Source organism: Drosophila subpulchrella, unplaced genomic scaffold, assembly GCF_014743375.2.
Source record: "Drosophila subpulchrella strain 33 F10 #4 breed RU33 unplaced genomic scaffold, RU_Dsub_v1.1 Primary Assembly Seq175, whole genome shotgun sequence".
NCBI lineage: Eukaryota > Metazoa > Arthropoda > Insecta > Diptera > Drosophilidae > Drosophila > Drosophila subpulchrella.
In genome coordinates this window covers 1-115,000 of record NW_023665511.1, presented here as the reverse complement: position 1 = coordinate 115,000, position 115,000 = coordinate 1, and the positions used below count along the sequence as shown (strand labels likewise).

The window sequence follows — 115,000 nt, the reverse complement described above, 5'->3', positions numbered from 1 at the left end:
ATCACCTGATCAAGACATATTATCTTTATAATATATGGTTACATAAGTTTTATTTTCTTGTTATAAACTACATTTTTTATACCCGTTACTCGTAGAGTAAAAGGGTATACTAGATTCGTCGGAAAGTATGTAACAGGCAGAAGGAAGCTTTTCCGACCCCATAAAGTGTATATATTCTTGATCAGGATCACTAGCCGAGTCGATCTAGCCATGTCCGTCTGTCTGTCTGTCTGGATGAACGCTGAGATCTCGGAAACTGTAAAAGCTAGGCTATTGAGATTTGGCGTGCAGATTCCTGAGCTTTTTACGCAGCGCAAGTTTGTTTCAGTAGAGTGCCACGCCCACTCGAACGCCCACAAACCGCCCAAAACTGTAGCTCCTACAGTTTTTATGCTAGAATAAAAATGAAACTGAAATGTATTGTTCTCATCCATACATAGCGATTGACCCAAAAAAAAGTTTGCCACGCCCACTTTGACGCCCACAAGCCGCCCACAAACTTCAAAAAATCGTAAATATGAACACGGATATCTCGAAAGATATCATAGATAGAGAAATGGGATTTCAGATTTAGATTCCGTAGGCTTGAGCGCAGCGCAAGTTTGTAACGCGAATATGCCACGCCCACTCTAACGCCCACATACTAGATACAACATTTTAACTGAAATGTATTGGTCTCGCCAATACCTATCGATTGATCCAAAAAAAACTTTGCCACGCCCACTCTAACGCCCACAACGCTTAAGTCTGTCTACCTCCGGTAGGTGGCGCAATTTAATCTCGCTTTGCTGCTTCCATATCTCCATTTTCCTTTGATCCCTTTAGCTGAGTAACGGGTATCTGATAGTCGAGGTACTCGACTATAGCGTTCTTCCTTGTTATAAATTACATTTTTGTTTTTTTTTTTAATTTTGTTACTCTTTATCCAATGTCTTAAATTTTGCGCACTCCAAACACCTAGATAAGGACTTCGTGCTAATTGAAACCCTTCGACGTCTTTTAATAAAAATCTGTCATTGCGCATCGCTTTTGCAATCACTTATTGTCCTTTATGTTTGGGAATCAGTTTCCTAGCAGTCCCAACCGTCGAGTCAAAATTCTTCACCATTACATAGTCTCCTTTTTTATACCCTCTAGCCTTTACACGTTTTTTATTATACAATTTTACATTATAATCTTGAACTTGTTTTTGGTGGGTCGCAGCTTTTTTTCTTATCTGTGCTAAGCTTTCTAATTTTGTATTTTCATTTACGTCCTCTAGCTTTTCCTTAAGTTCATCAACATATTTCCTTTTTGTTCTACTCCAAATAGCATTTTACTCGGAAATTGCCTTATACTTCTGTGCAACGTATTATTAAGAGCATGTTCTATTTTATCTATAACGTTGTCCCAGTATACACCTTTACTATGATCAACTAATTTTGCTATCATTGGTCCAAGGCTCCTGTTAATTCTTTCGACTTGATTATTGACCTGTGGTGAGCCTGTGGCTATTTTGATATGCTTCACATTATACTCTTCCATGAATTCTTCGAAGTCCTTAGACGTAAAACAACTACCGCGATCTGAAATTATGCATTTTGGACGACTGTATGCCCTAAAGTAATCTTTTAATGCCGTTATTACTTCCCTTGTACTTTGATTTAGTTGAATAGAGTCTTACAAATTTCGTAAATCCGTCAACTACTACAAAAATATGCTTTTTTGCTCTCGATGAGTGTACTGGACCATAATGGTCAATGTGTATTAACTCGAATGGTTTGCTTCCCTTGGGAATACTGTTCAAAAAACCTTCTCCTTTACCTGATTTTGAAGAAAACGCTACACATTTTAAACAATTTTCTATATGCGCAACGCACTTTTCTTTTAAATTTGGAAATCAATTCGTTTTTGAAATTATGTCCATCATTTTATGTCTTCCTACATGTCCTATTTCGTTAAGGGTATTTATATAGTACCTTCCATTTCTTCTGGCACGTAAAATAGTATCCTATTGTCATTTGCTTTTCTGTACACTACACCATTTCTCATTTCAAATAATTTAAGTTTTGCTTTCTCTAAAACGGTTTTAAGCTTCTTAATTCTTAAATCTTTTCCTTGACAAATGACTAAAATTTCCACAAAGCTGTTGGTTTCCACTATTAGAACATTATTATACCTGCTGAGAGCATCCACATGTTGCATTTTGTTTCCAGCCCTGTGACATATCTCAAGATCATAGTTTTCCATCTCCAAGGCCCATCTTGATATCTTCGGGTTAAGTTCTGCCTTATTCAGTGTTAACTTAAGTGCAATACGGTCGTTTACCAGTCTTACATGCTTTCCTTGCAAATATATCCTAAATCTACGAAGAGCGTAAATAACTGCCAAATTCTCGAGATCAAAACTATGTAATTTAGCCTCATCTGCTGTAGTACGCTTAGGGAAATAGAATACAGGATGTAACTTGGCATTATCTTTCTTTTGTAACAGTACTGCACCAAATCCTAGAGCGCTCGCGTCACAATGTAATTCTATATCGTCTTTGTAATTATATAACGCTAGTACTAGTGACTCAATAAGTTTTTCCTTTACACTGAAAAAACAATTCATCTCTTCTTCACCAAATTGAAATGGTTTGTCTTTCCTTAACATGTCGTACAAAGGTTTTGCTACTGTAGAGAAATCCTTTATAAAACTTTGAAAATATGAAGAAAGTCCCAAAAAACTTTGTACTGCCTGTACCTTGGAGGGAACTGGAAAATTGTTTACGGCTTCAATGCCCTTATCGTCTGCCCTGATGCCATTCTCGGAAATCAAAAATCATAAAAACTTTATATTTGATTTCAAAAACTCACATTTATCCATTCTAAGCTCTAATCTGTTCTGTGTAAGCCTTTTAAAAATTTCTTCTAATGTTTCTAACTGCTCATTAATATCTTTGCTGGCGACCATTATACCATCCATGTACACTACTACTTTGTTGTTTCTAATCATGTCATCGAAAATTTTATTAACAAAGCGTTGAAAAACAGCCGGTGCATTTTTGATACCCATTGGCATTCTTAAAAATTCCAATTGTCCTTCATTTACAAAAACGTGAAAATATCCATTTTTAAGATCTAACTTTGAGAATACTTTTTTGTCAACTAATTTATGTAATGAATCATCGATGTCTGGCAGTGGGTAGTTGTCTTTTAGCAGTGCTTTGTTAAGTTTCCTATAATCAATGCATAATATAATTTCACCTGTTTTCTTTTTGACTTATACTATCGGAGATGCAAATTCTGATTCGCTTGGTCTTATTATCTCGCTTTTCAAATATTCGTCAAGTAATATTTCAAGCTTATCCTTTTCTGTATATGAAAATCGTCGAGGACTACAACTGAAAGATTTTGCATTATCTAGGCATAGCTTCATATCTGCTCTAATCATTGGCTTTTCAGGTCTAGTTGCTTTTACATAACTGTTTTCAATTATTTTCAAGAAACAACATTGTATTTGATAAGTAGTGCTTTTGTTCCAGTTAAATTCAATCGTTTCGTTGTTTGTACAGTCGATATTAAGTATTTCGGTTTCAAAATTGTCTATATCCGTTGGCTGTTTACATTTGTACATTCCGTTGTTTCATTGTTAAGTCTCATAACTGTCTGACCAATATTTTCACTATTTCGTCTGGTAACTGTTTGACTCGTTGTTTCACTAATTCGTCCCGTAACTGTTTGACTCGTTGTTTCACTGTTTCGTCCCGTAACTGTTTGAATCGTTGTTTCACTGTTTTGTCCCGTAACTGTTTGACTCGTTGTTTCATTTGTTTCATTGTTTTGTATCATCGCCCTGTGACCTATTCTTTTATTATTATCTTTCACGACTGCATGTTCCGCATTTACAACTTCAGTCGCCAATTACAAAACATCCTCGGTTATAAGTTAACCCGACTACGGTCATCGATCTTGGGCCAGCACCGGATGCACGCGTAAGCGGGAATCCAGCCGGCGAAATCCGATCCGGCCCATGCAAGCGCTGAGTGATCACGGTCACGAGGCGCAGCGTCAACAAAGTTCGGCCAGCAACGGAGTTGCGGGCCGCCAGCAGCGGCTGCCCAAAAGTGCGGCATCAGCATCTTAGCCGGACGATGGAGTGGCGAGCTGCAGTCTCTTTTCAAATTGTACTTTTAGTTTCTAAACAGAGCTCAAGCTGCCCAAACGGGTTACCAATAAATCAAATCAAATATAATGAAATAACTTTTGTTATAATTTATATAGTCATCATCAATATTATGATTTACTTCAGCAATGCGCAACGACAGGTCCCTAGTACTACTCGTCGGGTTATGATGTGATATATCTTCTACAGTTATCATCTTTAAAGTTTTTAAATCTAAATTTAAATCGCAAGCTTGCATGAAATTTCTACCCAAAACCACATCATGTATCATAGACTCATCGGCAACAACTGTTAAATTGAAGTAACATTTTATTTTTCCTTTTACTACAAAACATAAAATTTTTCCGTAGATTTGTAATGGGCTTCTATTTATACCAAAATAATGTTCTTTAACTTCCTGTAGTTGGGCCTCCCTGGGCAACAAAGATACTTTAAGCAATGAAATTGCACTGCCAGAGTCTAGGACGCATGCTGTAACCATAGGAAATATAATTTGGCTGTCAAAATGAATCTTAATACAAGGGTGGTCAAAAGTATTTTCACAAAAAAAAAGTTAAATATACTCATAATTTGAACTTACATCTTGTTAACTTTGGAATCAATGGAAAGGTAATTTAAATGCCGTTTGAATGAAACAATACATTTCTTAACCCATTCAGTACTTATTGAAAAGGACGAATTTGTGTGAAAATGTCCTTTTTGAACTTTTTTCCTCGACTTGAAAACTTAAAATTTTTGATGCAAAAAGTTTCTTCAAACAAAAATAATAGTAACTGCAAAAAGAATTTTTCAAAAATCATTTTGCTTATATTTTGTATGATTTTTTAAAGGTGACAATGTCGGAAAAAATTTGTATGAAAAAGAGAAAAGTATGGCTAAAATGCATGTTTCTAAGCATTTTCAAAAAATCATAAAAAAATATAAGCAAAATGATTTTTGAAAAATTCTTTTTGCAGTTACTATTATTTTTGTTTGAAGAAACTTTTTGAATCAAAAAATTTAAGTTTTCAAGTCGAGGAAAAAAGTTCAAAAAGGACATTTTCACACAAATTCGTCCTTTTCAATAAGTACTGAATGGGTTAAGAAATGGATTGTATCATTCAAAAGGCATTTAAATTACCTTTCCATTGATGCCAAAGTTAACAAGATGTAAGTTCAAATTATGAGTATATTTAACTTTTTTTTTGTGAAAATACTTTTGACCACCCTTGTATACCTTACATATTTGTTTTCAGCATTCCCCTTTCTTTCCTCGCATTGGGCTACGAAGTGACCGAACTTGCCACAAGCATAGCAAGATCCTGGCTCCCTTGCTGGCTTTCGACAATCCTTAGCGATGTGTCCTCTGGCGTTGCAACTACCGCAGCGGAATCCTCCGTTGTCGCTTCTATTCCTGCTCAGCTCCTTCAACGCCGACTCCTTTGGTTTGTCCGAACGGATACCAGCAAACGCACAGAGAATTTGCATCGGATATGTGAAGCATTGGGTCCGGGCTTGATCACGCAAATTCTGTGCTGGTATTCCCTCGACTGTCTGGTCAACCAATTCGTCAGGTTCAATGTGGATGCTGCTTGCTAGCATTGTCTTTGCTTCAAAATACACCACAAACTTTTCGGAATGATGCCACTTTAAGCCTTCAAATTTGCGTCGCGCCTCTGCTTTTGAAAGTTTATCGCCGAATGCTAGTATCAGCTTTTTCAAAAGATTCTCTGCCGGCTCCATAATACGCGTAGCATTTGCATGCAACCAGCGCTGAGCGCTGCCTTTCAGCTTGGACACAATGACCATCTTCATGCCCACTGCATCCAGGTTGTACATTTCAGCAATGTTGCGTACTTGCTGGCTCCAAATGTTTGCACAAGAATATCCATCGAACTCCATAATGATTTCCTTGGCAAATGAAAGTAACATATTTGGCGCTTCTAGTCCTTTGTTTACCACTGCCACTCGTCGTCTTTTGCTTACATCGATATCGGTGCCGCTATCGATACCAGCACTTTCATCGGTGCTTGCTATTTTTCCGCCGACTGCTTCCTCGAAGTTTTCGCCTTGTACTGCTGGGTTGCAGTTTTCGGCCATGTTGATGACGTCATAGGCAACTGCTTGAAACGCGGCTCTTACTTGCGAAAGAATGTTCTGGAGTTCCTTTTTACCAGCTACGGTTTGCCTTCGGCTACGGCAAACCACTCATATCCCCTGGGCCTTGAAGCCGCTGCAGGAATCAGTTCCGACCTAGGGTTGGCATCCTCAGTAGAGAAATCATCCTCCAAGTCATCTTCCCGCTCCGACTCCTGAGCCCGATCAGCAAGGTGCTCGTTTTCAGCGTCCTGCGGTAGTGGGGACTCCGGGCGAGTTCCACGAACCAGCGGGTCCACGCCATTTAGTCGTGCCGCCAGTTCAACCTAATTGCCGATCGTCGGCAAGTTTAATGCCGCCAACCACCTTTTTAGCTGGACGACCGTGAACTGTTATGCATCAATTAGATCCATTTTATGGGTCTGGACTACTTTTGATGTTTATAGTAGTATAAACTGCTATATTTATAAAAACACTTTATTAAACTTGACTGTTCCCCTTCACTTCTTATTCGCAATTGCCCGGTATTTACATAGCGTCGGTTTTACAGTCGATTACTTGAAGTTGGTTGCGATCAATATCGATACTTAACATTTTAGCAGAGTTGCCAGGTTGGCAACTTTACAACAGGAGATACTTTTAGATGCTAACGACTATAAAACAGCTAGCCGTTACATTCAAATACTAGTTGCTATACATTTACATTAAAGAGTTATACTTAATTGTACTTATATCCAGTCACTTGTTCTACTACAATACCAAATTTACTTTCATTGAACACATAAATTACATAATTCGCCTTGTACTGCTTGGTTGCAGTTTTCGGCCATGTTGATGACGTCATAGGCAACTGCTTGCGACGCGGCTCTTACTTGCGAAAGAATGTTCTGGAGTTCCTTTTTACCAGCTACGGTTTGCCTTCGGCTACGGCAAACCACTCATATCCCCTGGGCCTTGAAGCCGCTGCAGGAATCAGTTCCGACCTAGGGTTGGCATCCTCAGTAGAGAAATCATCCTCCAAGTCATCTTCCGGCTCCAACTCCTGAGCCCGATCAGCAAGGTGCTCGTTTTCAGCGTCCTGCGGTAGTGGGGACTCCGGGCGAGTTCCACGAACCAGCGGGTCCACGCCATTTAGTCGTGCCGCCAGTTCAACCTAATTGCCGATCGTCGGCAAGTTTAATGCCGCCAACCACCTTTTTAGCTGGACGACCGTGAACTGTTATGCATCAATTAGATCCATTTTATGGGTCTGGACTACTTCTGATGTTTATAGTAGTATAAACTGCTATATTTATAAAAACACTTTATTAAACTTGACTGTTCCCCTTCACTTCTTATTCGCAATTGCCCGGTATTTACATAGCGTCGGTTTTACAGTCGATTACTTGAAGTTGGTTGCGATCAATATCGATACTTAACATTTTAGCAGAGTTGCCAGGTTGGCCACTTTACTTTTAGATGCTAACGACTATTAAACAGCTAGCCGTTACATTCAAATACTAGTTGCTATACATTTACATTAAAGAGTTATACTTAATTGTACTTATATCCAGTCACTTATCCTACTACAATACCAAATTTACTTTCATTGAACACATAAATAACATAATTCCAAGGGCATACGCAATGTTTGGGTTTGTAAAACGAAATTCAACGCAATTTAAAGATCCTTACACGAAACTAAGCCTATTTTCATCGTTTATAAGGTCCAGATTGGAATATGCTTTGTTTGTCTGAAATCCGACTGTTACTACACACATGAATCGGATTGAGCGTGTTCAAAAAAAATTCCTACCTTTTGCCTTTCTTTTTGTAAATTTTTATGTTAATGTCAACGATTTGGCGTCGCTTGTGACCGGTTGTGTTAATCTTGTGCTCTGTGATTTTTGTCAATTGGCATTAATATCTGTGATACTGGTGCCTTGCTTTGTGACTTAGTTCAACATAACCAGCCGTGCTTGTGTTTTAAATCGTCTACTTATGTTTAATTGTCTATTTTATTGTAGCAATTTTAACAAAACCAAACTCTGTTTTTAGCCTGTGCATTTTGTTATTGTGACTTCTGTACGCTGTGGTGCATTGGTTTCAATAGGTTTTGTTGTTGTTTCCCATAACTTTCTGTAATCTCTCTCCCGTTTTTTGTTGTTTAAGCTGTTGTCGTGTATGTTTTGTTTGTGTTTCGCAAGCCACGCTCAGTCGATAGCCACTCTGTAGTGCTCTCTCGCTCTCGCAGTCTCTACGCGCTCTTATACTTTTGTGTTCTTGTGTGTCTACATTTTTATTGTTTGATCCCAGTGTCAAATTAAGAGAAGTATTTATAATTCTTTTCATTTTTGGCTTTGTAAATATCTTCGTTTTTTTTCTTAAAATAAAATAATGGCTCTTTTTTGTTCCAAAAAAGATTGTCAGTTTGGATCGTCACCTAATGACGTTTTTATTTACTGTCGTCTCTGCAACATAGTCATACATCCGAAATGTACTGGACTTGTTGGTAGAGTAAAAGACTATAATGATCTGCGTGTTGGTTTTTCGTGGACTTGTGCCTCATGCGTTGAAATAGACCGTGATTTGGATGGCTATGTGGCTTGATAATAAACATATTTCAGTACGGTCACCTAAACGCAAAAAGACCGCTCCTTTAAAATCTGTTGAAGTAAAGGCATCAGTTCCAAATCTCAACTTAGCTTCAAATATTTTTACCCTATCGGTAACGGCAGCTATGTCGGCATCCACTGGCGCTGAGGGACCCAAAGCCTCACTGCCAGCAGTACCCATAGGTACCAAAAGCTCTGGAGGAGTCCCTGTTTCTGCTAGTCAGCCTATGGGGTCAAACACTACGCAGCTTTCTGTGCCTACAGGTGAAGTTAGCTCTATAGGAGTCCCTGGTCTCGATAATTTGAGGTTATGTAAAAATTAAAATTTCTCGAAAAATCGTAAAAAGTGATATTTCTAATAACATTCATTCAAACAAGAATTTAATACTCTACAACATACAATACATCTTGTTTATGGACTCTTCTGGACTCACTTTAAATCCCTTTTAGAAGATGAGACTTTATCAAAAATATGAATTTTCAAGCTACATACACTTTGGCTTTAATAAAAAGACAACACGAGTTTCTTCTACAGGGGACATTCACAAACACACAATACAAACCACACAGATTTGAATTCATTTTAAAACTTTGAGTTATGTTGACTATATTTTCACTTTTGGCCTTTCGACGTTTGCAAAGAATTGTTGCAGACGTATGCGCTTTGCAAATGCCGCAGCGGAGTTTATCAGCTTATTCTTTTGTTGTGGCGCCATCCACAAATATTTCTGTTATGCAACACTGTAGATAAATCTATTGTAAATGCATTTCACTAAGAATTGTTTTAAATTTCCGACCTACAGAAAATGGGATTTGGCCAGAAAAAGTGCTCAAATTTCCCATAGTGCGATGTTCAGATTGTTGGTGGCGGAAGAAAGAGACTCTCGGCTGTTCCATATAGGATGCAATTATTTGTGTCTCGTTTAACAGCTGCAACCACATCTGCAGATGTTTTGGAATTTATACACCAGGAATTCCCATCTCAAAACATCACAGTGGAGGAGTTAAAATTTTCATATGTTCTTAGGATATCTTCATTTAAAATATCTGCTCCTCCAGAAGTATTTAATGTGCTGAATTCTAAAAGTTTTTGGCTTAATGATGAACTGGTCATTAAAAAATTTGTTCCAAACAGACGGAGAACTATTGGATCTAGGCCTTTTTGGCCTATCAAAATGTTAGGGGACTTAATATGAAGCTCTGCCTTTTCTCTCCTCTGCCTTTTCTGAAGTCATTCTGGCCTTCACTGAGAGAATATACTTTCTTAGACCCAATGACATAGAATTCGTTGGTGCTAAAGTTTCTTTAAGATCTTTTTCTATTTATGTAACTTGTTCTTATATTCAACCTGTATCCGACTTAACAATTTATGAGCAAAATTTGTCTGCAATAAAAACTGTTCTATCTCATCTTTCCGAATAGGATCTTTTGATTGTTTTGGGTGATTTCAATCTCCCTGACATTTCTTGGTCTCCTTCCACTGACTCTCTTGTCTCTAACCCTTTTATTGTCCATGACTTCGTTGACGGTCTGTTAGAATTATCATTACACCAAGTTAGCTATATACGCAATTCACTAAACAGACAATTAGATCTTATATTAGTTTTAGATCCGCCTGAAGGCACGGTATCTAGAATTGACCCACTAGTTGTGCCAGAAGACCGGTATCATCCCACATTGGAACTTACAATTTGTCTTCCCTTGTTGATACCCTCTCTACTTAACTTTCTCCATCTAAAAGTCGATGCTTTCGTTAATGTGACTCTAATAAACTCAACAACTTGATTTCACAATATAACTGAACAAATTCATATAATTGCTTTGATATTGAAAGTGCTACGGAACTTTTTTATAGTGTCCTAAACTCTTTTTTCTGTGAATTTGTTCCTGATAGTTTTCCTCCTAAGTTAGACAGGCCTCCTTGGTTTACCAATGAATTGCAAAGACCTAGAAACCTTAAAGCAAACTTCTAAAAAAAAGTAAAAAATGTCGGGTAGCCATCCGATTTTTCAAGATTTGTTGTGGTTCGTACTAATATGAATGTGCTTAACAGTCATTGCTATTCCATGTATTTTATCCGATGTAATTTTGAAAGGATCCGAGGCAGTTTTATAACTTTGTTAATGCTAAGCGAAAGTCTTTAGCATTACCATCATTAGTACGATAAACTCTATTGAGGTATCTACGGATCCCGAAATTGCATATTTATTTGCTGAATTCTTCAAATCTACTTGTAGTTCTGTTTCTTGGTCTAATTCTAGCTACCCTAACCACCTAAACAGGGCAAATTGTATTTTTTCTCCGGTAATTACCGAAAGTTCTCTCTTAAGTGATTTAGAAACTATAACGCCAACTTATTCTCCGGGGCCAGATGGACTCCCTGAGTGTGTGCTTAAGTTTTGTGCCCGAACTATTTGTAAACCCATTCTTAAACTTTTTCATTTGTCTATCTCATCATCTATTTTCCTACTATCTGGACAGATTATTTTATTATTCCACTCCACAAAAAGGGTGCGAAGGTGAATGTTCAGAACTATAAAGGAATCTCCAAGTTGTCTGCAATTCCTAAAACATTTGAACGCATCATTACCTCTCAATTGCAACATTTGTGCTCGAAGAGATGGATATAACAAAAAATTTCAGACACACTATAAACATATTTTAGTAAAGCCTTTGACTCTGTAAACCACTCTCTTCTTTTATTCAAATAAGATCAGCTCGGGTTTTCCGAATAATCTGTTAACTTGGATTTCAAGTTTTTTGAATGGTAGATCTCAGAAGGTTTTATTCAAAAACGCTGTTTCCAAGATGATCAACGTGACATCTGGAGTGCCTCAGGGCAGTCATTTGCTGTTTACTCTATATATAAATGATCTTCCCTCTATCGTAACTCACTCTCGTGTACTAATGTATGCTGATGATGTTAAGCTTTGTTTATCATATAATAATATTGAGTCTGGTTTCTGCTTGCAGTCAGATATTAATACATTCCAGGAATGGTGTCAGCACAACCTTTTGAATTTAAACTATCTTAAATGCAACGTTATGACTTTTTATAGGGGTACGCCAACGTTCATGGATATGGATATAACAAAAAATTGCAGACACACTATAAAAATACGCCAACGTTCATGAGTTACTCTCTTCAGAACATGTCCCTGGACCGAATATACTCAGTAAACGATTTTGGTGTTCTCCTAGATCCTAAACTTAACTTTGACTCCCACATAACCTCTACTGTAAATAAAGCTATGAGTGTTCTTGGGTGTCTAAAGCGTTGGTCTAAGGAATTTGTTGATATTTTTGATATTTGATATTACTTACATCCCTTGTCCGTCCTAATTTATAATACTGCTCATCCGTTTGGAGTCCTCAGTATCAAGTGCACATTGACCGTATAGAGTCCGTACAGAAACAATTTCTTATTTTTGCCTTACGTGGTTTGAACTGGGATCAAAACGTCATGATGCCTTTTTACTCGAATAGATTGCTATTAATTAATTGGCCTAGTCTAGTAAACCGTAGAACTATGCTTGGAACCATTTTTATGAATAATCTTATCAGAGGCGATATTGATTCTGTAGATTTGGTAAGCCGCCTAACTTTCAATGTTCCTGTTTGACTAATGCGAAACTACTATCCTATCATCTTGCCACGATGTTCATCAAATTTTAGTCCACATGAGCCCTTTCGCGATCTTTCTAATAATTATAACACCCTTTATAATTTAATTTGTTCCTCAACTTTTATCCCTGTATTAAAAACTAAAATCTTAGCTCATTTGCTTTAGTCTTGTTGATCAATGTTTTGTCCTGTCTTTATTTGTTCTATGTACCTTCCTCGCGAACCTAATTTGCCCGAAATAAAAATGGGCCCGCGCGTAACAAGCACGTGCGTGGTGTCGTTAGTGCATCAACGTTTAACAATATACAATTTTATGATACTGAACGATTATTTACGAGTATATATATGTTTATAAGTGGAAGAAAGAAACCTTGTTTCGACAAACTTAACACCCTTTTTAAGTCCCGGGTGATGAGATCTTGACGCGCTGGATCCTGGGCCATATAAATCCTTCCTCGTTTCTCTGAGTCATCTAGGCAGTTCCGTTTATTCGCAGCAACATACTTTGTTGTTTTATAAGGAAATTTTTTTGCAGTATATGAAAATTGATGAAGAGGATGTACGTAACACAATCTTAAACTTTACTGCAACGTTGCGCTAACAAGACCGCGCCATTAAATCCTTACTAATTTTACCAAACATAACGTTAAACTGAAATAGAGTACTGTGCAACACAACAATTACAATCTCTAGTTCGCTAAAATTCCAAAAATATATACCTTTTTGAAATCGAAATTACATCTCCACGGTTACATTTTCACAAAATCTTTAAAATTTAGGCAGATTTACGAGTAACGGGTATAAAAATGCAAAAAGTGAATCAACCTTTTATGAACATACACAAGAACCCTCAGAGCAATTTGGCATATGAATAAATGTATTTTAGTATGTATTTATCGTGGTAGCGAGTACCCACTGTACAAATGCCAACGTTGTTTTACAATTTACTTAAACTTAAAGGACCGGTCGTAAAACTTAAGTGGCCAACTAAAATACGATCACCAAAAATTAGACTCAGGACCCGACATATGGAAAGTGCATGTGTCAGAATATTCTAATGGCCTGACCACACAAACAGTCGATGCATACATGTACGACTCTTGCGCTTTTGCTGTTACCAACCTTATGTATGAGCATAGATATTCTTAAGTACGTTGCCGCCGCCAGGCCGCTGCCGGAGTTACCGACCAGTCGGTAGGTAACGACCCCCCGGCCAAGCCACCCGGAGCTACCCTAGAATTGGTACGCTGACTGGGCGGCCACTTCATATTTATACGGATACAATTATGTTGCAATCTAAACAATGTACAAAATCGGGCAACGACCACTTGAGTCGTTGCCCCGCTAACGTTTTGCTGACACTGCAACAGGATGCCCCGACCCTCAGGAAATATGACACGAGCAGCACTTGGATTGGAGTTCCAGATAAACATTCATTTATTTCACTTTGTAGTTATGTATAAGCATTTTATGTATTAACATATAAGACTCTATGTACACTTCGGCAGCGGCGGCTACTCAGCCACCGCTGAACAATATAGTTTTCAGTTTGAGAATTAACTCCAAACATAGCGGTTCCATTTTATTCCGAGACTTAAAACCAAATCAAGAACTATCCGAGGACCAGTAACCAGAACCAGGAGAAACCCACTCTTTTGATCCAGGAACGGAACCATAACTGGCGCAGCCGACTGACGAATCAGGATGGACCTTATCATCTTTGTTACATTGTAAGAAGTACACACAATAGGAAGGTGAAGTATTCTTGTGAATCAACATAATGCCCGAATTAAAATGAAAAGATGCAACCGTGATAATATGACAAAACAAGCAAAAAGTTTTATAAATTTAAGGGACGTGTAAAGAAAATTAAGGAAAAATTATTATAAAAAAAAAGAAGAAGAAGATGAGTGCAGTGCAATTCTTTGAAATTAAAATAAACTTGGCCAAGGCCCAATGCCGTCGGCAAATCTTAGCAAATTGGAAAAAGATTAAAGTTTACTGTGAATAAAGTTGTAAAAAAAAAATAAAGAATATATAGATACAAATAATTATCAAAAATTTGTGAGAAGTTAGAGTGATTAGTTCTGCAATCCCATCGCGTGTTTTGCAGGATTTCACCAACAAAAAAGAGAAGAAAGAAGAATAAAGATTAAAAGAAAAATTAATATATAAATTGGCGAATTAGTTATGCAATCCCATCGCGTGTTTTGCAGGATTTCACCAACAAAAAAGAGAAGAAAGAAGAATAAAGATTAAAAGAAAAATTAATATATAAATTGGCGAAATAGTTCTGCAATCCCATCGCGTGTTTTGCAGGACTTCACCAACAAAAAAGAAAGAAGAATAAATATCAAAAAAAAATTAAAATATAAATTGGTGAAATAGTTCTGCAATCCCATCGCGTGTTTTGCAGGATTTCACTAGCAAAAAAAAAGAAAGAAGAATAAAGATCTAAAGAAAATATATATATATATAAATTCGTGAGATAGTTCTGCAATCCCATCGCGTGTTTTACAGAACGTCAATTTCACGATTTATGGCAAATTGTGTTATTGATCTCGCTGATGTTTTTAAATAAAAAATAAAAATAAAAATAAAAAAATATTAGAAGAGAAGATATTATTAATATAATAAAAACTTTATGAAACAATTCTTGTAATCCCATCGCGTGTTTTGCAAGGGTTTCAGTTTCAAGGTGATTCAAGTGAACTTCATTGAAGGCTGGTTTCAGTACACCTTATATACAATTTGTTGAGAAATAAGAAATCTTTTGCTTGTTTTCTTATATACGTCGGTAATTTAAATCTTGGGACCACCATTCACCAGTGGAAGGGTTTTCTTATGTAAGAAGTTGAATAAATAATATTATCTTACAGGTAAATGCCACAAGAATACAGCACCGAAGAAAACACTCTACACTACAAGCTTCAAATCAACACCAGTAACTTTAAGTACATACGACACGATATTTTTAAGCATATTTTACACCTTACACTGAGCAAAATTTTTTATTTTTCCCTAAAAGTAACAATAAATTAATTTAATGCCTAACATTGCGAAAGTTAGGAATTTGCTACCTACAAACAAAGTCACCACTAGAGGAACTAGTAAAAAACAGACCACTAATAGCCAGACAACTGAAGGAAATTCGCTGTCATTAAGACCAATAGTTACACCCTCACCTGCAACCATGGACTCGAGCAATAATTCTTCACCATCTCACCTTAGTTCTGCGGTTGAAAATCATGCGGATTTGTTAGCTTCTATGAAAATTCCAGACGTTATTCGTTTCTTACCTCCTTACTCTGGGGACCCCTTTGCTTTGAACGAATTTATAAACAATGTGGAAGAGATAATTCTAATGATTAGGGTACGGACCAGACTCCGTATGGACAGATGCTTCTTAGGGCAATTAGACAAAAGATAGAAGGCAAAGCAAACGAGGCAGTAATCGCTTCGGGAGCTAGACTTATCTGGGACGATATTAAGGATGCACTGATAAGGCACTGCAGAGACAGGAGGGACGAGGATACCCTCATGTCAGAGCTTTATAATTTGAAACATAAACAGCTACCCTTGCAAAGATCTTATGATCAAATCACAAAAATTAAACTAGCATTGTTCAGGATAATCGATAATGAGGAAACTGAACAACTCGCGATTAGAGTTAGACAAAGGGTAGTGTCTCAAGCTTGCTTATCAGCGTTCCTCGCAGGGCTCAGAGGAAATTTGAGCGCCATAGTTAGAGCTTTCAGACCAACAGGATTGGAGGAAGCTTATGATATGGCTATGAAAGAAAGAAATTTGTATTTTGCGGAAAATGCCACGTACAGTGTGCAGAATAGGCAGCCAAATAGGCAAAACGATCGTTTTCCCCCAAATCAATACTCGAATCAATATCAATATAAAAATTACAATCAATACCAAAATAGAGATAATAATCGCTATGGCCGAACAAATAGAACTTCGTATGACCGAACTAATTACTATACCAATCGTAACAATAATTTCCCACAAATTACAGCAGGCGACGATGTCCCAAGCACATCGAGCGCCGCAGCAAAGAGAAATTCTTCGAATAATAATAGGGCTCAATCGAACGGACAGAGACTTTTCAATATCGAGACAAAGAATAAAGCAGAGGAGACACAAGTTGAACACAATCTGGTGGACGAGCCAAATTTTCAGTCAAGAGCCTCGAGCCATCGAAAGGATTCCTGAGTAAATACAGGCTACAGGCAGACTTACCATACGTAACACTTTCATTTCAAAACAAAAAGAATTTAAAATTTTTAGTAGATACAGGCTCAGAGGGCTCTTTCATTGACCCGAAATTCGTAACAGATAAAGAAAGAGTCCCATTAGATAATCCAATTCAGATCACAACGGTACTTTCCGAGCACTCGATTAAACAGATGGTTGTATTTACCATATTTGAGGAAATTAATGACGTCGGGGAGTTCCCTTTTCTAATATTATAACCTTCACTACCCCAGCATTCGAAATTCCCCTATATACTGTACCAAATCGCTCTTCTGAAATTTATGAAATAGAGGAGGAGTCCAAAGCATTAATTACGGTGCATGTAAGCATTAAAGAAGGCCCATTTTTATGTGACCACATTCAGATGGAACAAGACTTCTTCATAACACCGGGCTTATATTCCGCACACAATAACCTTGCCAAAATCGAAATCAATAATTTTTCTGTCACGCCAAAAAAATTTTGCTTAGATTCAAGCCTACAAGTAAACAAGTTCGAAGAGGACGACTTTATAGTTATGAAAGCGATGCCAGATAACCCTGAATACAGTCAGGAACATTATTCCTCAGGATTTCACAATATTAGAACAGATCATCTGAATGAGGAAGAAAAAAGACAGTTGTCTCAACTTTGTGACAAATTTGCCGATTTGGTATTTCACGAAGGAGACAAATTGTCCTTCACGAACAAAGTAAAACATGACATCAAAATTACGGACAACAAGCCCGTGTTTTGCAGGCCGTTTCGATTCAGTCCCATCGAATCAACGGAAATCCAAAATCAAATATACAAACTTCTAAATCAAAACATAATTAGGCACAGTCATTCGCCTTGAAGCGCACCAGTTTTCCTAGTTGCAAAAAAGTTAGACGCATCCAAAACAAAGAAATGGAGAATGGTCGTAGATTTCAGGAAATTAAACGAAAAGACAGTAAAGGACAGGTATCTTATGCCCAACATCAACGATGTTCTAGATAGAATAGGCAGAGCCAAATATTTTACAGCCATAGATCTCGCTAGTGGCTACCATCAAATTGAGATGGAGCCAAGAGACATATCAAAGACAGCCTTCACGGCACAAGGTGGGCATTACGAGTTCGTTCGTATGCCGTTCGGTCTGACTAATGCTCCAGCGACCTTCCAAAGAGTCATGGACAACGTGTTAACGGACCTGAACGGAGATTGTTGTCTAGTATATTTAGATGACATTATAGTCTTCTCACCGTCTCTACAAGAACATATCTGCGACCTAGAATCCGTATTTTCCAGACTAAAACAGGCCAACTTGAAAATCCAACCGGACAAGTCCGAATTCTTACGCAAGGAAATAGAATATTTAGGACAAATAGTTACAGAAGACGGGATCAAACCGAACCCCAAGAAAATGGAGGCCATAAAGGTTTTTCCAATTCCGACCACGTGGAAGGAAATTAAATCTTAAAGTAATGTATTCGACCGTGGAAAAAGAGATGTTAGCTATCATTTGGGCAACCAAATATTTTCGGCCTTACCTCTTCGGCCAAAAATTCCAGATAGTGACCGATCACAAACCCTTAACTTGGTTGATGAACTTCAAAGAACCAAACCCAAAATTGGTCAGGTGGAAGTTGCAACTGTTGGAATACGACTATGAAGTTGTATACAAGAAGGGATCCCAAAACGTCGTGGCCGATGCGTTAAGTCGTGTAGAAATACAGACAAACTGCATATCTAATTCTTTACCTAACAGTTTGACAAATTCAAAATCCATAATTATTTCAGATAGACCTTTGAACGAATTTAAGGCACAGTACATTTTTGATATAGGTAACGAGGAAAAAACAAGAAATTGCATCCTATTCAAAAACAAGTTCAGGCGCACCATATCCAAAGTTAGTTTTGACCTCGACGGGATTACTGACATTTTACGAGAAATCCTAACTCTCAGCAGAATACACGCCATTTTCGCCACGGATTCCATTTTCAAGTTAATACAGGAAGCCTATCTTAAGTACTTTCAAAACTACAAGATAATCAGATGCAAATATCTTTTAACAGATGTCACTACTACACTGAAACAACAGTCAGTAGTTACGGATTATCACCTAAAAAACAACCATCGTGGAATTGAAGAAACTTTAAACCATTTAAAAAGAACACTCTATTTTCCCTACATGAAACAGAAAATTACTCAAATAATTAATCAATGCGATATTTGTCAAAAACTAAAGTATGATAGAAGACCACCAAAACCAATATATCAAAAGACAGAAATTCCTGAAGTACCATTACAGATAGTACACATGGATATTTACACTATTAATGGTCAAACAATTCTGACATTGATTGACAAGTTTTCAAAATATGCTAGCGCCTATACAATTCCGGCTAGGAGTTGTATAAACGTAGTCAAATCTTTAAGACACTATTTTTGTTTTGTGGGTATTCCAACAAAATTGATATTTGATCAGGGCGCCGAATTTTCTGGAAAGATTTTCACTGATTTTTGTAAACAATATAATATTGTCACTCATGTAACATCGTTCCAGCAATCTACAAGTAATTCTCCCGTGGAAAGATTGCATTCCTCTCTGACAGAAATTTATAGAATTATTTACGAGACCAGGAAGGCTAATAAACTGGAACGGGATCATGAAGAAATGCTATTTGAAACCCTAACCACTTACAACAACAGTATACATTCTGCCACTAAATGTACACCCTTTGAATTACTCTCTGGTAGGACCCACATTTTTAATAAGGAAATCGAGTATAATTCGGAACATGATTACCTACAAAAACTTAATGAATTTCAAATCACCCTATATCCAAAAATCAAAGCCCAGCTAGAAGAAAAAATGAACCATACAATTGACAAATTGAATAAAGATAGAACGCAACCAGCTTCACTTAGAACAGACGATGTAATATTCAGAAGAGAAAACAGGAGAAACAAACTCACCCCTCGTTTCTCTGAACACAAAGTTCTGAAAGATAACAAGATTACACTAACATCCACCAGAAAACAAAAGCTACACAAAGCAAAAATTAAGAACAGAATTAAAACAAACAAAATTCCTATTGATATTACAGATTCGCATGCATCGCAACCCAGGACTTAAAGGTCCAACAATTAGGAAACGACACCCCTTTACTCAAAATAAATCTGGGACAAGCTAAAATAGTACAATCGCACAAATACCTTACGCATAGAATTAATCTACACGATTTTAAAGACGGCGTCGTTAATTTCGAAAGAGCAATTAATCAATTGAGAGAAAACACCGACTCAAAGAACGAAATCGATAGCTTATCTACGAAGCTTCAGCAGCTAAGAGGCAGGGTAGAAAGGTTATTACCCAAGAAAAGGTTAAGACGGGGACTAATAAACGGACTAGGTAAAGTCGTAAAAATAGTTACTGGAAATTTAGACGAAGACGACGGACGTAGAATCGAGAATAATTTCAAAACGATCACATACAATCAAAAAGAACTAACAGCAAAAGCCAACAAACAAGAAATATTCAACAATGACATAAAAGATAGATTTAACAATATTACGGAACACATAAATAGGGAACAGCAAATAATTAACCAATACCTAAACAACTACAAGAATATGATTTTCAAAAACTTAAATTCCGAACACCATATATCACACACACTGCAATATATATCACGAATTAACATAAATATTGATGTATTATCTAATCATTTAAATAATAAACAGGGTTGCCCATATTCGACGGACCCATCTGACGACGCCATAACTTTTGACAGAGATGCCAGATCGCTTAATGACATACCGCGTTTGAAGCGTCAGTCCAAGCAGATTTTTACCATAGAACAATACACGCCACGCGAGCGCTCTGAAATAGTTGAAATTTACATTCAACAGAACAAGTCAATTGTGAAAACTCAACGTGCTTTTAAAAAATTAAAAAATGTGAAAAGTGCGCCTTCTAAGAACACCATTAAGCGTTTATACGAAAAATTTACGACTGGTGAGGCTCTTTCTAATCCGAAGAGGCCAAATAAAAGTCGACCAAGGCGATCGGACGAGAATATCGCTGCCGTACGAGCCAGTGTTGAGATGTCCCCAAGAACATCCCATCGAAAAGTGGTGATTTGGACTGGCCACCGCGTTCGCCCGATTTGACGCCGCCTGACTTCTTCTTGTGGGGATATTTGAAGTCAAAGGTTTACGTTAACAAGCCAAGGACCCTAGAAGAGCTCAAGGACAACATTCGTGAAGAAATAGCCGCTATTCCGGCCGAAATGTTGGCGAAAACGATGGAAAATGCTGCAAAAAGGGCACAATACGCCATCAACGCCAGAGGCGGCCATTTGAAAGGTATCATATTCAAAAATTGATGTAAACAAATCTACTTGGAACAAATTAAATGATTAAGATTGCCAACCGCCAAATTTTTATTTTTTTCTTTGATTTTTTAAAAAAAAACATGGGTCCGTCGAATATGGGCAACCCTGTAGAAGAAAGTATGTTACTTGCCAGACTAAATATTGTACCCAATTTCATTGTATCAGAACAGGAACTAACGATAATCAGACATGAGTTAAACGATCCAGAATTATGTAATTTGTCTTATGAACATATTCTCGACATACTAGAATTAGATACTTTCATGATCGGAATTAAGATCAATTTTAGAATTAAGATACCCACATTTAAACAGGACGTGTACCAATTTTCACACATCGTCCCCTTACCTATTAATGAATCAAAATTTTTAATACTACCTAAGTATATGGCATACCATGATGCTAAAGACGTACATTACTTTATGAACAAATGTAATAGGGTAGATAAACATTAAATCTGCGAAAATTTGTTATCAATCAGAGACAATCCTGAAACCGAGTGCCTCAATAGCATATTCACGCTAAATTCTGCCAATTGTAAAGTCAAGGATGTAGGAAACAAAGAAATAATAACGGAGATAGAACCAGGACACATCCTAATTTTAAACACAGTCAACTCTACCATTGCATCAAATTGTACAACGAAATTCTCTATAAAGGGATCTGCTCTAGTGACGTTCAAAGACTGCGAAGTATCCATCAACCAAATTCCCTATGACAAAGAATTGTCACTATACGAGGAGAAGATAGACGTTACAATTCCAATTATACAGAACATTAACTTCACCGACCATATCGAAGACATTAACCTACACAATTTAAACCTAAGGTCCATCAATGCTTCCAACTCGATCATTTATTGGAAAAATTTCACAACTACCAATTTTGGAGCGGTATTTACTATTGTTATTCGGAATCGTAGTATCAGTCTTGTTGATCAACATGAAGAAGAAGGTCATATTCTCCACCATACCAGAGCCGAGTTTCGTGACATCCACACCATCACTGTGGCCGTCACTTCAATCCAGGAGGGGAGGAGTTACCGACCAGTCGGTAGGTAACGACCCCCCGGCCAAGCCACCCAGAGCTACCCTAGAATTGGTACGCGGACTGGGCGGCCACTTCATATTTATACGGATACAATTATGTTGCAATCTAAACAATGTACAAAATCGGGCAACGACCACTTGAGTCGTTGCCCCGCTAACGTTTTGCTGACACTGCAACAGGATGCCCCGACCCTCAGGAAATATGACACGAGCAGCACTTGGATTGGAGTTCCAGATAAACATTCATTTATTTCACTTTGTAGTTATGTATAAGCATTTTATGTATTAGCATATAAGACTCTATGTACACTTCGGCAGCGGCGGCTACTCAGTCACCGCTGAACAATATAGTTTTCAGTTTGAGAATTAACTCCAAACACAGCGGTTCCATTTTATTCCGAGACTTAAAACCAAATCAAGAACTATCCGAGGACCAGTAACCAGAACCAGGAGAAACCCACTCTTTTGATCCAGGAACGGAACCATAACTCCGGCGTAAGCGGGTAACGCAGCCGCTACCCAATTTCATCGTTCATATTTAATGAGAAAACAAAGGACAATAATTATAGATTCGTTGTTTTTGGTCAGATTCTTTTTCACTTCTGTATTTAGCATTTTCCATTATTTCAGAAATTCAAATTTAGTTAAGTTAAAAATCATATTTAATGAGATGGTCAGATTCTTTTTCACTTCTGTATTTAGCATTTTCCATTATTTCAGAAATTCAAATTTAGTTAAGTTAAAAATCAAAGTACTAATTAATATACCAGCCATAAGAAGGATGGCAGAGTTTATTTCAAAATAATATAAAAGCTGATATATATTGTTTTCTGCAAAATAAATACGCTAGTAAATTTAAAAGGAAAATTATCTTAATATTTATGTTATTATGTCTTAATTTTCTTAAAACCGGATTGCTTCGTATATACATTGCAACCATAGCAATAAACATTGTCTCTCTTTTATTTCGACAGCATGTCAGGAACTTTATTACGGCTACCGTGCAAAGTTTTTGACTATTGTGTACTGGATAGCAGCAACATATGTTTTAGCTGATGTATATTCGGCTCAATTGACCAGCCAGTTTGCACGACCCGCCCGTGAACCACCCATCAACACGCTACAGCACCTGCAGGCAGCCATGATCCACGACGGTTATCAGCTGTATGTGGAAAAGGAAAGCAGCTCCTTGGAGATGCTGGAGAATGGGACTGAACTCTTTCAACAACTTAACGTCCTGATGCGGCAGCAGCAGACCGATGGCCATCAGACATTTTTTATTGACTCGGTGGAAGCTGGCATCCAAATGATCGCCGGTGGTAGCGACTCCAAAGTAGTTCTGGGTGGACGTGAAACTCTTTATTTTAACATTCAGCAATATGGAGCATATAACTTTCAGCTCAGTCAAAAACTGTACACTCGGTACTCGGCGGTGGCCGTACAAATCGGTTGCCCTTTCCTTGACAGTCTGAACAATGTGTAAGTCTATAACAAACTAACAAAAAAAAAATGTGAGAAAAAGAACCTTTACCATAGCTTACATTCAAATAATTTAAGCTTGAAAGCTGCATTTTCTAGACAAATTTACGCTCCCTGTAATCCATTTATTCAACCGTTTTGCAATTAACGCCATCTGCAAGTAAATAAATACTTTTTGTGATCGGACTTCAATTATAGGAGTTATTTGCCATAGATGTTACCAACATTTAAATTTTTTATCCTTTTTGGTAAAAGCTAGTTATACCCGTTACTCGCAAGGTGAAAGAGTATATTGTATTTGGGGAAAGTATTTAACAGATAGAAGGAAGGGTTGCCGACCTCATAAGTTATAAAAATTCTGGATCAGCATCACTAGCCGAGTCGGTCTAGACATGTCCGTCTGTCCGTGTGAACGCTGTGCTTTTGGAAACTATAAGAGCTGTGAGTTGATATTTCAGATTTAGAGTCCTTATTTTTATACGCAACGCAAGTTTGTTTCGCGAACAAGCCATGCCCACTCTTACACCCACAAATTTTAACTGAAATGTATTGTTCTCGTCAATACCTATCGATTGACTTATAAGATATGTTGCCACACCCATTCTTACGCTGATATTTTGGAAACTATTAAAGCAAGAGAGTTCGCATTGCATATTAAGATTCCTTAGCTTCGTACGCAGACCAAGAGTTTCACGCAAACATGCCAACCCCACTCTTACGTCCACAAAGCTCCCAAACCTGTAGCTTAGTGCTTAAAAAAAATTGAAACTGGTATATATTGGTTTCATCAACACCTATCGTTTGCCCTAAAAAATGTTGTGGCGCCAGCATGTAACAACTTAAACAATATGAAAAAATTGACGGCAACATCAAAGCAATCCAATTTCAAGGAAAAAAGCAAGATTTTAAAATAAATGTGACTATACCCGCTACTCGTAGAGTAAAAGGGTATATTTTATTCGAGGAAAAGTATGCAACATATAGAAGGAAGCGTCTCCGACCACATAAAGTATATATACTCTTGATCAGCATGACTAGCCGAGTCGATACAGCCACGTCCGTCTATCCTACGCCCACTCTAACGCCTAGAAAAAAATTTTAACTGAAATGTATAAGTCTCGTCAATACCTATGGATTGACCCAACAAAAGTTTGCCACGCGCACTCTAACACCCACAAAGCGCCCAAAACAACAGAGCACACAGAAAAAAAATTGTATCTTGACATATAAATCTTTTTCTCTGAGTTTTATTTTTGCGTTTAAAATAACATTTCTTCTTTGCGTTTAATATTAAAAATCAAAAAATTTTGTTTTCTGCTTTTGCTTTATTTATTGAATCCTCTCTTTATTGATACTAATATTATGTGGATCAAATCGTTAAAGAAATAAATGAACTAACTAACAGTCATGTAGACTGACTTTGCACTAAATGCCATCCCCAAATGGAGTCATTACATCAAAAATAAATGCTTTGATTAATTTACTAAAATCGCTCATCGCCGACTCGATGCGGTTTTGCCTTAGTTTTCAGTAATTATACCCATTACTCGTAGAGTAAAAGGGTATACTAGATTCGCGGGAAAGTATGTAACAGGCAGAAGGAAGCGTTTCCGACCCCATAAAGTGTATATATTCTTGACCAGGATCACTAGCCGAGTCGATCTAACCATGTCCGTCTGTCCGTCTGACCGTCTGTCCGTCTGTCCGTCTGTCTGGATGAACGCTGAGATCTCGGAAACTATTAGAGCTAGGCTATTGAGATTTGGCGTGCAGATTCCTGAGCTTCTTACGCAGCGTAAGTTTGTTTCAGCAGAGAGGCACGCCCACTCTAACGCCCACAAACCGCCCAAGACTGTGGCTCCTACAGTTTTGATGCTAGAATAAAAATGTATTGTTCTCATCAATACCTATCGATTGACTCAAAAAAAAGTTTGCCACGCCCACTTTGACGCCCACAAACCGCCCACAAACTTCAAAAAATCGTAAGTATGAACGTGAATATCTCGGAAAATATCAAAGATAGAGAATTGGGATCTCAGATTTAGATTCCGCAGCCTTGTACGCAGCGCAAGTTTGTTACGTGAATATGCCACGCCCACTCTAACGCCCACAAACCGCCCAAGCCTGTGGCGCCCACAAGTTTAATGCTAGATAAAAAATTTTAACAGAAATGTATTGGTCTCGTCAATACCTATCGATTGATTCAAAACAAAATTTGCCACGCCCTCTCTAACGCCCATAACGCTTAAATCTGTCTACCACCCGTATGTGGCGCATTTTAATCTCGCTTTGCTGCTTGCATATCTCCATTTCGCTTTTGTCCCTTGGTAACGGGTATCTGATAGTCGAGGTACTCGTGTATATCGTTCTTCCTTGTTTTAGTTTTAATTGAAGGCTTAATTTGAAGTCGAACCATTTTGATGAGCTTTACTAAGAATGCCCAAAAGTATGCCGTATTTTTTTCTTTTTCAGGTTTTAATATACGTTAATATTTGATTTTAGTTTGCCTAACATCTAAAATCTAGTTTTTTCATTCATCCTAGCTTCTTTTATTTCTGAAACCAAACAATCGAATGGAATATTGATATTTCAACTGTTTTGGCTCGTCTCTAAAAATTGTTCACAATTTCTGTCATTCATAAGGGAGGACTTAAGTATGCTTAAAAGTATGCTGCATTTCTTGCGCTTCCTTCGGATGAGAACTAAAATATATTATACAAATATTAATGTAGCTTAAATAAATACGTAGTCGAGGGCCTTGTAGCTAGCACTACACCCCCTATGTTAGTATTAGTTTTGTAAACTTTACTATGATCTTAAATAAATAAATAAATAAATAAATGAAGCATACTTTTGTGATGACTTCAGAATATGTCAAATTAACGTTAAACAAATTAAAAAACAATATTTTATAAACAATTATTTTCTAATAATTTGATTATAAGAATCTAAAGAGATAACAAGAAGTAAAAAATAGAACATTTTGTTAGGTCGATTATTAAATAAGCGTTGAAGTGGGAGCCTCCGAAAATAGCAATTTTTTACGGTTCATATATCTTTAACGACATAATATTTTATAGTGGTGTTAATTTTTCTTAATTTGTTTTCTCTCATACTTAATCGAGTATGAAAATGGATTGAGTGCGTCTTCTAGTTATTTTTTTTTAAGGTAAAAAGCCGAAAAGTATGTAAAATGTTCCGATTTTGGATTGGATTATCTATACCATATAAAATTCCAATAAATTTTACTTTTAGTTCGATGAAAAATTCAATCTTTCAAGAGAAAACGCAAAAAACTGCATCCTTCTAACTATCCCAGGAAAGAAATTACAGATTTTTGGCGAAGAAATTAACTTTCTGGCCCACTGTGCAATGGAAAGACCTTCGTCGGCGCTTCCTGCAAGCCGTTAAGGAGTCTGTGACCGATTCGTATAGTCATCAGCAGCTCACCTGGCAATTCATTTCTCCTGGGGCACCCCATATGGGCGGCCTATGGAAAGCTGGTGTCAAGAGCTTCAAGACCTTGTTTTACAAGTCCACCGCTGCACGGAAGTACACCTTTGAAGAGCTGTAGCGAGAATCGAAGCTTGTCTGAGTTCCAGACCGCTATCTCTCATGTCCGAGGATCCAACTGATCTCTTAGCGTTGACACCAGGGCACTTTCTTGTCGGTGGACCGGCGAATCCAAGTCCATTCTGAACCGGTGGCAGCACTTAAAGTCTCTCCATCAACAGTTACGCACTCAATAGAAGGATAAGTACCTTAAGGAGCTCCACAAGCGCAACAAGTGGCAAGATCCCACAGAAAATCTGCGCGTCGGCGACATGGTCGTCATTAAGGAGGACAATTTGCCCTCAAATGAGTGGCGACTCGGAAGAATAGACTCAGTGTTTCCAAGAACCGATGGCCAATGTCCGCGTAGTCAACATTCATACGGCGTACGGCATTGTCAAACGTCCAGTGACCAAGGTGGTTCTTTTTTCAAGAAATCCGTCCAAAACTACCTAGTAACGAGCCGCGTTTCTTATACACCTTAGTCCGTAGCCATTATCCACGTCATTGTTAATCAGCCCTGTTTGTTTTTTCCCTATCCACACTCTAACCAGCAAAATGGCTCACCGTCCACGTAGCGCTCAGGCATTGGATAGCAGACGTACGAGAGGTACTCAATCCGGCAAGATCCGCCAACTCGCCAAACGCTTAACCCTCCACCGCGCTCAGCATCCTCGACACCAGCTCCGTCGCTCGCGGCACTTCTTCAACGTCATAGCGTCAACGTCCTCCCGACTGCTTTGGTGATCTGTGAGACCGGGGAGAAGACGTTCGACACCGTCGCACTCATCGATCCGTGCACCCCGATAAGCTCCATCGATGCATCCCTGGCCGCCGCGTTTCGTTTGCCGACAACAAACGTGGGCGATGAGAGCATCTGCACGGCGACGATTCGGTCGAAGGTCGACGAGGCCATCAAGCTGGAGGTGGTCCTCAAGATCGAGCCGAACGTGCGCATCCGCACCCCCATCCGTGCGCTTAGTGAGAGCGTAGTAAAGAAGTATAGGGAGCTACCGCTCGCGGATGAGCGCTTCCATCGGCCCGCCACCATTTCCTTAATCCTGGGCGCGGACTTCTACCCGAAGGTGATACAGCCGGGCTTCCACATCGTCGACAAGGGACTGCCAGTAGCCCAGAAGACGGTGTTCGGGTGGATCCTCTCCGGCGCCTCTACGCAGGCTTAAGGCGTAGGCGACTGGCCGGGGTTCCGTCTCTTTTTGCAACGCTAGCGATTGCGTACTGTCTTTCGGTCAAGGGGCACTTCGCGTATCGTGTGTTTCTCCCCTACAGCTCGCAGCAGTTCGCCCAGCGCACGCCAGCCGCACCAGCAGCAAACCATCGAGGCCCGTCAGTTCCAGCCGGCGCCTCCCACGCCATTCTACATGCGCCGACGGTACCCCGCTACCCCCCCGGCGTACATCCAATACTATTAATCGAGTACATTAAAGAATATCGAGTACATTAAATAATATCGAGTACATTAAAGAATATCGAGTCTTTCTTTAAAAAGCATCGAACATAAAAAGGCGACGCTATTGAGGAAGAGTTCAGCAAGTCGTTAAGTGAAGAAGTCGTCCAGTGCGTGGCTCCGCAAAGAAGTCGGTTTTAAAGATATATACGTTATATCAAGAAAGAATTAGTTCATCGAAAGTTTTTAAGAAACATTCTGTTACTATTCCCAAAATAAACTAAATTTGTATTATCCCACATATAGAATTTTATAAAGAAACTCAAACTCACGTTTGTGCTGCCTGTATCTTTCACCATCGGCTGGGTTATGTGTTTTAGAATATTTTTTGTAGAATTTGTTCTTAAGGTTCTTGTATTTTTGCAGACTTTAGTATACCAAGGAAGCCAGTAGGAACCCCAAACCTTGCAACGGACTATGCTGTCAAGAGTATTTCTAATCGTTGAAATAAAGGTTTTATATTTAGTTTCAATGCACGAGTACAATAGCAAGGCACCCCAATTCAAGGATAGCAGGCAATCCCTTATGGAACTCAAAAAAGAGGCATCAAACATGTATCTTGGATTAGAATCAATAAATGGCAGAAAACTGTAAGATTCAATGATTAAGCACAAAGGTTTGTGATGCAAAACACAATTTGAAATGGTAAATTCCGAAAGAGCTACGTTAGAATGAACAGTAGAATTAATGAAGATTAAATCAATAAGAATCATTTGGGTGGGGCTCATACTATAACAGTCATCAATGACAAATGTTTCATGTGAATGATGCACTTTTCCGGGCACCATAGCAAATGATTGTGGGTCCCACGTCCAGAAAACAGAACTAAGGTTGAAGTCTCCTGCCACTCATATGCCATCAGAGTCCTCCAAGCTAGCATGAATGTTAGAAATGTTGTCTAGGTGAGCCTGGTAAAGCCCAGAATCGCTGCCAGGTGGAACATAGGAAGCCACAATCGATATCTTCTAGGATGAGCCAGACACCGTCTCCGCCAACTGGTCCTGAAACGAGTCATCATTACGGAGTCGAAGTGCAGTGCAACAGAATTTACGAATGAACTGGCTCACTTTTACTGATTGTGGCCAAAATTCATTACTGAAATCCGTTTGCTAACACTGCTCCGGTACTCCAAGTTTGAAATTGATGAATGTCAACGTGTTAATATCCACGTCTTTATACCCGTTACTCGTAGAGTAAAAGGGTACACTAGATTCGTCGGAAAGTATGTAACAGGCAGAAGGAAGCGTTTCCGACCCCATAAAGTATATAAATTCTTGATCAGGATCACTAGCCGAGTCGATCTAGCCATGTCCGTCTGACCATCTGACCATCTCGGAAACTATTACTATGTTTATGCTATGGGAATCACGATTTCTTGAAAGCGAGATATAGAAATAACCCCTGTTTATGCGACACATATAATTTCGCGATTTGATTCCAGTAGAGATGCCAGACGTAAAAAATTAGGTGTTTTAGTCTGGTCACACTTTCACAAAAAGTAAACAAACCGAACATTGCGATGGATAAACTTCAATTCTTCATTTACAATCGGCAAATAACAACCGGAAAATTAATTTCCAAGGTCGCTGAGTGAAGGCAAAGAAGATTGATGGCTTCATTTAAAGCGAGGCGGTTTTTGGTGGCCAGGAGTCACAGGTTGCTGATGCAGGTTTACCCGACTGCAACCGCGACTCTCAGCCTGAGGACACCTAGAGTGCGAAGATTCAGGAGCAGGCCAAGAAGCAATGCATTTTGGTCACTTATACAAGAGCATTGTAATCAAGTATTGGAATCTCCTGAATGCGATCCATGTGATCTTAGAGAACACCTTAAGAAATACATTGTATCTACCTTTCCTTTACGAAGCAGTTCAAAATAAATGAAAATTGCACAATTAGTTTTGTTTCGAAATATTTCAGCCTTAATTGGAGTTAAAGAATTCTCGCATGAATCTTTGGGTCTCGGCCCGATCCTCCGCAAGAACATCGCGCATGCTCTGCACAAAGGCGGCGACGATTTCCCGTTGAGCCTCAAGGAACTCCTGGTTCTGCACCTCCAGCCTGTCCAACGCCACCTCGTTGTCGTCTGACATCTTCTGAACCATCTGCACGACGTTTGCCTTGTCTAAAAATCAAGTGAATTCTTTAAAAATTATCATCGTGTTACCGTTAATGAGAATTAATATGCTTACTTGAAGTTTGGCGGCTCCTAGGCATAGATGTCTCTACCAGGAGTTCAGGTGCATCAACCGTAGAACTGGATTCATCCATCTCCTCTAATTCGGTGAAGACTTCATTGGCAAGGTCATCGAAGCCATCGATTGCCACAAATCTCTCCTCCGATGTGTCCACACCTACAGCCTGAGACACCGGGCGAGTCCCATACATCTCCTCGAGCTCCTCGAAGTGGGTGCACGTTTTCCTGGCAGCGCCACTGACTGCATTGCTGCGTTTCACTTCAAAATATGTTTTCTTTAACAATCGTAGCTTGGTTTTGATTTGGTCTACGGATTTGATCATATTTTTAGCCTTCATCGATTCTGTGAGGCCCCTGTAAACTAGGTTGTTTCGCTTGGGCTTCCCATCGAGCTTGCTCAATATATTATTCTGCTTCACCAGGCCAAGCAGCTCGGTTATCTCGGCGTCTGACCAAAACGATCTCTTCGATTCCATGGTTATTTCAATAATTATTCCCTTTTCTTTCTTTAATTTGCGTTTTAATTTCAACTTTTATGCACGGCGTTGCCACCTGATTTGTATAGCGTTAAGTTGGTTGCGCATCACCAATTCACGCTTTGAGGCTGATATCATAGTCAACTTTCGTGTGTTGCCGAATTCACGAAATGGCGTTTATACACACACGAAACGGCTGAAATCGCGAAATGAAAGCGTGAAATGGCCATCGCATAAACGCAGTATATAAGAGCTAGGCTATTGAAATTTGGCGTGCAGATTCCTGAGCTTCTTACGCAGCGTAAGTTTGTTTCAGCAGAAAGCCACGCCCACTCTAACGCCCACAAACCGCCCAAAACTGTGGCTCCTACAGTTTTGATGCTAGAATAAAAATTTTAACTGAAATCTATTGTTCTCATTTGCTTTGCCCACTTTAACGCGCACAAACCGCCCACAAACTTCAAAAAATCGTAAATATGAACGTGGATATCTCGGAAACTATCAAAGATAGAGAATTAGGATCTCAGATTTAGATTCCGCAGCCTTGTACGCAGCGCAAGTTTGTTACGCGAATATGCCAAGCCCCCACTCTAACGCCCACAAAGCGCCCAAGCCTGTGGCGCCCACAATTTATATGCTAGATAAAAAATTGTAACAGAAATGTATTGGTCTCGTCAATACCTATCGATTGATTCAAAACAAAATTTGCCACGCCCTCTCTAACGCCCATAACGCTTAAATCTGTCTACCGCCGGTAGGTGGCGCATTTCAATCTCGCTTTGCTGCTTGCATATCTCCATTTCGCTTTGGTCCCTTTAGCTTAGTAACGGGTATCTGATAATCGAGGTACTCGTCTATAGCGTTCTTCCTTGTTTTTAGTTCGAGAATTGCAAATAATTAAGTTTTCCTTAAAGCACCTCTCGTTGTGTGTTTACCGAAAATTTGCCTATGTGCAAAAAACGTTTGCTTGGTAAAGCTTCGAATAGAACACAAGGAAGGAGGAACCAAAACAATAATGTGCCTCTTCCTCTTGCGCTTCTTTTTCACCACTTTCGTTGATATAACGGGATCGTGGTCGGAAGAAGGGTTAACTTGATCGAATGTTAAAGCAACTGGCGCTAGGATAAGAGGCTTATCCACCGTTCGCTGATTGGTTTTCAAGCTTGCAATATTAGATTCCGGGAAGACTTTCAGAAATGCCACGAAGCTGTGCAGCTGTGACTTCAGCTTTGCACTCCGCGCGCGAACTAGAAGACATAGCGAAAAAATACGTCTGGTTGACACGAGCGCTAATCAGAGAATGACGATTACAGCATTTGTTGGAGAAATATTTGCGTTCCCTTTTTTATACGCACATATCTGTTCGTAATTATACCCGTTACTCGTAGAGTAAAAGGGGATACTAGATTCGTCGGAAAGTATGTAACAGGCAGGATGAAGTGTTTCTGACCCCATATATTCTGGATCAGGATCACTAGCCTAGTCGATCAAGCCATGTCCGTCTGTCCGTATGAACGCTGAGATCTCGGAAACTATAAAATCAACAATACTGGGATTAGGCATGCAGATTCCTGAGACTCCTGCGCAGCGCAAGTTTGTTTCAGCAGGCTGCCACGCCCACTCTAACGCCCACAAACCGCCCAAAACTCTGGCTCCTACAGTTTTGATGCTAGAATAAAAATGTTAGCTGAAATGTATTGTTCTTATCAATACCTATCGATTCCCAAAAAAGTTTTCTACGCCCACTTTACCGCCCACGAAAAGCCCACAAACTTCAAAAAATCGTAAGTATGAACGCGGATATCTCGGAAACTATCAAAGATAGAGAATTGTGATCTCAGATTTAGATTTCGTAGCCTTGTACGCAGCGCAAGTTTGTTACTAACGCACACTCTAATGCCCACAAGCCGCCTAAACCTGTGGCGCCCACAATTTTCATACCAGTTAAAAAATGTTAACTGAAATGTATTGGTCTCGTCAATACTTATCGATTGATACCCAAACATTTGCCACGCCCACTCTAACGCACATAACACTTAAATCTGTCTACCCCCCACATAACCATTTATTGAGATCACGGGTAGGTGGCGCATTTTAATCTCGCTTTGCTGCTTGCATATCTCCATTTCCTTTTAATCCCTTCAGCTGAGTAACGGGTATCTGATAGTAGAGGTACTCAACTATAGCGTTCTTCCTTGTTTTATGACTGCATCTTTTGCTTCCATATATATGCTGTCCTCGTATCCAAATTCCTTTGGATCTATACGCCGGGGGGTAGCGGGGTACCGTAGGCGCTGGTGGTATGGCGTGAGAAGCGACGGCGGGAACTTGGCTTGCTGCTGGTGCGGCTGGCGTACATTGGCTGCCTCGGACTGCGTCGAGCTGTAGGAGAGAAACACACGATACGCGGAGTGCCCTTTGACCGAAAAGTAATTACGCAAAAGTTCACTTTGTAAATGCCAAAATCGAACTACTTAAATCTGAGCTCAGTTCTGCGCTTCAAAGCGCAGAGGAGACTTCAGGGAGGGGAGCTGGGAACAGAGCGAGAGAGCGGGAGAGCGAGAGAGCGAGAGGGCGGGAGAGCGAGAGAGCGGTGCAGTTGGATAGCGTGGGCGGGGTCCAGATTCGCCAGACAGTGGGCCTGATGGAGTGGGATGGATTCCGCGGCAGACTCGGAATAGGTAGGATTAAAAGCCTCTCGTACGTCTGCTATCCAATGCCTGAGCGCTATGTGGACGGGGAGCCATTTTCCTGGTTAGAGTGTGGATAAGGAAAAACCAACAGGGTTGATTAGCAATGACGTGGATAATGGCTACGGACTAAGGTGTATAAGAAACGCGGCTCGTTACTAGGTAGTTTTGGACTGCTCTCTTGGAAGAAGAACCACCTTGGTCACTAGACGATTGACAATGCCGCGCGCTGTACGAATGTCGACTACGCGGACATTGCCATCGGTTCCCGGAAATACGGAGTCTGTTCTTCCGAGTCGCCACTCATTTGAGGGCAAATTTTCTTCCTTAATGACCCACATGTCGCCGACACGCAGATTTTCTGTGGGAACTTGCCACTTGTTGCGCTTGTGGAGCTCCTTATGGTGCGGAATTGTTGATGGAGAGACTTCAAGTGCTGCCACCGGTTCAGAACGGACCTGGATTCGCCCTTCACTTCAGATTCCACTATAAATAGAAGAGGTCCACCAACAAGAAAGTGCCCTGGTGTCAACGCTAAGAGATCAGTTGGATCCTCGCACATGGGAGATAGCGGTCTGGAATTCAGACAAGCTTCGATTTCCGCTAGGAGAGTTGACAGCTCTTCAAAGGTGTACTTTCGTGTAGCGGTGGACTTGTAAAACAAGGTCTTGATGCTCTTGACACCAGCTTTCCATAGGTCGCCCATATGGGGTGCCCCAGGAGGAATGAATTGCCAGGTGAGGTGTTGATGACTACACGCATCGGTCACAGACTCCTTAACGGCTTGCAGGAAGTCTCGCCGACAAAGGTCTTTCCATTGTCGGACTGGACTTGGCGAGGACACCCTCTTCTAGATACGAAACGAGCGAAAGCGGCCAGAAACTTTTCAGTCGTTAAGTCGGATGTAACCTCTAGATGGATGGGCTTTGTAAAAAAAACAAGGAAGAACGCTATAGTCGAGTACCTCGACTATCAGATACCCGTTACTCAGCTAAAGGGACCAAAGGAAAATGGAGATATGCAAGCAGCAAATGCGCCACCTACCGGCGGTAGACAGATTTAAGCGTTGTGGGCATTAGAGTGGGCGTGGCAAAGTTTTTTTTAAATCAATCGATAGGTATTGACGAGACCAATACATTTAAGTTAAAATTTTTTATCTAGCACGAAAATTGTGGGCGCCACAGGCTTGGGCGGTTTGTGGGCGTTAGAGTGGGCGTGGCAAACTTTTTTTTAAATCAATCGATAGGTATTGACGAGACCAATACATTTCAGTTTAAATTTGTTATCTATCATAAAAATTGTGGGCGCCACAGACTTGGGCGGTTTGTGGGCGTTGGAGTGGGCGTGGCATATTCGCGTAATAAACTTGCGCTGCGCTCAAGCCTACGAAATCTAAATCTGAAATCTCGTTTCTCTATCTTTGATATTTTCCGAGATATCCGCGTTCATATTTACGATTTTTTGAAGTTTGTGGGCGGTTTGTGGGCGTTAAAGTGGGCGTGGCAAATTTTTTTTAGGTCAGTCGGTAGGTATTGATGAGAACAATACATTTCAGTTAAAATTTTTGTTCTAGCATCAAAACTGTAGGAGCCACAGTTTTGGGCGGTTTGTGGGCGTTAGAGTGGGCGTGGCACTCTTTTGAAACAAACTTGCGCTGCGCAGGAATCTCAGGAATCTGCATGCCTAATCCCAGTATTGTAGCTCTTATAGTTTCCAAGATCTCAGCGTTCATACGGACAGACGGACAGACGGACAGACGGACAGACGGACAGACGGACAGACGGACATGGCTAGATCGACTCGGCTAGTGATCCTGATCAAGAATATATATACTTTATGGGGTCGGAAACGCTTCCTTCTGCCTGTTACATACTTTCCGACGAATCTAGTTTACCCTTTTACTCTACGAGTAACGGGTATAACAAACGAAAACCAACACATACCCATTTGTAATGAGATAAGCTCTTCCGGTATAATTTTTAATATCAAACGGGCCGGCGTAGTCCATCCCTGTGTACGTGAACGGACGGGAAAAAGACACTCGCTCTTTCGGAAAACTTCCCATCATCTGGACTTGGAATCTCTTTTTGTGGATAACGCAGACCTTGCAGGAGTTAACCACTGCCTTCACCAAGTTCTTTATTCTCGGAATCCAGTATCTGGACCGGGTGAGACGCACCACTAACTGATTACCACCATGTAATGAAATGAGATGCGTGAATTTTACCAGAAGCCGCGAGAGTGCACATTCGTACGGTAGGATTATAGGATGTCGTTCACCATACCGCAAAGTGTCGGAGGCCCTTACGCGGCTGCAGGCCCTGATTAGCAATTTCTTGTCTAGAAAGGGTTCAGGAAGAGAATCTAACTTGCTGCGGGCACTGGACGCTTCTGACTCAAGCAGCGGTATTCTTCGGAAAAATACCTGCGCTGAGTGCAAATTGTAATGAGCTGTTCCGCGGCGGCAACGTCCTGGTCCTCTAGACGGACCCCGGAAAGCGGTGATTGTCTTCGACATCGCTGGACAAATCGATGGACATACGCGAGGACCCGCAATGCTCTATCTTATTTGGAAAAGCGATTCAGGAAATCTTCTGTCGGCATAGACGCCACATGGGCTTTGACGCCATGCTATTCGATCTCGGTCACCGGCAGGTCGGTTCCCTGGCTGGGCCAATGACGTTGTGGACGTTGCAGCCAAGTGGGTTCATGCCACCAAAGCGGATTATCCACCAGCTCTTAGAGGGGAACTCCTCGACTAGCGAAATCATCTGGATTATGTTCGGATTGAACGTGTGACCAATTGGCTGCCTCTGTGGACTCAGTGATCTTCGTCACCCTGTTGGCAACGAACGTTGTCCAATGGCACGCCGGTTTGGCTAACCATGCTAACACAATCGTGGAATCGGTCCAACAATGGAGTTTTGAGGTCAGCCTCGGCATATTAGGAAGAATGGCTTCGGCTGTCTCGGACAAAAGAGGAGCCCCACATAACTCCAGCCTGGAAAGGGACACCGTTTTGACTGGCGCCACACGCGTCTTGTCCGTGAGCAAGTGCACCATCGTCTTATGGCCCACTTCTACGCGCACATAGATCGCAGCTCCGTATGCCTTTTGCGAGGCGTCACAAAATCCGTGATGCTCTACGCGGAACTCTGGACGGAAGGAAACCCATCTGTATATTCTGACCTGGTCTAGGACCGAATAGCTCTGGAAAAAGCTGTTCCACCTTTGGCACAGCTCAATTGAAAGTTTATCGTCCCAACCTCTGGCACACACAACAAATGGAGCGAGCCAGTCTGCTGGATCAAACAGCTTGGCAATTTGGGAAAGGACTTGGCGTTTCGTGGGGGAGATTTCCGTTGCTAAATCTGGTGGGACGAAAAAGAACTCATCGGACGTCGCCTTCCATCGTACGCCGAGAGTTTTGGCTGTGCTCTCAGTGTTGATCTCGAGGAAGTCTGTTGTCAGAAGATTATCGCTTTGGGTATGAGCTAATATTTCTTTGTGGTTGGAGGTCCATTTTCTCAATGGAAACCCCGCGGAATCTAGAGCACTTTGTAGCTCGCGAACAATGAGCTTAGCGTCCTCGGCGGAGTCAGCTCCCTAAAGGACGTCGTCTACAACATATGATCTCGAATGACGTTGCTCGCTCTTGGATGGCTGAGCTGCACGTCAGTTGCCAGCTTTTGCAGGACTCGAATGGCCAGGAATGGAGCGCAATTGACTCCAAAAGTTACCGTCTGTAATTCGAAATCTCGAATATGCCCCTCGCTGTTGCGGAATAAGATGCGCTGGAACGGGGAATGCTTCGGATCTACCCATATCTGTCGATACATTTTCTGTAGACGTATCGGAAATATCGCCACTTTAGGATCTGGATAGTTAGATCGGACTGCAGGACTGGGCCAGCATGAAGGATACAAATTAAACTGACCCCGTTCTCTGAAGGGCTGGAGGCATTGAAAAACCACACGCAGCTTGATGGTTGTACTTTCCGGCTTGAGCTTGGCATGATGCGGAAGGTAATAACTGGCAGAATTTTGGGTAGGACGGACTTCTTTCATGTGATGGAGGTCGAGATACTCTTGAATCACGGAGTTGTATTTGGTTTTCAGCTAACTGTCCCTCTTTAGGCGTTGCTCGGTTCTTAGGAACTGCGACAAGTCGGAGGATCCGGAGTGACCAAGGGCGGATTTAACGTTTTCAGGATCACGAAACGGAAGACTTACGACATACCTGCCGTTATCGTCTCTCGTAGTCGTCCGGAGAAAATTTTCCTCACAGGTCAAATCGGAAGATTTTGTCACTTTTACTGGCAGATCCTCCACCTCCCAAAATTTGGTGAGAAGCCTATCCAGGGACGTGCCAACCGTGTGGGAGACTCGCTTGGAAAAACGGAAATCTGATTTTCCCTTGGAGCAGGAACGGGTCCTGTTAGGATCCACCCGAAAATGGTTTCTTGACCGAGGAGAGAGCCACAAATGTTCGGCCGGGTGCCGCTTAGGAGAATGGATGGCAGTACGTCGGCCCCGACCAGAATATCTATCTGTGCGCTCTCGTAGAACTTTGGATCCGCTAGTGGCAATTCGGGAAGATCCCGCAGAAACTGTTGCGGAATCGGACTAGATGGAAGGTTTCCAGCTAATTGAGGAAAAACATAGGCCGTCGGGTGCATTTGCAAGCCAGGCCTGTCTGGATTAAGCCTGATACTTGGGCTCGGATTACTTGGTAAGGCAACTTAATTAACTTGAACAGCCGCTCAGAAAAAAAGGTTGCCTCTGATCCTGAATCTATCAGGGCACGAGCTTTAAAGTGCGACCCCAGGTGACATATGTCAATTATGGCGGTGCCCAGCAAGACGGATCTATACCCCGTCGCGAAGTAATTTTGGACTGTAGAGTCCGTGCACTCGGAAGCGGTGGCAACTGGTGTATTTGGTCTTGATCTGGGTCTCGGGGAGGGATTCGAAGGCGATTGGGAAGAGTCGCCTCTGTGAGTAAGGTGTGATGGCGGCCGCGGCACCTAAAGCTACAATGAGTGCTTTCACAATCACGCAGCTGATGCTCTTGTGCGAAGCAGTTCAGACACAGCTGCTTCCTCTTTATATATGCCGACCGCTCGTCGACCGTCATCTGGAGAAACAGTGCACATGTGCGGACAGGATGGTTTTCCTTCTTACAAAGGTCACATCCTTTTGGCTTGGGTGATACCCTTGCCTCGTAAGAATTTATTCTTCGAGGCGCTGCAGTGGGGCGGATGTATTTGGCAGAGATTGACTCGAGCCTGACGGCCGTACGTGACGCTCCGTAAGGAAGGCGTTCAGCTCCTGCCACGTCGGAATCTCGGCCTTGTTGTGCAGGGACTGTTCCCACAAGGATAGCGTGAGCTTCGGAAGTTTGGAGGAGCACATGTACACTAAGAGGCAATCCCAATTTTCGGTTTCAATTCCGTTGCCGTGAGGCAACCCTGGATGGTGCGTTGAAGTTCACGGATAGCTGACCCAGATTCCTGATTAACGGACTGCACATTGAAAAGTATTTTTAATTGGCTATTTACTAACAACCGCTTGTTTTCGAGCGAAAGCCATCGTTAGTAAGGGGGAGTTCGACACTATCGTGTGTGCATCGCCACTTGTTTTGTCATTTAGGTGAAACAGTTTTTCAACTGGCGTCAGCCTTAGATTGTTTATATATTCTGCCTTGATGCGGTCCCATAACGCGCGTATTTCTTCGCGGCGGATGTTTAGCATGGACAGAGTAGGAGGGATCTGCGTAGGAGTGTTTGACTTGGATTCAAACTCACTCAGCCGATCTGAGACCTCAATAAATTTGCTTAGAGCAATTTAGGAAGCTGGTAGTGGCATTTTGACGTTCGCACGGGTGACCCTTTTTCGGGGCGACGAGGACTTAGCGGTTAGTTCGGGAGTGGGCGGATGTACGGATAATGCCTGGAACTACGGCAGGTGGAATATACAACTTGTTGTTATCACTTCCAACGGACATTTAAATAAAATAAATAGGAAACCTGGCCCACTTCTGGAACAGTGGAACGAGGTATCGACAAAAAAAAAAGTGGATCGGAGAAATAGAAATTGGAGCATGTACCGACCTGGTTTACTTTGCGGAATTAAACCCAATGACACGAATTAGGAACGGTGAGTAAGAAATTCGTATATCACCCGTGGAGAAATAATAATATTGTATATTGTAATTGGGATCAAATTTGGTATATTTTTTTTTGTGCTGGTATTTTTTGCGTTTCAAATAAATTGAGGGGGAAAAATTACATATTATGTGTTAATATGTAGTCCCCGGTGGGGTAATTGTATTATTTCGCCTTTATTTAAACTTCTGAATGAAGAAAAATACCAAAATATGCCAATAAGTTGATGGCCGGAGGATGATATTGGTTGATTATTTAGTATTAGAGTATTGTTTTAATTTAATTTAATATTCCGAGGGAAAAATACTAAAATATACCGAAAAAATTGGTGGACGGAGGATGCTATGCATGCGGTGGAGTGCTGGTATTATTTTCCCTGTATAAAATAAATTTTACGGAGTAAATACAAATACCGAAAAAATACTAAGAATTGTGATGGTGGTAAATAAAACACGACCACACAATTTTCACGTCGGTTGGTGTAATTTTTATTTTATTGTTTTTAACCGGATGGCCGACGGAAAACTTTAATTAGTCGGAACGGGATGGTGCAGTTAAAATTATATGTGAATGTATGTAGATATGGATATGTATGTATATATTTACATACAAATATCTCATACATACAAATATCTTCATACATACCCTGCTGTACCATTCATCTAGTATTAGAAGAAAAATTAGTTTTGAAAAAGTAATCATTATTTGTAAGTTTTATTTATAATAAAAGATGTGTTATCTTTGACATTCAATGTAAAAATCCCAGAAGTCTTTTAAAAACTTACAAACTTACTTTCGGCCCTAATAAAAACTTACTTAACAAGGCGCGGACGAAATTTGGGTAGACTTTGAGCTTCTTCTTGTTTTGGCCCCCCTCCCAGCTGTGGGACAGAACAAGTTCCTCGGATAATATGCTTAAAATGGATCGACTTAGCCTTCCATTTTTACCATCAGCCTTGTCTAAAAATATAAGAAAATTAAAAAAATATCGAGAAGAAATTTGCGAACTTTTGTTTTTGGTCACTTGATTTATTTTATTTTGTTGTAAAAAATTATTAAGAAAAATATACCACACACTATTTATGTATTTTTTATTATTTATTAAAACATTCATTTATTTTGCAGATGCGAAAAAAATAACACTTTTCCAGGGACTTTTTATTTAAATAGCAATGTTTGTTTACGTACACAAAAGTAAGAATTGTGGTTTAATGTTATTAATATTAATTTTTAACGAACTTTAACCACAAACATAAGTTTTAAAAACAAACATCTCTAATTTTTTGTCCCTGGAACCATGCACTCAATAAGATTTTCAAATTGTTTCACAGATTTGTTTATTTGTTTATTATATGCACCATTTATTGCTTTTCACATCAAGAATTAATATTTTCCACAGCTATTTTTTCTCCGCCACGAGTTTTTTTGGGAATCTTGTATTTCCCTTATTTTAAATATAGATTATCTTGTTTTTTATTCTCACTGTTTTCAAAATTATTGGTCTGCGACAGACTTACCTGGGAATTGTTTCTCTTTCACTTTTAAGGCACTATTTATTAAATTTTACAAAGTTAATTGCTTGTAGTTTTGCTTGAACTTCTAACTCCTTCACTTAAGTAAACGCAAGTGAAAAATACGAAAAAAGGCGCGTGCCTTCCAGAAAAACAACAAGCAACAACAACAACGGTTCCGCTAATCCGTTGTTGTTCTGTTTTTTTGACATGTCCCGTTTGGTCTATGCATCTTGCACTTAAAAGCAGGGTATTTATAGACATATCCGACTATGCAAATCGTTATAAAAAATAGATTTTTAAATCTTCACATATTAATAAATAATATAAATAAACATATAAAATTTTTTAAGATATACAAATAATTTAAAACCCAAACATATTATTTTAATTGGTTGGCAAGAGTGCACAAAAGTCTAGCTATTTTAATTGCTGGGCCTCCTTGCCCTCACACGCATTTCTTCAGCTGAGACATTGCGAGAGAGGGAGAGCCCAAAAGTACTTTTTGTGCGTCCTCTTTGCGCACCCCGACTGAGAGCGCGTCTCTTTGCTGCAGTTGCGCTCAGCTCTGCCGGCGTCGCTGGCTGCTCTGCCGACGTCGCAGTCGGCTTCGTGATGATTGGGCGCCTAACTCAATTGTGGAACTGCAGGGTATGTTGATATTTGTATGTATGTAATGATCGCAGGTTTTCAATTTATTAAATAATTATTGCCGGCGGGGTATGTGTTGTGGTGGACATTTCGATTTATTTGTATGTGGACTGTATTTGGAAAAACGAAAAAATATTTGCAAGAAATTTAGCGGCTTCGGATATACAGTGAGAAAATCTTGGAAAGTTTTGGGGGCCTGAATTGGCAGAACACTGGAAATTAAATAACTCTCACTGTATGCTTGGCTTATATTTGCACAATATTTTTTCTAAGCTTGGAACTTTTTTCTCGATTTTATATAAGTGTATGTATGTATAGATGAGCGGCCAAATGTAATTAAAAAAAAGTCATAAAAAATTGGCAATATGGCCGCACGTAGCAAAAGGAAAATCGAAGAAAAAATGGCGAAGTAATTTATTAATTGCCGTTGTCGGATTTAATCGGACTTGGATTTTGGACCAATCGTACAGAAAGTCAAACGTATTATATTTTTTAGTGGCTGACTGCATACCGGCAATTAATAAGACGAAAAAGCTTTACTTATCTTCTCATCCGGCTCGAAGGACCAAAATGTACGCCGGGGGGTAGCGGGGTACCGTAGGTGCTGGTGGTATGGCGTGGGAGGCGACGGCGGGAACTGCTGCGTTGGGCCTCGGTGGCTTGCTGCTGGTGCGGCTGGCGTACGTTGGCTGCGGCGGACTGCGTCGAGCTGTTGGGGAGAAACACACGATACCCGAAGTGCCTCTTGACCGAAAAGTAATCACGCAAAAGTTCACTTTTTAAATTTGGCGGTGGTGCGACCGCGGTTTATTCGGATGAATGCCAAAATCGAACTACTTAAGTCTAAGCTCAGTTCCACGCTCCAAAGCGCTGCGGAGACTTCACGGAGGGGAGCTGGGAATAGAGCGGAAGAGCGAGAGAGAGGGAGAGCGAGAGAGAGGGAGAGCGAGAGAGCGGTGCAGTTGGATAGCGGGGCCGGGGTCCAGATTCGCCGGACAGTGGGCCTGAACAGGATCTTTATTGTGCAATGAGAAGTGAAAAATGTTTCTTCGTTTCATGAGTCATTTTGTTCATTGTGCGCTCTAACTTTGTCAATGCTAAGCGAAAGTCTTCAGCCTTGCCATCATCTGTACGATTAAACTCTATTGAGGCATCTACGGATCCCGAAATTGCAGATTTATTTGCTGAATTCTTCCAATCTACTTATAGTTCTGTTTCTTGGTCTAATTTTAGCTACCCTAATCACTTAAACAGGGCAAATTGTATTTTTTCTCCTGTAATCACCGAAAGTTCTCTCTTAAGTGATTTAGAAACTATAACGCCAACCTATTCTCCGGGGCCAGATGGACTCCCTGGGTGTGTTCTTAAGTTTTGTGCCCGAACTATTTGTAAACCCATTCTTAAACTTTTTAATTTGTCTATCTCATCATCTGTTTTTCCTAATATCTGGAAAGATTCTTTTATTATTCCACTCCACAAAAAGGGTGCGAAGGTTAATGTTCAGAACTATAGAAAAATCTCCAAATTGTCTGCAATTCCTAAAATATTTGAACGCATTATTACCTCTCAGTTGCAACATTTGTGCTCCTCTTTATTATCGCCGTGTCAACATGGTTTTGTTAAGCGAAGATCGACCACCACTAACCTGCTCGAATTGACATCTTTTGTAATAGATGGGTTTAACCAAAAAATGCAGACAGACGTTATATATACAGATTTTAGTAAAGCCTTTGACTCTGTAAACCACTTTCTTCTTTTATTCAAATTAGATCAGCTCGGGTTTCCGAATAATCTGTTAACTTGGATTTCAAGTTATTTGAATGGTAGATCTCAGAGGGTTTTATTCAAAAACGCTGTTTCCAAGATGATCAACGTGACATCTGGAGTGCCTCAGGGCAGTCATTTAGGCCCTTTGCTGTTTACTCTGTTTATAAATGATCTTCCCTCTATAGTAACTCACTCTCGTGTACTAATGTATGCTGATGATGTTAAGCTTTGTTTTTCATATAATAATATTGAGTCTGGTTTCTGCTTGCAGTCAGACATTAATAGATTCCAGGAATGGTGTCAGTACAACCTTTTGAATTTAAACTATCTTAAATGCAACGTTATGACTTTTTATAGGGGTACGCCAACGTTCATAAGTTACTCTCTTCAGAACATGTCCCTGGACAGAATATACTCAGTAAACTATTTAGGTGTTCTCCTAGATCCTAAACTTAAATTTGACTCCCACATAACCTCTACTGTAAATAAAGCTATGAGTGTTCTTGGGTTTATAAAGCGTTGGTCTAAAGAATTTGATGATCCATACACTACCAAATTATTATTTACCTCCCTTGTCCGTCCTAATTTGGAATACTGTTCTTCCGTTTGGAGTCCTCAGTATCAAGTGCACATTGACCGTATAGAGTCCGTACAGAAACAATTTCTTCTTTTTGCCTTACGTGGTTTGAACTGGGATCAAAACGTCAGGTTGCCTTCTTACTCGAGTAGATTGCTTTTAATTAATTTGCCTAGTCTAGTAAGCCGTAGAACTATGCTTGGTACTATTTTTATGAATAATCTTATCAGAGGCGATATTGATTCTGTAGATTTGGTAAGCCGCCTTACTTTCAATGTTCCTGTTAGACTAATGCGAAACTACTATCCTATAAACTTGCCACGATGTTCATCTAATTTAAGTCAGCGTGAGCCTTTTCGCGTTCTTTGTAATAATTATAACAACCTATATCATTTAATTTGTTCCTCAACCTCTATCCCTGTATTAAAAACTAAAATCTTAGCTCATTTGCTTTAGTCTTGTTGATCTATGTTTTGTCCTGTCCTTGTTTGTTCTATGTACCTTCCTCGCGAACCGTATTTGCCCGAAATAAAAATGGGCCCGCGCGTAACAAGCACGTGCTTGGTGTCGTTTGGGCCACTTGTTTGTACTGCTCTTAGTGCATCAACGTTCAACAAACAAATAAATAAACTATCAAGCGAAACCCTTTGTTTTCTAAACATCGATTCTACTTAATATCCTGTGGAGGCAATGGATTCTGGAATGTTATCATAAATCAGTTTCTAAATTAAAGGACACAATTCGTTTTTTATATAATCGTGTTCTAAGGTAGCATCATGAAGGAAACTATTTATTTTCATTTCTCCGGAGTTACAATTGTCCCAGAGGGATTCTAACGTGATAGGCGCTCTCCGTAATTGGCAGGCCGTCTTCCTGTCGGCGGAGTTCTTTTTATAATTTCGAATTACATTCTGAATTTGCTCCCCTTTCTGTTAACTGTTCTGTCAACAACTCATTAAGTCTGTTCGGTGCCATTTTTACTTTTGTATTATAGTCCGTTTAAAAGGGTTTTTAACCCTTTCGACCGCAACTTTTTCCCTGTAGAAAGGACAATTATTATAGTAAGCCTAGTTTTATGTTAGGTTATTGGCTTTTTACATTGGTCATCGCTCTCCTTAAACCTTTGTCCGGGTCCTCCGAATCCTTGGCCATCGCTCCTAAAAAATGTATGGGGATATGATTAAAAAATGCGTTTTACTTGTTTATTTGTATATGTACCTTTTAGAGCTGTGTATAAACCCTTTGCGGGATTTTTTTGCCACAAAACATTTCGTCATCCACTTTCGGCTAACGGAACCCATTGAATACCTTCAAAATATACGTACTTTAAACTAAGATCAATGCACAACATCTTAAACTTAACGTAGCACTTACCTGACTTTATTATATTAACTTAAAGAGACTACTAAAGTAACTCTGCTGCGCACAATTAAAATGGATGCTTCCCTTTCAATCACTCAAACAGAATGCACCAAGTCTTCTTCTCACCCCTGTACTCGATTGTTTTCTCTTCGCTGTTGGCGCGTGCCACTGCACCTATACCCTTTCTAATGCGAAAAATATCCGACTATATAATTTGTACTTCTTAAGTAAAAACAAAGAAGAACGCTATTGTCGAGTACCTCGACTATCAGATACCCGTTACTCAGCTAAAGGGACCAAAGGGAAATGGAGATAAGCAAGCAGCAAAGCGAGATTTAAATGCGCCACCTACCGGCGGTAGACAGATTTAATCGTTATGGGCGTTAGAGAGGGCGTGGCAAATTTTGTTTTGAATCAATCGATAGGTATTGACGAGACCAATACATTTCTGTTAAAATTTTTTATCTAGCATAAAAATTGTGGGCGTTAGAGTGGGCGTGGCATATTCGCATAACAAACTAGCGCTGCGTACAAGGCTACGGAATCTAAATCTGAAATCCCGTTTCTCTATCTTTGATAGTTTCCGAGATATCCGCGTTCATATTTACGATTTTTTGAAGTTTGTGGGTGGTTTGTGGGCGTTAAAGTGGGCGTGGGTCAATCGATAGGTATTGATGAGAACAATTCATTTCAGTTTAAATTCTTACTCTAGCATCAAAACTGTAGAAGCCACAGACTTGGGCGGTTTGTGGGCGTTAGAGTGGGCGTGGCACTCTACTGAAACAAACTTGCGCTGCGTAAGAAGCTCAGGAATCTGCTCGCCAAATCTCAATAGCCTAGCTCTCATAGTTTCCAAGATCTCAGCGTTCATCCGGACAGACGGACAGACGGACAGACGGACAGACGGACATGGCTAGATCGACTCGGCTAGTGATTCTGATCAAGAATATATATACTTTATGGGGTCGGAAACGCTTCCTTCTGCCTGTTACATACTTTCCGACGAATCTAGTATACCCTTTTACTCTACGATTAACGGGTATAAATACAATACGAATTTTTTTAAAATGTTAATACTAATACTACTAATGTTTTAAATATTGAAATCAATTTTAACGGACTAATTTTCTATAATTACACTAAAAAAATATATTTTAATAAAAATGTATAATAAGTAAACATAACATTATAAGTAAATCCAAATTACTTAATTTTACTATAATCAAATAATTTACTTTTATAAAACAATATTAGTTGTATATTTTCGATACACAATAATGCTCCTAAAATATTAGGGCATTCACATGTCGCTGCCCCACGAAAATTTTTCCGCCGAAATATTAGTCGCTAGCCGAACATAACGGAGAGACGCAAAAAAAATAACGGACCGGCCGAAATTTGTCTCTGCGAGCGCGGAGTGCAGGCAGAATATAAGACAAGAAAGAGAGGGAAATATCCGAATATCTGCCTCTCTTTGTTGCACGATCGTTTTTGTGGGCAGTCTTCTTCGCTGCGCCGACTGCTCTGCTGACGTCAACAGCGGCACAGCGTTTTAGGCACAAAAAAAAGCTTTTTGCCTTGAGCCATGTCACCGCGTCCCTACTGCAGAACTGATGGCTTATTATACGATGCTACAATAGCAGGCATTGCTACATCAATGTAAGCTTTATCTTTTGGACTCCATCGTTTGCATATCCCAACTGGTTGATGGTCTTCACACGAAGATAGAAGTTGAACTGACTTATTGTCAAACCATGCAAGATTTTTTTTAACTTTATGTTTTGCATGAAAAGATCCTCTTCAACGTTTTTTCAATTCTGCACCTAAAAGAAGTTGGCAATTGCTTATACGATTTTGCGGATATTTCCAGTTGCAAATATGCCCATTTCCTTCAATGCAATCAAAAGACTCACTGACGTAAGCCAAATAAAGCTTACAGGGTTTGCCTTCGGGAAGCCCTTTTGTAACGGCGCCTGTAGCGACTGGCTAACCTAGGTTCAGCCTGAAAGCCTACTACATAGGGCCCGCTTAAACCAAAGCTTGACCTAGTGTGGCCACCTGTTTCGGCTATTCGATAGTTCGATATTTTTGAACAGCTGAGCCAGGGTGGTTTTGGAAAGTTCTAGCTTTGACACCTGTCGGTCGTCATATGATATATATTTCCGCCAAAAGCCTCGCTGGTATCCAGCCGATTCCGGTTAAGTTCTTCTTATTTTAACCTGCGAGAGAAACGGACGTGCCAGCAAGTCAAAATTTCAATAAAAAGGATGAAAGCCCGAAGTATATATTTTTTGAGTGGCATCGAGTATTTTTGAGTGGCATCCAGCATTCTAAGCAGCGCTTAGCAATCGGTGTGGCTGCCAGCTATAAAAGCTAGCCAGCGAAAAAAGATTTAAAGTAAGTGCAAGTGCATTTGTCTAGAAATTGGTGCGTGTTTAACTCCAACGAAATTTCACACAGGTATTCCTAAAATTCCGGGTGGAAGCCCCAGGCAGTGCTGCCACAAGTTGTCGCCAAAGGCGCATCTTATTGATTCGGCTAATTTGCTGGAGGATTTACCGCCTCACAACGGCCAAAATCAAAATCGCGGGGCACTATCGTCAGGTATGGTTTTTTTGAGACCCGTATTGTGCCATATCTGGAATTAATTTAAATGAACAATCTTCAGGTTGGCCCGCGAGGAATGATTTGAAGAAATTAGTGCCCTGAAGTAAGCCCTTTTATCGCCCAGGCATATCGTAACTGGAGAGCAGTTTTGTAGTGCGGACCAGATGGCAGTTTAATTCGACTACATAACCTTTTCCGATGCCCATCATGCCGCGCATCCGTACACCAGCCGAGTTTTAAGGGGGTGCGCGTATCCGTCTGGGAGATTCCCGAGTGGAATATCGCTGCCGCAGATTTAGAGATTTAAACCAGTTTACGTGTAACAGCGCCGCATGTGTGAACGGCCTCAATCTAGCGTGGCTCTCTAGCCGACCGGGTTTAACCTTAAAGCCTAGTAGTCAGATCGGCTAAGAGTTTCACTAGTGGAAAAATCTTATTCTTTGTAATGTAACCGAAGTTTTCAAGGTTCACCCGCAATGCATGTAGAATGGTCTTACTGTCAAGCGGCTGGGTTTGTTGCCAAACGGAAAAAAAATCAATTGGAGGAATTTAAAAAGGAGGAGTCTGCTGGTACACAAAGAAAGTAAAATAAAAATAAATAGAATGTTCAACGAATGTTTTTATTTACGTAAATTAGTAGTTTAAAGCTTCCTTCACGTCCCACAGATGCTTCTCCAATTTTTCCGTGCCATCGCAGTCCAGCTCCGAGTCCTAATGGGCATATTGGACCTTGAGGAAGTGGGAGCCGGATTGGGAAAGGGGTTGATCCGCTGATGCTGCAGAAAGTCGCCCAGCATCCTGGCAATGGCTGGCCATGGCTTCTCCAACTGTTCCTTAGCGGGCGCCCTATTTTCCTCCGCCTTATAAAAGACAGCGCGTCCTCCAGCTCCGCTTAAGCTGCCTATTAGCTGGTGGTTAGAGGTCTTCGGAGATCATATTAATGCTGGTTCTGCTAAAAAGATTCTTCTATTAGTACAACGCAACCGAATTATTTTGGCCAGATCTTACATTCATTGCGAGGACACGCCCGGCAGAATGTCCATGTAGAGAGCGAAGTCCCACTCGGCATGTTCCTTCCCACTGGGATTCTCTAGTGGATCTCCTCCAGCGCTTCAACTATTCTACGGATTTGCCCCTGTTGTGGTATTGCTTCCTGTCGGTCAAGTCCCACAATAATGGGCAACAGCTTGGAGTAGGCGTCCATTTTCATCTGCAATGACCTCCTTTAACGGTTTTTGTGGTTTTTCTTCCATTTAAAATTTTTAAATTCCCCACCGCTTCTGCACGAACACCGCCAAAGATTAAATTTCTTATTCTTTGGGCCGCGGCTAACGGCGTTTATCGAAAATTCACTCCCAAAATCTGGTATTTTTTCTGGTATTTCCTCAGCTCATCTGAGTACCGCGCTGAAAAACAGACCCGACGAAAAGCTTTAGCCGCCTGTTTGCCTCTCGCTCACTCCTATGGTTAGCTCACGGTTTCCGTCGATGTGAGTACTAGGCTTAAGCCTAGTACTCAAATCGGCTAAGAGTTTCACTAGTCGAAAAATCTTATTCTTTGTAGTGTGACCGAAGTTTTCAAAGTTCACCCGCCATGCATGTAGCATGGTCTTACTGTCAAGAAGCTGGGCTTGTTGTCAAACGGAAAACAAATCAATTGGAATTTCAATTTAAAAAATAAGAGTCTGCTGCTGCACAAAGAAATTAAAATTAAAATAAATAAAGTTTTCATCGAATGTTTTTATTTATGTAAACTAGAAGTTCCTCTCGTCCCACGGATGCTTCGCCATCTTTCCCGCGCCATCTGTAGTCCAGCTCCGAGCTGGTCAAGAATGGCTGGTGATGGCTCCTCCAGCTGTCCCTTCGCGGGCGACCTTATTTCCTCCTCCCTATAGAAGCCGGCGCATCCTCTACCTTCGCTCCATCACCAGCTGCCAAGTAGCTGGTGAGGGAGGAGTCCTCAATGGAGAGCTCGTCGGAGATCGAGCGATGTCCCATGTTCCTTCAACTATTCTGCGGATTTACCCCTTTGTGGTTTTGTTTCCTGTCGGTCAAGTCCCACAATAATGGGCAACAGCTTGGATTAGGCGTCCCTTTTCATCTGCACTGACCTCCTTTAACCGTTTTTGGGGTTTTACTTCCATTTCAAATTTTTAAATTCCGCGCCGCTTCTGCACGAACACCGCCAAAGATTAAATTTCTTATTCTATGGGCCGCGGCTAACGGCGTTCATCGAAAATTCACTCCTGAAATCTGGTATTTTTTCTGGTATTTCCTTAGCTCATCTGAGTACCGCGCTGAAAAACAGACCCGACAAAAAGCTTTAGCCGCCTGTTTGCCTCTCGCGCACTCCTATGATTAGCTCGCGATCTTCGTCGATGTGAGTACTAGGCTTTAATGAAGATAAAAACTCTGTCTCTTATTGGATCAGTCCTAACCCCGTAACATAACCAACGCGCTTCGAGAAACCGAATTTAAGAATTAATGTGAAAAGAAAATCAATGAAATCAAAGATATGTAAACCATACATTTTCGTAAAGCATCAAGTGGCAACGCCATGTTAAGCGATAGTTATATTCAGCAAATTATAAGGAAATGACAAGTCGATCGTGTTAAAAGAAATAATGCACGCCGAGGAACTGTAAATTTAATTGAAGAATAGCTAAGTTTTTTTTGGGTTTAAACGAAAAATTTGTTACTGTAATGCCTTCAAGGAAGCACGATGAATTCGGAACGGGTTACAAAGTTTTTTTTTTAATCGTTCGCGCATCTAAGATAAATCAGAAAAAAGTTTATTTTTCCTTTAATTTCCTCATAGCGAGAAATATTGCTACAATTTAAATTTACAGCCAACCCATCCCGTCCGGAGATCGATCTTCAACGTTGGAGGAAATGCCGTGAGTCACACTAACTAATCATACATATTTATTAATTTATTCACATTTCTCGCCGATCCGCCGATTATTTAAACATAACCCCGATCTAAAAACAATTAATTAATTGAAATACCATGAGGTTTTTGCATTCTCTATGAATTATTTTGCAATTTTCAAATGAAATTTAATATAAAATACAATCGCCTATCGTTAACTCATCAGATCTCTGATTGCCTGATAAATTTAAAGAAAGTCCCTTGAAGAAGTTTTTTTGAGCAAAATTAATACAAGAAACGTAGAACTAACGAAAACTAATTCTTTAAGCTAAAATTTATATCAATAAAATACACGTTGTCATAACATGAATATTATCTTCCTATGCCTTATTGTCTAAAAACTCTAAGTTCTTTTTATAAATATTAAATATGACTTGCATCGCTATCTACGGAAAATTAATTAGCTTTTCGAACAGAAATAAAACTATGGATCTTTAAGTAATATTGAACTGAACTAAGCTGATGATTTCTCGGTCGTAGGGTATCAAAGGGGTCACCGAAGCCATGCTTTAAGGTGGTGATCATAGGTTGGGAGGGCCATACGCGACCACAATGCCATCCGTGGATTCGCATAGCTAACTTTCTCTAAAGCTTTTCTGTCTCTATAATACTTATTCCCGAATTTAATTATCGTTCTCTTCCGGTTTTAGTTAACTATCCTCTCTTGTCGCTAGCACGCTTATTTCTGATCTTAGCGATAATAATGTGTAGCCAGTGCGTGAATCTGTAGGCGCAAGACCTCCAACCCTAAAGCCGACGAGCGAGACCGGACCCTATAGCGTGCCCCACAACTGCAGATTCCCGATTTCATCCACAGCATCCAATCGTTACAAGCTACAGAGATAATTCATTATTATTAATAAGAAAAGTGGCGCCCAACGTGTGTGGCCTTAGTGAGTACAGTAGTCACTCATTAAGACTCACCGGTAATTAAGTTCGAATTCTTTTCTGTACTTTTTTAATTTCAACTTTCAATTTATTCACTTCTACAAAATACCTTTCTTGGATCGTTAATTCTTTTGGAGAACAGAAACAAAGAACATTAGTTTTCTTTCTGGCCAAAATTAATAATCACAGTTAGGATTTGCCTTTCCTTAGTTAGTGGTGTTTAGAAAACTCAGTCCGAGGAAAATGCAGAAAATATCAAACTACAGTAGATCTTCTGACCCTTTCTGATTTGCTACATCATTACCTTAACCACACTCTGTTAATTAAAAGGTTTCTATAGACTCAAGCGTTTTGGAAAATAGGTACAACTACAAGTGGTACACTATCCACGAAAGACCTATAGAAATTTTAATTTCGTTTAGCCTTAGAGCGATTAGATTTTTTATTAGTGAAGCAGGAATACAACAGTATTAGTTCTCGAACTATACTCTGTCCGCAATACACTTTAGAAAATCTAAACGTCTCCCTACATGGATTTAGTTTTACTAGAGAAAACGAGAAGTCCTCTTAATCTGTCTCTTATTATTTTCCCGAGAAAGTTTAGCAGTTAAAAAAAATAATAATTTAGTTATCCTACGATACGGGAAACATCAAGCAAAAGTTCAGTTTTATTAATTTTTATTGGTTTACATATCGAGAAAATTTTAGTTTTATGTCTACTACGGTGGATACAGTTTGGTTTTTGTATTTCTTAAAATTTAATTATTTCTAAACTATCTAAAAATGGGGTTAGACCGATCCCCAGGAAAAGGCTCTCAGGAAGCAACCAAGCCATTCTGTCCGATATGCAAGTCCGAAATAAAATCATCTTCCGAACTTTTCGAAACCATATGCCATCACGAATTTCATAAGAAGTGCATTGATGCGCATTTCAAGAAAAACTACTTGTGTCCAGTATGCAAAGTTTCATGCAGGCCAGTGGTCGAAAAGTGTTTACAAACTCGGTCTCAATCTAAGGGTCGTCAACAAGGAATTAGCGATAACACCCCGGGCCCATCTGGAAGCGCTCAGAGCAACAACAATAGTGTTACCGATCAAGCAGTCGCAATAAACACGGTCACAATGGTGTCCATGGAGCGAAGGCTATTCTCGCTTCTTTCAGAGAAAATTACCGATTTAATCCAGACTTCAGTAGAAGAAAGTGTACAGAGACTGATCAGAACTCCGCAAATTCCGCTGTAAGTGGCGAGGAAAGATCAGCAACTCCTCCTCCAGTAGACGAGGAAAATAGCGAGCCAATTTATTGTGTCAATAAAGTTCGCGACCGCTGAAGAGAGGACGTGTCTTGTGCGAGCTCCGCGAAAAGTGCAAGAAAGTTGATGAATTAAGTGCAAACAAAACACAAAAAACTAAACTGGTTAATTTCAAATATGCGAAAAGACGCTAAAACACAAAGAAATTTAGGTTTCAACACACAAAATCGGTGTAATGACTTTGACTAGCACATACATTGTTTCATCTTTTAATAATAAATAAGTTCCACGCTAATAAAAGCTCAATGAGCTAAGAACAGAAAAAAGAGCGACTCAGCTCCGCGAGCCGAAGAGACGGTTACTTTTCGTATGTCTCAACGCGTGATAGCGAAGTGCAAAAAACGACCCTACTGTCGGTCGATAGCCAAAGAGCACGATTTTGCTCACCATGCTTACTTACGGCTACCCCTACTCCGACGGCGTGGAGTCAACAATGCAAAACCCCCCACCATCAGTTTCGACCCCTGGCGCACCAACAACATGCAACGGTTAAACTTCTGCATCCGCACTAAATTTGTCAGTAACAACTACAGCTACGGCAAGAAACCAACAACAACCACAGCTACGACTATTATTTCGGAATCGACTGCAACCGCAGCTCTAAATACAAGAGCAACAAAAACCACGACAACAAATCAAAACCAAAACAAAATTCAGCAAGCGGGTCCGGCCATACAGACCGGACTAGATCGGTACATCCATATCAAGCGTAAGCTTAGCACGCAGAACACCGCGGTAGGTAACAAGGCAAAAATAAACCGTGTCCAAATAGAAGATAAATTACCCGGGAGATCCAACAGCAATAGATTTGCGCTTCTAGCAGAAAATGAACCAGAACGGGCTCAGGAGACCCAACCGAAACCTAAGCCCCTACCAATTTACATTAGGGAGAAAATCTCGAACGCCCTGGTCAACAAAATTGTTGCGCTGACCGGGGACGGAAACTTTCATGTTGTTCCGGTCACAAAAGGGGATATCCATGAAACCAAGCTTCAGACCAAATCTGAAGAACATTTCCGAGCAGTATCCAAATACCTGGAGGAAGCTAGGAAAAGCTACTACACGTACCAACTAAAAAGCAGCAAGGGCCTGCAAGTGGTACTAAAAGGAATCGAGCCCGACGTAACCGTCAAGGAAGTTATCGATGCTCTCAAGGAAAAAGGGTTTTCTGCAAAGAACGTCAGTAACATTATAAACAGGAAAAAAGAGCCGCAACCACTCTTCAGTGTCGAGCTGGAGCCAGACAGCAGAGTTTTGAAGAAAAATGAAGTGCAACCCATTTATAACCTGCAATACTTATTGCACCGAAGAATTAACGTGGAAGAGCCACATAAAAGGAACGGCCCAGTGCAATGCACAAATTGTCAGGAGTATGGACACACCAGGGCATACTGTTCACTTCGAACAGTCTGTGTAGCTTGTGGAGACTTCCACAATTCGGCTAACTGCCCTGCCAACAAAGAAGACCCCAAAAAGAAAAAATGCGTTAATTGCCAAGGTAACCACACGGCAAACTACAGGGGCTTGTGCAATGCACAAATTGTCAGGAGTATGGACACACCAGGGCATACTGTTCACTTCGAACAGTCTGTGTAGCTTGTGGAGACTTCCACAATTCGGCTAACTGCCCTGCCAACAAAGAAGACCCCAAAATGAAAAAATGCGTTAATTGCCAAGGTAACCACACGGCAAACTACAGGGGCTGTCCGATCTACAAGGAGATGAAGGACCGCATGCGAAAAGTGATAGCAACTCGCCATCAGAATACCCAAAATGCATACACTTACTCGCGTACGACGCCGGAAGTATTTTTCGGCACGGCTGCAAGATCATCATTTGGTCAACTAAATACCCAGAAGGGATTCTCATACGCCGACGCCCTTCGATCGGGGACGGAAAACCCACTCCAGTCTAATCTAGGAAACGCTCAGCAGATCCAAGTACAGTCGCAAAGCACTCTGAAAACTATGATGGTCACCATGCAACAAAGTATGATGGAACTCATGTCATTCATGAAAACGACCATGCAAACACTGGTTCAAAACCAGAACATGGTGATGCACCTACTTGTAGCTAAGCAGTCCAAATAATCAGATGGCAAATCTACGAATAACAATGTGGAACGCCAATGGCGTTTCACGGCACAACCTTAAAGTAACACAGTTCCTGAATGAAAACCATATCGACATTATGCTACTGGTAAAGACGCACCTCACAAACAAATACAACTTCCAAATAAGAGGCTACACTTTCTACCGCACAGACCCCCCAGATGGTAAAGCCCACGGCGGAACCGGCATCCTAATCAGGGAACGAATCAAGCACTACTTTCACCAAAGGTTTTCAACTAATTACTTGCAATCCACGTCTATCAAAGTGCAGTCAGGCAACGGAAACATCACCATAGCCGCTGTCTACTGCCCGCCTCGCTTTACAATTTTTGAAGGACAATTCATGGACTTTTACAACTTGCTTGGAGATCGCTTTATAGCTGCAGGGGACTATAATGCCTATCACGCCTTGTGACTCCCAAAGGAAGGCAATTATACAATGCAATCATAAAACCGAACAACAAATTAGACTAAGTTTCCCCTGGCAGCCCCACATACTGGCCAACAGACCCCAGGAAAGTTCCAGACCTAATAGACTTTGCGGAGACAAAAAAAATTCCCCGCAATATAATAAGCGCCAAAGCGCTTTCGGACCTGTCGTCAGACCATTCGCCAGTGCTAATAACTCTTCTTCAAAGCACAAAAACCACAGATCACCTCCTCAGGCTGACGTCGCACAGAACCAACTGGTTAAAATATAAAAAGTATGTAAGCTCACACATCAAATTAACCCCTCACTTCAACATCGAAGCGGACATCGACTGTTCTACCGATGCTCTTGAAGAAGTATTCGTGGAGGCAGCCACTATCTCAACACCACAAGGCAGGGACGTGCAAACCTACCACTTCAAAACTAATCTGCAAATTGAACGGTTAGTCCTAGAAAAGAGGCGCCTGCGACGTGCCTGGCAAACCAACAGATCGCCGTCATCAAAACAACGTCTTAAGGAAGCCACTCGCACACTAAATCGAGCTTTAAAGCAAGAAACAGAAAATGCACAGCTGCAGTACATTAAAAAACTTTCGCTAACCAGTACAAAACATACTCTGTGGAGGGCTCACCCAAATCTGAGCTCTCCAATCGAAACAGTCACTCCGATAAGAAACTCATCTGGCATCTGGGTCCGCAGCGACGAAGATAGAGCCGAAACTTTTGCTTTACATCTCAGAAACGTCTTCCAGCCGAACCCTGCCACTGGTTCATTTTTCCTACCACAAATCGAATCTGAATCTATTTCCCTACCAACATTGTTTCAGCCAAAGGAGATCGCGAAAGTCATTGGGGAACTGAAACCGAAAAAGACCCCTGGCGGTGACCAAATAACCCCAAAAATGTTAATTGAACTTCCAAACTCTGCCATTGAGTTTATTTGTAAGCTCTTCAATGGGATTATAACTCTCGGCTACTATCCGAAAAAATGGAAAAAATCTATCATCATTATGATACCGAAGCCCGGAAAAGACCACACAATTCCGTCATCCTACAGACCAATTAGTTTATTATCGTGTCTGTCTAAGCTGTTCGAAAAATGCCTTCTAACTCGCATAACACCATATCTAGGAGCACACAATGTTATCCCTGCTCATCAATTTGGATTTCGTCAAAACCATGGAACAATCGAACAAGTTAACAGAATAACATCAGAAATACGCACAGCCTTTGAGCATCGGGAATACTGCAGCGCAATATTCCTCGATGTATCTCAAGCCTTCGATCGAGTATGGCTAGATGGCCTCATGCACAAAATCAAAACACACTTGCCTGATTACACTCACAAGCTTCTTGAGTCGTATCTATACAACAGGACCTTCGCAGTAAGGTGCAATACAACAACATCCAACGACTACAGGGCCTACTCTGTTCCTCCTATACACAGCGGATATTCCCACGAACGAGCAGCTAACAACATCTACGTTCGCTGACGACACCGCAATTTTAAGTCGCTCGAGGTTATTGAATAATACGCAGATTCCACAAGTCAACGATGTAACGTATCTCGGCGTCCACCTTGACAGACGACTAACCTGGAGAAGACACATCGAACGCAAGAAAGTACATCTAAAACTAAAGGCCAGCAGCTTCCACTGGATTCTTAACGCTCGTTCGCCCCCTCTACAACTCCACTCTCAAGCCCATCTGGACATACGGCTCCCAGCTATGGGGAAACGCCAGCAGAAGCAAAATAGACATTATACAGCACGTTCAATCGAAAATCCTGCGAACTATCACTGGGGCACCATGGTATATTCGCAACCAAAACATCCACAGGGACCTAAGCATTCCTACCGTAAAAGATGAAATAGACAAACAAAAAGCGTCCTACAACGAAAAACTCTCTGTGCACCCCAATCGCCTCGCAAGAGGCTTGACTTGGGTTTCCAGCCGATCCCGTCTACAACGCAACGACCTGCCAAGCCAGCTATAACTTTCGGGCCCCTTTAGCACAACCGCAGTCATATGACTGTGAGATAGATTAATTAGTCTAAGATTTGATACACTTATTGTTAGTATCCAAAGGGAGAAGATTCAATAAATAAATAGTAAAGCATTTAAAAAAAAAAAAAAAAATTGTCGAACAAATTCAAAACAGACATCGGGTCCTGCCTAACTTAGGTTCGCCTGGTTCTCACCGAAGTAACATGCCCGATCTCCTAACTAGACCCGACAAGGTCGTTCATATTTTAAACGTTCCAAATTTTGCATCACTTGCTTTTACTTTAACTGATCTAATGACAACCAAACGAAAGTTCAGTCTAACTCCAGAAGCACTAGAAGCCTTTGAAATCTTAAAGACTCGTCATAGCGAAGCTCCGGTGTTGTGTAGCCCGGACTTTTCTAAACCATTTGCTATTCATTGCGATGCTAGCAAGTCTGGTGTCGGTGCTGTGTTAGTATAGGTATCTCAGGAAGGAGACGAACGCCCTATAGCATTCATCTCGAAAAAACTAAATCGAGCTCAAAGAAACTATATCGTTACCGAGCAGGAGTGTCTGGCGGCAATAGTAGCCTTGAAGACTTTTAGAGCTTACGTGGAAGGACATGATTTCACGATCATAACTGACCACGCCTCACTTAAATGGCTTATGTCTAACCATGATCTCAGTTCACGTTTAGATCGATGGGCGTTAGCCTTGCAAAGATATCGATTTAAAATTGAGCATCGTAAGGGTACAATTAACGTGGTTCCTGATTCCTTGTCCCGCGCTAACGAGGACGAAGTCGCGGCAGTGGATTTACGGAAAGGTTTGTTAGTCGATATGAATTCAAACCACTTTAAGTCTCCTGCTTACAAAGATTTAGAAGCCAAGGTTGAAGAGAAGAAAGATAATTTCACTGATCTTAAAACCGAGGATGGTTATTTGTATAGGAAAGCAGAACATTTAACTGGAGAACAAGTACACGATGAATACGCATGGAAGCTTTGGTTACCATCAGAGCTAATCCCAGAAGTTGTTTTACAAGCCCATAACAGTCCATTGGCTTCCCACGGCGGGATACATAAGACTGTCGAGCGCGTTAGGAGGTATTATTTTTGGCCTCGCCTCGTACCTGACGTGAAAGCGTACGTTAATGGCTGCGAGACATGTAAATCGACTAAACCACCGAATCATGTTCTCAGACCTCCGCTATGAAAAGCACCAGAAGCCGTGCGACTCTTCCAACGAATTTTCATCGATTTTCTCGGACCTTACCCACATTCGAGAAGCGGGAATATCGGGATTTTTCTAGTCCTAGATCATTTCTCTAAATTTGTATTTCTAAAACCTGTGAAGAAGATTAATGCTAGTGTTGTCATTAAGTACCTCGAAGGCGAGCTCTTCATGACTTTCGGTGTCCCGGAAACTGTCGTATCAGACAACGGATCCCAGTTCCGTTTTGAAGCGTTTCAGAAACTGATGAAGACGTATGAGGTTTCACACATGCTGACAGCTGTTCATTCGCCTCAAGCTAACGCCTGAGTGAGTCAATCGCTCTGTTATTTCAGGGACTCGAGCTTACCTTCGTCCAGATCAGAAAGATTGGGATGAGTATTTGAATAGAATATGTTGTGCTTTGAGATCCTCGATTCATGCTAGTATCGGTACAACGCCGTACTATATGGCTTTCGGCCATCACATGGTAACTTCCGGTTCTACTTATTCATTGCTAAGAAGACTGAACATGCTAGATGATCGTTCTTTGATGTTTAACAGGCAAGATTCATTTGAAATAATCCGAGAGGAAGCGACTAAGCAAGTGCAGAAAGCTCACGATCGGAACGAAAAGCGTTATAATTTGCGCTCGAGAGATGTTTCCTACGCTGAAGGACAAGAAGTATTTCGACGCAATTTCAAGCAAAGTTGCTTTCAGACCGGCTATAACGCCAAGTTTGGTCCATCATTTGTAAAAGCCCGAGTTCGAAGAAAATTGGAAAGATCTTATTACGAACTAGAGGACTTGCAAGGTCGACTCTTGGGTAACTATCACGCGAAAGATATTCGCCAGTGATTCGACTCCAGGCGGTAATCTGTCTAGGGTATCTAGTTCCAAGTACTCTAGCCTGATTCTAGCGGGGGGGTTTCTGTAACGGCGCCTGTAGCGACTGGCGAACCTAGGTTCAGCCTGAAAGCCTACTGCATAGGGCCCGCTTAAACCAAAGCTTGACCTAGTGTGGCCACCTGTTTCGGCTCTTCGAAAGTTCGATATTTTTGAACAGCTGAGCCAGGGTGGTCTTGGAAAGTTCTAGCTTTGACACCTGTCGGTCGTCATATGATATATATTTCCGCCAAAAGCCTCGCTGGTATCCAGCCGATTCCGGTTAAGTTCTTCTTATTTTAACCTGCGAGAGAAACGGACGTGCCAGCAAGTCAAAATTTCAATAAAAAGGCTAAAAGCCCGAAGTATATATTTTTTGAGTGGCATCGAGTATTTTTGAGTGGCATCCAGCATTCTACGCAGTGCTTTAACATTTAAATGAACAATCGTCAGGTTGGCCAGCGAGGAATGATTTGGAGAAATTAGTGCCCTGAAGTAAGCCCTTTTATCGCCCAGGCATATCGTAACCGGAGAGCAGTTTTGTAGTGCGGACCAGATGGCAGTTCAATTCGACTACATAACCTTTTCCGATGCCCATCATGCCGCGCATCCGTACACCAGCCGAGTTTTAAGGGGGTGCGCGTATCCGTCTGGGAGATTCCCGAGTGGAATATCGCTGCCGCAGATTTAGAGATTTAAACCAGTTTACGTGTAACAGCGCCGCATGTGTGAACGGCCTCAATCTAGCGTGGCTCTCTAGCCGACCGGGTTTAACCTTAAGCCTAGTACTCAGATCGGCTAAGAGTTTCACTAGTCGAAAAATCTTATTCTTTGTAGTGTGACCGAAGTTTTCAAAGTTCACCCGCCATGCATGTGGCATGGTCTTACTGTCAAGCAGCTGGGTTTGTTGACAAACGGAAAACAAATCAATTAGAGCAATTTAAAAAAGAAGAGTCTGCTGGTGCACAAAGAAATTAAAATAAAAATAAATGAAATTTTCAACGAATGTTTTTATTTATGTAAATTAGAAGCTTAAGGCTTCCTTCTTGTCCCACGGATGCTTCGCAGTCCAGTGTAGTCCAGCTCCGAGCTGGCCAATAATGGCTGGTGATAGCTCCTCCAGCTGTCCCTTAGCGGGCGACCTTATTTCCTCCTCCCTATAGAAGCCGGCACATCCTCTATCTCCGCTCCATCACCAGCTGCCAAGTAGCTGGTGAAGGAGGAGTCCTCAATGGAGAGCTCGTCGGAGATCGAGCGATGTCCCATGTTCCTTACCACTGGGATTCTCTAGTGGATCTCCTCCAGCGCTTCAACTATTCTGCGGATCTGCCCCGTTGTGGTATTGCTTCCTGTCGGTCAAGTCCCACAACAATGGGCAACAGCTTGGATTCCTTTTTTATCTGCACTGACCTCCTTTAGCCGTTTTGGGTGTTTTTCTTCCAATTTTTAATTTTTAAATTTCCCACCGCTTCTGCACGAACACCGCCAAAGATTAAATTTCTTATTCTTTGGGCCGCGGCTAACGGCGTTCATCGAAAATTCACTCTCGAAATCTGGTATTTTTTCTGGTATTTCCTTAGCTCATCTGAGTACCGCGCTGAAAAACAGACCCGACGAAAAGCTTTAGCCGCCTGTTTGCCTCTCACTCACTCCTATGGTTAGCTCGCGGTTTTCGTCGATGTGAGTACTAGGCTTTAATGAAGATAAAAACTCTGTCTCTTATTGGATCAGTCCTAACCCCGTAATATATACAACGCGCTTTGAGAAACCGAATTTAAGAATTAATGTGAAAAGAAAATCAATGAAATCAAAGATATGTAAACCATACATTTTCGTAAAGCCTCAAGTGGCAACGCCATGTTAAGCGATAGTTATATTCAGCAAATTATAAGGAAATGACAAGTCGATCGTGTTAAAAGAAATAATGCACGCCGAGGAACTGTAAATTTAATTGAAGAATAGCTAAGTTTTTTTTGGGTTTAAACGAAAAATTTGTTACTGTAATGTCTTCAAGGAAGCACGATGAATTCGGAACGGGTTACAAAGTTTTTTTTTTAATCGTTCGCGCATCTAAGATAAATCAGAAAAAAGTTTATTTTTCCTTTAATTTCCTCATAGCGAGAAATATTGCTACAATTTAAATTTACAGCCAACCCATCCCGTCCGGAGATCGATCTTCAACGTTGGAGGAAATGCCGTGAGTCACACTAACTAATCATACATATTTATTAATTTATTCACATTTCTCGCCGATCCGCCGATTATTTAAACATAACCCCGATCTAAAAACAATTAATTAATTGAAATACCATGAGGTTTTTGCATTCTCTATGAATTATTTTGCAATTTTCAAATGAAATTTAATATAAAATACAATCGCCTATCGTTAACTCATCAGATCTCTGATTGCCTGATAAATTTAAAGGAAATCGCTTAAAGAAGTTTTTTTGAGCAAAATTAATACAAGAATCGTAGAACTAACGAAAACTAATTCTTTAAACTAAAATTTATATCAATTAAATACACGTTGTCATAACATGAATATTATCTTCCAATGCCTTATTGTCTAAAGACCATAAGTTCTTTTTATAAATACTAAATATGACTTGTATCGCTATCTACGGAAAATTAACTAGCTTTTCGAACAGAAATAAAACTATCGATCTTTAAATAATATTGAACTGAACTAAGCTGATGATTTCCGGGTCGTAGGGTATCAAAGGGGTCACCGAAGCCATGCTTTAAGGTGGTGATCATAGGTTGGGAGGGCCATACGCGACCACAATGCCATCTGTGGATTCGCATAGCTAACTTTCTCTAAAACTTTTCTGTCTCTATAATACTTATTCCCGAATTTAATAATCGTTCTCATCCGGTTTTAGTTAACTATCCTCTCTTGTCGCTAGCACGCTTATTTCTGATCTTAGCGATAATAATGTGTAGCCAGTGCGTGAATCTGTAGGCGCAAGACCTCCACCCCCAAAGCCGACGAGCAAGACCGGACCCTATAGCGTGCCCCGCAACTGCAGATTCCCGATTTTATCCACAGCATCCAATCGTTACACGCTACACTTTTGTTAAATATAATACTACATCCGATGATATTCCCAATCCAAAATAAGGGCAGGTGCCTTCACCAACATACAGCGTAAAGTTGTAAACTAATCCAGATGTTCCAGCACGAGTAAACATTTTTAGACCCCACTTGTGAGGCTTAGCTGGACTGTATTGCTTATATGACGATTGACCTTGAAACAAAACATTGTTTGATTTTTTCAAACCTTCCTCGTGGCATTCAATCTGATATAGCACTAAGTTTTAACTCCTTTGACCAAACCATTTTGAGTTGCGGAACTTTTATTACTCCCAAGGAAAACAAAATTCCAATATATCGCTTGATAAGATCTCCGGTGCATTGAAGCTCTATGCCGTGCTCTTGCAACCCATACAAATTCGTTTGATTTGTTATCAAGTCAATTACTTTGATATCAAAAAAGGTGCAGAAATATTCTACAGGTGTCATCACGCTACCGACTTGGAGTTTTCGTCTGCTTCCCAAATACTTTTTGGAGCTTCAAATGGCCTTGTTCTCCATTTTAATGTCTTGGGATCAACTTTTTAAAGCAACTCTTAGCCACGACACTAGGTTACATTGTTCTTTGATAAAGTTGTCAATATATTCAATCTCTATTGATTCTCCTTTGTCCACGATATCTTTTAAATTCTTCTCCAGCACTGCAGAGGTATCTTCTATTTCATCACCACTTTCTCCGTCAGTGGAGGCATCCCAATCGAAGTTGATAATCCTCTCAATGTCATCATTTGATAAACCTTTCTCTTTCGGTGTATATATATTGTGGATTGCAATGGCAGAAAGTTGCCCACAAGCTACTTTACAACTTTGAAAATTCGTCACATCGTTATTATTTTAAATTAATTAAATTAAATCTTAGCAAAGTTTTGCTTATTCATTGATTAACAATATTTCATGTATACCTTTAGCCTTTTTATATATATTTTATGAGTAAATCAGTCACTTTAAATATTCTTCAGAATTTCACAACAATTTTTTGTCACGACGCACGTCTAGTCTGTTGAAAATAATTTCGTCAAATGATGTGCAAATTCGATTTTTTTATGACATTATGAGTACACACATACAAGCACGAAGAATAAGCAGATAATAATAGAAGAAACGATTACCGTTAGCCGTTAAACATTTTAAATTGCTCACAGGCAACGCTGAAGTCGAATGGGTTAAATAATAAGATGCGTCGACTCACACCGAAGGAGTTTATATAAGTTAACTAAGTTAACCGAGCGGCGGCAATGACCGTTCGTTCGACAGCTCGCTCCGGCCAAAACTGCTGACACAGCGTCTGGCCGGATGCCCATGCATAGCCGGCAAACACAGCATATTTGCGTGGCCGCTATGATTACAATTTTTGTTAGCTTTAAGTTCAGTCTAATTTGAAGTCTTGAATAAAGAGCACAAGCTCTGACAATATTAAACTCCGGCTACCGCCGTCAAGAACTTATTATTTTCACACTGTCTGAGTCTCTAGGCCAGCAGGTAAAGAAGGGCAGTCACCCTTCCAACGTAAGCTTCCTTATCTTTAGTGGATAGGAATAGCCAGCCGGCTCATCAAGAATCCGGTTTAACCCGGATAATACCCCAACATCCAGTACTCGCGATCCCCCTGGATCCAGCACCCGTGGCCCATAGGAATTGGGACTGTTGACTTTTGGATACTAGTGACTGCTGCGTGGGACCTGCCCGCCAGCTGACCCGTACTAAATAATAATTGGCTCCCAACGTGGGGCAAAGCGGCGACTCAGCCCCCGCGTCCCCCTCGACAGGCCAGCTGCCTGCACAAGCATACAGCTTGACCATGCTTTTACTCTTCAGGGCGATTTTGTAATTGCAGACCCTCATGAACAATCCGTTTCAGCAGTATAGGAATAATAAACAAATCTCCAGCGGCTCTGATTCTGAGACCGAAGGCCCAGCCAGAACTTCTACACCGAAACGTGTACGCGCTAATATTCCTTCAGCTGTAAACATGGCTTTTAGTTTGGAACAAATGACAGCCACCATACAGGCGGCAGTTGCCCATGCCGTTCAAGAGGCAACCCTGGAGAGCCAGCGTAGGGAAAACGAACTACACCAAGCCATACAGCAGCTGACCGCCCAGGTTAATGCGGTACAAATCGCTCCCACCCAAGCGGAAGCCCCTCAGATTAAAGCCTATAGATATTAAAAATAATGTTAAATGTGACGAGCCCCTGGACGCCGTTAAGTGCCTGCCCGAATTTACGGGAGCACAGGATGCATACGTCTCTTGGCGGCAAGCGGCAGTAGCGGCATATTATATTTTTAGAAATTATGTGGATAGCTCCCGCCATTATCAGGCAGTTATTATTATTGGGAGTAAAATAAGAGGCCCTGCCGATGCAGTGCTGTCTTCGTTCGGCACTGTGTTGAATTTCGATGCGATCATAAATCGGCTCGATTTTACATACAGCGACAAACGCCAGATCCACGTAATCGAGCAGGAGATGGGCACCCTCAGACAGGGAAGCCTAAGACTCTTGCAGTACTATGACGAGGTCGAAAAAAACTGACCTTGCTTACCAACAAGGTCACAATGTCGTACGAATTGTCGGCGGCAAAAGTTTTATGCGACAAATTCCGGGATGATGCACTCCGTGTATTTATTTCGGGACTTAGGCGCAACCTCACAGATGTCCTCTTCTCGGCAAAGCCGAAGGACATGCCAACGGCTCTGGCTCTAGCTCAAGAGGTGGAAGAAAACCACGAGAGGTACACGTTTGCATCGTCGTTTGCAAAGAGTCAGGAGGATAGGGACAGAAAAACAAATCCAAAGACGCAAGAACGCCAGCAAACATCCCAACAGGCATACACGCAAGTAAGTGCTGGGAAAAGTCCACACTTTACTAAACAGCATAAGGCACAGGTGCACCCTGCTCCACGCGGCGATGGGCACCGTGGAGGCACTCCGGAACCCATGGAAGTGGATCCATCACTGTCTAGACTGTTGAAACCATCACAGGCCCCGGCATACCTGAATAGGAAGCCGGCGGCGTCTGACAAAACGCACCCACAAAAAAGGCAAGGGTAAATCACATTGCCCAGAGCGCTGACAAAACTGGTGATACATACACCACAGCGGCCTCTAGCGCGGTTCAAAAAATTGATGATGACGCCATCACAGAATAGATTCGGATGCCATCAATTTTTTAGGAGTAAATCCCTGCTACCCGTCCTCAGACGAAGAGTAGCGGGGACTTCCATGAAATTCCTTATAGACACGGGCGCTTCTAAAAACTTTATTAGACCTTACAAGGGGCTAAAAGGCGTCCGTCCAGTAGAAACCCCTTTCAATATTCATTCAATCCATGGAACAACACAAATAACACAGAAATGCCTTGTCTCAATTTTTAATATAAAAGCAACGTTCCTTATTTTATCGGACCTATCAACGTTCGATGGGATAATCGGCCTCGACCTGTTAACACAGGGTGGGGCATCGCTTTGCTTAAAATCTGGGAGTTTTAAATGGGGTACGGAAGTCGAAGAAATTTCCTTCCATACCTGTGCTGATGTCAATTTTACTAACGTAGATTGCTCTGACGCACCCCCTGCAATCAAAGATGCCTTTATAAAAATGCTTAAAAGCAGAAAAAGGGCATTTGCGGACCCCAATGAGGCACTACCGTATAACACTTCGGTAGTAGCCACAATAAGAACAATAGACGAAGAACCTATTTATGATCGCGAAAAAACTTCCTTTTCGGTAAACGGAGGGAAATATGAATTTCGCAGACTCCCTTTCGGTCTTAAAAATGCTGCCAGCATTTTTCAAAGGACAATCGACGACATCTTGCGAGAGCAAATCGGCAAATTTTGCTACGTATACGTGGATGATGTGATTATTTTTTCTGAAAATGAAGAATCACATATCACACACGTAGATTGGGTTTTAAAGAACCTCTACGAAAGCAAACTTGAGGGTGTCTGTAGAAAAATAACGCTTCTTTAAAAAGAGCGTAGGCTTTTTGGGATTCATAGTCACCAGCAACGGTGCAACAACTGACCCAGAGAAGGTCAAAGCCATTAAAGACTTCCCGGAACCAAAATCCGTGTTTGAAGTCAGATCATTCCTTGGCCTGGCAAGCTACTACAGATGTTTCATAAAGGATTTTGCGGCAATAGCAAGACCCATTTCGGACATCCTGAAAGGGGAAAACGGAACGGTTAGTAGACATAGGTCACGAAACATTTCGGTCCAGTTCTCTGAGGCGCAGCAACAAGCGTTTCAGAAGCTGCGAAATATCTTGGCATCTGAGGACGTCATGCTAAGATACCCTGATTGTAAAAAAGCATTTGATCTAACGACAGATGCATCAGCCTATGGCATTGGCGCGGTATTGTCCCAAGAGGGTCGGCCAATCACAATGATCTCAAGGACATTGAAGGACAGGGAAATAAATTATGCTACAAATGAAAGGAAATTGTTGGCCATTATTTGGGCATTAGCCAAATTACGGCACTATCTTTACGCAGTAAAAGACATAAATGTCTTTACTGATCATCAGCCCTTAACCTTTGCGGTCTCGGAGTCGAATCCGAACGCTAAAATCAAGAGGTGAAAGGCGCGCATTGATGAGTCAGGTGCGCGTATTTTTTATAAGCCTGGCAAAGAGAACTTGGTCGCGGACGCGCTGTCCAGACATCAACTCAATGCCATGGAAGAGCATGAAGCTGAATCATGCATAGCCACGATACACAGCGAACTCTCCCTGACCCACACCATTGATTCTACGGACAAACCGCTGAATTGCTTCCAGAACCAATTGGTTCTCGAAGAGGCGCGCTCCCCATCGAAACGCAGCTTCATACAGTTTGGTTTCATTTAGTTAGCTTCTCGTGCAAAGAATCATTGCTCAGAGAAATCGCAGATATTATCGTTCCTAATGGCGTAAACGCCATCCATTGTGACCTACACACGTTGGCCATGGTACAGGACCAGCTGGTGCGACAATTTCCAGCAACAAAATTTTGGCATTGCAAAAATCAAGTAACAGACATTTTCGCAGTTGCTGAGAGGCTGGAAATTATCACAGCTGAGCATAATAGGGCCCATAGATCGGCCCAGGAAAATGTGAAGCAAGTGCTCTCCGAGTACTACTTCCCGAAGACGGCAAAATTGGCCAGCGAAATCGTCTCAAACTGTAAGACATGCGCGAGAGCCAAATATGACAGACATCCAAAAAAACAGGAAGTCGGCGAAACGCCACTCCCATCGCAGGTGGGGGAAATGCTGCACATAGACATTTTCTCTACAGACAGGAAATACTTCCTCACATGCATTGACAAGTTTTCAAAATTTGCAATGGTCCAACCGATTCCCTCTAGAACAATAGAGGATCTCAAACCGGCCCTATTACAACTCTTGAACGTTTTCCCCAAAGCTAAGGTCATCTATTGAGACAATGAACCGTCATTGAATTCGCACACTATTTTGACCATGCTGGAAAACCACTTCGGCGTTAGCGTCTCGAATGCGCCGCCCCTCCACAGCGTCTCGAACGGACAAGTGGAACGCTTCCACAGCACTCTGGGGGAACTTGCCAGATGCCTCAAAATCGACAAAGGCATCAGCGACACTGTAGAGTTGATTTTACTGGCCACGACAAAATACAACAAATCTATCCATTCGGTCATCGGTAAGAGGCCCGCCGACGTGGTAGTCACTCAATAGAATGACCCACAGTGCGATATAGAGGGTAGAATAAGGCATGCCCAGGACAAGCTAAGAAGCAGGGAAAATGCCTCCCGGCAGAACAGAATATTCAATGCCGGCGACAAAGTCCTAGTAAAGTCCAACAGGAGACTAGGAAACAAGCTTTCGCCGTTATGCGAAGAAAAATCGGTGGAAGCGGACATGGGGACCACAGTCCTTATTAAGGGGAGGGTGGTCCACAAAGACAACCTTAGGTAGGCCAAGCATAACCATGTTATCGCTCGCCTGATAATTTTTCATTTTTCATTACTTTTATACCTAGCCACTTGGCGTAAGCTTTTCATTACTATTATTTTTAATCATACTGCTTTTTCTGTGCTTTGGTGGTGGGTTAACCCGTCTTTAACAAACAATACAGTATATCCGAATTACAGGTTTACAATCATACCCCTGCTATTCTTCTTGACCGTAGCTTAGGCGCACATAACAGACTACTCAAAAGCCAAATACATCCCCATCGTTGATGGTCGAATTTTGGTATGGGAAGAGTTCGTATTTGTAAGACACTCAGCGAATCTCTCGGAGTATAGGCGCGTGGTGGAAGGGACAGACGGGATGACCGACAGGTTCCCACAATCGCATATGCAAAAAATTTTGAGCGTTGATACCGCTCACTTGCGTGACTTGCTCGAGTCATTAAGCATTCACCATAGAGTAGCCAGGAGTTTAGACTTCCTAGGTAAAGCCTTAAAGGTAGTGGCGGGAACGCCGGACGCCGAGGATTTTGAAAAAATTAAATTCAACGAATTTCTACTCATTGATGCAAACAATAGGCAATTAAATATTAATACCAAAGTCCAAGACCAAATCAATAAAATATCCACTACTGTCAATCAACTTCTGAGGTCGGCTAAGGAATCCCAAATTGATACGGGACACCTATACGAGATGTTACTAGCTCGTAATAGGATGATGGTGATGGAGCTGCAGAATTTGATGCTTGCAGTCGCCCTTGCGAAAATTAATGTCGGTAGCCCTAGCATACTAGATCATGCAGACCTAGAAAGTGTGTTTATGGAAGAGCCCACGGAGACCGCCATCAAAGATGTTTTGTCCGTAGCGTCCGTGAAAGTTTTACAATCCATTAACATCTTACACTTTGTTATTAAATTTCCTAAAATTAAGTCAGCCTGCAACAAAATTACCGTTTTTCCTGTGTCACATCATGGCACCATTCTCAGGCTGGAAGATAATATAATAGCGGCATGCAATGGGGAGATCCGCACGGTAAAAAACTGCTCCGTAACACCAGGGGCCACATTTTGCCAACTGGCACTAAGAAGTTCGTGCGCCCAGGAGCTCCACGCTGGAGGCACTGCGCACTGCGAAATTCAACAAAGCGACTTGCATCCCGTCACTTACGTTGACGATGGAATTGTCATTGTAAATGATCGCCCGGCTCGTGACAATCTCTGACAATATTAAACTCCGGCTACCGCCGTTAAGAACTTATTATTTTCACACTGTCTGAGTCTCTAGGCCAGCAGGTAAAGAAGGGCAGTCACCCTTCCAACGTAAACTTCCTGATCTTCAGTGGATAGGAATAGCCAGCCGGCTCATCAAGAATCCGGCTTAACCCGGATAATACCCCAACATCCAGTACTCGCGATCCCCCTGGATCCAGCACCCGTGGCCCATAGGAATTGGGACTATTGACTTTTGGATACTAGTGACTGCTGCGTGGGACCTGCCCGCCAGCTGACCCGTTCTAAATAATAATTTATATGCGTAAATTTATATGCGCTAGGATCTATCAGAGTAACAGAAGTTTACCTGGTTCTAGTTGGCAGATTGATCAGAGCCCTTCCTTATACAACGTTAATTTATAAAGTGTATGGTCGCCAAGTTGATTGTACACCTAAATGGCTATTATACCATCTTTTGGTCGCCTGTTTACCGTCAATAAATTAATGACTGCAATAAAAATGAGAATGTTACCTACTCGAAGTGTTCTTGGCTGATCCATCATAAATGACGGCCAATTTTGTTGTCGAGATGTCTAGTTTCTCCAGGCAAAGATGCGGTAAATAAAACTCAATTTAGTGCCTGCAATGCCCTGAGCGACATTGCAGCAAGCAATGCCCTTTGCGGAGACAGTTTAGGCAGACATGTAATTGCTTGGCTTCCTAGTGACATAAGGTTGTTGCTTATGCTGATTATAATATTGATTATTGCTGGACGAGGCTATTACAAGGTGAGTTCCAAAGTAAACAGGACTTTTTGAACCTAGCGCCCTCTAGTGGCACCATCTATATGTCAACTGGAGCGTTAGAATCTGCTATCGTTTATCGACTTCCAGTAAAAATTTCATGACATTTCATCTATTGGAAGTGAGGTTATTGCGTTTTAAGTGTCAGTATGTTTTTGTCATCGGTGCGAAAATGAGCTTCGAACAAAGAGCCAACATTCAATTTTCAATTGATGAAACAAGCTTATGGCGATGATTGCCTATCCCGTAGCAGAGTGCACGAGTGGTTTCAACGTTTTCAAAGTGGTCGTAAGGACATAAATGACGGACGAGCCGGAACCCAAAAAATCGCGCCTGGAGAAGTCAAAAGTGAAGACAATGCTGATTTGTTTTTATGATTCCAAGGGTATTGTCCACAAAGAATTTGTTCCACCCGGCCAAAACGTTAATGCAGTATTCTATCTTGGAGTTTTGAAGCGTTTGGTGCGCCGAATTCGACGTGTTTGGCCCGAATATAGCGGGGACGGAAGTTGGCGTTTGTTGCACGATAATGCGCCGTCTCATCGATCGACGCTTGTGTCCGACTATTTGCCCAAAAACAAAATTTTACCATCAACCACTCCCCGTATTCACCTGATATGGCACCGAGCGACTTCTACCTATTCAGAAAAATGCATTTGCCGATGAAAGGAAAGCGTTATGCAGACGTAGAGGCCATTCAAAAGGCTTGCACCGGCATACTGGCGGCCATACCGGGCAATGAGCTAAAACACTCGTTCGACATGCTTTTGGACCGTGCAAAACGCTCTATTAAAGCAAAAGGAGACTATTTTGAGTAAAATAAATTGATTTTGCCGAAAAAACTACTTATTCTGTCTTTATTTTTAAAGTCCTGTTTACTTTGGAACTCACCTTGTACTAAGCTTCGATTTGAGTTATGGGAGCTTCGGCTCACCTGAAGGCTCTGTGCAGGCACTTGGGCGTTATGTAGGTTTTCCAGCATCAGTCATCCCTTTTCCAGGAAGGACATATCAGCCTAACTAACAATTTACGATTTTTGAAGTTTGTGGGGGGCTTGAGGTCGTTAAAGTGGGCTTGGAAAATGTTTTTTTTTTGGGTCAGTCGATAGGTATTGATGAGAACAATACATTTCAATTAAAATTTGTATTCTGTTTGGGAGGTTTGTGGGCTTTAAAGTGGGCGTGGCACCCTTCTGAAACAAACTAGCACTGCGTAAGAAGCTCAGGAATCGGCAAGCCAATTCCCAATAGCCAAGCTTTTATAATTTCCGAGATCTCAGCGTTCATCCGAACGGACGGACAGACGGACATGGCTCGATCCGATCAAGAATATATATACTTTATGGGGCCGGAAACGCTTCCTTCTACCTGTTACATACTTTTCGACGAATCTAGTATACCCTTTTACTCTATACTCTATGGGTATAATAAGGAAGCCTCCCAAAACCAGGCAAGCTCCCTACAATCCGTCTTTATATAGGCCATTACAGTGATGCTTGATGCTCTGCGAGGATAATTGGACGGCTTTGAGCAACTTTGCATCAGTCGTTCTAAATTCATTCGTTAAAATAAAAGAGCTTATAAGGAGAGAAGGTCGACTATTAGAGGAACCGTCGCAGTACTGCGGAAGCTTACGGATCTACCTTATATCCCCTCTTTCCCCATTGTAAATGTAGCCACAGTCATGAAATAAAATAAAAATAGACAGTGGTGAAATTGAAATCTTGGCCGCTTATTCCAAATGATTGTATGTGTGTGTGTGTATACTTATGTAAGCATGTTCATATGGTGTTCTCCGAGGCTGCCTTGCCTATGCAAAAATTGTGCCTTACCCGATATGTGGAGTACGGTTTCGATATCAAATATGTAAAGGTATGCGCGTGATTGTACGAGTGATGTTTGGTAAAATTAACGTGGTGCTGCTAGCGCGACGCAAATGGCAGGGTGTTATTAGTGAGTTATTGCATTACAGATTTAGATTGATAGTAAAACATGGAAATTAGCCATTCTGCTGCGAACAGTAGCAGCTGGCTCTTGACAACTTACCCCGTGCTCACGGTTTCTTGTCACATAACTTTTAAAACTTGTGTTAGCTCTAAAACTCAACTTGCTTAAACTCTGACGCCAGGCCGCACGCCAGCATTATGTCGCATAAAACATCAAGACGTAGCGATCTTGCTTCTTGTATGCATCCAACGGCGCTGCATCCGACGACTCAATTTGTTGTTGTCGACTTTCATTGCAGATCTTTGTGTTGTGGCATCATTCCATTTTATTCGATAGACAAATCACTCGGCTGGCCGCAGACCACAAGGAGTCTTTGGACGTTATAGCTTGTGTTGTTTATCATTGTGTATGTCCCTTATACGCGGCACAATCATTTATGACCTTCGCAGAATCCTTGCAGTCTGGATCAACGTACACCCCTGATCGTGTCTTTGCGCAATAATTTGTCCATGTCCTTTCCACGTAGGGTATTTATGTACGTCGTTAGCAATTTCCGACGCAAAATTCTGTTGCCTGGTAGCTTGGATCAACACCCTTAATATTGTTCTTGTGCTGTTGCTCGCTTATGTTTTGCGTTTATTCCAGTTTTAGCTTGCTAACGTAGATAATCTGCTCTTTTTTTATGTTTTCGTGGAGGATTTTTCAGATTACCGACGAGACAAAGTGAACGACCTGATACGGTCGCTTACGGGAATATGCCAGACTAAAATGATCAATTTACGCACTGTTGGACAACAGCAAAATCTGAAGTTGCATCACCTGTTATTGGCAGCCAATTCATAGGAGTGGAATGACAACGAATCGGAGCTGTACGAGAGCATTTTTCCTGAAAAAGCGAAAATTCCACGAAGTGTGTTGATGCTGGTAAGGGCTCTTAAATTCTATTAAAAGCACTGTTAAAGAATGCGCTTCATATTAATCAGAAGAGATACGGGACATATTCGGAAAATAATATACCTGAAAGCAACGACGAGCTCTTTAAAGTGAGCTTTCGTATGGAGAAGAGGACCTTTTCGTTTTTGATGGACCGATTGGGTGTTATGCGGAAGAAAGGTACCAACTGGACTTTATGAGTTTGCAAGCGAGTCCATGTCACCAAACTATCTTAATCCAGGAAAGTTGGACGAGTGTGCCAAATTATATGAAGCAATTGGACTTCCCCAGTATCTAGGTGCTACAACTACTCTATTTGTATGCCCTTGCAGAGGGTATATTGATTTCAGTCAGAAGTTTGCAACGCAATGAAGGAGACGTTTCCGACCCCATAAAGTATATAAGTTCTTGATCAGCATGACTAGAGGAGTCGATCTAGCCATGTCCGTCTGTCCGTCTGTCCATCCGTTTCTACGCAAACTAGTCTCTCAGTTTTAAAGCTATCGGGCTGAAAATTTCCCAAAAGTCTTATATCTTTTGCAGGTAGTATATAAGTCGGAACCAGCCGGATCGGACAACTATATCTTATAGCTCCCATAGGAATAATCGGAAAAAAAAATTTAAAAAAATTATATCTTTGTTGTTTTTTTTTCATATAACCTACTAAGCTTGGAAATAACATTTTTTAATTAGTTCTGTCCATAGGAACAATCGGAAATTGGTGGGAAAATAATATGAAACAAATTATAGCTTCGGTGTTTTTTGACATATTCTCTTATACTATTGGGAATATCATTTTATGTATTTTTATACCCGTTACTCGTAGAGTAAAAGGGTATACTAGATTCGTCGGAAAGTATGTAACAGGCAGAAGGAAGCGTTTCCGACCCCATAAAGTATATATATTCTTGATCAGGATCACTAGCCGAGTCGATCTAGCCATGTCCGTCTGTCCGTCTGTCCGTCCGGATGAACGCTGAGATCTTGGAAACTATGAGAGCTAGGCTATTGAGATTTGGCGTGCAGATTCCTGAGCTTCTTACGCAGCGCAACTTTGTTTCAGTAGAGTGCCACGCCCACTTTTACGCCCACAAACCGCCCAAAACTGTGGCTCCTACAGTTTTGATGCTAGAATAAAAATTTTAACTGAAATGTATTGTTCTCATCAATACCTATCGATTGACTTAAAAAAAGTTTACCACGCCCACTTTATCGCCCACAAACCGCCCCCAAACTTCAAAAAATCGTAAATATGAACGTGGATATCTCGGAAACTATCAAAGATATAGAATCACGGTTTCAGATTTAGATTCCGTAGCTTTGTACGCAGCGCAATTTTGATACGCGAATATGCCACGCCCACTCTAACGCCCACAAACCGCCCAAGCCTGTGGCGCCCACAATTTTCATGCTAGATACAAAATTTTAACTGAACTGTATCGGTCTCGTCAATACCTATCGATTGACTAAAAAAAAAATTTGCCACGCCCACCATAACGCCCATAACGCTTAAATCTGTCTACCGCCGGTAGGTGGCGCATTTCAGTCTTGCTTTGCTGCTTGCTTATTTCCATTTCCCTTTGGTCCCTTTAGCTGAGTAACGGGTATCTGATAGTCGAGGCACTCGACTATAGCGTTCTTTCTTGTTAAATTTAATAATTATAGCTGCAAGGGTATACAAACTTCGGCTTGCCGAAGTTAACTTCCTTTCTTGTTTTTTTTAATAATTTCATTATAACATCAGTGCTGCCTTCCTGTCATCGGGGTTCACATCTAAGACCTCCACAAAGAATTCCCTAGTATCTGCAATAAATAAAGTTTCTTAGTGAATCTTAAACCACAAATATAAGTCTGGGGACATTCTCTCGTTCTCCAAGGTTCTCTGCTCCATGTTGTGGATGCAGTATGCGCCTAGGAAAGAGTGGAGCAACTCATAATGCTGCCATACAGAAGGAGCCTCACCGCTTGGCCGTATTTTATTTTTTCCGTTCCTGCAAGGATATAATCGCGGAATGGATCTAAATTTTTGTCCAGACTGGGCCATCTTCATGTACACATGTACATTTTCTGGGTTCCTCGCAACTGCTCGATGTTCTCCCCTCCAAATGTCGATCAGCAGGAGCTCCATCCGCTTAGACCACCTTAGCTTGCCACCAGTGGTTCGCTTGTTATCGACTGTAAAATTGAAAACAATGCATTTTTAGGAATAGGCATAAATTGGGGGACTTGGTGAAGAAGGCTTAACTTACAAAATAATTGTATACGGGTATGCCTTAAGTTTATGAGAACCACATTTTAAAGCCACTTTGGCAAAATTTATCACAAAGAAATTGCAAAAGAAAAAATTGAGAATAAAACAAATAGCATTTTGGGGCCGTTTGGGGTCTCCTATTGTACAAATATGTACTTCGCAAGCGTCTTCGAATTGCTCCCGAATTTTTGTTATTTTTTTACGTTTTATGTCAAGCCGTTATTGCTGCAGGAGCTACTTGCCGCTTTTTAAGCATAAGAATGCCATTTCAATTTCAGAACAACAAAATTAGTTTGTAATTTTAAAAAAATGTTGCCTTTTAACGAAATGCGTTAAACCAGTGTTAATCAGTTAAACCAGAAATACTAATGAAATATTTTTAAGTAAAAGGATATCAGGAGCATCATCAAGAATTGTTATTTAAACGAATCTCCTTCCCCCGTCTGCTAAAAATGCATATACAGCTGCCGGTGACACGTCCCACGTAAAATCACTTATGAAATTCAGATTATTTCACATGAGTTTTCACTTATGAAATCTCACGCAAGTGATAATGTAATGTAAAATTTTAAATATTTCCCATGAGTTTTCACTTATGAAAGTATTCGATTTAAAATACATACATTTTTATTTACTTTTAAATTCAATTTAACTAAATTTTGCTATTTAGGTTTTTCGTTGAAGGACAATTATTGGTAGAAAGCCTAGTTTTATGTTTCGTTAGTTTGTTTTTTACATTGGTCATCGCCTTCCTTAAACATTGGTCCGGGACCTCGGATTTTTTGGCTAACGCTCCTGAAAAAACGTATTGGCATAGGATTGAAAAATGCGTTTTACTTGTTTATTTGTATATTTACCTTTTAGAGATGTGTATAATCCTTTGCGAAATTTTTATTGGCACAAAACATATCATAGAACACTTTCGGCTAACGAAACCCATAAAACACCTTCAAAATTTATAAAATTTAAATTAAGATCTATGCACAACATCTTTATTTTAATGTAACACTTACCTGACTATTATTTTCAAAAAACACTTTTAATAACCAAATAAATGTGTTTCGCTGCGCACAATTCAAACAGCCTACTTCTACCAAGTCTTCTTCTTACCCCTTTACTTGATTTCTTTTGTTTTCTCTTCGCTGTTGGCGCGTGGCACTGCACCTATCCCCTTTTGAAGCAAAAAAATCCGACTATATAAATTTAACTCCTTGAGTAAAAAAAACAATATGAAATTTTTAAAAATTTTTATATTAAAATGTTTTAAATATTTAAATAAATTTCAATGGACTTAATTTCTATAACTAAGCTAAAAAATTATATTCTAATAAAAATGTATAATACGAAGACATAACACTATAAGTAAATCCAATTTAGTAAATTTTACTATAATCAAATAATTTACTTTTATAAAACAATATTAGTGTGGGAAAGAAGAAGAAGACAAGAAGTGGTCATGTCTACAACAGCTCTGCCTAAACTTATTTTACGTTATTTACATTAAGGTATATTCAAATCTGTTAACGTAAAATTATCGCTTACAACTCTGTCAAAATATTATATTCGATACCGCACGAAAAGAATCGTCGCACAGAGTACTCGCTTTTGCTTTCTGTTTTTCCGAAGAAGAAGATGTAAAACTGAATATCTTATCGATTCTCGATTAAATAAAGTCATTAAACGTAATTGTTGAGATTATCTTTGAACCACTCACCGGCGATCCTACAAATTTGGAAAAACGGGCAGAACAGCGGACGTGCCACACAGATGCATTAAAATCAGAGTGCGGATAACATTGTACTACGAAGGAGGGAAAGAAGTTCGTGTACACCTGAGAGGTATAGCAAGGTGCGCAACCTGCGCAAAGGTTCTGCAAGCGAGCGAGGAGGCGTCAAAATCTTGCTTTGGGAAAGCGAAAATTGGGTGAAAAAGCCTGAAAAGCAGCGATACCTTGGCCACAGTGTGTGTCGTGCCAAAGAAGGAAAACCTGAGCCAACCAGCAAGCACCAGAAGTGCGCTGTTCGCAGAAGAGGACAGTGAGCGATCTGGATCATTTTTTTTTTGTATTTTCATACCTATAACCTTTAATATTTCACAAAATTTAACCACTTGAGTACAAGAATTATTTATAATTGAAAAATGTTTACTATATGTAAGCAGAGAGTAACAACGAGTACAAATTGCAGAGGGAAGAAATTTTGTCGCTTAACGTAAACGAGCTAAAATAGCAATTATCGCAGCTTAATTTAGCTACAAGAGGTAGAAAGCAAACATTGCAGGACAGACTTTTCGACCACTACAACTTATCGGCTGACGAAATCGCGGATGAGGAATCTGATTACGGGCATGCAAGTTCAATGCACAACCGAAGATCCAAATCAGACGAAGGCCGTAGTTCATTTACTCTGCGCGACATTGAGCACTCACTTTCTCAGTTGAATGGTTCGAGCCAGCCGTCTGTTCACAGCTGTATCCAGGATTTTGAAGATAATGCCGCAGCAGTCCAATGGAATAGTCTTCAAATGTTTAGCAGCTAAAATATTTGTTCGAAGTCAGCCAGGTATTTTTAACTGGTCAACTCTCAAGCGAGCTTCAGAAGCTGAGTTCGGCTCAGAGGTATCGGCAATTGAAGTTAACCGAATGTTAAAAAACCGCCGAAAGGCCCAAATGAGGATTACAAGGAGTATTTCTCTTCACTTATTGAAATAGCAAAGCCTGTCAATCTGGACGACCCCAGCCTTATAGAGTACTTCATCGAAGGGATACCCGACTCGAGAGCCAACAAAAGCATCTTATACCAGGCCAGGACTCTGCAGGAACTGAAGGAGCAAATAAAGGTATATAAGAAAATTCGCTGCAGTCGCCCTCAATTGCTTAATACGGCTAAATCTCATAATACCAATGAAGACAAGAAACCTGATGTGATCAAACAGCATTCCCAAAAATGTTTTAAGTGTGGTGATCCATCGCATTTTGGCAGCGAGTGTAACCAGCCTATTAAATGCTACAGATGCGAACAGCTTGGCCACAAGGCATCAAATTGTCCAGGCAATAGGATAGCTGAAAAGAAGGAGGGAAAAAGTGCCAGCTCCATGTCGAACCATATCAGTAGCAGTGGCAAAAGTATATTTAAGGAAATTTCCTGTAATGGCGTTCGATTTTCCGCTTTGATCGATACAGGCTGTGATCTTTGCCTCATCCGTGATGACGTGGTTGATAAGCTAGGAAATATCGAGCTTATAAACGAAAAACACTGTCTATTGGGCATTTGTAACAGCGAGCTAAATACGCTTGGCAGTTTCGTAACGAGAGTTGTGGTAGACAACGCTTGTTTGAACTTAAGCTTTCACGTTACCAGCAGAAATGATATCAAGTACTCAGCAGTCATCGAGAATAGCGTCCTGAAGCTGGATATTCTCAGAGAATTCGGTAACATTTCAACAAAAGGAACCACAACATCCTGTAATCTTTTGCCGGAGAGAAAGCAGTCCGGTCTGAGTTACACATATTCCACGAATACCAGATGTGTCTTTTTGCTGAAAGTGAGATTCCCGAGATCGACGTCGCTCACCTAGAGAGACCAATTGCTAAAACTGTAAAAGATTTGATCAACAACTACAAGCCAGAGAAGAAAAAGGACAGTCCCATTCAAATGAAGATATTTCTAAATGACGAATGCCCAGTCTATGAACGCCCTCGACGCATTTCACCTGCAGACAAAACAATTATCGACAACCAGGTTGAGAAATGGTTAGAAGAGAAGATTGTCCAACCAAGTTCGTCTGAGCATGCCTCACCGGTTGTCTTGGTACCGAAAGAGGATGGCAGTAAGCGCCTTTGCTGCGACTATAGACGACTACACGCTAAGATTGCCAAGAATCATTTTCCGATGCCACTTATAGACGATGTCATTCAAAGACTGCAAGGAAACAGCCTCTTCACAACACTTGACTTAGCGAATGGATTTTTCCATGTACCAGTTGAGCAAAATTCGAGAGTAAAAGGGTATACTAGATTCGTTATAAAGTATGTAACAGGCAGAAGGAAGCGTTTCCGACCCCATAAAGTATATATATTCTTGATCAGGATTACTAGCCGAGTCGATCTAGCCATGTCCGTCTGTCCGTCTGTCCGTATGAACGCTGAGATCTCAGAAACTATAAGAGCTACAATACTGGGATTAGGCGTGCAGATTCCTGAGATTCCCGCGCAGCGCAAGTTTGTTTCAGAAGAGTGCCACTCTAACGCCCACAAGCCGCCCAAAACTGTGGCTCATACAGTTTTGATGGTAGAACACAAATTTTAACTGAAATGTATTGTTCTCATCAATACCTACCGATTGACTTAAAAAAAGTTTGCCACGCCCACTTTAACGCCCACAAACCGCCCACAAACTTCAAAAAATCGTAAGTATGAACGCGGATATCTCGGAAAATATCAAAGATAGAGAAACGGGATTTCAGATTTAGATTCCGTAGGCTTGAGCGCAGCGCAAGTTTGTTAAGCGAATATGCCACGCCCACTCTAACGCCCACAAACCGCCCAAGTCTGTGGCGCCCACAATTTTCATGCTAGATAAAAAATTTTAACTGAAATGTATTGGTCTTGTCAATACCTATCGATTGACCCAAAAAGTTTGCCACGCCCACTCTAACGTCCACAACGCTTAAATCTGTCTACCGCCGGTAGGTGGCGCATTTGCTGTTTGCATATCTCCATTTTCCTTTGGTCCCTTAAGCTGAGTAACGGGTATCTGATAGTCGAGGTACTCGACTATAGCATTCTTCCTTGTTTTAAGATACATTTATGCGATTCTACTAGATATGGTGCAAGATGGTACAGTCGTAACATACATGGATGATCTCATTATTCCCTCTTAGAATGTAAATGAAGGAATACAAAAGTTAGAGCGTGTCCTAAATCGAGCTTCTGAGTTTAACTTGAAAATTAAGTGGAGCAAATGCCAGTTTCTCAAGGGAAAGGCAGACTTTTTGGGGTACATTGTCGAAGGAGAGACCATAAGACCGTCAGAGGCCAAAACTCAAGCAGTCAAGAACTTTTCGATTCCACATGACCGAAAGAGTCTTCAGCGTTCCTTGGACTAAAATCCTATTTTAGGCGATTCATTGCAGATTACGCGTTGAAAGCAAAACCTTTTTCCGACTAGCTTTGTAAGGAAATTCCTTTCCGATTCGCCGAAGAACAGCTAGTAGCATTTGAGCAACTAAAAGTAACATTGATATCTGCACCTGTGTTACGTTTATATAATCGTAAAGCTCAAACGGAGATACACACTGACGCTTCTGTGCGCGGTTACGGGGGTGTTCTTCTGCAAAAAGATCCGGACGATTCACAGTTGCACCCCATCCAATACCTAAGTCGAAAGACGAAGCAAGCTGAAGAGAAATACCACTCTTACGAGCTCGAAGTGTTGGCTATAGTTGAAGCTTTAAAAAAATAGCGTGTCTATTTACTTGGGATAAAGTTCAAAATTATAACCGACTGCAACGCATTTTCTTTAAAGATGAAAAAGCTCGGAGAAATTCCTCTAAGAGTGGCAAGGTGGGCATTGTTTCTCCAGGATTATGACTATGTCATCGAGCATCGAGCATTGAAAGACACTCTGCATCACAAGTTGCAGAAGGCACAGTCGCAGGATGTATGGGTTCAGGCAGTAATGGCCGCCCTCGAAAACAGCACATATGGTGACTTCTTTATTAAGCATGGCTTATTGTACAAGGATTTTGTCAAAGAACTGATTGTGGTGCCGACATTAACGGAGGAAGAAATCATTCGTATGGCCCATAAGCAAGGACATTTCTCAGTAAAAAGAACTCAAGAGGCTGTCGAGAAGACATTTTACATACCGAACTTATTGAAAAAAGTAATAAGAGTGGTCAAGAGTTGCGTCAAATGTATTATTTTTGAAGGCAAGGCAGGCAAAAAGGAAGGTTTCTTAACACCCATTAACAAAGATGATAAGCATAATATCAGATAGAGGGGCAGCGTTTGTTGCAAACACATTTAGGCAATACTGCGACGAGAACGGGATACAGCATCTAATGATAGCCACTGGTGTTCCCCGAGGAAATGGTCAAGTGGAGCGAGTCCATAAAATCGTAATCCCAATGTTGGCCAAGCTTTGTCAAGAGAAATCGTCCAGCTGGTATAAACATCTAGAGGTTGCGCAGCAAGTATTGAACAGCACACCCCCAAGAAGCACGAAACTATCACCTTTCAGGATATTAACAGGGGTCGAAATGAGGACTAATAAACTATCCGAGCTCAACACGTTCCTTGAAGACGCCGCTATCGAAGAATTGGACCAAGAGAGAGAGACCGTTCGTATGGAAGCGAGGAATAACATCTCCAGAATTCAGCAAGAGAATCGTAGGTCATTTAACAAGTATTGTAAGAAGGAGGTGAATTACAAAATTACACAGTACGGCACCGGCTTAAAGTTAAAACCAAAATTCTTTGGACCTTACAAAGTAGTCAGGACTCTATCCCATGGGTCCAGGGAAAACATCAACCATCGCTGAATATATGAAGAAATGGAATCCTCAGTCAGACTCTGCAGAAGAACCATCATTCGAGCCGAATGATGATTCAGGATGGCCAATTGTGGGAAAAGAAAAGAAGATAAGGAGTGTTCATGTCTACAACAGCTCTGCCTAAACTTATTTTACGTTACTTACATTAAGGTATATTCCAATCTGTTAACGTAAAATTATCGCTTACAACTCTGTCAAAATATTATATTCGATACCGCACGAAAAGAATCGACGCATAGAGTACTCGCTTTTGCTTTCTGTTTTTCCGAGGAAGAAGATGTAAAACTGAATATTTTATTGATTCTCGATTAAATAAAGTCATTAAACGTAATTGTTGAGATTATCTTTGAACCAATCACAGGCGATTATACAAGGGTGGTCAAAAGTATTTTCACAAAACAAAAGTTAAACATACTCATAATTTGAACTTACATCTTGTTAACTTTGGCATCAATTGAAAGGTAATTAAAATGCCGTTTGAATGATACAATAAATTTTTTAACGTATTCAGAACTTATTGAAAAGGACGAATTTGAGTGAAAATGTCCTTTTTGAACTTTTTTCCTCGACTTCAAAACGTAAATTTTTTGATGCAAAAAGTTTCTTCAAACAAAAATAATAGTAACTGCAAAAAGAATTTTTCAAAAATCATTTTGCTTATATTTTTTATGATTGTTTGAAAATGCTTAGAAACATGCATTTGAGCCATATTTTTCTCTTTTTCATACAAATTTTTTGCGACATTATAAAAAAAAATATAAGCAAAATGATTTTTGAAAAATTCTTTTTGCAGTTACTATTATTTTTGTTTGAAGAAACTTTTTGCATCAAAAAATTTAAGTTTTCAAGTCGAGGAAAAAAGTTCAAAAAGGACATTTTTACTCAAATTCGTCCTTTTCAATAAGTACTGAATGGGTTAAAAAATATATTGTATCATTCAAACAGCATTTTAATTACCTTTCCATTGATGCCAAAGTTAACAAGATGTAAGGTCAAATTATGAGTATATTCAACTTTTGTTTTGTGAAAATACTTTTGACCCCCTGTATATTAGGGCATTCACATGTCGCTGCTCCACGAAAATTTTTCCGACGAAATGTTAGTCGCTAGCCGAACATGAGAGACGTAAAAAAAATAACGGACCGGCCGAAATTTATATCTGAGAGCGCCGAGTACAGGCAGATTATAAGACAAAGAAAGAGAGGGATCCTCCGAATATCTGCCTCTCTTTGTGCAACAAACCGTTTTCGTTGGCAGTCTTCTACGGTGCGCTGACTTCTCTGCTGACGTCAACAACGGCTCAGCGTTTTAGGCCCACAAGAAAAACAGAAAAGCTTTTTGCCTTCTAACATGTCACCCCGTCCCTACTGCAGAACTGAGGGGAAAGAAAAGTGAACTTAATTAACTACATTGATGTTCTTTATGTGGTGGATGGATTTGAGAGCTCCAATTTTGGCGGGAAAAATCAAGGAAAACAGCACGCTACTCTGGAGAACGCAGCCGCTTTCGGGCGATCCTAACGTAGCTTGGCTTTAGGCAAAAGAAAAATGTGTATGTGCGATTCTCTTTGGGGGTGGCGCTTAGAAGCGCCGTAGTGTATCTGCGGCAACTCTTGCCTGTGCTTGCCACAATCCAGGCCCGCCGCCGTGGTAGTGCTGTCCTCGTCGCGGTTCTCGCAAAGGTCGCTCTTTCACGTCACTGTCGATTGCAGCTGCGCCACAAAGCTAAAGTTAGTAACTAACACCCAAATTAGGAGGAGATGCCTAACTCACCTTTTGAGAGCCACTGCTGTTGCAAGGGGCTTGGAACACTCCTTTCGGGATTTGATTTAAATTAGCTAAGCCATAAACAGGTACCAATCAGCATTGGGTCAACACATTAGCATTGTAATCAAATTGGAAATTCACTTGGCTATGAGCGGCTGATGCCAGTGGGCCGCCTTTTATACCCCAGCATGACGCCACCAAACCGCGATTCCACCACTCCGCCATTCAGCCACGGAGAGGCGCAAAAATCTTTGCACTCCTTGCTCTCGATTAGTCTCTCCTAGCAACCCACATAGCCACAGTTTTCCCGGACCTACTAGGAGCGCAGCATGTGGCCCTGTTTCTCCCAGATGTTACTATGAACCATGTTGCTGAGCTTCCGCAAAAATGTTGCTAAGCATTCGGAGGTGCTGGTCTAAGCTAAGGTACACGCCCCTTACAAATACCCCCTGCCAAAATCAGACTGGGGTTCGTAGAGTAACCAAGACTGATCCCACTTGTAGCCAGCTATTGCCGTATATCCTTGGCATGATATTTGCCCAAAAAGTTCCCCTGCATGCCTTCCAGAGCATAGTAAGTGTCACACATCTTTTTCCTTGCTCGGACTTTTAGAAATCTTGGGCCAAGCTGGGCATTGTAGCCTTCGGTAAAGATACTTTGCTTAAAATTCCTGCGGAAAACTTCTTGAAATGCGAGATACTTATCTACTCTGGCCCTTAGATTATATTGTCGCTCATTACTCTCGTACTGTTGTTGCATGAATTACCCGGCTCCTTTTGAATTAGGTTCAAAGAACGATCTTCTAATGAATCCAACTTCCGTAGAAGCGTGTAAGTGGTTCCTGAGAATTTGGGCAGGAATGACTATAAACTATAAATATCCCAATGTTTCCATTTCGAGATCTAGGGTAAGGCCCCAGGAAATCTATATATGGCTTCTGGAAATATCGTTCTGGTTCTGACGGTTTGGGTAGTGGGGGTCGTAGCGGATAATTGTGCGCTGTAGAAGCCTTGCATGTTCATACATTCTTCTTAACGTCCGGAACTAGTCCTGGCCAGAAATAGAACTACCGAATCCGCTCAATTGTTTTGTGAATTCCCCCAAGAGCTGCTAAAGGGTCATCATGCTTTTTTCTGCGGATCTCAGCCATTAACTCTTTTGGAGTCCATATCTTCCAGTTGAACTTATCATGGACTGGTTCGCCCACTTGCTCTGCTCGTCTATAAACCCTACCATCCTGGTCTTTTACATCCGGAAGCCGATCCTTGCGGTCTTCAGCTCGTGCAACCAAGTCCAAATGTTCGGGAGAGTTAAAATGCCTAGATTCCACATAAACTATCCTTTGGTCCAAGCAGTTCAGCTCGTCTACGTCTTCCTCATGTACCCTAGAAAGGACATCCGGGACTACATTCAACTTTCCAGGCCTGTGTTCAATCTTGAAAGAGTAGCTCTGCAACTTTAACGCCCATCTTGCCAACCTCAAGCTTAAATCTGTTAACCATTTCAACGAAGCGTGGTCCGTAATTATGGTTAGATCGTGTCCACGGATCCTGGGAACAATATTCAATGGAGTTTGTTTCCAGAATATGCCCTTTTAATTGTCTCATCTCATTCTCTTGAATTCGTTGAGCGCTACGGCACCTAGTTTTTGTAGCCTCGTCGAAATCTACTTCATTATTACACCCTTGCAGAGGGTATTATGATTTCAGTCAGAAGCTTGCAACGCATTGATGGAGACGTTTCCGACACCATAAAGTGTATATATTCTTGATCAGCATCACTAGACGAGTCGATCTAGCCATGTCCGTCTGTCCGTCTGTTCGTCCGTTTCTTCGCAAACTAGTCTCTCAGTTTTAAAGCTAAGTCTTCTTTCTTTGGCAGGTAGTATATAAGTCGGAACGAGCCGGATCGGACATCTATATCTTATATCCCCCATTGGAATAATCGGAAACAAAAACTTAAAGAAATTATATCTATGGTGTTTTTAACATATAACCTCCTACCCTTGGAAATAACATTTTTTTATTATTTCTGAATTTCGAATTTAATTTTATGAAAATCGGACGTTTATATCATAAAGCTGCCATAGTGGGAAAATAATATGAAACAAATTATAGCTTCAGTGTTTTTCGACATATTATCTTATACTATTGGGAATACCATTTTTAGTATTTTTAGGAGTTTCGAATTAAATTAAATAAAAATCGGAAGACTCTAACAATGACTTCTGTAGAAGCTGCAGGGATTAAGAAGAAGAAGAAACAGTAGAACACCTTCTCTGCTTCTGCCCTGCCCTCTGCAGACTCAGAATGAAACACTTAGGAAACCCCTTTATCGACGATCTTACCGAAATATCAGCAATTAATCTTTAAAACCTAGGTGCTTTTAATTTATTTCTTATAACTGCAAGGGTATACAAACTTCCCTTACTTCCTTTCTTCTTCCTATCTAAGCTGGATATTGGGGACGGTTTGGGGATGGTGTCTGCTGCTGAGGACGCAAAGGCTTCTGTTTGTGTGGCGGCATCTGCAAACTCCCTGAGAGGTTTTTGACAAGCACCTAGTACATTAAGGTTTGGCAAACCATATCTAAAGCAAAACGTTCGTTGTTTTTCGACTGGCAGTTCTTAAAAAGATGCCCTTCTTTATGGCAATTCCAGCAGATCACGTTCAGCACCTCTATTTCCCCATTAATTTCTACTTCACTGACTTCTTACGTGCCAAGACTCCCACCCAATTCCGCCACATTTATCTTGCACGAAACCCTTTTAGCGTATGCATGAGATCGCTTGACATCTTTTGAAAATGTTTGCCTTTTGCGACATACTTCACGCAAGTGTGATACACAGGATATGTCGACATTTAAGATTTCTTAGCGAATTTACGGCCTCAAATTATTTCTCAAAATCCTCGCCAACTTGCCATTCGACAAGGCCCTTTCCATTTCATCGTGAAAGACATTGACGGTACTGAAGAAACTATCAAAAGACTTATTGTGTTCCTGCTTCCTTTGCCTTATTAACTCTTTAACGTCTCAATCATCCCTGTCATCCTTATTCTGCTTGCGCAAAGCTGAACACAATGATTCCCAATTGATTTGCCTGACTGTTTTGTGGTGTCTCCCAAAGAAATCCTTCGCCTTCCCTTCAGAAAGCGAAGAGACATTCTTGCACATTAGCTAAAAGTTTTAGTCTAAGGTTAAATTTGTCATGGCTTCTACCTGATAAATAAAATTATCTACCGACAAACTCGTACCAGAAAATATTAATTTCCAACCGTTCAGAATCAGACCCACCTTATCCGGCCGCCTTGAGAGTTCCGAAGATAGACTTCCTGCATTTCTCTCAAAGGAAGAATTATTGGAGTAATTTCCCTGCCATGTCTTAGTATCGGGTTGTCTTACTCTATCGTCGCAAGGAATTTTCTACATTAGTCTCAATTAACTGATTAAGATTTTTAGTCAGTGCTAAGAGAATGTTATTCTGCATGACTTGCAGCTGACCTTGAATTGTGGGCTGGCTTGGAAGGTGTTTGAGCATCCTGGAGTTTCAATATCTGCTGTCGGCAACCCGTTTTCGTCCATCTGACCTGGAGTCTTTGGAACCACTTTGGTGACGCAGACAAAGTTGCAAATGGAGCATCTGCGATTGGCCGCAAAATGTGTCCTAATAAAATTTTTGTGAAAAGTTTGTTTGCGAGGGGTTTTATAGGATTCCTATTTTGATTTATTTTTTTTATTTTATTTATTTTGGTTTAAACTCTACGTAACGCTAAAAGTACAAAAATACTTATAAATTAGTGCGCTAGTCACATTTTAATTTACTTCATGAACATAATAAAAGTTTCTTAACTGTATAGTTATATTAAGCTGGATGACATTTGAAACATTAAATTTTTAGGGACTAAGCTTTGTTTTAAATGTTTTGTTTTGAAGATGTGTGTGTAATTTCTCTTTAAATTGCGTGGCAGATTTAATTGTTTTTAATGGATGTAATAGTTTATTCCAAGAACGTACAGCAGAGATAAAAAGTGTTTCTCAGCATAGGCAGGTTTTACTTTATGACAAATTAGATTGTTTGTTCTGTTGGAAGCGCTGAATTTTTGTTTGGCTCGGCAGTTGTTATTACTTTGTGCAACAGTACTAGTGTTTTGTACTCCATCCACACTTTTAGCGGCATATCAAAAATATGAAAAGTTGCACCAGAGATTCGATCTGTGCCCCTGCGATTAAGTCGCTACATTGTTGAAGGCTACAAGGAGCTTGTGCTGGCTAGTAGCGTCACAATTTCAAAAGACTTCGACTCCATAGAATAGTAGTGGTGTTAGTTTAGTTTTCGCAATAAGCATTTTTAAATTTATTGATAAAAAGGTTTTCGTGTCGTTAAGATGTTTAAGTATCCCAGACATTTTCCCAATCGTACAATATTCGTGATTATTCTCTTTCCTGGAATCGTACAATATTCGTGATTATTCCAGGAAAGAGTGCAATTTATTGTAAACCCCAAGTTGCTCGCTCGGTCTACATAGTTTAATTGTTGACCATTTAAGCAAAGTTTTCCAAGATGACCTATGTTAAAATATAGGTTATGTACTACCAAGCATTTTGATTTGAGGGGGTTTAAGGATAATCTATTTCGCTCTACCCATTTGCAAACCATGTCTAATTCTCTGTTACAGACACGAACACATTCATTAATTTGGCTAACAGGACAGCTTTCATATAGTTGGACGTCGTCGGCATACATGTGCATGTCACATTTTGTTAGAATATTTGGCAAATCATTAACATAAAAACATAAAGAACAAAAGAGGTCCAAGAATGGACCCTGGGGAGCACCACTTTTCACGGGCAGAATAAATGATTTAGAGGCTTGTGTAGCTACTAGTTGTGATTGTTGAGATAAGTAGAATTTTATAAAGCTTGTTGCAGAGGTTGAAAAGATATAAAGACGACTTAGTTTAGTGATAAGAATTTCGTAGCTTACCGTGTCAAAAGCCTTACTGAAATCTAAAAGCGTCAATAAAGTAATATTGCTACCATCCATTTGTAATTTAATATCTTCAGTGATTTTTATAACAGCTGTCGTGCAACTTCTGTTCTCTCGGAAGCCGTACTGTTTTTCTGAAAAAACATTGTGTGCATCCATAAAACTAACAATTTGGTTAGCAATTAACCGCTTGAGAACTTTTGACAAATAGCAATAGGTCGATATTCTATACATGATTTGGGAATTGGTATTGTTGGGGCGGGGTGGCTTGATCGCTGAAATAGATGAAGTCCCAAGAACGAAGGGTAGGCAAAAAAACAAGGGGGTTCTTTGGGGTTTTTTGCGCGACGGGCATAGGTGTTTATTGGTTCACTTGGACATAAGAACTCCTTAAGCCTAACGTAATTTAAGAGCTCCAGAGCGGAGCGGAGACTTAGGGGAGAGATGGAGAGGGAGAGCGGACGGCAGTGCGAGCGTGCGAGATGTAGACATCTGGATAAAACTGCCGCTCGACACTGCCTCCTGAAATTAAACGCCCTTTTGACGTAAACAGGTATTATTTTTGGATAATAAATTTTAAAAATTTTGGATTTATCGCATCTTAGCCCGTTGCGTTGATTTTGATTTAAGGACATCGCACTTGCTGGCACAATTTAAACTAAAAATAATATCACAGTTATTTCTATTACAAGATTCAAGGAACATCAGGTAGGTATTATAAGTGATTTCAGGTACGGACGATTGCAAGAACTTATGATTTAGATCATCAAGATCAATATCACAGCTTAAAGTTGGTTGAGTATTGTCGATCTCCAATTCCCTTAAAATTGAACATGTATTGTTGTTATTGTTTTTTGAATGTCGGAATTCATGTATGTAGTAACTTTTTTTCGCCTCTGCATTGGTTTCATTGACAAATTTTCTATTTGATTTAAAATCGTTGTAAAAATTCTGTGTCTTGTAGCGTTTCCATTTCGCATACGATTGGTCTCGCTTTTGTATTAGGTTTTTAATTATAATTAAACCACGATTTGGCCCTGTGTTTGCACATTTTGCGCTTCAAAAGAACCGTTCTGTCGTAGAGCTGAGTGTTAACTTCAGCAGAGCAATATAAGGAGTTCCAGTCAAAAGAGTCTCCATTAAGTAAAGCATAGTCTATGTTGATGAAATCCCTATACTCTATGTAAATGTAATTGTGGTCAATATTAATGTTGTACGTGAAAAAAATCAGATCATGTTTGGAAAAGGCAGGCACCGATATTTGGTCATAATTCTGAATTTTTTTACAGTCACTAACACAGAATTCATCAAGTAGGGTGTTGCAGGTAATGGAAAAATGTGTAGGATATTTAAGGCTTACAGGAAATAAGCCAAATGATTCCATATCGTTGGACAAATGCTTTTCAATTAAAATATTCCTGTTGAAATCGCCAGCAAGAACAACATCTGAGTATTTCAATGAGAGGGTGGATAACAAATCAATCATCTCAGAGTATTCAGTTATTTTGTGTGGTCTGTAGATATAGCCAATTAAAATTTATGCGTTTTCTCTTTTGTTTAAAATATTTAGAAATATATATTCAATTGCACTCGTTGAACACATACTTTTTTAGCGTTAAGTTTCTTGTCTACATACATACACCTCGACCACAACGATCGGAGCGAAGAAGATTAAGGCTTTCACACATAATTGACATATTACTAACATCGGAGACAAACCACGTTACGGATACACAGATAACATCAATATTCGAGTTTATAAATAAACAAGACAGGAAGTTAACTTCGGTAAGCCCAAGTTTGTATACCCTTGCAGGTATATTTATTAAATTTAATTCGATATTCTTACAAATATAAATAATGATATTCCCAATATTATAAGATAATGTCAAAAAACACCGAAGCTATAATTTGTTACATATTATTTTCCTACCAATTTTCCGATCGTTCCCATGGCAGCTATATTATATAGTCGTCCGATTTTGATAAAATTAAACTCGAAATTCAGAACTAATTAAAAAATGTTCTTTCCAAGCGTAGGAGGTTATATGTTAAACAAGGAGGAACACTATGAGATACCCGTTACTCAGCTAAGGGGACCAAAGGAAAATGGAGATATGCTAGCAGAAAAGCGACATTAAAATGCGCCACCTACCGGCGGTAGACAGATTTAAGCGTTATGTGCGTTAGAGTGGGCATGGTAAACTTTTTTTTAATCAATCGATAGGTATTGACGAGACCAATACATTTCAGTTCAAATTTTTTATCTAGCATGAATATTGTGGGCGTCATAGGTTTGGGCAGTTTGTGGGCGCAAGAGTGGGCGTGGAATATTCGCGTGACAAATTAGCGCTGCGTACAAGGCTACGGAATCTAAGTCTGAGATCCCAATTCTCTATCTTTGATAGTTTCCGAGATATCCACGTTCATACTTACGATTTTTTTAAAATTGTGGGCGTTAAAGTGTGCGTTTTTTTTGGGTCAATCGATAGGTATTGATGAGAACAACACATTTCAGTTAAAATTTTTATTCTAGCATAAAAACTGTAGGAACCAGTTTTGGGCGGTTTTTGGGCGTTAGAGTGGGCGTGGCACTCTGCTGAAACAAACTTGCGCTGCTTAAGAAGCTCAGGAATCCGCATGCCAAATCTCAATAGCCTAGCTCTTATAGTTTCCGAGATCTCAGCGTTCATCCGGACAGACAGACACACGGACAGAAGGGCATGGCTAGATCGACTCGGCTAGTGATCCTGATCAATATTATATATACTTTATGGGGTCGGAAACGCTTCCTTCTGCCTGTTACATACTTTCCGACGAATCTATTATACCCCTTTACTCTACGAGTAACGGGTATAAAAACACCAAAGATATAATTTATTAACATTTTATTTTTCCGATTATTTCTATGGGAGCTATATAATATAGTTGTCCGATCCGGTTGGTTCCGACTTACATACTACCTGCAAAAGAAAGAAGACTTTAGTGAAAGTTTCAGCCCGATATCTTTTAAACTGAGAGACTAGGTTGCGTAGAAACGGACGGACAGTCGTACATGGCTAGATCGACTCATCTAGTGATGCTGATCAAGAATATATATACTTTATGTGGTCGGAAACGTCTCCTTCACTGCGTTGCAAGCTTCTGACTGAAGTCATAATACGCTCTGCAAGGGTATAAAAACGGAATTCCACAATTTTAGCAATGCTTTGCGCATTCAAGTGTATTATTTTTAAGCCTGGTTTTTGTTTGGCTAGAACTCTGATTATTGCCTGACTGCTTGTGCTGGAGATGAGTGGACTATCCATACTTAATACATAACAAGAAAGGAAGTTAACTTCGGCAAGGCGAAGTTTGTATATGCCTGCATGTTGTTAGCCTATCTTAAAAAATAGCGTGCTGCGACAAAACGTTGCCTCTCAGATACACATAGATATGCACTGTAGGACGTAGCTACAACCGGAGATAACAAAACTACGCTGACACCTCATATTTACTTACACACATTTAGACATAACCACTGATGTTGCTGTGGTCAATTGCCCACCCAACCTTTGGCCGTTACTTCCTGGGGAAGACCTCTTCTCACGGCCCCTTTCCACATTTTTACCGGTGCTGCCCCAGCCGGAGTTCAACTACGAAATCTCTTAGCAATTCATTATAATTTATTGGCACTAAAACACTAAAATAAAACATTAAACATAGAAATATTAGGATACATAAACAAATAAATCTTATAACATAAACTGGACGTTAATTTAAAAAAAATCTAAAGAAATTTGATTAAACAATATTTTTAAAACTCTAAGTGAGCCATTTAAAGGCCACTGCTGTTGCAAGGGGCTTGGCATACTCCTCACGGGATTTTTTAAAATAGTTAAGCTGTAAACAGGTGTCAATTAGCATTGGGTCAACACACAAATTACTTCACTTTCACCCACTTATAATCATAATTGAAAATTTACTTGGCTATGAGCGGCTGATGCGATTCCACCACTCCTCCATGCAGCCACGGAGAGGCGCGAAAATCTCTGCGGTGCGTTAGCAAAGCAACAAAACATTTGTCGCCAAAATACAACTAAGTATTAAATGCAGTTAGGAAGTGCAAAGTTGTCAGCGCCTAGTTTATCGGCAAATCTCATCGACCGGCTTATAACCAATACCGATGTTCTTCTTAAGGGGGAGGTATGGTTTAGCAAAAAAAAAAAATCGACTTTTTTTTTATTTTTTTAATCGAAAGTAAAACTCTTCAAAAATGTTGTCCTAAAATTTCAGCTCACTTGAAGTTAAACTCAACGAGATATGGAGCCAAACGCATGGCCATGAAACAATTTTTATTCTTCAAATTTCCTTACTACAAACTTTAAACGCGTTTTTCTCAAAACGACTTTTTTGAAGACGGTGCCCACGATAACTCAAAAAATTCTGCACCGATCGGTTTGAAGTTTAATACACTTCATTAAATATATATTTGACTACCAGCCAACGATCCCCTTTTATTTATTTTTTGCTTCTAATCGATTGTACAACGACAAAATGGCGCCTTTTTTAGGCTAAAAAACGTACTTTTACCTTAACCGCCCGTAAAGAAAATTTAAAAATTTTTTTTTAATGAAAGGGCATCGTTGGCTGGCAGGTATACTTCTAAATAACTAATTTTTTTTAATCCCATGTGTTTCAGATGATTCTACGATTTTTAATCCGGGGCACCGTAAAAGGATGAACTCTTGACATGGCCTGACTGAAGCAGCAGCAACTCCGTTATTTCTGGATATATATATATTTTTAAATTCTTAAAATACTTCAAAAGTTACTAGATAATGTAAAAATAAAAAGAATTGAAAAATATTTAGTAGTTTCCTAAAAAAAAATTGTTTAAAAAGTGCTCTTTTTTCGCCAGTTATACCATACCCCCCGCCTTAACGCGCACGTGTGAATAAAATACCCAATTTTTGAAACAAATTTACTAACTAGCCATGGCCTTCGGGCCAACTAATTTGGGGAATAATCGCATTGCCAGCCCTAGCGCTAGCCCCATGGCCAAAGAAAGAGACAGTATCAGAAACGTCCAGTCGAATATCCCCAACTCCCCGAACCGCACCATAAAATCCCGATATAGTCATTTCATCTAAAATCTCAAAAAAAAAACATATCAGAGTTTTTTCTGCTTTGCTTTCCATTAAGTTATTAAGAATGTCTATCCATCTATATCTATAAAAACTACCTCTTTACCCGGGATATGCGATATCAAGAGCAAGCTTCACAACACTCTTAACTTTGTTAAGGGCACCATTTACGCACCCTGCTTAATAATTATCCCTAAAAATGAAGTTGAGGAGTTAAAGTCTCAGAATGTTCACAGCGTTTTTAAATTCACTTAAATGATCGACGGCACTCCCAAGACATTTGGCAAAGTACTGTTAGAGTTACAGAAATTATTCAAAGCCCTATGAGGTGTAAGTCATTCCAAATATAAGGACACTCATTAAAGAACTGCGGAGACCCAGCCACCTGATATCATGCAATCTCGCTCTCCACCTTCCCGTCCCCTGCATTCGCATTTTCTGTGCAAGCTGCAACGGCGACCACCCCGCTTTACCCTCTTGCGACCGCTGACCTACTCAGCCGTCGCAAACCCGGACCGAATTAGTTGGCCAGACCGAACAAGGCGACAATGATACCTTACTGACCTCAAGATTCAAATCAATCGAATCTATCACTTAACACACTCCAAAGAGCGCAACATACTTTTACGTTAAAATGGAAGATCCCGACTCTTGGTTTAACATTCTTTTTAACATTCCTATATTAAAAGACATAACATCAAAAAGAAGCAAGAATATAACCTATAAAATCGTACAATGTCAATTGTTATAATACAATGGAATATCCATATTCATACAACGAACTTACACACCTTATAAAAGACCACGCACCCGATGTTAAATTTTTGCAGAAAACACATCTAACATAAAATTTCACAAATTTAATTTGCCTCAAGATGTTTGAATAACCGGTATATCCTCATTCCGTATTTTGTCGACTCGAGCTTTAACAACCACAAAATAGGAAATGTTACCTTCCTACAAATTTTGGGTATAACCTTTGACTCGAAACTTCTTTTCATCAACATAGTAAAATTCTTAGACAACAGCTTCAAACTAGATTTAACTTTAACTTTATCGTCTTAATAGACTTGTATACACACTAAGACTCTTAAAGACATTAAGCGCACTCTAATGCTCTCGATAAGACTATGGCCTGCCAATCTTCGGTTCCACTATGGGAAATATGACCACATCTATAAGCGTCCAAATTCAGATAAGTTAGATATACAAATAATTCCTAATTTGCTTTACGAACATAAATAAATAAAATTTTATATAAATTAAGAAGACCATTGAGCTCTTGCAGAAGCAGTCCGAGTTAACTCAGCAAATCGGAGTTTCAAAAAGTTAAGTTAGGCTTAACGAGTTCTTATGTCCGAGTGTACCAATAAAACCCCAAAGTACCCCGGTGTTTTTTTTGGACTTGGATTTTGGATTTTCCTCTCCTAGAGTTTTCTTTGATTTTTCCCAGCAGGCTTGAACCGCTCCAGATAAGTCCACTTACTATATTTTGCCGGTCATACAGTCAGTTTTTCGAACCCTATTTCGACTAACCTTCTGTATGATATATTGTCTAAATCCAAAAGTGATTAATCCGACACATCGGCAATAAATATATGTATTTCAATTCCGTTATTTATTCCCGACAATTTTCCAGTTTCCTTTGCCCGCAGTTGTACACTTGAAACAAAGTAAATATTTCAGTGCTACTATTTAACTAAAATAATTTCAATTATTTTCAATTTCAATTGTGTGTAAAGTATAACACGCGCCACACTCGGCTGAGGAACTTGTGAGATAGTTCCAAAGTCGGCTAGCTGGGGCAACCGAGCGGGTCGCAGGTTGCGGATAGCGGACGACCTCTCTCGAGGCCAACTGTGAATAAACTGTCGCAGAAGACAAACACGGAATCGTGGAAGGAAACCCCAGTAAATAAACAGTCCCGGACAGCCAGCGGGTATATTGCAACGAAGCAATACCGACGATGCGAGTTGTTCAGCCGCATCTAAATAGTTTCTTTACACAAACCCACTCCCAACACAACACCTACCCATCTCCCCTCCCAAACAACATTTCACTCCGGGCCGAACTACGGTGTAATACGGACCGTGCCAAGAGTCAGCCTGGCTGGGGGCCCGGATCTAAAACTAGCCCAGTCTCAAACGGTGTGCTTAAGGGACATGGCGACCCCCTGTTCTAACTATCGCCTTACCCGGGCATCGCGGAAATCTGCCCGGGCGGACTTTTCCCCTTCTCCGCAACTCGTGGGAACAATTATGGAACAAACAAAGCCAAATAACAATACAAAACAAAACACAGAGACGGGAACTCTCAAAAAACCCTCGGATAAGCTGAACACTGGTTCCACCATCCGCACCAGCACGGTCCCGAAAGGGCCGCGTCCCAAACTGGGGATGACGAGTGGCAGAAAGCCAGCCGCAAACGCCTCCGCCATGGGCGCATCTGCGCCTAAAGCAGAGGTAGGCACTGCCAAGGCGCTCGGGCCACCCGCTGGAGCAAACAAATATACTTACGCAAAAAGTCGGACTGCCGCCCAGACTCTGCGCTCTCATACTAGGAGCACCGTTGCCACACCTTCGCCTGAATGGCTAAAAAAGGTAGAGTGGGCAAGGAAGGTACTTCCTAACTACGGGCAGGATAAGCCCACTCAAGAAGGACTCAGGCGAAAAGGCAGCGATCCCTCGGCGAAGAGATCTAAGATCCAGCCATCGGCCTCGTTCGCCGAAACCACGAAGAATCGTGTCCTACTCGGCCTCATTGACAGGGGAAATCCGGAGGGCAGGATCCCCAGGAACAAGTGGAAGGCAGTGGAGTCCCACCTTTCCCTCATTCGCCTGCGCATGGTACGGGAGAAGCCAGGCACCTCGCCCTGCAAGCTTATGATTGACCCCAAAGAAGGTAAAATTCGTACCTGCATATTAGCCAAAAGGCATCTTAGTATATTTCTACTTCGCAATTACAGCAACGGAGACAACACTGCAGTAAGCCTGGAGCTGCAAAGTAGCTCTATAGGGGTCCTATCGGCCTACTTGGCCTTTGAAAAGGAAAACCCCCAAGATGCGCTGGTCAGAGGACTGGCAGAGGAATGGGAAAAACTCAGGAAAGGTTTGGTAATAGGCTGTGACGCCAACGCCCAAAAAACAACGACAGAGGTGAGTCTCTTTTTGATTTTATTCTTAATTCGAACCTATTCTTATGCAATAGGGGCATTGTCCCTACATTCATAAATAAAGCTTGCCAAACGATCATAGATCTATAATCGGTATCAGACTCACTCGTAGGCGCAGTCAAAAACTGGGCAGTCTCTGACGAGCACTCCTTTTCGGACCATAGATTCATAGAAACCGTATTGTCCCTTGATTCGCCCTTGCCGGTCAGCTTCGCTAACCCCAGACGACCCGACTGGCACAGGTACAAAGAAGTTCTGACGAATATCCTCCCCATGGAACCGTCAGAAAGCATCACAAGCCCACAGGAGCTGGACGGAACAGTATATAAATTCCCAGAGGCATGCAACACTGCCTTCAAAGTGGCATGCCCCACAGGGAAAGCAAGGGGAAGGAATAAGCCCCCCTGGTGGACCCAACAACTATCTATCCTCGGAACCAACAGCAGATGCCTGTTTAACAGAGCAAAGGCGGGAAATGAGGACACTAACTGGCTGAACTACAAGTATGAACTAGCCTCTTACAAAAAGGCCATTAGAAGAGCAAAACGAACGGCATGGCAGACCTTCTGCTCTGACATAGAAAAAACAACTGATGCCGCAAGGCTCAGGAAAATACTCTCAAGGAAAGCCGCGCCCTTGGGCTATCTTCAAAAAGCAAATGTATCATGGTCAGACTCCAGTAAAGAGTCCTTGGACCTACTCCTAGACGCTCACTTCCCGGAGGGCCAACAAGCAGGTCATCCTCCTGAAAGAGGAGCAGGAGAGGGAATCGAATTAGATCCACTCCTATCAGACCGCAACAAGAAATGGTCCATTCACAGTTTCAAGCCATACAAATCGCCGGGACCAGACGGGATAACACCGGCTCACATCCAACAAGCAGGACAGATAGCCATAAACTGGTTGAAAAAAAACTTCCAATCCATCCTGGCGGTAGGAGAACTACCAACAGCATGGCAAGAAACAAAGGTGGTTTTCATTCCCAAGGCTTCCTGCCTCACTTCCTGCGTCACTCACACCACAGCAAAGGATTTTAGGCCAATAAGCCTAACATCATTCCTGCTTAAGAGCTGTGAAAGAATGATAAGCCTACACATAAGGGCCACCGTAGACCCGACACAAGTATCAGAAGCACAGCACGCTTACACCAAAGGTAAGTCAACCGAATTGGCGCTACACTTGGTGGTAAGCACCATCGAGAAATCACTCAGCATCAAGAAATACTCACTGATCGCCTTCCTGGATATAGGGGGAGCCTTAAATAACGTGCTCCCCACTGCTATAACAGAATCTCTCACAGAACTAGGGGTTGAGCCAACAATGGTGAGGCTAATCCATAAATTGCTGATAAGCAGAATGGTCACAGCCACACTAGGGACCTCAACCCAGACTAGACTAGTGAACAGAGGCACCCCGCAAGGAGGTGTACTATCACCCCTCCTGTGGAATATCGCAGTATATAAGCTACTGTGGATTCTGGAAGGAGAAGGTTGTAAGGTTGTGGCATACGCAGACGACGTCGCCATCATCTTTAATGGAAAATATCCACAAACACCTTGCGATCTTATGACCGCTAAACTTAAAATACTACTGGAATGGACGATAGCGAACCGATTCGGGGTAAATCCCTCGAAAACGGAACTTGTTCTATGTAGGATTGGGGAGTTTAGTATTAGTGTATCACCCTTGCAGCGTAAGAGTAACAGCGACATCAACGGTTTAGGCCCTGCACCTTATTTTGAATTTGAATTGCTTTTCTACAGTCCGTTTATTATTTTGTTAGCCAATACTATTAATCGAGTACATAAAAGAATATCGAGTACATAAAAGAATATCGAGTACATTAAAGAATATCGAGTCTTTCTTAGAAAGCGAGTAGTATAAAAAAGGGACGCTACCGAGGAAGAGTGCAGCAAGTCGAAAAGAGAAGAAGTCGTCCAGTGCGTGGTTCCGCGAAGAAGTCGGTTTTAAAGACATACATATACATTATATCAAGAAACAATTCGTTCATTAAGTTAAGAAACATTCTGTAACTATTCCCACAATAAACTAAATTTGTATTATCCCACAAATTTAATGGGGGCTCGTCCGGGAATTAGTTTCAGAAAAGTGAATGTACCCTGTATGCGCTAACATACAATAAAACTTGATATAAAAAAAAAAAAAAAAATTCTTGCCAAATTTTCACCTGTGTGAACAACGAGAAGTCGCACTCGTCGGAAAATTGGCGGAAAAACAACCAGACGAAGTCCTGCAGTCCTATACGAGAGGGGCTACCAGAGAGGACCAACCAGACGAAGTCCTGCAGTCCTATACGAGAAGGGCTACCAAAGAAGCGGCTCCAATCGGGTCTAACAGAGAGACTCCACCAGAAGCGGTTCTACCAGGAGAGATCGTACCGAATCAGAGAAGCATTGGCCGAGAAGAACTGGAAGAAGATCTGCAAGAAGACGTGATTCCAAGAGCTGTGCCGACGAGGGCGCAGAGAAACAAAAGTTCTTTCAAGACGAAATGCCAACTTGCTGAAGTTGAAACAGCTGACGAAGACCACAGCGCTACCCAGTGCTGCAACGAAAACTTGAGTACTTTCTTTCCATTAATTTTAATTTCCTCACATTTCGACAAAATTTGTTTATGTAAATTGATTTTCTAGAGAATAAGTATAACCCTGTGAACGACATCTTATCGTAACCATGGACGCAAGATCTATTTTATCGCTGACAGTACCTTTACTGAAAGAAAAGCTGACCGAGTTGGGCTTGAGTACGGATGGTAGGAAGGGCACATTGCAAGATAGACTTTTAGATCATTTCCAGGTGCCAGATACTGTTGATGTTGATGAAGAAGATAATGCAAGCGAGGTTGGTTCACAGACTACTGAATTCCAAGATGCTGTCAACTCAACGAGTTCCAGGTTTACCTTAAGAGACGTTCAGGATAGCATTTCAAGTTTTTCGGGATCAGATCAGCAGGACATTAACCATTGGTTAATCGAATTTGAGGATGTTGCTGTTACAGTCGGTTGGGATAATCTACAAAAATACATCTACGCAAAACAACTTTTAAGCGGAGCAGCTAAGCTTTTTATTAGAAGTTTGACAGGAGTGCGTGGTTGGAATATCCTAAAATCTGAGCTACAAAAGGAGTTTGGAAAGCAGTTGTGTTCAGCCGATGTTCACAAAATGTTGAGGCATAGAGAGAAGAAAGCAACAGAGACATGCTTGGAGTATTTGTACAGTCTGATGGAACTGAGCAAGCCTATCAAGCTAGAGGAAGAGAGTTTGGTATCTTACTTTATTGAAGGAGTCCCTGACAGCAAATCAAACAAAGCTGGCTTGTATAGAGCCAAAACGGTAAAGGACTTAAAGGTTGAGATTGAAATCTATGAGAAAGTTAGAGGCAATGCAATACATAAGGAAGAAAAGAAAGTATATCAGCACAATATCCAAAAGCAAGCAAAGAAGGTTCAGAACAGTTCGTCAAGAAAGTGCTACAAGTGCGGAAAGGAGGGTCATTTTGCAAAACAATGCGTCTATGAAGTTATTTGCTACAAATGCCACAAAACTGGTCACATTTCTAAACAGTGCGGTGAAACTCAGCAGTCCTCTTCAGGCAATAAGGAAGCAACGAATGTTCTTGAGGATATATCCCCAAAAGCAGGCCTTATTTACAAAAGCTTCAGCGCTCAGAATATATCTTTTAGAGCCATGGTAGATTCTGGAAGCGATCTGAGCCTCATGAGAGAAGATGTGTTCAGTAAACTCGAAGGTCTTAAGCTTACGAAAGAGATCAAACATCTTAAAGGCATTGGGAAAGGTGAATTGATTACCATAGGAAGTTTTGACCTAGATGTTTTCGTTGACAACATTAGCTTTACAATAACCTTCCACGTAGTCAAACGGGATGAGTTAGAGTATAAAGCTATCGTTGGAAACAATATCCTCCAGAAAGTCGACATTTTGTTCAGCACAAATGGAATTCGCTTCATTGCAAAAACTACCGAAGCTGATTTTGCTGAAACTTTCAAGGCGATGTGCGTCACAGAGATGATTGAGGAGCAAAGCGTAGTTGACAGAATCGGCTTGAGTCATTTGGATAGTCTCAAAAAGTCGGAGGTAGAAAAGCTTATAACAGGATACGAACCGAAACAGACAATTAGGTCTCCAGTCGAGATGAAAATAATATTGGAAGATGATGTACCAATATTTCAACATCCGAGGCGAACATCCTACGAGAATAGGGTTCTAATCGATAAACAAGTTCAGGAATGGCTAGATGCGGGGATCGTTATTCCAAGTTGCTCAGAGTACGCATCACCTGTGGTGTTAGCGTCAAAGAAAGATGGATCGAAACGTTTCTGTTGCGATTATAGGAGGCTCAATCTGAAAATAAAAAGGGACAATTTTCCGATGGCGTTAATCGATGACGTGCTAGATCGTTTACAGGGCTCCAAAGTTTTCACCACCCTAGATTTAGCCAACGGATTTTTTCACGTGCCAATCGAAGTTGAGTCTAGAAAGTTTACTTCCTTCGTAACACATAACGGACAATATGAGTTCACGCACGTCTCATTTGGTATAAGCAACTCCCCCGCAGTATATTGCCGCTATGTAGGTGCTGTGCAAAGAGACCTGATGCAGTCCAACAAAATCGTCGTCTACATGGACGACATTATCATACCAACAACAGATGAGGAATCAGGACTATCAGTATTGAAGGAAGTCTTAGAGGTCGCATCTAAAGCAGGGTTGCGCATCAAGTGGGAGAAAGGTCAGTTCTTGAAGCGAAAAATCACATTTCTTGGATACCTAATCGAAAACGGAACGATTGCTCCAACAGACGACAAGGTCAAGGCAGTTGTTAACTACCCAGCTCCGCAAAGCAGAAAGGCACTTGAGCGATTTTTGGGGTTAACATCTTAGTCGCAGATCTCTCCACGAGATGGCAAATCAGTTTACTATCAGCCTGATATGGGTTCCGGGTCACCGGGACATCGTAGGCAACTGCATAGCGGACGATTTAGCCAGGCAGGGCACCACCAAGCCTCTCCTCCCAGGAGAGGAGAATGTCGGTATGCCCATGGCAACTTGCAAGCTAAATATAAAAAACTACTTAAACACACTAGCCAACACCCATTGGCAAAACGCACCACAGTGTCGTATCTCTCACCAGACATGGCCTGTGATAAGCAACAAAAAAAATTCGGAATTACTCAAACTCAGCCGCACAGAGTGTGGCATGTTGATTCGAGCTCTTACAGGCCACTGCAGTGGCCAGTGCACTGGCTTGTTGGCGCACATGCCGGCAGGCTAAAAGCCCCGCCAAATGATTTCTGCAGGTGCTGCAGGGATGAAGAAAAAGTGGAAACGGTAGAACAACTTCTCTGCTTCTGCCCAGCCCTATGCAGAATCAGACTGAAACACTTAAGAAGTCCCTTCATCGACGAGCTTACCGAAATATCGGAGATTAATCTCAAAAACATAAGTGCCTTTATTAAATCTTCCGGGTGAAAGACATGGGACCCTAGAGAAGGAATCACATGGGACCCATAGAGGTCTAAGTGTGTCGGACCATAGTCCGACAGCTGCCCTAACCTAACTCAGCCACAGTAAAAAATTCCCGATCATAAAATTTTTCCTTAAGATTTGTACTCCTTATTTTTTACTGTGTTCCAGCTGCGTGTGTAAATTTACTTAAATATTCTAGTACAGTCCACTCTAACAACTCTTTCTAATACAGTCCACTCCAACTACTTTTCTCGACCTACAAATACGGATAAATTATTCCTTAAATGAAAAACAAAGTTACAATATCCACAAATTTACTCCAGCAAATCGTCTGCAATTTATTTGTGCAGGTGACAAACAAACGCACCGACAAACAAACATAAGCGAAGTCTTTACAATTCACGCAGCGTTATTCCGCTATTCGCACCCCACATACTCGTATGTACTTATGTACAGTGTACATACATACGTATATCGATATTTTTGCCAGTGCACAGTGGGTCAAGGGCTCACAATAAATGTTCCTTCCAAACAAACAAAATTAAAGTCCGTAATTCTTTACATAAGTCCGACCATCCGATATAATAAATATTTATTGACTTTGCCGATCCGACAGTGTGACCGTATATATTTACATTCTTGATTGGTTCCTAAATTCCAATTGGATTCTAGCCCGTTTCCTTACTTCTGAATTAAAAATTTTAAATTATTTTACGTCATGGCAACATCAGTCAAATCCGCTTTAACCCGATTTATGGCCCCAGCTGACTGTCTGATCCACTTTGAGGCCACTGTGAACACTCCTCAACGTTACCAAGTATTACCAAACGTACTCCACCTATGAAATGTTTGCCGCTCAGCTCATGGAACAAATCCAAAAAGGCTCCTCCCAAATACCTCAAGCTCCAGTAACTCCGTTCAAAAATTCCAAGTCTTATGGCTGTCGGCTCCCTCCTATCGACACAGAGGTTTTCTCTGGCGATTATCTTCGCTGGTCGACCTTCCGGGACCTTTTCACGGCAATATACATAGACAATCAGAGTCACTTAAATTCAAAAACAAGTGGCGATTCCATAGTTTCAAGATCCCCACTCACCAATGATGGCTTTCGCTCAGCCTGGAAAAACCTAACTGAGCGTTTCGAAAATAAGCGTTTGCAGGTGAACAGACACCGGAAAACACTTTTCAATGTGCAATCCACAGCACAAGAATCGGGAGCAGCTTTAAAGGAACTTCAACGCACTTTTCAAGGTTGCTTAACTTTCCTAAAATTTTCCGGTGTTAGTATTGAGAATTGGGACCCTATCCTGGTTTATACATATGTGCTCGACAAAACTACCAAAGCTCACCCTCTCATCCACCCTCTCACAATCCATCCAAAATAAAGCCGAAATTCCTACGTGGCTTGAGCTTGATTTCTATTTGTCGGAGCGCCATCGAACTCTTGAGGCCGTCGATAGTTTCCGATCTGCCAATTTTCTCCACGTCCAGTCCAAAGACACAAATCGAGTGGCAGAATTTCCAAAAATAAATTCCTTCAACACAAGGTTAGTTCCGATACCCAAAGTCTGCGATCTGTGTAAGAAGAAGAACCATCCCGTGCGTATATGTCCACGCTTCCTAAAAATGACCGTAGACGATCGCCTAGCCTATTTCCAAAGAAAGCAGTTGTGCTCCAATTGCTTTGCAAGCAGCCATCAATTCCGGGATTGCACAAGCGCTCACAACTGTCTCACTTGCCAAGATCGGCATCACACATTGCTGCATCGAAACAGCGGTCCTACTACTCCGCTGATTCCATCCGACCTCCAAGGCCAGTATCCGCCTCAGTTCCGCATACCAATGTTAACGTCAAAAGGGCGTTTAATTTCAGGAGGCAGTGTCGAGCGGCAGTTTTATCCCGATGTCTACATCTCGCGCGCTCGCACTGCCGTCCGCTCTCCCTCTCCATCTCTCCCCTAAGTCTCCGCTCCGCACTGGAGCGCTTAAGTTAAGTTATGCTTAACGAGTTTTTATGTCCAAGTGTACCAATAAACACCTATGCACGTCGCGCAAAAAACCTCAAAGTACCCACGTTTTTTTTGCGCACCCTTCGTTCTTATGATTTCAGCGATCAAGCCACCCCGCCCCAACAAAAGATTCTCTTAATTTATATGAGAGTCATGTAAAATAGACAAAGGAAATTCAGGCACTTTCTGATGTCATGGAGTTCTTAGAGCAAAGACTCAACTCCGTTTCCTCTTTTCCACAGGAAAATAAACCTTTCACAAAAGAATTTCAAAACAAAAGCAACCAAGAAAATTGTTCTAGTTGTAATTTACCAACCCATTATGTAACACAGTGTTATAAATTTAAGGGAATGGAACCAGCAGAAAGAAATGACTGGGAAAAAGCTGAGGCATTCAAGCAATAAGAAGTGCACAAAAAACCGCACCACACGCTTCTTCACATTAATAATAATAAAGAAAAAATAAGTATGTGAAGGACGACGTGACAAGCCTTATTGGCCACAGCATTGATTCATGTGAAATCAGCTAGTGGAGGCTTTGACAAACTCAGAGCACTGATTGAAAGTGGATCTCAGAGTACTATTATATCGGAGGAAGCTTCACAAATACTCAAGCTACCAAAAATAAAAAATTATACTGAGATTTATATGCTAAAATACTTCAGAAAGGATTAATAAGATGGACGGTCTTCTTGGTCAAAACACACAATTTGGTTGTATAGTGTCTGGATGCACCAAATCAACAGGAAGTAACACGGTAGTTGCGACCACGATAGAGTGCAAGGATTTGAAAAGGTTTTGGGAATTGGATGAAGAAAGTAAGGAGGACTAGGGTTCAAAAAGATATTTTCGACATAATTTTAAAATGGCGCAAATGGCAGTATGTAGTTACGGCGGACATTGAAAAAATGTATCGTCAAATAAATATAGCGGAAAGCGATCAAGAATTTTTGCATGTCTTGTGGAGAGATTGTCCAAAAAATAAAATCAAAGTCTTTAAATTAACTACAGTTACCAATGGTACTATATTTAGCTAAAGTGCCAGCGGATATTCGAGATAAATGATAAAGATAAATCCACTCATCAGTGGAATTATTAAAAATGATTTATATATGGATGATTTGATGACAGAATCAGACAGCATTAAAGAATCCAAAGAAATCGTTAAACAGGTCTCATTGGAGTTAGAAAAAGTAGGGATGAATTTGAGAAAATGGATAGCGAATCATAAAGATATTATTGAAAATGTCGAAAATGCTGGAGAAAACAAAACATTAAGCATTGAATAGAATGAGTCCGTAAAGGCTTTAGGGCTTCAATGGGAACCTTTTAAGGATGAATTAATTTTTTTTGTAAATTTACCATCTGTAAAAAATAAATAAAAAGCTAGTATTGTCGAACCTAGCCAAAATATACGATCCATTAGGATGGCTTTCACCAGTTACTATTGTTGGGAAGTTATTTATTCAAAAACTTTGGATAGAGGAAATTAATTGGGATCAAGAACTCGAGGTGAATGAATTAAACGAGTGGAAGGTGTATGAAGCAAATTTAAAATTTTTAGAAAATATTAGGAATCCGAGATGGATAAAAACACATGTTAATTTTTCAGTTCAGCTTCATGGTTTAGCAGATGCTTCAGAAAAAGCGTATGCGGGAGTTGTATATACAAAGGTAGAATAATAATAGCTAGTAAAACTAAAGTAAGTCCAAAGAAAATCAGAAAGACTATTCCTATGTTAGAGCTTTGCGCAGCCCATCTTTTAAGTAAACTAATGCAGAGAACAAAGGAATCAATTTCAGACATAGCAGAAAGTCTTGCATGGAGTCATTCCACCATTACATTAGCTTGGATACGTAATGGGAACTGCAAAGATCAGTTTATTAGACGTATAACTGATGATGGATACAGAATGGAGTCACGTAAGGTCGGAATAAAATCCGGCAGACATTGCCTCCAGAGGTATTTGTGCCACCAAATTAAAAGATGTCTCAATTTGGTGGAATGGGCCAAAATGGCTTTCAATGTCTAAAGACCATTGGCCAAAGTTTCAATTGGAACAAAAAGAACTTATAGTTCTTAATACAGAAAATAACATCTAAATTACTTGAAAGATATTCAAGTTTTCAAAAATTAGAGCGGATTGTAGCCTGGGTATTAAGGTTTATAAATATTAAAATTAATATGGCTTCATATCCAGCTTTTCTGACAGTTGATGAATTGAAAATCTCTAGAATACTGATTGTTTAAAAACAATAGGAAATAGTTTGCTTAAAAGACGGTAAAGAAATCGAATGGAAATGTAAAATATTAGGGTTGCACATTCTTAGACAAAGACGGAGTTCTTAAAGTGGGTGGAAGGCTACAAAATAGCAATATGCGATTAGAGGTCAAGCACCCAATAATATTAGATAAATGTCACCTACCTGATTTAATATTTAAAAAGGTTACGCAGAGACTTTCATGGTGGAATTAACCTAATGAGAAACCAAGCTCAAGAAAATACTACGAGAATTTTTAATTTGTGCGAGATATCGACAATGTACAGGTAAACAAATAATTGGTAACCTACCCAAGTACCGAGTAAATGCTTCATATCCTTTCATTACTACAGGAATAGACTATGCGGGACCATATCACCTGAAATGCTAAAAAAATCGGGGACAAAAGACATTTAAAGGTTACATTTCAGTGTTTGTGTGCATGGCTACTAAAGCCATTCATTTAGAATCATTTTTAGCAGCATTAAAAAGATTTATACATAGAAGAGGGAAATGTACTAATATGTATTCGGATAATGGTACCAATTTCGTAGGTGCTGCTCGGAAGTTGGATGAGGAATTTTTAAATGCCATTAAACATAATAGTAGAGTAACTTAAGAAATTAAAAGCGACAAAATTCATTGGCATTTTATCCCGCCGGCAGGACATCACTTCGGAGGTGTTTGGGGAGCAGGTGTTAAATCCGTTAAATAGCATTTAAAACGGGTAATTGGGGATAATATTTTGACTTACGAAGAATTGTCACCTCTATTATGTCAGATAGAAGCAGTGCTAAATTCAAGACCGTTATATACGACGGGGGACGATATTGAAGATAATGAAGTTCTAACACCCGGTCACTTTTTAATATGTAGACCACCATTATATGTGGTTGAGTCAATAGAAGACCATGAGAAAATTGGTAGCCTTGATAGGTGGAAACCGATTAAAAAAATGAAAAGAGATTTTTGGGTGAAGTGGAAGGACGAATATCTTTACGCAAATGCCAGCAAAATAAGAAAATTTGCCAGGAAAGTTGGCCATGGAATTCTGAATGACAATTCTTGTGAGGTACAACCACTCAAGATAAATAGACTTTCAAACTGTATATACAAAACAGTAATAGATGCTACAACTTATTGGACAGAGCTAGAAAAGAAAAGTAGTTAGTTGCTTAAGGTTCCCTTTAATTCCAAGATAAGAGTACAGTGTACGTGCACAATTTCAGTTACTTGATTTTCCAAAGCAAGGAGTTCTAAGTATTGCGCCAGATTGTACTGCTAGAACTTGCTGTCTTTCTTTCTTTGGTTTTTGCTTGGTTATTGCTGCTTTTCTTGGATATTGCTGGTGTTTTTTACTGTTGTAGAGCTTATAAGCTTTTTTTAGCTGTTGTAAAATTGAAGAAAGAAATTGAGAGTTGGTTTAATGTATTGGCTAACAATTTGTTCGCGAGAGATTACAATAGGAAATTGGGCACATTCTTAGATAAAATCCATGAAAAATCACTACACTTTGGGTTCCCAAGGAGTCAGTAGAAATGAACTAGCTGATAGGGCGTCCAAGAAATGAGACATGCACCATCCTTCCTCTTTATCCCGTTTAATTATTACAAAACCAAATTAGGCTTAAATTTGAAGAAAAGAAAACATCCGAATGGGCACTCTTTATGCACAGACAACAAACATGAAACCCTAATTGCAACAAGTTCTGTCCACCGCCCAATATTGGTATAAGGGCATGCATACTCAATCCACTTACCAACACATACTGACGGGAACGACGCGGACAACATGTCATTTGTGCGGGGACGATCTTACCGTGGATCAGCTCCTGGTCACCTGCAGCCGATTACAGAGCATCCGTTTTTAAATATTTGGTAAACATCGAATATCAAATTGTATAAAAACCCCCTCCCATGCCTTTGCCAACCTAGCTAAAATAATTATATAAAGTAAAAACATACATGTTTCGACTCGAAGGCCACGTCAGCTAGTACTTATACAATTCATTAGATTTAGTATTTTATACTTGCTTTAATTTGATAAATAACTAAATAAATAATTGCAGTTGGCATTGAAAAATAATAGATGTGTTGGTATTACGCAAGCTTTCATATAAGGGTCTAGTTCCTAGCCAAACGGACCGTTTCCGCGACCTCTTTACGCTCATCCTGCTCGTTTTCTTGTTGCTGTCGACTTGGGGAAATGTTGGAGGTGTTACCACTGATGAAAGCAGGGTGATATATTTAATGCGCAAGGCAACTGATTGCTGCTGATTGATGAACTACAAGAAACATTTAAAAAGGTTCTCAGTATGCTCGAAGAACTGGATTTTGAGGAAGTTAAAAGTGATTCGAGCGGGAGATTTTACGATGTTCTCCACACACTACTGAGATCCAGGGGCTAAAGGCGGTGCAGAGTAATACCGTTTCGGTCATCAAGTGAGGCAATCCAATTCCAATAATTGCCTTACAGGCGGATCTAAGCACAACACCTTGAGTCACCTGGAAAACTTAGCCTCTACTTTTTGGCTAGAAACATAGCTTGCCTTCATCTTCAAAGAGTTTTCGGAAACATTTATAAGTTTAGTAATCTCATCCGATACCCCATGCTCACGGTGGTCGATCTTCAAAATGGTACTTAGCTGTTGCTTCGCCTTGTCCAGCACTCTCATTTATGGGACGACATAAAATCGATGCCGTCGTAGGAATAAGTATACTCAAGTAGCTCGATCGCACCGCTTTCGCCTTTCATTGACCAGTTTGGGCTTCTTAGAGTGGATGGCCGACTGAGGAATTTGTTGGTCACAATTATATTCGGTCACTACGGCCATCATTACTCACTTTCATGAACCGAATCTGCACACTGGTCTCCGAGCACTACTTGGCATAAATCGATCCCAATATTTGTAGACAGTAAGCCTGGCAGTTAGAAAATTCCATAGATGCTTTCGAATGAAGCCCCGATTAGTAGATCATATAATGGCGAATCTTGGAAAACGACTTGATGGATCTCATGCATTTGAAGTCACTGGCTTTGATTTTTGCGGGACATTGAAGTCGGAAGTGCGAAAAAAGCTTCCAGTAAACTGCTACGATTGCGTCTTTGTTTGATTTGCAACGAAAGCTATTCACTTGGAGCTGATCAAGAATCTCTCGACGATGTGGTTTCATCATGGTCTTAAATTATTTATATTCCTCAGAAAAAAGTCTCGCCAAATTTGGTCTAACAATATAACCAACTTTTTGGTTAATAAGCTGGTGCGCCTTCCTCATTCGTCGAGTCTGATGTGACCAGCCGTATCTTCAAGGTCAGATCTTCTGGGCCCGATGGAAGGAAGAATACATGACACTTCTGCAACAGCGCACCAAGTAGCGCTCTCCAATGCCTGTCCTGATCGTCGATGACTTGATCTTGGTCAAGCATGAAAACTTGCTTCCCATGAAGTGGCCCCTGATAAGAGTGGTCGAGCTTCTGGTCGGTGGAGACGGCGTTGCTCCAGTTAAAGTCTTGAAGACAGTTGTGTGTGGTTGCTGCCCTTTAAGGATGATGTTGCTGATGTTGTTAATCCAAGCTCTTTTATCAGCTGAATCGCAATAAGCACCTCTTTCGATCTTTCGCTCTCTTGGTTTGCATTCTTGTGCCCAGAGGACTATGTTGAATTTGGACACTTTTTGTGGCACTAATTAATTACTTAAAAACGAAGCAACATTTGATAGTTTTGTTATATGAATTAAGTATATAAAAAATAAAGAAATTTAAATAAAACAAGAAAGAACGCTATAGTCGAGTGCCTCGACTATCAGATACCCGTTACTCAGTTAAAGAGACCAAAGGAAATTTGAGATATGGAAGCAGCAAAGCGAGATTGAAATGCGCCACCTACCGGCGGTAGACAGATTTAAGCGTTGTGGGCGTTAGAGTGGGCGTGACAAAGTTTTTTTTGGATCAATCGATAGGTATTGACGAGACCAATAAATTTCAGTTAACATTTTGTATCTAGCATGAAAATTGTGGGCGCCACAGGCTTGGGCGGATTGTGGGCGTTAGAGTGGGCGTGGCATATTCGCGTAACAAACTTGCGCTGCGCTCAAGCCTACGAAATCTAAATCTGAAATCACATTTTTCTATCTTTGATATTTTCCGAGATATCCGCGTTCATACTTACGATTTTTTTAAGTTTGTGGGCGGCTTGTGGGCGTTAAAGTGGGAGTGGCAACCTTTTTTTGGATCAATCGATAGGTATTGATGAGAACAATACATTTCAGTTAAAATTTATATTCTAGCATAAAAACTGTAGGAGCCACAGTTTTGGGCGGTTTGTGGGCGTTAGAGTGGGCGTGGCACTCTACTGAAACAAACTTGCGCTGCGTAAGAAGCTCAGGAATCTGCACGCCAAATCTCAATAGCCTAGCTCTTATAGTTTCCGAGATCTCAGCAGTCATCCGGACGGACAGACAGACGGACAGACGGACATGGTTAGATCGACTCGGCTGGTGATCCTGATCAAGAATATATATACTTTATGGGGTCGGAAACGCTTCCTTCTGCCTGTTACATACTCTCCGACGAATTTAGTATACCCTTTTACTCTACGAGTAACGGATATAATTAACTTAAAGATTTTGTTTTGTTGAGGCTAGAACTTACACACGAATATTTGAGCACCACAATCAATAAATGCAATATCAAGGTCGCAAACACAAATTACAAGCCCCTCTGGTATTTCAAAATGCAATGCTTTGTTTAGTTTTACACTTTTGGAGCATTTAAACTATTAAGAATAATAGGCGATCTACCAGCGCTGCCACCTCGTTAAAATAATAACAGGCTTTCAGAGCTGATAACTTAACAGTGGTGCCTACTCTTAAACTTCTTTGTTAGTAACATTAGAGATAGATGTTATATCTAACACATTCTGGTAAACCAAAACTATATTTAACGACTTTTAAAAAATGGCTTTTCGCCAAAAAAAAAGTGGTCGAATTCCCTGTTGTGCAGCGTTCGGGTGGTTAACTCTTGTAAAGTATTAAGAATTAGCTCTCAACACTAAACACACTCCTTTCTCGCCTATTGTAATCTCTCGCAAACAAATTATTAGCCAATACATTAAACCAACTCTCAATTTCTTTCTTCAATTTAACAACAGCTAAAAAAGCTTATAAGCTCTACACCAGTAAAAAACACCAGCAATAACCTAGGAAAGCAGCAAAAACCAAGCAAAAACCAAAGAAAGAAAGACAGCAAGATGTGGAGGAGGACAAAGCGGAATTGGAACAAATTTGGGGACTTCGTAAAGGAGGCTTAATTTCCAAAAAATGTATTCAGTTTCTTTAAGATTATGAACAGCACATTATAAAAGCAATATGGCAAAATTTAGGGAAAAGGGAAAAGAAAAGCTTTAATTTAGAATTGTCACTATACTATAACCTTACGATTTGAAGACCTCCAAATCGACCCATCCCAAATATCCTAAATATATAGCAATATTTCCAAATAAACAATGTCTTGAAAATCTTGTTTAACCCTTCGCTTTTGTAAGAAAAAAATACTGTTCTTTTTTTTTTTACCCACTAGCCTTGAACTTGGAAGTTGTAAATCGTGTGGGTGGAACACAAGCTAGGGGCAATTCTATACAATATTTCCCAGGAAAATATATGTCTAGAACCACGTTTGACCCTACGCAACTGCAAAAGAAAAATTCGTGTTTTTTTTTTATTTTCTGAGAAAAATATCATAGTAGCCGTTAAAATTTATTGTTAACTTCTAAAAATATTATACATTTATAACGTGCAAGCGAATTTAAAACCATGAAGTGCTAAATATTTATAATGGGGATGCCGTCGAGAGAAGTGGAGTAGGTCACGAACAATGACATTGCTCTCGAAAGACAACCTTGACAATAGGGGATCGTATTGCACTGCGCAACGATAATCCATTTGGCACACGGAAGTGTAAAGGGTAGGGAATATGTCCGAAACACAGCTCGATCGTGGCTCGATCAAGCGACAGCTGAGATTGTAGAGCTGTGCGAACTGATGACTTACGGACTCATTGTGTTGGGGAGAAGAAAGGCTTACCAAGATTCCACGACTAAAATACAACGAAGCTTATGTCGGCAAATTGGTATCTGAACATTGAACGACCCTCCCTTGGCCCAAGTCCTTTTAGAACTCGGGAGCTAATATGTTCGTGTAACAGTTCAATGATAATTCAAACACAGTATCGATATTCAAACATAAATATTAGTCTAGTATTTGGCTTGTATAAACCTATCGGCTATCACAAAATTGCTTATAAAAAAATTCTTGATGAATGAAATAACAATATAACATCATTCTTTGTTAACAAAAGTTTTTAAAAATAATTAGTCGCTTAGCAGAAAATCTGTCTTTATTGATATTAATTTATTTTGTTTAAATCCTTTAGCCTAATGCACTTGTTTGAAGGAGGAATCCTTGAAAAGATGACCACCGCCGAATACGCAACACAGGCCCGCAAGATTTCCAAGATGGTCCCTCAGGATTATAAAGAGGTTACAAAAAATGATAAGCGCAGCGCGAATATGAAAAACAGCCGTCCCCAAAGACGCGACAGCGAAGATATCAGCCCCCTAAACTTGGGTATGCTACAGGGCGCTTTTATCGCATTATGTGTAGGCGCACTAGCTGCAGGTGCTGATATCTGTTGATTCATTTGCTACACAACTCAACGAGGTCTTCTTTTATGCCTAGGTGTCATTCTTCTGCTTGAACTAATTTTTAATCAACTTGTTCGTGATCAGAATCAATTATGGCGTCTTTAATGGGATTGACAGCACGAGACAGTGTAAGTTTGTGAAAATAAAAAACACAAAGTAAACAAACCGTTAATAATAAATACCCAATCGATATGAAAACATCTCAGTTTATTGACTATTTTTATCTTGTTATTCGAAGAGTAAAAGACTATATTGGTTTCGTCGAAAGGTATCAAACTGTCAAAGGGATGCTCTTCCGACCCTACAAAAAATATATTTTCTTGATCAGGATCATTAGTCGAGTCCATCTAGCCTTGTCAGTCTGTCAGTCTGTC

At 40.7% G+C, this 115,000-nt stretch overlaps 1 protein-coding gene across 1 annotated transcript; it reads left to right on the top strand.

The window, feature by feature from the left end:
* The first annotated feature begins 23,096 nt into the window (after positions 1–23,096).
* On the top strand, positions 23,097–114,731 carry LOC119559122 (ionotropic receptor 40a-like). Its single transcript, XM_037872199.1, has 3 exons — positions 23,097–23,596; positions 114,356–114,600; positions 114,661–114,731. The coding sequence occupies exons 1-3, from the start codon at positions 23,259–23,261 to the stop codon at positions 114,729–114,731; spliced, it is 654 nt and encodes a 217-aa protein (XP_037728127.1). The 5' UTR covers positions 23,097–23,258.
* The last annotated feature ends 269 nt before the right edge of the window (positions 114,732–115,000 follow it).

Excerpts from the sequence above, each read along its gene's own strand:
- LOC119559122 (XM_037872199.1), top strand. The coding sequence starts at position 23,259 with ATGATCCACGACGGTTATCAGCTGTATGTGGAAAAGGAAAGCAGCTCC. Across the intron at positions 23,597-114,355 it reads CTTGACAGTCTGAACAATGT|CCTAATGCACTTGTTTGAAG; the intron begins GTAAGTCTATAA and ends TAAATCCTTTAG. Across the intron at positions 114,601-114,660 it reads TGTAGGCGCACTAGCTGCAG|GTGTCATTCTTCTGCTTGAA; the intron begins GTGCTGATATCT and ends TTTTATGCCTAG.